General features: G+C 34.2%; 12 protein-coding genes, 2 non-coding genes and 1 pseudogene across 17 annotated transcripts; 10 read left to right on the forward strand and 5 right to left on the reverse strand.

The window, feature by feature from the left end:
* Positions 1-1,614: 1,614 nt before the first annotated feature.
* Positions 1,615-4,185, reverse strand: LOC148547058 (protein FAR1-RELATED SEQUENCE 5-like). The gene is made up of 3 exons (XM_088495271.1): positions 3,699-4,185; positions 1,803-2,944; positions 1,615-1,683 (listed from the first exon to the last, which is right to left on the reverse strand). The coding sequence occupies exons 1-3, from the start codon at positions 4,183-4,185 to the stop codon at positions 1,615-1,617; spliced, it is 1,698 nt and encodes a 565-aa protein (XP_088351397.1).
* Positions 4,186-6,565: 2,380 nt separating this feature from the next.
* On the forward strand, positions 6,566-10,052 carry LOC107612618 (uncharacterized). Its single transcript, XM_016314311.3, has 4 exons — positions 6,566-7,078; positions 7,615-8,577; positions 8,712-8,759; positions 9,205-10,052. The coding sequence occupies exons 1-4, from the start codon at positions 6,887-6,889 to the stop codon at positions 9,616-9,618; spliced, it is 1,617 nt and encodes a 538-aa protein (XP_016169797.1). The 5' UTR covers positions 6,566-6,886; the 3' UTR covers positions 9,619-10,052.
* A 658-nt stretch (positions 10,053-10,710) lies between these two features.
* Positions 10,711-15,995, reverse strand: MGT10 (magnesium (Mg) transporter 10). Its single transcript, XM_016314313.3, has 14 exons — positions 15,422-15,995; positions 15,175-15,247; positions 14,903-14,973; positions 14,584-14,669; positions 14,379-14,469; positions 13,760-13,828; positions 13,097-13,177; positions 12,844-13,009; positions 12,674-12,719; positions 12,331-12,411; positions 12,147-12,229; positions 11,617-11,660; positions 11,370-11,488; positions 10,711-11,186 (listed from the first exon to the last, which is right to left on the reverse strand). The coding sequence occupies exons 1-13, from the start codon at positions 15,830-15,832 to the stop codon at positions 11,393-11,395; spliced, it is 1,398 nt and encodes a 465-aa protein (XP_016169799.1). The 5' UTR covers positions 15,833-15,995; the 3' UTR covers positions 10,711-11,186; positions 11,370-11,392.
* A 252-nt stretch (positions 15,996-16,247) lies between these two features.
* Positions 16,248-21,269, forward strand: LOC107612619 (ARM repeat superfamily protein). Of its 2 annotated transcripts, none has more exons than XM_016314312.3 (10): positions 16,248-16,436; positions 16,726-17,067; positions 17,202-17,267; positions 17,390-17,529; positions 17,994-18,120; positions 18,335-18,486; positions 18,687-18,822; positions 19,597-19,681; positions 19,785-20,056; positions 20,993-21,269. In XM_016314312.3, the coding sequence occupies exons 1-10, from the start codon at positions 16,353-16,355 to the stop codon at positions 21,128-21,130; spliced, it is 1,542 nt and encodes a 513-aa protein (XP_016169798.1). In that variant the 5' UTR covers positions 16,248-16,352; the 3' UTR covers positions 21,131-21,269. The 2 variants fall into 2 exon arrangements, with proteins under 2 accessions (XP_016169798.1, XP_088352828.1); XM_088496702.1 differs by having other exon boundaries at positions 19,842-20,056.
* Positions 21,270-21,496: 227 nt separating this feature from the next.
* LOC107612621 (GDSL-like lipase/acylhydrolase superfamily protein) lies at positions 21,497-23,579 on the reverse strand. The gene is made up of 5 exons (XM_016314315.3): positions 23,217-23,579; positions 22,994-23,124; positions 22,287-22,520; positions 21,935-22,190; positions 21,497-21,855 (listed from the first exon to the last, which is right to left on the reverse strand). Exons 1-5 carry the CDS (start codon positions 23,473-23,475, stop codon positions 21,662-21,664), a joined length of 1,074 nt encoding a protein of 357 aa, XP_016169801.1. The 5' UTR covers positions 23,476-23,579; the 3' UTR covers positions 21,497-21,661.
* A 9,562-nt stretch (positions 23,580-33,141) lies between these two features.
* On the reverse strand, positions 33,142-37,400 carry LOC148547059 (uncharacterized). Its single transcript, XM_088495272.1, has 6 exons — positions 37,386-37,400; positions 36,154-36,222; positions 35,293-36,046; positions 34,092-35,122; positions 33,566-34,005; positions 33,142-33,481 (listed from the first exon to the last, which is right to left on the reverse strand). The coding sequence occupies exons 1-6, from the start codon at positions 37,398-37,400 to the stop codon at positions 33,142-33,144; spliced, it is 2,649 nt and encodes an 882-aa protein (XP_088351398.1).
* Positions 37,401-43,393: 5,993 nt separating this feature from the next.
* Positions 43,394-46,759, forward strand: AXS2 (UDP-D-apiose/UDP-D-xylose synthase 2). The gene is made up of 9 exons (XM_016315092.3): positions 43,394-43,868; positions 44,003-44,095; positions 44,304-44,411; positions 44,876-44,990; positions 45,147-45,280; positions 45,393-45,494; positions 45,582-45,674; positions 45,765-45,900; positions 46,260-46,759. The coding sequence occupies exons 1-9, from the start codon at positions 43,599-43,601 to the stop codon at positions 46,370-46,372; spliced, it is 1,164 nt and encodes a 387-aa protein (XP_016170578.1). The 5' UTR covers positions 43,394-43,598; the 3' UTR covers positions 46,373-46,759.
* A 7,191-nt stretch (positions 46,760-53,950) lies between these two features.
* Positions 53,951-54,023, reverse strand: TRNAR-UCU (transfer RNA arginine (anticodon UCU)). Its single transcript has one exon. It is a non-coding gene; the product is annotated as a tRNA-Arg (tRNA).
* A 3,887-nt stretch (positions 54,024-57,910) lies between these two features.
* LOC107614184 (BTB/POZ domain-containing protein At3g44820-like) lies at positions 57,911-61,749 on the forward strand. Its single transcript, XM_016316417.3, has 4 exons — positions 57,911-58,403; positions 58,686-58,755; positions 59,324-60,529; positions 60,623-61,749. Exons 1-4 carry the CDS (start codon positions 58,354-58,356, stop codon positions 61,199-61,201), a joined length of 1,905 nt encoding a protein of 634 aa, XP_016171903.1. The 5' UTR covers positions 57,911-58,353; the 3' UTR covers positions 61,202-61,749.
* A 502-nt stretch (positions 61,750-62,251) lies between these two features.
* TRNAS-GCU (transfer RNA serine (anticodon GCU)) lies at positions 62,252-62,333 on the forward strand. The gene has a single exon. It is a non-coding gene; the product is annotated as a tRNA-Ser (tRNA).
* Positions 62,334-62,492: 159 nt separating this feature from the next.
* LOC107613851 (protein RETICULATA-RELATED 1, chloroplastic) lies at positions 62,493-66,116 on the forward strand. The gene is made up of 7 exons (XM_016316021.3): positions 62,493-63,021; positions 63,110-63,208; positions 63,369-63,589; positions 64,034-64,103; positions 64,278-64,357; positions 64,539-64,603; positions 65,478-66,116. Exons 1-7 carry the CDS (start codon positions 62,557-62,559, stop codon positions 65,669-65,671), a joined length of 1,194 nt encoding a protein of 397 aa, XP_016171507.1. The 5' UTR covers positions 62,493-62,556; the 3' UTR covers positions 65,672-66,116.
* A 1,869-nt stretch (positions 66,117-67,985) lies between these two features.
* On the forward strand, positions 67,986-70,538 carry LOC107614525 (putative pentatricopeptide repeat-containing protein At3g47840 pseudogene; annotated as a pseudogene). The gene has a single exon (XR_015896316.1). The product of XR_015896316.1 is annotated as a putative pentatricopeptide repeat-containing protein At3g47840 pseudogene (transcript).
* A 4,361-nt stretch (positions 70,539-74,899) lies between these two features.
* Positions 74,900-77,736, forward strand: LOC107610409 (protein RETICULATA-RELATED 1, chloroplastic-like). The gene is made up of 7 exons (XM_088497489.1): positions 74,900-75,220; positions 75,304-75,402; positions 75,685-75,908; positions 76,389-76,458; positions 76,549-76,631; positions 76,821-76,858; positions 77,450-77,736. The coding sequence occupies exons 1-7, from the start codon at positions 74,915-74,917 to the stop codon at positions 77,638-77,640; spliced, it is 1,011 nt and encodes a 336-aa protein (XP_088353615.1). The 5' UTR covers positions 74,900-74,914; the 3' UTR covers positions 77,641-77,736.
* A 1,663-nt stretch (positions 77,737-79,399) lies between these two features.
* LOC107612889 (AP-2 complex subunit alpha-1) lies at positions 79,400-89,559 on the forward strand. Its single transcript, XM_016314664.3, has 27 exons — positions 79,400-80,015; positions 81,918-82,049; positions 82,224-82,349; positions 82,925-82,987; positions 83,072-83,169; positions 83,263-83,470; positions 83,673-83,744; positions 83,823-83,915; positions 84,033-84,134; positions 84,251-84,348; positions 84,647-84,728; positions 84,893-84,981; positions 85,065-85,170; positions 85,259-85,324; positions 85,658-85,764; positions 85,845-85,949; positions 86,051-86,171; positions 86,252-86,446; positions 86,605-86,835; positions 87,151-87,231; positions 87,379-87,543; positions 87,639-87,725; positions 87,887-88,012; positions 88,164-88,244; positions 88,355-88,426; positions 88,804-88,883; positions 88,965-89,559. The coding sequence occupies exons 1-27, from the start codon at positions 79,884-79,886 to the stop codon at positions 89,116-89,118; spliced, it is 3,072 nt and encodes a 1,023-aa protein (XP_016170150.1). The 5' UTR covers positions 79,400-79,883; the 3' UTR covers positions 89,119-89,559.
* Positions 89,560-94,185: 4,626 nt separating this feature from the next.
* RAD5 (DNA/RNA helicase protein) lies at positions 94,186-102,329 on the forward strand. 2 transcript variants are annotated; one of them, XR_015896562.1, is made up of 20 exons: positions 94,186-95,138; positions 95,258-95,391; positions 95,519-95,657; positions 95,841-95,894; positions 95,988-96,110; positions 96,193-96,344; positions 96,434-96,518; positions 96,606-96,884; positions 97,015-97,161; positions 97,266-97,421; positions 97,916-97,983; positions 98,526-98,648; positions 98,722-98,821; positions 98,921-99,033; positions 99,715-99,989; positions 100,090-100,290; positions 100,600-100,693; positions 100,805-100,876; positions 101,269-101,367; positions 101,587-102,329. XR_015896562.1 is itself a non-coding variant. In XM_016315478.3 (20 exons), the coding sequence occupies exons 1-20, from the start codon at positions 94,605-94,607 to the stop codon at positions 101,707-101,709; spliced, it is 3,075 nt and encodes a 1,024-aa protein (XP_016170964.1). In that variant the 5' UTR covers positions 94,186-94,604; the 3' UTR covers positions 101,710-102,329. The 2 variants fall into 2 exon arrangements, 1 of the variants encoding a protein (XP_016170964.1); XM_016315478.3 differs by having other exon boundaries at positions 99,715-99,993.
* The last annotated feature ends 21,361 nt before the right edge of the window (positions 102,330-123,690 follow it).

Genomic DNA, 123,690 nt, shown 5'->3' on the forward strand with positions numbered 1-123,690 from the left:
TCAGAGGATTATGTCAAACATGGAATGCCAGGTAAGGACCATTTTGAAAAATGGGATATACTTAGAGGATATGGATTACCGCAACTGGAATCAAGGTAGACCATTTATTAGTATGTTTTCGCTTCTCTTGTCAATGCACATCCTTCCATTGAGGTTTTAATCAAACTTTAACAATCTGACACAGTGAAAATTCTGCTTGTTGGGTTATGCAATGGCTGAATATGGAATCTCACTTCACCCCATCTGTCCTTGGAGTGGTAAGGGTACACACCTTGAGTTGTCTTAGCTCTACTTATAATCATTGTATTATTAAAGTGCCAATTTGGTGAACATGTAGCTCAAGGATGAGAAGGTCCGCATGAGTAGCACCTTGAAGCTTGTATTATCTGAGAGCAACGAAAGGAAGCGAGACGTTCAAATAAGCACAGATCGATGGTGGAATGCGGTTGTGGCAAAAAATTAACTAGATATTTGAATTTGAGTGCAAAAATATTTCTATCATATGGTTATTAACTTGGATATTTGAATTTAAGTTCCAAAATGTTTATTTTACTTATGGATAAGATAATTATCCATGTTTATGATTTAAATTATTTTAATCATATTTAAATTATTTTTTACTCATTTTTCACATTGAATTAAACCGATGCACATAGCAATCTTGCTGTAAGGTGCAAAAAATATTAGAATTGAACTAATAACTAAAAATATTCTCATCATTAAAGAACAATGAAATGAGAGCACATAGTTTAAAGCACTATGTTATTAACATAAAAAGAAACCTGTCATAGAAATAGTCACAAAGATGATGATAGAGGATAACAAAAGACTATTTTACATTATTTTCTTCTATTTTTAGAGACTTCAATGTGTGATAAAATAATTAACTCATCCCAATTTTTCAAAAATTGAGATGAATTAAAAAAATTGAGTGACTATTTTTTACTAACAGGATGCATTTTTGTAAGTCTCTTGTGTCTCATACTAGTAAAAAAGTAACACTTTAAAATAGAAATATAATCACAAAATAGCAGACAACTTAGAATAATGGATTTAAAAGAGTCCATTGTTGTCTTTGTATGATCTATCACTAACTAACCTGCATAGCATAACTAATGAATGAATTGAAGTTAAAAGGATTGAGTTTTGCCATTGTATGATCTACCACCAACTAACTTACATAACATTACTAGTGCATGAATTTGAATATCCTTGTTATTATATGAAGAGTAATATAAGATCCAAGCATTCAGACTTATGAAACACTAATACCCTAAACAAAAGACAAGATGAAAAAATCCCTCAAATTTTAACATAAACACCATATTTATTCCCAACTTTCATCTTTCATCTTTCATCAATGTAGCCTAAAATTGGTAATCAGTAACTACAAAAAATCAATTAGACATAATTAAAAGTTAGAACTTAAACCCAATATACACCAAATTAGACAGGATTAATTTCTCACATTTGTGTTGTATTTAAATAGAAGATATCCATATTTCAAAAAGACAAAAAAAAAACTAAAGGTTAAATCAAAGGTAATTTGAGCTAGAACAAGTAAATAATACGTAATACACATTACAAATTAAATGAAACAAAAATAATATAGGACTAATTAATTTCATTGGCTCCATCGTCCTCATTTCCAAATTCATAATTAGAGTCATCTATCTCCATATCCTGAAATAACACAAAATTTATGAGCAACACATGAAAAATCCCAAAATAGCCAGTAAATAAAATATCAAAGTTGAGAAATGTCTCACTTGATCTCTGCTAGATTCATAACTAGAATTTACCGCACATTCACCTTCATCTTCCTCGTAAATGAAGTCTTCTTCCTCATCCCACATAGCCTCATATGCATCATCATCTGTAGGTAGATTATGCCGTTCATGTGAACTCCTATCATACTTACTCCGATCTGGACATGTAGTTTTGTTATGTCCGAGCTCCCGGCATATACTACACCGTTGTCCGGCACGATCCTTAGCTCTTCTACGAATTGGGGGGTCACGAGGATCTGTATGAGTGGCAGGAATTGCACTACTAGAAGCAACTGCACTAGCAATATCATCAGCTTTCATTTTATCCACTGTGTTTATCGCCCAATCCCTCATGCTCCTGAACCTATCATCTTTACCTGCTGATAGTGTAGCCACCAATCTAAACCAGTCCATCAAACACCAGTATTGGGTAGACTTTAAGCAATCCCAAGTGAACCCCCTTGTATCTTGTATTTGTTGTTTCACATTTTTGGTCCACCTATCTAGAACTAAACATTTTGGCAATTCACAAATGTCAAGTGTAACTAAAACAGATAGAATGTGTTCGCAAGGAATGCCAAATGACTCCATCCTCATACAGGAGCAAGTAAACTCCATTGGTAAATCACAGAAAGATACTTGCCATGTATCGTTAGGACTACCATACTTAACCACCATGTATAACATATAAGAACCAACATCAATGCAATCTAACACTTTCATTGAACCAGACCTTATAATAATAGGGCGAAATAGAAAAAATACCTCTCTTGTATATAAATTAGCTGCAGACTTCTCCAATGACAATAAATGAGTTTGCATCACAGGTACTCCATGTGCACATTCAAAGTCTGCTAGACTATCTTTGAAACGAATGTAGGCAACACATCTATCAAAGTGCTCTACAAAATCTCTTAAATTATACCTGGACTTGACATACTTTGCAATAACTGAGTGCAACCCCTCACATCGAGAAGTGGTCCTAAACCCAGCAAAGAACTTCCCACGGATATGTGCTGTTGCCCAACTATGACGGTTATCATACATATCAATTATCCATTGCTTGTCTTGCACATCAAACTCTTCAACCATCCGATCCCACTTACTACGGAATACACCAACCTCGTAATCACCCAGCATGCATTTCTTAAACTGCGATGTGAACCTAGGGTTACCTACATTACTCGTGGCATTGCGAATAAGGTGCCAAGCACATAGGCGATGATGTGCATTAGGAAAAACATTTTCGATTGCATTTTTCATTGAAAGTAGGGCTGCACATGGATCGGATAATATCCGCATATCCGCGGTAATTATCTGCATCCGATCCGAATTTTGCGGATATTATCCGATCCGTAGAGCCATCGGATCGGATCCGCACTATGGTCGGATCGGATTGCGGATTTGGCAGTGATATCCGCGGATCCGATCCGCAAATCCGCATATCCGCACATCACATATAAATAGCATAGTTTAAGAAAATAAACCCTAATGCGATATGAATTTTAGTGTGTTATTTATGAATTTTATGATATTTTGTTTTTAATTTTTTATGTTGTACTTCAACTTAGAATAATTAAACTTAAATCTTGTGTTATTATTTTGTTTTTGTTATTCAAAAGAACTATTATTGATAATATTTTAGGAGTAAATAGGCTTAAACAGATAAAAAATGAAATTTTTGGATTTTTTTTGTAAAAATAGTCAAATAGAATCTTAAAATAGTTTTTTTTTTAATTATGCGGATATACCCGATACCCGATATCCGATCCGATCCGCAAGTATGCGGATCGGATCGGATCGGATCCGGCCTAAAAAAATGCGGATATCGTATCCGATCCGATCCGATGAGTGCAGTGCGGATCGGATAGAATTTTAGGCTATATCCGATCCGATCCGATCCGTGTGCAGCCCTAATTGAAAGGGCACCATCTGTGATAACTGAAATTGGGGCCTTCCCCTTCATTGCTTCCAGCAAACTTTTTAACAACCAAATATATGTTTGCTCCGACTCATCACACACAAGAGCGGCTGCAAAGACAACTGTGCGGTTATGGTTATTAACACCCGAAAAAACGACAAGTGGACAATGATATTTGTTCTTCTTGTAAGTAGCGTCAAAAGCCAATACATCACCAAACAATTGATAATCCATTTGGCTTATTCCATCACACCAAAATAAATTCTTTATCGAGTGAAACCTATCAACCTCATATCTTATAACCATGACAGGATCAATGGACTTCATCTTCCTCAAAAATTGAAGAGCCGCACTAGCATCACCCTTCAACCGTCGACGTTGCTGTGCGACTTGATTGTACAAGTCCCTGGGCAAAAAGGGAACATTGTGGTGACCACCAGATTGGCTTGAGAGTGCTGCAAAAATATGTGCAGTGCCTAATCCACCCTTCCTCATTATATTTATTTGCTCAATGCAGCAGGTATTTTCCTGTGACCAGGAAGCATTGCAGTAAAAATTGGAGGAAGAAGGTCGTGATTATGCAAATCAGAAAATTTTGAAACAATCCAGCGACCACTAACAACGTCAAATGACACCTGAACCTTTGCCTTACAGCCACATCTAGTTTCAGCTCTAGGCTCTTGTTTTCTGGTATGCATATTATCTGCCTTTTTTTGTCGGAAGCCCTCGCGACAACAAACAAAATTCTGTCGATTGATTATCCCATTATGCTTTTGCGTCTTACTTTTTCGACCACTAAATCCCCTTTACTTGGCAAATGCATTGTAGAAATCAAAAGCCACTCCTAGATCACTGAAATGATATCTTTTTATATCAACATCTACAATATTCAAGAACTCAGTCTTTCCTATGTCCTCCCACCCGTCAATCTTATAAGATTCATCCAATTGATCAAAATGGGCACCTTCATTGGGTTCAGAAGCATCAACTTCTGCATTTGCCAAGTTAGCATCCATGAAGATATCGTCGTCCAGGAGCTCATCACCGTTTCTCAAGGGATTCTCCAAATTCCCGTTAAACCCGTCAACATTATTGGTTTCATCTACATAATTCTACATGAACAAATTAATTTAGACTAGGTATTTGACGGCATGATGCAAGAAATCTATCAAAATTAATCCTAAGAGTGTGAGTTAGGGTTTCAGATTGATGAAAAACCTACCTCATTAGACATTGGGATTCAGATTGCTTCCTCGCAGAGATTGAGAGATAAGATATACGCCGTAAATTTGATAAAGAAATAAGCTTGTAAAGGTGTAAAATATGAAACTTAGGAGATGTATAGTTGAACATCAACAGAGTTAATATTAGAGTGAAGAAGAAGATAATGATGTTGATGTTGATGTTGACGAAGGGAGACAATTGTGTGTTTAACTAGTTGAAAATTATGAAATTCAATTTTTTGTGTGGGTGAAATTTAGGATTCAGCAAAATTTTTGATGGAAATAACAAATTCTATTGGGCCGTAGTTCATATACCATTAATTGTAAAAAAAAAAAATGATTATAATTGACAAAATATAACCCACCGTTGGATCAAATTTAATAATGATCTAACCGTTGATTTAAGTTTTCACCACAATTGGTGAAAAAACAAGTGAGGACCACCGAATCATTCACCAAAGATCAGAGATAGAATGTTAACACTCATGAGATTTTTGGTTTTTGGACAGGTGATGACAGTTAAAATGTGTAGTTATAATAAACGTTCTTTACATTTTTTGGTCAAATAGAGCAAGTCATAAAACAAGAGGAGCCCAAGTAATTATAACTAGGCTTTGTTAATGGGCTCATAAACAAGTCAATTTTGAGTACCAATATACATGTTCAAGTCCATCCAGCCTCATGATCTCCACATTAAAATGAAAATAAAAAACTCTCCAAAAATGACTTGGGCTGGGGAACTAACAGCTTCTGTTGCTTTGGGCCGGGTTGGTTGGCTGGCCCAGATCCAAGTCCAAAAAAAAAGAAAATAAAAACTTTGTCCAAAAATATAAAAAAAAAATTTGAAAAACAAAACGAAAGAAAATATATTGAGAATCACTGGAGTAATTCAAGAGCAATTTAACCATATAACATTGCATGGGTAAAAATAAAAAAACCTAGTTTCTTTAAAATCTATATTATTCAAAAAAAAAAATAATTTAAATATCCTTATGTGCAAGATTGGTGTAAATAATAATATTTGAAAGGTTCAAGTAGCTTATTCTAGGGTGAGGCTAAAAAAGTAAAAGGTTAACTTTGTGTAAAATAATTTGACATGATAAAATTCTTCATTTTATAGAAAGATTATTATGAAAGCAAGGGTCCAACATTATGACTTGCTTCATCTCTTCTCACTGTTTTAACTTTTATATTATAAAAGCCAGCATTAAACTAGCTAGAAATCATTTCATCCTAATACATCCAATAATTTTTGTTAAAGAAAATGTCAGGTCAATTCCTAAAAAAACATATTTGTATTTTCTGGTCTTGTTAATAACAAGCATTTACCTTGACACAAATAATTAAGAATCCATTAAAAAAATTTATAACCATAGAACACATGTATTTGTATTTATTATAATGATTCTTATTTTATTTTTAACTAATTAAGTTGTGAATTGTGATATAAGACTACACACCAATCACATTTCCTAACTTATTAATTACAAGGTTGATAGTCTAACAACCAGCAGGAGTTACCATCAAGTTACACAACTAAGTAAATAAGTAAATAACAAATATTCAAATAATAATATAATTAGTTTATTTTAATTTTCTTTCTGACAAAAAATTCGTACATAATTTAATTGAATTCAATGCGAGTTAACCTTAGACCTAGAATATACTAGTCTATAGTGTTATAGTCTATGGTTGTCGCTATCAAACACACCCCATTCATTTCACTTGGTTATTTTCCCGGCAACACCTCAGAAACCCTAATTTCCCAGTTTTGCACCGTTTCTCACTGAATTCAACGCTTTCCGTTCCCTCTAAAAATCAACTCTGACAATTCTCCATAAATCGAATCCTCCTTACTGAAAAGTTTCCTTTTTTTGTTTCCGGTGTAAGTTTAGCTGATATCGTCAGCTTGGGTGTGCGTGCGCTTTGTGGTTTTTTTTTTTTTTTGGGTGTTTGTGGTTGAAGGTCCTTCAATGGCGGAGGACCGGAAGAATGAGGGAAGTGACTACAGTTCGGAGGAGGAAGGAACTGAGGATTACAGGCGCGGAGGGTACCATGCGGTTCGGATTGGGGATACATTCAAGAATGGATGCTATGTGGTTCAGAGCAAGCTTGGTTGGGGCCATTTTTCCACCGTGTGGCTCGCTTGGGACACTCAGAAATCGGTGCGTGCTTTTGTTTTTTTTTCATCAGGGAAAAAAGATAGATATAACAAGAAAAAACAATTGATGGAAAATGAATTTTTTTTTTCAATTCTACTTTGGACGATTAGTTAGTAGCTTGGAAGAAGCCGAGTTGTGTTTTAATTGGGTTCTGGCTTTAAGAATGATTGGCATTATTTCAATGGAAGAGGACTTTGTGGTAAGTTTAGGATTTCCTATTTTATCTGAATTTTTCTATGGGAAAAAATTTTCTAAAAGGATTTTATTCCAATTGTCATTGAAACAGTTTTCATCAGTGTTCTATGTTTGGCATTCTAAAGAAATATATAATTCTTAATTGTTAGATAAGATAGCTAGATTCTGCTTCTTAATGCTTTGTTTTGCTACAGAAGTTGACAAAACTTTGTAATCAGTTGTTCATATTATATTGCCTTGTTGCTTTTTTTACTGCGATGTTGTTATGTAGATTGTAATCTGTGGCTATGTTATTCTTCAATTTGGAACTATATGAATTGATGTGGGCGATTATTTGTCTTCAGAGATATGTCGCCCTAAAAATTCAGAAGAGTGCTCAGCACTACACTGAAGCAGCAATGGATGAAATAAAGATTCTCAAACAAATTGCAGATGGAGATCCACATGACAATAAATGTGTTGTGAAGCTTTTGGATCACTTCAAGCATTCAGGACCTAATGGCCAGCATGTCTGTATGGTTTTTGAATTCCTTGGGGACAATCTTCTGACTCTTATCAAGTATAGTGATTATCGAGGAGTTCCCCTTCCCATAGTTAAGGAAATCTGCTTCCATATTTTGGTGGGTTTGGATTACTTGCATCGTGAGCTTTCTATAATACACACTGATTTGAAGCCGGAGAATGTCTTGCTTCTGTCACCACTGGATCCATCTAAGGATCCTAGGAAATCAGGCATTCCACTTATTGCTCCAAATACGAAGGAGAAGATCAGCAATGGGACCATAAAAGACGAAAAAAGTTTGCATGCAGATTTGACCAAGAACCAGAAAAAGAAAATGCGGAAAAAGGCTAAAAAGGCAGCTCAAGCTTGTGTTGGGATGGAAAGTCCCGAGGAAGCCGAGGAGGATGGTAAAACACCTGAGCAAGATGAATGTAGTAAAGATGTGGAACTAAGTTTAGAATCCAGTGAAGTTAATGGTTCTGTGGGCAAAGATGAATCGACAAAGGCTTCTGAAACCAAGGATGATCCCCAAGGAAGCCGTGGTCAAAGGAAATCTGAAAGAAAGAAGTTACTTGCCTCTGCTGATCTTAAGTGCAAGCTGGTTGATTTTGGTAATGCGTGTTGGACTTATAAACAATTCACAAACGATATTCAGACGAGGCAGTATAGATGCCCTGAAGTTATTCTCGGATCAAAATACTCAACTCCAGCAGATCTATGGTCTTTTGCGTGCATTTGCTTTGAGCTTGCGACTGGTGATGTTCTTTTTGATCCTCACAGTGGTGACAACTATGACAGGGATGAGGTGATCATCTGTTTTAGAATTGAAATTTACTGATTGGCTTCATTTTTTTCATATCATTAGCTTATGACTTTGAAAACTCTCTTTAACTTAAATCGATGGACTACTTTATTGATGTTTCAGAATTTTCTTTGCAGGATCATCTGGCCTTGATGATGGAGCTTCTCGGAATGATGCCCCGCAAGGTAAGCATGTCAACGTCCAAGTTGTTAATAATATAATTCAAATTGCATCATGACATAACCAAGAAAAAAATATATATACAACATACCTAACTACCTACTATTGGTTGTTTCTACATGTCATTCAGTCATTTCATTATGGACACTACTTTCCTTGTCCTATTGCTGGTGGATATTTTTCTTTCTTAATGACATCTGATACCAGAGAATGAAACAATATGTTGGTTTATTGCATTTCTTTTTATATTTTAATTTTGATATTCTATAAGTGTGAAGTTATTTGTACCATCAACCAATTATACACACTACACACATACAGACAATTTTTGTGATAATTATTGCAAGTGTGAAACCCTTTTAGTTATATAAATGGAATTTTATTTTTAATTGTCAGTAAGTATCAATATTTTGTTTGTTCCCAACTGCTAAGAGCAAATATTTCCTTTAGATTGCATTAGGTGGCCGTTATTCGCGCGAGTTTTTCAATAGATATGGTGATTTGAGGCACATCCGTCAGTTGCGGTTCTGGCCTCTTAACAAAGTACTGATGGAGAAATATGATTTCAGCGAGCAAGATGCAAATGACATGGCTGGCTTCATTATTCCATTACTGGATTTTGTCCCTGACAAGAGGCCAACAGCAGCTCAGTGCCTTACTCATCCATGGTTGAGTACAAGATCTCGGACTCTCAAACCTTCGTCCACACCTGTGCAACCGGGGGCAAAAGATGGAGAGACATTGGAAAAGACAAAGGAAAAGGCTGAGCTGGAAGCTGTGGAAGTTGGCATTGGGAATATAGCTATTGATGGAGCTCCAAAGCCAGTTGAAATGTCCCAAACTATACAACAGTTGTCAAAATAAATAGAAATGCATCCTGTTTTTGTTTATTTGGAAATGCAATGAAGGGCCCTTTGATGAGTGATATTCATGGAACTGTTGTATTAGACCTTATATGAAGTAATGGGTCCCATATCAGATTTGGGGTGAGGTATTTTTTGAAGCTTTGAATTTCGGTAGCCCTTGATTGGATGAGGCATGGTGCATGGATGTCCTTTCTGATGTGCTGCAGTAATATTACCTTTTGAGGCCTTCCCTTATTCCAGAATGGCTCAGATAGCTTCCTTCACATTCAACATAAAATGTCTCGGGCTGTAAACACTAATGTCCTTTATTATTTATTTTTATTGAGTTCTCCCCATAAACTTCTTCCTAGATTAGGTTTTTCTTTTTTCCTTTTGAAAATGTTACTTGTGAGGGGTTTGAATTGTATATCTGAATGAGTTATATCCGTTAATTCTTGATGTGTTCATATCAGAATTTGTTGCTGAAGACTTTGCCCCCGAATACGATTTTTTTTTTACATTAAAATTCATACAAAAGCTTCATCGTATGCAGAGATATCATATATTTCGAAACTTTAGTTTCTTAGCTTGTTTTAAAGAGGACTCTGAAAAACTAACGGGTTGAGTTGTTTCGTGACTGCAATTATCCGAGTGACTTGGTGGATTTGAAAAAATAACGGGTTGGGTTCGGATTTGTTGGGGCTTCGTTCCAAATATCAGACTACCAGACTCGCAACTCCAAGTCCAAGATATTAGTTGGTTTTTCATTTTAAAAAAATATTATTTATACAAAAAAAATTAATAACTAAATCCATCATTATATATTTATTTGTGTATAAATATATTTAATTTATTTTTTATATGTATTTTATATTTTAATATATATTTTATACAAACAATTAATTTGATAAGTCCAATTAAATTAGTGTAATGTAACAAAAATCAATTATGACTAGTATTATTTTAAATTTTATTGTTTAACTTAGTTAGACTTGGTTCATAAAAAGATTTAGATGTATAATATTACTCTTTTTTTTGTGTACTAACAACATAATTATTCTATTTTCCCCAGATTTGGTTAGTAAATGATCATGATAATACACAGCATTCATTGGGAATATTAGTCGTACTTAATTTCCACATAAAAAAAAAAGATTGGATCGATCCTGTACCGTGTTTGGATGTCATTTTTCTAATCTTGCCCATTCCAATATTCCACACACACCAGCACCCTAAAAAATTCCCAACTAAAATGCTTCTTGCTGGGGGAGTGTTCAACTTCCTGTCTTGATGCATATAGCGTGAATGTGTATTGTTTTAGCACGTACGGGCACGAGCAACAACCAGATGTAGGATCTCGATGGCTGATCGTCGATTATGACTATTATAACCACTCTGAAATCATTAAACAACAAAACAATGCTCTACTCCCTTCCTAAATAAGAATGGAAACCAATTCTTGCCGATTGATTGGTAATTGACTAATGCCGGTAATATTGCACACACTTTCCAATTCATTCTGGATGGTCCTCATGCACAATCACTGCATTCATTGAGTGCTTAGTTTTCTTCATGATCTGATATCACCTGAAAAAATAATTGCATTGGGAAGTCATTAGAAGCTTCATATATATGCAATATATTTGGGTTAAGGATGTTATATAGACAAATGGCTTAAATGTAACTTTTGGTCCATATAGATATACGTTGTTTTTATTTTAGAGTATTACTACAGGGGCTAATAAGTTAAAAGGTAGTAGATATTATTACCTAATTTTTGAAGTTTCTTCCAATCAAAATATTTTCCTTGCCTTGAGGTAGAAATACATAAGGAAAAAAGCAACAACAGCACCGACAATTATTCCAGCTGTCGTCAGCCAAAATGCAAACTGCATACAAATTCAAAAATTTAGCTATGTTTGTAGGACTTTTTTGTTTCTTTGAGACCAAGTGACAACCATTTGCAAGAAGAATCAAGAAAGACATGCATGAAATATGATTTCGGAAAACAACATACCACATGCTCTTCAAGATATGACTTCAGGTTCATGCCAAATATACCTGAAATCATGAAAAATAATCAGTCTGATGCATTTGATATTCATGTAGCATTTGATATGTAAGCTTGCATGTTTATTTGTGATATTTCATTCAACCTCAAAATTGAGCAGCTGAAGATCCTAAATATTAACAGCCCTTGTCCTTGATAGGGTAGAACATTAAAACAAAAGAATTTTGCTGTTATCATGGTAGTAATTTATGAAGGCCAAATGCATGCTCATATGTTTTAGACTAACTTCAGAATTTTAACATAACAAAATTGTTAAACGATTTTATGAACAGTCTGCAACTGGATGTCAAGCTTTAATCAAACTGAAGTTTGCTGGAACTCTTGGTTAATTTTAATGCTTAATGTGAAATCATTTCAATTAACTGGTTTATGTGGTCTTGGGTGTGATTAGCTAAAATAAATGCTGGTTAGCACATGGACGGTTTTGGTAGAACTCACTGTACAAACTATATCAAACCATTGCCAAAAATCTGTACCTGCTACAAGTGCACCAACTGCCACACAGAATGTTCCTACTTGGAGAAGCAGTTCCACTCGGCTAACCTCAAGCCTTCGTGAGCTGTCAAATGCAATCAAATTTGTTGGAACAAATAGTGTCAGTAAAAGCAATGATTGCAAACTGCCTAATCCCCTGTGACAAGAGTGAATTGAGGGCCAAACCTCAAACTGACTGCTATAGAATCTTCCATTTCCCTTGCAGAATCAAGAAGCCTTTCAGCTTGACCATGACAAGATTCACATCTGAAAGTACGGTTAGAAATAGAAATCAATTTTTCAATGAAATCAATAGTTATAAAGTAATTTGTTGAAATCATCAACTTTTAGGGAGTTTGAAAGCTTCATGAAACTTGTTTCCTAATGTAGATTCCTTTAAAATATTTGTAACTAGATTACATAGCTTTATGAATATCCATGAGGTTGTAACATGCAATGGTAACCAACAGCTTAAGATATTGGTTTCAAATTGTTTACATGTAATGCACCAATTAGGATTGAGAATAACCTTTGAAGATAATTTTCAAGAAGCATCTCAATTTCCTCCTCCTCCTCTACATATCACAAAAAAACAAGTAAATAAGAAGAAAGGCAAACGAGAAGTTATGTTATAGGTCAACAATAGAATGTAAGACCTATTTGAAGTCAGCAATAACAAAACTGCATCAAATAGCTTACCTTCGGCAATCTGCTTCTCTAAGGGTACAGAGCATTCGACCAAATTGTCTCCTTTTGTAACCGTGCAGTTTCTTCCCATAATACATATACGGCGTATTTCATGGGGATCTTCCAAAAGGTCGAGCAGCATCTGCCTAAGAGCGCCAGCCCTAGAACCTAACTCAACCTAGCAAATATGCATGAAGGAAATAAGCAACTATAGAGATGAAAAATGATGGCTTATTGGGGAGAAAAACTACAGATTAAATTTTACCAAAGTTTGTTTGCTAATACGAAGTTGCTCCAATATGTCACCCGTTAATCGATTTGGCAAGGCTTCAAGAAGAGCCTGCACCTGGAACAAGAGGGAGAGAAAGAAAGTTGAAAAAATATTATATTTCCAATCAAGGAGGGAATCCCGAGACTTAAAATGGTGGAAACTTATGGGTCTGCTATTAATCCCTACTACAGAAAACCAATATAATCGGAAAAGTATTTCAGCAAGACTTTCTAGCTTGAAGTATGCAATGCTAAACATATCATATAAAGCACCACAAAATGAGCTTTATATCACTTTTCAGATGTAGTGGAATGCATGCATGAAGTCGTTGGAATAGATCACACAAGAAGTAATAGATAATGCAAGGAATTTATGCCAGTTCTGGTTCGGAAGTAGGTTTTGAAATAACTCCCGTTAATGTATTTTATAAAAACAACCTATGATAATAAAACAGGAGGCAAAAGATAAGAAATATGATAATAATAAAAGCTGTAAGCTAACAGACAAAAATTACAAAATATACTCGAACATTTAAGTTTAGAAATACCAACTTATGATAATAAGAAGACAAGGAACAACAAAGAAACACATAAATGCAAGAACACATACACAACTCCAACATGAAAACTCAGTTACTCACTGTGTTCCCATACTCACTCGAGGTTCTAAGTCCATCAGTCTGCGCTCTAAACGCTGTATTCTTGAAAGCAATGCTGCTTCAACAGCCTGAAAGTTCCCCGGGTTGGGATAGGTCCAGATTCTTAAAATTAACATGTTTGAGAAAAATATGAATACATTTATTAAATATCCCTCTGAAAAGGAAACTAAGAAATCTTCTAAGATTATAGGATATGAAATAGAGGATTTCCATCTATTTTGTAGTGGGTGTAAATTGTTTAGAGTTTAGTGGGAAGGCTCCATGTATGTGATTTGTCTAACAGTTTAGTGGATGGCAGTTCACAGCCGCTTGATTACAGTGCCACCACAAATGGATGCCTCAGTAACATAAAAGAAATCAAAAGAAAACTCTTAGGAGACACAGTCACTGCTGAAGAGCCAAGAAATGGTTAGGTTCTCCTATCTGTATACTTTGTGTTTACAAACATCCACTACAGTACGAAACTTACTTTTACCTTTCCAAAAACTATGGCCATAAAGATCTACTGAGCTATAATTCTGAAATTTCTCCAACCGTTCAGTTTTGGTTTTTCTCCTTATCCTTTTCAGTACTATGTATGTAAGTATGTTAAATGAAAGTAGCAAATTTCAGACAAACCTCGAGTTCAAATGGCATTGATGGCCCTCCATTACTGTTCTTGGGGTTCAACCTGGGCAACAATGACTCCAGAAAAGCTTGCCCTCCTTTACTGATAAATATCAGCAGAGGCAGAAGTTTGGGTTTAGTGCACTCAAATAACTTTATCCATGAAATGATGACAATGATGCAACCATAATATATTAATTTGGAATTAAGACATTACCGATTATAGTCAAATATAAGTACACAATCTTTCATTGCTATTGCTCGAAGGGAGCCCAGATTTAGAAGTATCGCATACTCACGAACCTAACACAAGACAAAGAACTGAAAATTAATTGATATAAAAGGCAACTTCAATAAGGCTACCATCCTGGATTATTTGATAGAAGCAGACAACGCGGCAAAGCCATATAAACTTTACAAATTATATCATGGAGGACAGAGCACTCCATGACATCTTCATGAAACTTGAATGACTGCATAAACACACACCACGAAGTATTACTAAATAGCGAGGATGTAAACAAAAGAAACTGTACCAGCAAAGAGGGTACCGAATTCGTCAAAAACAAAGACGGATCCACACTTCGAATGTCCCGAGGACGAAGACCTGAACCATCATCAAACAGAACAAAGTGATCACAGCATCAGCGTGCAAATACATCTTTGCAAAATAGCAATGGTTCATTCAGAAACAACTGTTATGCAAACTATAACTACGTTACATAAACAAGCTTAACATGAGTAAATGAACTGATATTTATTTTCCGCTAATTGCAGCCTTAGGCGTAAATTTATCCATTTAACTCACCACTTGACTTCAACAATTGTCTCCTATTGATTTTTCTTGTCGATACTGTTCCATCTGATCTCACTTCCACAACCTTCACAAAGCAACAAAACAGCAGAAGAATCACATGAGCAAAATGAAACCAAGAAAAAATGAAAAAAAAAAAAAAGCAAAAAACTGCATAGAAGCTTCAACAAAATTCTAGAAGCTTCCAATAACGCTTAACATAGTTTCAGAAGTTAAAAGGGAGCTAATGATAAGAACGAACTTCGTAAACCGGTTCTCGAATTCCAAGCGAAAGAGAGTCGCCGGAGGAGGGAGTCGCAACTCTCGGAGACTCAAGACGGTCAGTTTCCGAAGCAGAGGTTCGGCTCCGAAGCTGACCGTTTCCGTCATCCTCAGAAGCAGCTTCGTCGGAATCAGAGACGACTGTTTCGGCGTCGCTCCATTGCTTCTCCTCTGTGGATCTGGCGAGGCATTTGACGACGTACGGCGCCAGAACCTTCAGCTTCAGTGCCGGAGCCAAAACATTGCTCCGGTGGAGTAGATTCACGGAAGGAAGACACGGCACGTCAAAAGCACGCGGTTCGGCGAGATCGGAGAAGGCGGCAAAGTTAGTTGGAGCGAGCAGAGGTTGTTGAGAACGGAACCGCAGTAGGAGCGGCCATCTCAAAGCCATGGTTTAGTTTAAGTGCGGTTATGGTTATGGCTATGGTTATAGTTATGGTAGTCGTTCATGCCGTGCAGGAACGGAGTAGTTGGAGGTTCTGCACTTCAATCGGTGTCTGTAACGATCAAAACGAAACGATGTAATAAATTATCCAGTCAGTTATTTTCTTTTTATTATTTTAATATATTTCGAATTATATTTTATTCATATTCCAAATTTCCAATGCAAAGATAGCCAGGAAAAATAAGGGGAAAAACTGAAAAAGGACATAATTTATTTGTGGCTGGTATTTGCCGTTGGATTCAGGTGCAAGGTCCTTCTCGAGTTATCATTTTTATTTTTTTTTCTGGAAAAAGAAAATAGCTGGGCCTTTTGGGCCAGAGGCCGGCCCAACAATGAACTTTAGAAGAATCAATGAAGAAGATACAAGCTGGTTTGGATGGTGGTGTTGACGATGCTACTGAATTTCTGATTCGATTTGCCGGTAAATATTTGAAATTGGAGGGAACTGCGAGCAAGGGCGAAGCTGATGGCGGTTCCAACAGATCCTGCCATCGAAGAAGAGGAGGAGCACGGTGGTCCGACGCACCATCCTTCTGCTCCGCTGGATGAGGTTATCATCAACGCCTCTGATTGAGTTTTTATTTTTCTTCTCTTTTATTCCTCAATATTACAAAATATCATTCCAGTTATGTTTGAATCCATTCGATGAAATTAATTTTATTTCTTCAACTGTCTTGCACTAGTATACTGTGTTCTTGCTTTAGTTTGAAATGAAAATACAAAAAAAAGGAGGAGGAGGAGGAGTAGTAATACTGGAAATGAAACTAGGATTGTTGCAATAGCTGGTTAGGGTTCTTCATTTCTTACACGGCGATTGCTTTAAATTACTTTTGATGCAGTCTTTTGACATATCAACAACAGTTGATCCGAGTTATATAATCTCCTTGATAAGGAAACTGCTGCCGTCGGGTTCTGCTTCTCAGACTGCACCTAAACGAACTTTGAGTATTAGTAATGAAGAAGAAGGGGCTCCAGTGTCTGCTGCTAATGATAATGATCATGAGCACCTCAATTCATCCAGTTATAAATATGAGAACATGGATGTTGATGATTCTGGTGAAGTGTTTTGTCAGCAAGGAGAATGTGATGGTACCAGTAATGCAGGTAAAGAGCAGGACTGGGAGGAATATGGTTGCATTTTGTGGGATCTAGCTGCCAACACAACACATGCAGAACTCATGGTATGTATGCTGTCATCTATTGGTTTAATTAATGACATGCCCAAGTCTGGATTATGTTTATAATACTTTGTGCATTTCAACATTTTTTATGTTGTATGAATTGAGATGAAGCAGTTTCTTTTATAATCTTATAGGTGGAGAATCTCATACTCGATGTGCTTTTAGCAAATCTCCTTGTTTGCAAGTCCCCACGTGTTACTGTAAGTCACTGTTAATATATGACATAATTAATGCATTTTTTTACATGGTTTGTGAAAAGTAAAATTATCAGGTAAGAAAGAATTATCTAATACATCTATCAATGGTTAATTTCATGTCACAGGAAATTAGCATAGGAATTATCGGAAACCTGGCCTGTCATGAAATTCCAATGAAGCACATAGTTTCCACAAATGGATTGATTGAGATCATTGTGGACAAATTGTTTATGGATGATCCTCAATGCCTTTGTGAAATATGCCGGTATGTTGCAGTTTTACACAATTTGGTTTGACTTTAGCTTTGGTTGTCCAACCACTTTATAGTTTTATTTTCTTTTTGCTAATTAAATTTGCATTATTTCTTTCTATTTCCTTATTGCCTAAGTTTCGTGGTTTTCATGTTATTTTCACTCTATGCTTTTACAGTGTATAACTTGTGTGTGAAAGAAACATGCTCCAAGTATATCAAATGTTTCTTTCCTATTCTTTTTTGATAAAAATACATATGTTTGTTCCGGCTGAACTAATTTTTCCTTGTTATTTTTAAGATAAACTCAGGCACAACAACCATGTGATTAGGTGGGAAATTACACTTTAATTTATTTTTCTCGTGATTTGTTGCATACTTTAAATTAGGTATCATACTATAACTTTTATTTGTTCCAAAGCATGAAAAAGAATTCAATTTTTCAGTGAATTTTAATTCTTGATTTTCCAAACACTCAGGTTGTTGGCTGTGAGTCTTCAAAGTGGTGAATCTGTTGCATGGGCTGAGGCATTGCAATCTGAATATACACTGTGCCAAATATTATGGATTGCAGAAAATACGCTGAACCTTCAGCTTACAGAAAAGGTAATAAGCACTCTGTATTAATCCATGGTAATTTTGACTGATTTTCATGTTGTTTATGATTTTTGAGAGCATGTTATTGAGTACCTGCACAAGAAACTTAAAACATTTTGAGAGGAAACTATTTGTTTTATTCCATTGCTTTTTTTAGCACTCTTTCCGAGTCAGAATGTAAGTTCATCTAATCAATAGCTAAAACTGTTCTACCGTTTGACAGAGCATTGGACTTATATTAGCAATATTAGAAAGTCAGCAGAAAGTTGTGGATGCTCTTGTTCCCCCTATTATGAAGCTTGGTTTGACAAGTATATTGATCAATCTCTTGGCCTTTGAGATGAGCAAACTAATGAATGAAAGAATACCTGAAAGGTACATCTATCCATAGCCTTTCATTCTGCAATGACAAAGCCATATGGTTCCTATTATCTTCTGATACTAACTATAAAAATAGCTGTGATAGGTGCTTAAAGTACTTTCACTTTTATTCTTCTCTCTTACATATTATTTCAACATTATCCATCCAGCTATCTACTGGAAGTGATAGAACATTTTATTATCTTATGTTTCAGGTACACGATTCTTGATTTAATTCTTCGTGCACTCGAAGCACTTTCTGTTATAGATGATCATTCTCAGGAAATATGTTCAAGTAAAGAGCTTTTCCAGTTAATTTGTGATCTGATTAAGTTCCCAGATAAAGTGGAGGTATAGTTTTTTGACTCGATTAAAACTTTCAGAACATTGCATTTTGCTCAACATACTTTATAACTATTGATGTCTATAACCTGGTATTTGGTAGCCTATATATGTATGCATTTTTAATGGTCAGAATATGAATTTGTAGGTGATCCATGCTAGGGTGTGAGATATTGTTGGAGGAGTATGTTGGTCAGGAATAATCTTTTGTCCACAGAACTCATGTAAATACCAAGATTTTTTTTTTTTTAAATTTTCCAATACATCACAAAGTTTTTCATTTTTAAAGTTCAGAATTCTTTTCTTGTTTCTGTTCCTTGTTTCCTTGATTACATCAGTTCATGGGCTTTCAAATATTAGCATGCTTAAAATAATTAAATAACACAATCCATGTTACAAATACAAGCATATGAAAGGATTTAATAGTGGTATTGATGATAAATTAACAATTTTGTTCATATATGTCAGTCTAGATCAGTTGAGCAGAGGACTCAATAATGCAACCTACTTTTTTAAACAAACATCAATGTACCAAATTCACGTCAATGAACTTTGAGATAAAGTGTCGTGGAAATCAAATTTCCTCTAAAGTGGTAACACCTGATTTTTTAAGTTAACATAGAATATCATCTAAATTGGCTGTAGCTGATGAAAGCAGAAGCCAATGTACTCTTGTCAGTTATGGCTCCTGCTGCTTTAATATATGCAATCTATAGATTGCCAAGAAATGGAAATGATTTGGCTAACTTAAAATATATGGTGAATTGTTTATATCTTTTGTAGGTTGGGAACTGCTGCGTTACTGCTGCAATTCTTATTGCAAATATTTTGTCTGAAGTTGCTGATCATGCTTCTGAGATATCACAGGGTAAAACATGTTTCCCTGTCTCATACTCATACATGAACTTCAACCATTTTTTTTTTCTTTCATGATTCTCAGTGTTAATTATTAATGGCATTTTACTTTCCAGATTTTGGCCTATTGGCTGGTCTGCTTGACATATTTCCTTTTGCTTCGGATGATTTAGAAGCAAGAAATGCACTATGGAATGTAATTGCTAGAATAATGGTTAGAATTCAGGAAACTGAGATTAGTCCGTCAAGTTTATATCATTACGTTTCAGTTCTTGTGAACAAAACTGATATGATTGAAGACGAGCTTCTTAACCAACAATTGGTCAACTCTAGTCATGAACAGGAAGGCTTGTCTCCTGGCTCAACCGTGGATGCTAGAAACACATCGGTATCCTTCTCTTTTAGCTTGTTGAATTTATTATCTTTGATTAATGCTCCATTTGGATGAAAGAATCGGTATGTAGGAAGTATCACAACTCTAGCATGTTCCATTTAATTCCATTGTATGTGATCATGATTATATAACTTGGAATCCATACTGTTCCTCCTGCACTAACTGGTTAGTATAAGCTAGTAATGGTTTATATTAAGTGATGACTTATGCAGTTTAAATGTTCGGTTGGAAGGTAAAAGTGAAGGGTAAAACTAGTGAGGGGTAAAATTTCATAGATGAATTTCGTGTATAATTTTAAAGAGTTGATACTTGAAATTTACCAACTTTTCTACTCCTTGTTCTCTAACCAAAAAGTCTCTGGGTTGAACCCTATGAAGCATGGACACTTCGCTCAGTTACTGTGTTCGCGTGTCGGATACATTTCGAATATGATACTCATCAGCACTCATCTGACACGCGTGTCTTCGGTGTCCAACCGTGTCTTAATAGAAAATAAAAAATTCTTTTTCGAACACATTTAGACACACTTAAATACCACCATGTGTGTTCAGCCTTGTTTTTAATATGTATTCTTGAAATGAGTTTAGAAATAGGATATATCATTATTTATTAAAATAATTTTTTTTAAAATATTTTATATAATTAAAAGAGACATTAAAAAAGTTAAAAAATTAATTTATATTTTAATATTAATAAAATATTAAAATATTATTACAATTTATCTAAAAAATATTTTATATTATATATATATATATATATCATGTTTCCATGTCTTATAAAAATTTAAAATTCGTATGTCTTCGTGTCTTGTGTGTCTATACATCATAGGTTGAACGAATACTCTGATCATTTAATTTGCAACCAGTGCCCCTTTTTTGTGCATGCATGTTTTGCCTTCATTAAGTTGTTTCTCTTTAACCTTTGCTATAGCTCAAGAAGATGATCAACATTTTGAATCAATGGACTGATGCTAAGGAGACTACTGAGAATAAGTTGGATGCCGATGATATTGTCGATGAAAAAGATGTGAAGAGATTGTTGGATTGTTGTCATAAATTCTACAAGTAGAACATTTTTGTTTATTTATTTTTCATTTTACTCTTGTAAATTACTGTTGTCCAGAACCCAGATAGTTTTTGAAGAATATACATTTATCTGTGCTATTATACATGACTACGTGAGCAATCTTGACATTGTCGTCATCTTACATTCTTATCTTCTCATAATGTTGTTTGTTGCCCAGTAGCATGATCACCGTATCTAAATCCTTTGAATAAAACAAGAGTTATGCTAACGTGAAGGTGTTTAATATAAAAGTTTTATTGACAACAAAAATGTTTGTAGTTTCCAAAAGCTTTTATAAGTTCTATTCTGGAACCCGTTAATTAAATAATTACTTGAATGATACCTGGCAAATTAAGCCCCACCAATATAGAAACTTGAAGCTTAAACGAATATAATACTCGATTGGTCTTATTACATGAAAACGTAAGTTCAACTAACCTTGAACATATTAAACCACGTTTTACATGAGCCGAATACGTTCAACAAAGCAACCACTCTTAACTGGAGTTTTAAACGAAAGCCAAAAGTTCTCTTTTAGGATATGAGAGAGATCCCAGCAGCAATCAAATCATCAGCTAAAACCTTGTTTGCAGACTCCGATGGATGAAAACCATCCCAGAATACATACTCGGATGCATTGGCACATGTTCCTATGGAGTCCTTGTTGCACAATATAGCTGTCTCTACCAACCCTGTTCCACAACAAGCCTTCCTTGCTTCAAAAAAACCTGTCAAATGTACGCAAGATATTCTGAGAATGCATTCAATTGTATGAAAAGTTCACATTATTTGATTATGTGTAAGTACCATTTTCGGAAGGTTTAGTGACAAGTTCATAGAGAGGTTGGTAGATATCAAGGATGACCAATTTGAGGCCAGGAAGGTTTCTCAGCAAGCTCTCGGATGTGGAATTTAGCTTCATGTTGAAGTTAAGAGCATCGGTGTTTAGCCTCGCCACACATACATTGCTATCGGAGCCAAATAGAGTGATGGCGGCCGGCACGCAACCCATTGGAGGCAGTGTTGTCACACCTATCCTCCTTGCTCCAAGTGCATATAAATTCTGCCACAAGTAAGCATGTTTTGAAATTCATAAATAAGAACCAATTAAGTAAACTTGTTTAACATGTTGCAAGGTTGAGATATGAGGAAAACATGCCTGAATGAAATTGGCATAGTGTTGGATGAGAATGTCAGAGAACTGATCAGCAGTGTAAACCTTGTTAAGCAGAGGGTTTATGTAATAATTCTGAATGAAGTCACTGTTGCCAGCACTAACAAGATGTATAGCACCAGATATGATTGATGAAGCATTTGACTGTCCTGCTACTTCCACCAATATATTCTGACATTCTTTGTAGTGTTCCAATTGCTGGCTCAATGGAATTGCATCCTGCATCCAAAGGGGAAAAAAAAGACTAAATTTGAAAACACACACACAAACATAATAGGAGACTTATATGGAGTTTATAGGAGCCTATTTGCTTTCTCAAGTAAATGTTTTTTTTTTTTCATGCTTCACATTAATATTAACAGCACAATAATAAAAAGTTGAGTTTGTAGTTAAAGAAACCTTAATGAAGTAAGAAATTCTTGTTCTGTAGAGAATGATAGAACTTCTTCTAGATAAAGTTGAAAATGATAAGTAGAAGTAAAAGTAGAAAACTATAGTTATACAACATAATTATAGAATTACTTATTCTTAAAAACAAGCAAACTTGAAACTACTATTCTTTTTGCATGTTTTATCTTTTAAAAACATCAATAAGCATCATGAACTTTATAAGTGTTTTTAAAGAAAAATTGGAAAAAAAAAAAAAAAAAAAAAAGAGGCCCTTTATCTTGTGTCAAAGTATTTAAAGATACCCATAATTTGGCTGTGAAGTCATAGTAACCAGAAGCAGCTGAGGCAAAGTTAGCACCATTCAAGAGGTTATTTCCTTTGACCCTTAAGTTGAGGTAAGGTGGTGGATAAGATGTAAATCCAAGGTTTTCAGCTGCAATAATGAAATGGAACACAAAGATCAAATTCCATGTTGAAAAACAAGGTAATACTATATATTTTGATGTGTTAGATATAAATATATACCAGTGAAATCTGAGGCAAGTTTTCCATTGCAAAACCTGCCAGTTGACCTGTGATTCTTGAAGTCTCTTCCATAAGGTGGGAAGTTTGCTTTGACAATGGTGTGTAGTTGGTTGTTGTTTCCAACATCAACCACTGAGTCACCAAATATGAACAATGCTGGAACTAGAGGCTGTGCATTAGAGACATTCAGCACTACTACTACTAGTGCTAGAACAGGCAATAAGAAAGTCAAGTAATATCTTGAATGATGATTCTCCATGCAATCAATTTTCTCTTCAGCAATGAGCTTTTTCTTCTTCTTTTGAGAGCGTGAGAGAGAGGGATTGCAGTGTTGTTGGGAACTGATGTTCTGTTGTGCTTTGAAGCTATAGGCTGCAGTTCCAAGAGTCTTTATAAATGCTTCAACTTACTGAAATTTTGAGAGTTACATTAGTTAAAAAATAAAAAAATAAAATAAAAAGGTAAAAATGTTTGTTAAACATTTATATTATCTTAATTTTGTGGAGATACCAACTATTTCATTTTATTATTTTTATATTGTGGTGTGGATTTATTTCTATGCTTTTGATTTTTCGTGTGGGAGAGAGAACGTGTATGACAATATGGTGTGAGGAGAGAGGTGTTTTATTTGGCTATGTGATGACACAAATCGGAAGCACCGATTTGTGATTTCGAAAATAAAAAATTTTTAATGTTAAAATCGAACCGTCCGATTTTTATTTTAACAAATAAAAAAAAATAAAAAATACAAATCGGATCCTCCGATTTGGAGTTTACTTTTTTCTGTAAGCAAATCGGACCTTTTGATTTGTAATTTATTTTTTTCATCAAACAAATCGGACCGTCCGATTTGAATAAAACACCATATAAAAAAAACACCTAATTTTTCAATAACAATGTATTACACATATATTTAATCAATATAAAAAAAATTAGCCTTTATTTCTACATTGTTAGATTCTATATACACTTAAAATACATTATTTTTGAAGGATTTATAATCAAGCTGGAAACTTAAAATATCACAGTTTAACCGTGTATTTGTTAAAAAAAATAGTCATGATATGTGAACTACAAGAATATGATAACACATCGTTATGTTGTTTGAATTGTCACTAGGGATTGAAACAGATCCAGACCAAACTTCATTTTCAACAGGCTAGACCTGCAATAAAATTTATTGGTTTGAGTTTGTTGTAGATTAAATAATTTATATAAGTTAAAAAATACTAAAATAAATAAATAATTAAATAAAATCAAAGATATTAAGTATATTTAAAAAATGTATATATGTAATTAAAGAAATAAATAGGCTAGTAGATAAAAGTCTTTAAATAAAATAAATTATATAAGTTTAAGCTCTTATCATTATATTTTTTAATTTAATAAAATTATGTATTTATATATCTTAACATGTTCAAACTTATCTGACAGGTCAAAAGCTTATGTTTGACGTATTAAAAATTTAAGTTTTTAAAATAGTTTAAATTTGAAGTTTGAACTTATTTTTTGTTAGATCAGAATAAGTTAAGTCAAACATAGATCAATTCACAAATTTTTAACAGGCCACCTAATCTTTTTCCATTCTTAATTGTCATTGTCTATATCTTCGTATTATACCTTTATTAATTACTTTTTGTATTAAGATAAATTAAAATGAATGGTTATAAATACTTTTAAAATATGCAATATGCATTTAAGGAACTTACAATGATTTTTTCAAATTGAAAGAAAATGTGTTTATTGAACATCTACGGTATTTTGTATTTAACACTTAACTTATTACTTTTAAATTCTGTTATAGTCTCATTACAACATGCGTGCTTGTAATTTGTTAACACGAAACTAAAGTTTACAAGTTGAGGTGATGAAAAAAAATGCATTAACCATGAGCTGTAGCCATTATGATGTCACCTTAGTTTATTTGAAAATTCATTCTCAAACGAAAGCACATAATAAGCATGTCTTGAACTACAAGGTATACCCATAATAATATGATCAAATAGAGCAATAAAAACTAAAAAGTAGCAACATATTTAGTATGGCTGAAAGTAATTTTCAATTTTTCATCAGCATACTTTTTGTTCTGTTTTCTATATTTTCCAAAACCAAAATATTGAGCAAGAATTATATAGTAGTATCAAAAGACGTTGGTTACTAACTAATAACTATAGTAAATTCTAAGTCCATTGATGTCATGAGCTGTCCCAGCTTCTTATACAAGGTCCACTTTTGTCTACCATACCAAATGTACAAGTCTCTAAATATATCAAATTTGTTATTGATATAAAATATATGTTAAAATATGAAATACATATATTTTATACATAAATATATAATGACTAATTTTTTGTGTATTCACAGAGTATTTGTTCTATATTTGCTCTATCAGCAATATTAGGTGTTCATATCCTAGTCTAAATAATAAGTCAGGCCCAAATCAAGCTAAAAGATCCAATCTAAAAGATTGGCCTTCACCGTTTATCTGACTTTATTAAAGAAGTCGGAGATGACATAAGCAGGCACTTAACACTTATCTAAGTGAATAATTGTCTCCGTAAATCTCTCTCCAACTTCTAGAAGAGAGATCTCAACAACCTTAAGATAAAGAGACGGTTATCCACCATTAATAATGGAACTACTCCAATGGTAGTTATTAGCTCATCCAATATTCTAAACCTGCTTAGAGTGTCTGCTTAACTCCCTGCTGACTTAGGCATCAGAGTGTCTTTTTGCAGGTACCACCCCATTCTTTCAAATACGTAATTCGAACGGCGGCTCCCACACCTAAAATAAGTCAAAGACCTCCTTCCTCTAACGCTTGGGCCTTCCATTCAAGCCCAATCATTCGATTCTAAATAAATTCCGAAACACTAGGTATATAGCAAAATTAGCTATTAATATAAAATATATGTGTCATATAAAATACACATTAAAAGTGAATTATGTATATAAATACATAAAATTTGATTTTAATGGCTGATTTTTAGTGAATATATAGCAATTTTGTTGCGCCTATATGCAGTGGCGGAACTTGAAACAAAATTTTGGGGGGGGATCAGATAGAAAATAATTGTCAAAATATTTTTGATATGGACCCATTTAAGATAAGTTCGTCTAATCTCATCTCTCTGGTTTGGGTGATATTGCCAAATTTAAAGCTGTTTTTTAAGATCTCGTTCCAAAAAGTTAAGGTTAAAGTCATCAGATGTATCTTTTTGAACTTTTGAAGGTTATATCTCACTTTCTTTGTGATTCATTAAAGTAGAAGAACTATCTACAGGTGTTAATTAATATTGTAAAAGTTATATATTCTCCTTCTTAAATATTAGCCTTCCTCTTAAAAAATGTATCAATTCTTTGACTTTTCATTATTATTTTATATAAAAATTTGAATATATATCCTGTAAAATATGTAAAGGAAGAAGTTAGAAGGACAAATATTAAAATTTATAATATTTATTGAATTTTTTTATCAATTTATACAAATACAATAATATTAATACTTATTGAATATTCTATTATTTTTTATTATATAAAAATTAAATTAAATAAATAGTAAAATATAAAATAATATTAAATTAAATAAATAAAAAATATCTAATTTTTTATATTTGAACTTAAAGATAGAGAGAGTGTTGTTTATTGAACTTATTAGATACTTTAAGTCATAGTAAAGTATTTAAGTCAATTGAACTATTTTTTATCTTTTAAAAAGGTATTACTAAGTTTTTTATAAAAAATTTTGGGGGGGCCATGGCCCCCCTTTGTCTGAACTAAGTTCCGCCACTGCCTATATGTCTTAACTTTATTATCTATTCCGTACAAACAATTAACGCATCTATTTGGTGCTTTAGAAAGTATAATATGTGTGGTGTTTTGAAAAAACAACAATAATTCCACCATGGCTAAACCAACTCCTATTTTATAATCAACAATAATTTCAACATCAGCATTTTATATGTGAAGTTATTTAGTATAGTTAGTTGTCTGGTTGTATAGAGTTGTTTTCATATATAGCTAGGTTCAGCAATTAAACTCTCCTAATTGCTTCGTTTGCTTATGGGCAACAGGTTATTGTTTCTTGTGACAGAAGGTAATATAAGCACATCCAATATTTGGTGGATAAGTTAATTTTAATTTGTGGTTTAATTTCTTTTCCAAATCTTTAAGCACCACTCTAAAGTCTAAATGTGTCGTTAGCCACTCTACACAGTAGCCCTCAAATTTTTAGAACATTAGAGCTGTTACTTGCCAATGCGGATGCGGTCCTCAATTTTGGGCAGCCACCTACACCATTTAATTATGAGTAATGTTAAGTAGACAAAAAAAAAAAAAGCTAAAATTTATCTTATTTAGCATTAATTAATTGTCACAACAATTAATAAATGTTAAATAAGATAAGTTATAGCTGTTTTTGGCTGATTTTCTTTAGTTAAAAAAAACATTTCCATTAATTATTATGTACATGCTTTCTATTTATTACTTCCCTTTTCTTATTGATAACGAATTAACGAGAGGCATATAAAAAGTATAGGTAAATAACTTCTAATGTCAACTTTAAATAATTATTAATTTTATATTTTTTGAATAATAAAATTTAAATAATTATTAGTTAATGACAAATAATTAGTATAAATTATAATTTAAAAATATTTATTATGTTTATTATTAGTTAAATTCTTATTAATTACTTGACGGGATTATAGTTATATTTTTTTTAATTCATAAATTAATATTTGTATTTACTTACATTAATTTATCATTATATAAAGAAGAATAAAGTAACTATTTTACATTATATATATGTATATATATAAAGCTTCATTAGGTAGCCACTCCCTTCTCAGGGAACCGTACGTGAGACTTCCGCATCATACGGCACTTCTGGGAGGTTGAATCCCAGGTTCCACCACAGGCAAGGCATAAGTCCAAAAGAAGCACGGATATTTGCTGGGACTTTATGTTCTTGTGGAAATTCTTGGAATCGACCAACCCATATTGGAGCAGGGAAAGAAGAGATGCTGGTAATTGTAGTAATGAATGCCCGACCTTGAAAGCACTACGAGCAGAGAAGCCCGAGAAAAGTAGTTGTCAAGAGTCCCTCGCTTGTTATGCCTCTTGTCCTTCACCTTCTGACTTTCCTGATATAAATATATATTAATCGTTTCCAGACATACCTGGAACGATTTGTAAGTAATTGAGCTTAGATAGTTTTATGTCAACTCTAAAAAAAACAGGTAAGAGATATCTATAAAGAATTTTAATATCAAAGTCAGTAAAAATTTAAGCAGTTTATATGTAGAATGAATTAAGAAATATCTGAATTAAATTGGGTATTTATAGGAGATAATGATAATTTGGTCATCATTTTTATAGATCATATTTGAAGTGAATGAGTAATTTTTTTTTATTGCATAGTTATTTCACAATGAGATAGTTACTAATGTGAGAAAACTATCTAAAATAGTGGAATAACAAACCATTACTTGTCGCACAAATCGAGTACGGTGGTGGTATCCATGTTCCAAGTAGGTTATGTAGGGTTAATAGTCAAATTAGTTTCGAAAAGATAATATATTCTTTAAATTCGTCTTGAAAATTTTTTTCAATCAAATTGATTATTCAAAAATTACAAATTAATTATATTTGACTTTTAGTTATTTTATTCACAATTTTCGTATCATTTTTGAGTTGATCTTTTTTTATATGGGCTGGTCTCATTAAGCCTATAGAAAGAATTAGCCATTTTTAATCATGGTCTTAATTATTTTTGCTTTAATATGAATACTACGTATATATTAAAAAATTAGTTATCAAATCAATTACAGTATAAAATATATATTAAAAATAAATTACAAAATATTTATATTTATATACAAATAATTCACTTAATGGTTAATTTTTTTATATGCACATAACATGCATATATATATATATATTGCCGGGTCGGGTCATATGGTTAGGGCTCTGGGTTTTCTGTGGTCTATGCCATTATGTTGGCCTGGATTCTGAACAAAAACAAAGCTAATTCATTTATTTATTTATTTTGGGCTTGTACCTCACTAGTCTTATCTTGTTTCTACTTATTTTGTCGGGGTTTGGGCCAAGTAGAGCCTAGCCCAAACACAAAACGGCACAAAGAAATGGGAATAGGTTTTTTATTTTCTTTTTGGATATTTTCTATACTTTTACCCAATTGGATTTGTTCATGGAGACTTCATTGTATTTTTCGTTTTTGTTTTTTGGGTCAGAACTTGATTGTAATTAAATGAGCTAGAATTACTTTCATCAAGCCCGTTAGCATTTCCAACAGTGCGTACAGGCCCTTCAAAATGAAGTATGAACCAATACTGGTGTGGCCCCAAGGAAACCGGGCACCACTAGAATACATAACAGAAAAAATATCCCATTCTCTTGCTGGCCCAATATTTTTAGTTGACTTTAATTTTGATTAATTGATGGCATACAAATTAAAGAATGTCATGATGGATGAAATCAAATTAAAATTAATTGGTTAATAAATTTAGGTAATTATTAATTAATGGATGAGATTGAAAAAGTATAATAAATATATTCAAATTATTAACTAATGGATGAGACTGAAAAAATGTAATGGATAGACACAAAAAAAAAAAAACGTAGGGGTGAGCACGGTCAGTTTGGTTCGGATTTATGGTAAAATTAGAATCGAACCGTTCAAAATGTAATTGGTTTGGTTTGGTTCGGATTTGTATTTTTTTGTACATGTACCCAAATCAAACCAAACTGATTAAGAACGAATTGGTTCGGTTTAAATAATTGGGTACCCAATGACTTTGAAATTTATAAAAAAAAACCAAATTTTTATCTTAAAAATTCAACAAATACAATAAACATGTAACATCAATAGAAATAATCCAAACATGTTAAACACCAAATACATTAAAAACTAAACTTATTAAAATCCAAACATATTAATAATGAATAATCATTGTCTAATGGAAAGGCCATATATATTTTTTTATTTTTTTTATTTAATTAATATATGATCGGGTTCGCGGGTTGGTTCGGGTTCCGCACCTCCAAAATCGATACCCGACCTAATCACTAACAAAAGTCATCGGTTTGGTTCGGATTGAACTCGATTATCCATTGGTTTTTAAACCAATTTAATTGGTTTAGTTCGGGTTCAGACGGATAATCGGATACCGCTACCCATGCTCACCCCTTAAAAAAAGATAAAACAGAAAGGATGTGAATAGATACAAATGAAGTTAATAGACGAGACTGAATGAATACCAATGATGTGCGATGAGTGATAACTGAAGTAAAGTTACATTGTTTATATTTTTTTTTCAATTATGCTACTATAGTTACTAATTAATTACTGTGCACAGAAATATATATTTTTATATTTCATAAAATTTATTTATTTTATTATTATAAACAAATTCAAATATTAATTTATTCAACATTTTATTTTTTTATTAGAATAAATTTAATTATTTTAATAACGGATTATTTAATTAAAAAAAGAGTTAGGTATGATTTTGGTCTCTAAAATATAGGTCAAAAATTTTTTTTATCCTCAATTTTTTTCCATACAAAATTATTCCTAAAATTCAACTTAATTTTAAAATCGTCCTTCGAATCAAAATACTCTTCTCCAACAACCATTATCCAACAAACCTCAGTTGCACTTCTTTTTTTCTTCTTCATCATAACATCAGCAACAACAACAATGAAATCAGAAGCAGAAACAATATAATAAGCAAAAAAAAAAAAAAGCCAAAGAATCAACAAATATTAAAGAATCAGAAACAGAAAAATTAACAACGTAATAAACAAAAAAAAAAGAACAAAAATCAGTACCAAAGAATCAACAAATTTGCATCTCAAATATTAAAGAATCAACAAAAAAAAAAGAATTAGAACTCTACGGAAAAACAGCGAGCACGCGAGGAGAAGCAGCAAGCGGCGAGTGAGTGAGGAGCAGGAGCAGAAATGGCGACGCGGCATGCGGCCAGGGACGGATCTATATACATTGTAGTGGGGCAAGTGCCCCCACTACAACTTAAAATTTTGAGTTAATTACCAATTATGCCCCCGAAATTGTAAGACGCTGACAATAATAACCCTAATATTTGTTAAAGACAATTATACCCTTGAAAATTTTAAAAACGCAACAAATATGCCCAACCGTGAAATGAGCCCTTCTCCGTTAAACGGAGTTTGGTGATGTGGCAGACGGGATTCCAACGTGGCATCCTCATAAGGTGTTCTGTCCCGTTTCTCCTTTATATGGAATGTGAGAGAATGTTTTTCCCAATTCATCACAAACATAAACCCTAATTACTATCATGCATGGTGGAAGCAGAGGCATGTCCAATAACAATCGAAGGACACAGTCAGTGGAAAATAGTAACTCTGAAGGACTCGACGAACACGGGAGCAAGCCATATGACGGGACATGCTTCTGCCGTCTTCAGGTGATGGCGTTGAAGTCGAAGACGAGGAGAAACCCAGGGAGATGGTTTTTCAGGTGTCCTCTATGGAAGGTATGTATGAATTTTCTGGTGAATCTGTCCCCATTCCCTATTGAGAGTTGAGCTTGATGAATGGCTTTTGTGCTGGGCAGACGAAGAACACTGGGTGTCATTATTTTTAGTGGATGGACGAAACCAATGAGGAATCTGTTGGGCTGGAGGAAATCTCGAAGAATGGAACACTAGTATGCAATGAATGTGGAGTCTTGAAAGGGAGATTTACCAGTCTTGAGACAGAGACCATACACAGAGATGGAAAGATGATGAGGGAGCACATGAAGAGAGTTGAATTATTTCTATGCATCATTCTGTGTGGAATTGTACTGAGTTTGATTTTGAGTGTGATTTGTTTGGTTAGATAGGAGAAGGGATGCATGCAGGACAAACAATGGATGTTATGTGTTATTGTTTTGTGGAATTTATGTTGACATTGTTGAAGCTATTTTTGTTGCTTGTTAATGAATTAGATCTGTGTGTTACACTCAATTGAATACTGACAATAACATGAATGGAGTGAATACAAATAAGTAAAAAAGGGCAACTCAGATATGCTAACTAATTTGAGATGGGTTTAAGAAATGAAACACTGCCAAAGGAACACGAATAATACCAAAATATTTGATCTGCATAACATTTAGTATTAACACATATTGGTCCAACCAAAATATTTGATCTGCATAACATTTAGCCTTAACACATATTGTTCTAACCAAAATACTGAATACTCCCTAATTAGTCTTAATATCAGACACCAAAAGACTTAAATTGTGCAGCAAAGGCCAATAACCATGAATGCTAATATCAACATATAACTCAAAAAGTAGAAACAGTATTACAACTAAACTTCAACTTATAACCCAAAAGAAGAACTAATCACAAATCCAAGTCTCCTTCAACCAGACTGATTTGGCATGAACTTAGAGAACCTAGAAATTGTTGCTTTACTAGCTCCATTCATGGTTTCATTTGACACCACGGGAGTCCTTGTGGTGTTTGCAACTCCTAAACCAAGGACAGCAGTTGAAGTAGGTCCAACGGGCCATATTTGTGGGGGCCTAAATGGTGGGTTGGGCTTTGGAGTGGCTGTTGGACTTGGAGCTGTGGGCTTTGTAGTGGCTGCTGGACTTGGAGCTGTGGGTCTTGGAGTAGCTGCTGGACTTGGAGCTGATGGGGGCCTCATAATAGGCATCTTTACCCTGATTCCTTCCCTGCTAGAAGAAGCAGCAGCGGCAGCAGCAGTATTGGAGGGAGTTTTAGGAATTGATGTAGGACCTTTGCTAGATTTGGTTGCTCTTCTCCCAAGGTTGGTCCTATGAGCTCTCCTTCCAGCAGACTGACTTGTTGAACCGGATATGTTGAGATTGGCCTACAAAAAAAATAACTCTAAGTTCCACTTGTCAAGTTACTGCCTCAGTATTGATTGATATATGTACTACATCTTCATCAGCTTTAGAATGTGGATGGCCTTGTGTGAGCTCTTGTTTAACTGCATCCATGGTCTCCTCCCAAAACCTCTCTTGCTCGGAGTCTGACATGTCCTCTAAATCCATATGTGGCAAATTTTGTTGAGTTGCTGGCTGAACATGTCCTCCATCTGGCTGACCTGCTTGAGGTGCTTGCTGTGCGTTTGCATCTTGCTCAGGTGCTTGAGGTGCTTGCTGTGCATTTGCTATCAGTTGCCACTTTCTACAGGTGCAAGTCTTCTCTTGAGTGTTGACCCGAAGTGTGCGACCATGCCTTCTTACTTTAAACACATTGTGATCATCATCTCCCACCCACTGAGCTTCCTAGTAATTTCCTTTCTTCTTTTCTTTCTCCAACCTGCTCGTCTGGATAGGAGCCAGCTTGCCCATGTAGGCCATTAGTGCATCTTTGTGAAATGCCATAGTTTTCATCAAGTAATATCTAATATCTTCCAGCATGGTAATTATGCTCTTGCCTCTTAATCCCACCATTATTGCATTAAGTGATTCCGCATTATTATTTGTTATGTTATCTACTTTTGGCCAGGTAGAGAATCTAGACCTTGACCATGTTCCTTGCTCATATGCAGACAAGTATTCCCAGGCAGCTGTATTAATCCTCTTGATTGCAGCCATACCTTCAGCAAATTCCTGATCAATCAACGCCCTTGCACATTGAAACAACAATTGTTTAAGTTCCAGATCTTTCCAACGCTTCTGAAAATTCCTCCACATATGCATAGTACAAAACCTGTGATTAACCCCTGGCATAACTTCTTGAAGAGCAGGAATTAGGCCCTGTCATTAAGTAAGTTAGACATTATATACCATAGCTTGAGTAATTAGTTGAATAAAGTAATTGAATATACAGATTGAAAACTAACCTTCTGCTTATCTGACATGAAGTGCCAATCAAATTGCTGATGGTCCCCTATATCTGCCAACAAATATTCAAGGAATTCTTTCCAGTTTTTTTTTGTTTCTGCATCAACTACTCCATATGCAACTGGGAATAGATGATTGTTGGCATCTTGAGCAATGGCAGTCAGCAGCTGCCCTCCAAAATAACCTTTCAAAAATGCTCCATCAAGACATATGAAAGGCCTACATCCTTGCTTGAATCTCCTTTTGCAGGCATCTAGACAGATGTAAAGACTTCTAAACTTAGGCAACCCTTCCGGTTGTGGGGTTGTACCCATATGGCAAATGGAACCTGGGTTGGCCTTACAAAGCTCATTCAAATAAGTCCTCAACAACAAATACTGTTCCCTTTCTATGCCCTCAATGACATCCTTAGCCTTTTTCATTACCCTAAACATCATCCTCTCTCCAACACATATATCGAACTCCACCTTGAACATATCTCTAGCCTCTTTCTGGGACAAATTGGGACAGATCCTAATCTTGCCTATCAACTCCTCCGAAACCCATTTACAAGTGACTGACCTACTTCTATTACTCCTAGGGCATGTATGCTCATCAACCAGTGTTTTTATTTGGTAACTAGGTGGCTGGTTTCTCCTTGCACAGTAAACCTCCCATGGACACGTTTCATTATAACAGATGACCCTACACCTATGTGGTTCAACCTTCAGAAAAAATGCCTCTCTACCCATTTGAATACTGTACTTCCAGACTGCATCCTTAAACTGCTGCATCGTCCCAAATTCCATACCTAATTCCAGTCTAATTTTGCCAAACTTTGTATCAGGATTGTGCTGAGGGAATACTGGATTTTCATCCTCAGAATCAGAACCAGGCGGGGTCTGCAACTCCTCAGACTGGTACTGATATTCAGTTGGCCCAGCATCAGGGTCATTTTGGTTAGGAACAAGCATCCTTGGAGCCTGATTCTCCTCCCTGGGTGGCAGGATCTTCTGACCTGATGGAGGAGGTCTTGGATGATGCCTCCGACCTTGTGACGCATTCATATGATTAGGTAAGTGTATAACAAACAACTTTTGGCAATTAAAATAGAATGCTAACAGTAAGCAATTTTTATCCTAGGCTCTACCATTAATTATCAATACAATTATGAATAATTGCATGTTTTAAGCTACAAAAATATACAACACATATACTAACCTTGTTGTTCGTCACCATTGTTATGTGCATCAGGTTGCGCTCTACCAGACGGTTGGGGCCTTCCATGTTTCTTCCTGCGCTTTCTTCCCCGGCCTTCAGCTTCCTGACGCTGAGATTGCCCCTCTTCGCCTTCAACGTGTGTCTCATGGTTATTTCCTAAATTGGGTTCCTCATTTTCAACAGTTGCAGCCTCAGTTTCAATGGGTTCCTCATGATCATTCCCCCCTTTACTCAACACTGATTCACCCTCCTGTTGCTGTTGCTCCTCGTACTGTGGGGGATCATCTTGATGAGTTTTCTGAATTTCTGAAATAGCTCCATCAACTACTATATCATCTGGTCCTCCATGTTCATCATGCTGTGGGAGATCCTGGTCATGATATTGCTGGTCTTCTGAAGGAGGTCCCTCAATTTCATCAACTAACTCTGGATCGACGTTAACAGGATGCTCAAAATACAAGTGGATCCTGTTTTTATTCTTCAGTGCAGTATCACACAACTTAACCACATCGGCATCCCTTCTCAGCACCCGTAGCCCGTTAGCTAAATCCATCCCCGGCTCCAACCAATACACTTCATTATACCTAGTATAACCTAAATCCAGAAACAAACCCTCAACAAGGAACATATTACATGTATCAACATGCACCCTGTCGATGACACTCACTAAACCATTGTTATACCTCACCACACCATCCACATCCTTCTCTAACCAACCCCGATGGTGATATACAAACGTGATATGAGTTGTCATCTAACAAAAAACATCAAATAAGTAACAATTAGATAAATCAACACATCAAGTCAACCATCAGAAAAAATTTTCACTTCATCACCAACAATATGCAAACCCTAACGAACTGATAACAAGAAGAACGAAAACAATGAATGCTTACCAAAATCTTCGTTGTTCAATGGAGATTTCTTCACCTAGTATCAATGCCAAACGTGAGATTGCAAGTGATGTTAACAATTTCAAGACGCGAATGCAGAGACACACGAGACGAAGAGAAACATAGACCAACACTAAGAAACTCTTCAGTTTCCCGCCTCCAAAATGGTAATAGTTAAATGGAGTGTTTCATTTAAGGTTAGCCTGGTCATTTACTAGGAATTGGACAATTAGGGTTTCATGAATTAGAACGGGACGGAAGGCCTTATGAGGATGCCACGTTGGAATCCCGTATGCCACATCACCAACCTCCGTTTAACGGAGAAGGGCTCACTTCACGGTTGGGCATATTTGTTGTGTTTTTAGAATTTTCAAGGGTATAATTGTCTTTAACAGATATTAGGGTTATTTTTGTCAGCGTTTTACAATTTCGGGGGCATAATTGGTAATTTACTCTAAATTTTTTTTTAGTAGTATATGATAATAATATTTATTTGTCCCCATTAAATTATTGAATTTGACTCCACAATAATTTTTTACTCAACTTTTGGTATTTAATAGTCAGTTTAAGAATTTCATATTAGATGTTTATTAGAATGATCAATTCTCAATTTAAATAAGATTAGTGTTCTTTCTTAAAAATGAACTCAAAATATATTATTTATTTTTAAAAAAAATTAGTTTTAGTTTTTCCTGTAGCAACTATATTAATTGAAAGAATTTTTCTAACTATGAATATCGCTAAGAGTTGGTTTTTGATTGTATGAGAAGTGAATTTCTAAATTATATATATATATATATATATATATATATATATATATATATATATATATAAGAGACATTTCGATTGTATTGTTAAAAACAATGTTTTGAAAACCGGTTCGAACCGGCCGGTTGAACCGGTCGAACCGTGAACCGGTAGCTGTAGCGGTTCGGATAATAAGAAAAATCGCAGGATTTGAAAATCGGACTTGAACCGACGAACCGGGATCCGGCCGGTTTTTTAACATTGCCTCAATACGCTGCCGTTTTGTGCTGAGGGAACCCTAATTCCCTTTTCTGAGTTTTCTCCTTCGCAGCCTCCACTTCCTCGTTCCTCCATTTTCTCAGTTCTCAACTCCAGCCTCCCACAGAACAGAACACCACCCAGTTACCCACGACTCCAGGAGGCCCTCAACGCACTCACCGCCGTCGCACTCACCTCAACACACTCCATCGCGCCTTCAGTACGGTGACGCCGTCACCAGCGTCGCGCCGTCAGCTCCCTGGGGCCGTTGGGTCCGTCGCGCCTTCCGATACCTCGCGCAGTCAGCACCTTCCCGCCGTCAGCTCCGCCGCGCGCTCAGCTCCGTCGCGCCCTCAGCCACTTCGCATGTCACCTCCGTCGAGCTCTGCCTCTGAGAAAGCAGTAGAGAAGCGTTGAAGCGTTGAAGCGTTGTCCTTCGAGCTCTGAGAGAAAGCAACAGATTTCCTCATTTCCAGGTAATTTTTAATTTAGTTATGAACATGATTTTGTGATGCAATCCGATTCTGATGAAACTGTGCTCTGATGAACTGAACTCTGAGTCTCTACTCTCTGAAAACTGAAACTGTTATGAACTGATTTTGTGATTTCATTGATTCCGATGAACTGAACTCTGAGTCTCTACTCTCTGAAGGTGTTATGAACTGATTTTGTGATTTTATTGATTCTGATGAACTGTGAACTGTGAACTGTGATGAAAGTCATGAAACTGTGAACTCTGTGAACTCTGTGAACTGTGATGAAAGTCATGAAACTGTGATGAAATATGAACTGATTTTGTGATGCTTTTGTGAACAAAGAATTTTTTGAACCTGAGATGTTGTACTTGTTCAGAGTGTTAAGACTTAAGAGTGCGGCATTCCACAACATGATGATCAAGTGTTACAGTTACAAAAATAATAAGAACAAGTTTTGAAATAATGCTTCTCATTTTCTCAGTGTACAACAGAGTGAGGACTAAGAGAAAATTAAAATTGTGGTTGGATCGACAAATTAAAGATAAGAATGGCTACATTATATTATGTTCAGTTCTTCAATTCATTGAGTCTTCTTTTTTAATTGTGTGCCAGTTGTTGTTGAGCATCTCCATTTATTTATTTGCACTTGTGACATTTCTTTTATAAGAAATTGTACCACTAGTTTTGAATTTTGTAAGAATAATTAATGTGCACTTGTGACATTTCTTTTATAAGAATTTTTTGAACCTCAGATGTTGTACTTGTTCAGTTGTTTGTATACTCTGATTTTGAAATTTGGATGTTGTTTGTTCATTTATTGTGAATTTGAGAGTTGAGATTATTGGGTTGGATTGCTGGTAATATTGAGTTGAGATTAGTGGAAATGAAGGTGATGAAATCAATGAGGCAAATCTGCAGCAAATTATGGAGGATTTTGATGATTGATGACAAACTTGGATCATTTTGATACTGCTATGTTATGTTTGATTGGTTGTTTGTTGACTTTTGAACTTTGAATTTGTATTTGAATGAGATTATAACATTTGGTTTATGTAGGACTTTTAATTTGAATGATATTTTAAAGTTTAGATTAGACTATAATTATATTTTCATGTGCTTATTTATATTTTAATTATTATTTTATTATAAAACGGTTTTTACGGTTCAACCACGGTCAAATCGGTTGAACCTATGAACCAGTGAACCAGTGTTTAGAGCGGTTCGATGACCGGTTCGGTTTTCAGAACCTTGACTTAAAAAAAAGATTACTCAATTTTTTTTTAAAAATATGAAACCTAAAAAGTAGAATTAGAAATTATATATTATTATTTAAATTATTATTTTAGTATTTTAATTTGTAAATTATATATTTTGAAAACTAATCATATTTTATAATAACAAAATATAATTATAACAATAATTATGTTATATGTATATAAAAAGTAACTATCTGTATAAAATACATATTAAAATACAAAATATATATTGAAAATGAATTAAACAATAAATATATTTATACACAAATACATAATGGTTAATGAACGATTTTATAGCTGATTTTTATGCAATATAATATTTTTATTATAAAAAGTATTATAGTTTATTTATCTTGTATTCTAAAGGTAAATATTAAAATTACAAATTGAGAATATTTTTGTTGGAAATACAAAAAACTTAAGTTTTTAATGTATTTATTTTACCGTTATTAAATAAAAAAGTTTAAAACCTTTCACCAATACTAAGCTTAAGCTTATCATGTGTCTTTAGGACATATTAACTAAACCCAAATTATTATTATGTTATATATATTTTGTCCAATTGTCAAAATTTTTTGGATTCGTCACTACGTGTGGCGTCCGTCTTCCCTCACCGGCGTGGTCGCCACCTTTCTCTTTCCCCTTCTTTTTTTTCGTGTGGTTCTCTTTCTCTTTCAACTTCAAACACTCTCTTTCTCTTATTTTTTTATTTTATATTTTTTTGGGATAATTTGGTTTAAATTTTTAAGATTTAAGTAAAAATGACAATTTAAAAACCAAGTTAAATTTTAAGAATGATTTTGTATGTAAAAAAGTTGGAAACGAAAAATTTTTTTGACCTATATCTTAGAGACCAAAATCATACTTAATCATTAAAAATATTTGAATTAATACGTGTGTGTATATATAGATTTTTAATATATATAAAATTATTTTGTAACATTTTATAAATATATATATATATATATATATATATATATATATATATTTTATTGATCCAACTATTAAATTATAGAGTAATTATCCAAATCAATCCCAAGAATTTTAAAATCAGATATTTTAGTCTCCAAGAAAAATTAATACACAGATCAATTCCCAAGGTTTTATTCCGGCAGACAAATCCGTTCCCAGTTCATTTTCTGGCAGAGTAATTACTCAGATCAGTTCCTAAGAATTTTAAAAACGAACATTTTAGTCCCCAAAAAAATTAATGTACAAATCAATCCCAACATTTCTCTCCGTTAAACATAACAGTTATCCGTCCAAAAATAAAATAAAATAAAATAAAATAATAATAATAATAATTTTATTATTATTATTATTATTAATTGCATAATAATATTGTACTATATTTTTTGTATTTTTTAAACAAAAATAATGATAAATTTATTCATTATATATATATATTCCCTCAATAATAATAATAATAATAATAATAATAATAATAATAATAATAATAATAATAATAATAATAATCAATAAAATTATTAGAGATTATTTTACAAAAAATTTAAGGTTAAAATTATTTGATATTTTTGTATTTAATATAATCAAAAGATGTCCTGTGTAAAAAAATATGTTTATATTAAAAAAATGTATTAAAAAAATATTTTAATTTGAATTTATATTAAATACATGTTTTTTTAATACAAATATATTTTTTAAAATATGACATTTTTTTATTATATTAAATATAAAAATATCAAATGATTTTAATTTTAAATTTTTTGTAAAATAATCTCTGATAATTTTATTCATTATTATTATTATTATTATTATTGAGTGACTATAAATATATATATAATGAATAAATTTATTATTATTGTTGTCTAAAAAATACAAAAAATTATAGTATAATATTATTATGTAATTAATAATAATAATAATAATAATAATTATTTTATTTTATTTTATTTTTGGACGGAGGGCTATTATGTCTAACGGAGAGAAACGTTGGGATTGATTTGTACATTAATTTTTGTTGGGACTAAAATGTCCATTTTTAAAATTCTTGAAAACTGATCTGGGTAATTATTCTGCCGGAAAATGAACCGGGGACTGATTTGTCTGTCATAGTAAAATCTTGGGATTAATCTGTATATTAATTTTTCTTAAAGACTAAAATGTCCGATTTTAAAATTTTTGGGACTGATTTGGATAATTACTCTAAATTATAATAACCTGGCCTTTAATAGAAATCATCTATAATTAAATTTCACTAAAAATAATTTTCTGTTTATGTATATTTTATACAAATATTTTACGTTAATTTTCAGATATATAAAGGCAGAGTAAACAATTGGATTGACATGATTTTTTTAGAAAAAATATGTAAAATATACGCGAATTAAAATTTATTTAACTATATAACATTCATTGAATCTGAACTCATATCAATTTAAACATATATATTTTAGCTTATTAATTTTGGTCAAACCAAGGTGATCCCGACTAACTTGCAAATCTTTATTGTGAAAAATTAATTGAATATCTTTAAATTATAAATTTTATAACATTCCTTAATTACTATGGTCTTGTATTTTATTTATTTATTTTTTTTATTTTTTTGCTTTTTTAGCACATGTATGTCTATATCTATATATTCTTATTTAAAACATTAAATGTAATTTGACTAAGAGACTAGTAATAATAATAATTTATCGATGATAGTAAATGCATATCAATCTTTCTAGAAAGGTGCAAACAAACATGAAATCACGAGTGAGGCAAATGTCCTCCATGCAAAATAGGAAAAAGAAAATTCAATAATAAATTGCTATAGCGACATGTATGATCCATATAACCTTTGACAAAAAACACAGCAAAACAAAACAAAAACAAAACTGTAGTGTGTGTTGTGTTGTGGCTTAGCTTGTGACAGTTCAGAGACACAGAAAGGAGAAGAAAGAAACGGGAAAAAATATTAAAAAAAAAAAAAAAGACAGAGAAAAAGAAAGGAGAATCACACAGCAAAGCAGAGCAACCAAGTTAGCAGTTCAGCATTGCACTAGGAAACCAAAATCAAATTCTTTTTCCTTTTTATTAATTTCACCGCCGAAATAAATCATCACAGAATAATAAATTATAATCAATTCATAAATAAACTAATTTGAGTAAAATACATCTTAAATATACAGTAAATTAATATTGTTTGGACAGATTATGAGTGTCATAAGAAATAAAAAATATTATTGATATATTAAAATAAAGAGTAATTATTCAAATCAGTCTTTAAAGATTTTAAAATCGGATATTTTTGTCCTCAAGAAAAATTAATACACAGATCAATCTCCAAGGTTTTATTCAGGCAGACAAATTAGTCCCCAATTCATTTTTCGGCAGAATAATTACCCAGATCAGTCCCAAGGATTTTAAAAATGAACATTTTAGTCCTAAAAAAATTAATGTAAAAATCAATCCCCAACATTTCTCTTCATTAAACATAACAGTTCTCTGTCTAAAAATAAAATAAAATAATAATAATTATTATTATTATTATTAATTGTATAATAATAATATTATTATTATTATTATGGAGTGACTATATATATATAGTCACTCCATAATAATAATAATAATATTATTATTATTATTTTTGGATGGAGGACTGTTATGTTTAACGGAGAAAAACGTTAGGGATTGATTTGTACATTAATTTTTTTGGGACTAAAATGTCCGTTTTTAAAAGCTCTAGGGGACTGATCTGGGTAATTACTCGCCGAAAAATGAACTACGGACTGATTTGTCTGCTGGAGTAAAACCTTGAAGACTGATATGTGTATTAATTTTTCTTGAAGATTAAAATGTCCGATTTTAAAATCTTTGAGGACTTATTTGAGTAATTACTCTAAAATTAATTATTAAAATGAATTATTATATATTTATAATTTAATTTATTTTTAATATATATTTTATATTTTTAATATATATTTATTTTAATCAATTAATTTTGATAATTAATTTTAATATAATATAATTAAATAAAAAAAATTCCATAATAATAATAAAAATATACTTTTAATATATTAATAATATAAAAAATTATACAATTATTCAATTATATTTTTTTTTAATCCCGCTAAGAAGTCAATGAAGTATTTGTACAATATGTACAACGAGCTGTTTATTTAGTCTAATATAAGTTAAAAAATGAACATTTGAAATAAAATATTACTAATTTCTCAAACACAATACACCTATACTATCCAGAATAACCTTCTGGATACTAAGATAATAAACATATGATATCGATATCCTACTGAATCGAACATCTCTAAATTCTATTATATACATTTTACGAATATTCTATTGGCTCCTTGTATTTTTTTTTAAATAATTATTCTTGTTATTAACATAAAAATTAATTACTTTGACTAAGGTGACAATACCAAATTAAATGTACGTATTTAAATGTATTAAAATTAAATTCTAATGATAATAACAAGACCAAGTTGAATGCGTGTACTAAAACGCATTAAATCTAAATTCTAATGATGATAATAATAATAATAAACAATAATAATAATCATTCAAATAACACACTATAAAAACACACAAGAACACCGATGACCGAACACAAATATAAACGAAAGACACTCTTTCACTAACACCATTTCCGACAGAACAAAAGAATCGTCGTTCTTCTTCTTCTTCTTCTTGTTGCTGCTGCTGCTGCCATGGCTTCCTCGAGAGTGGATCTAGATGGGAACCCAATAAAGCCCATAACGATTTGCATGATCGGTGCCGGAGGTTTCATAGGCTCCCACCTCTGCGAGAAGCTCATGACGGAGACGCCGCACACGGTGCTCGCTTTGGACGTTTACAACGACAAGATCAAGCACCTCTTGGAGCCTGAAACGAATCCATGGCATGGTAGAATCAACTTCCACCGCCTCAACATCAAGCACGATTCGAGGCTCGAAGGTCTTATCAAAATGGCAGATCTGGTTCGTTCTTATACCCATTTCATTTCTTCATAGAAGAAATATAGAAATAAACAAAAGCTTATTTTTTTATGTGTTTTTATGTATTGGGTATCTTTATTTGTTCTAAAAAATCCCTTTTTTTCCCCCCTTTTCAGACGATTAATTTGGCTGCTATATGCACTCCTGCGGATTACAACACGCGCCCTTTGGACACCATTTATAGCAACTTCATCGATGCACTTCCAGTGGTACGTTTTTTATGTGTTTTGATGTGATGTTTGAATCAAAGGTTGAATTTTTCTGGTTGTTACTTTGATGGGGTTGGGAGAGTTTGATTGATTGAAGTAAAGTGGTGATATGTGATGGGTTTGGGAGAATTTGATTGATTGATACGGATATGTTCATTGTTATAGTGTCAATCAAATGATTGATGTTTTTTATGTTTTGATTTTTCAGGTGAAGTACTGTTCTGAAAACAACAAGCGTCTCATTCATTTCTCGACTTGTGAAGTGTATGGGAAAACCATTGGGAGCTTTCTCCCTAAGGATAGCCCGCTTCGTAAGGTGAGCTCTCGTTTTCCTTTGGATTAAGTTGTTGTAGATCTGTGCACGCAAATGATAGTTTCAATTTTTTTGTTTTTACTTTTATTTTTTTTTTGGATTTTGTCGGTGCTTGTTCCATCCCACACGCCACCATGCATCTACTATATGAATCAGAATCACCATGTTTGATGATGTTTCCTTTTTCTATAGAAAGGATTTTGGTTGATGATTTGAGAGTTTTAAAGCATGCATATGCACCGACATTTGTAAAGGAGTTTTACACAGAGTCATCATCATGTATTCTTTGAGATAGTATACCAAAAACACATGCTTGCATTTTGTTATGACTTTTTTGTCTGTTTCTTTTCTGTTCTTGTGGCTACTTAATTTGCTTTAGAATTAGGAGCAAGGGGGAGATTTTGTGTGATAAGTTTCTTTCTTGCAATGAGGTGTGCTAAGTTTTGTTATTTCCATTGTTTTGTTAGGATCCTGCATACTATGTACTTAAAGAAGATGAGTCTCCATGCATTTTTGGTTCCATTGAAAAGCAGAGATGGTCTTATGCCTGTGCAAAGCAGTTGATTGAGAGGCTGATTTATGGTGAGTTGGTCTCTTTTTTACCAAGCATGATTTATGAAACACTACGGCTTCTTATTATCCTTATGGTGGGATAGGGCTTGGTTGTTATTGTTGCATGCACGTTTATGCTGTTCTTATTTTTCAATCTTCTCTTTTGTGACATGATTTCATTGACAGCTGAGGGTGCTGAAAATGGTTTGGAGTTCACAATTGTGCGACCCTTTAATTGGATTGGACCACGAATGGATTTCATTCCCGGCATTGATGGTCCAAGTGAAGGTGTTCCTCGTGTTCTGGCATGCTTTAGCAATGTATGAATACTTCAATATATACATTGAAATTTCACTAAGCTTATATCCATGATTCAATTTTTTCATTTTGCTAATATCATTTTTCAATTTTGTGTTCATTCCTTTTGTGCAGAATCTCCTGAGGAAAGAGCCCCTAAAGCTTGTGGATGGTGGTCAATCCCAGAGGACTTTTGTTTATATTAAGGATGCTATTGAAGCTGTCTTGTTGATGATTGTACATTACCATATCCAATCTTTTATTTTTGGGACTCATCATTATTCTTGTTACTTGGTCCACTAAATGTGAAATTCTTTTGAACAGGAAAATCCTGCTAGGGCTAATGGACACATCTTTAATGTTGGTAACCCAAACAATGAGGTTACAGTTAGGCAGCTTGGGGAAATGATGGTTAAGGTTAAAGGACTAAGTTTCATTATTCAGTACTATTATTAGTGGTTTTCGGCATGTTCTTTGGAGTTCATTTTAGACTTATTTTATCTGCAGGTTTACTCTAAGGTAAGTGGAGATCCACCTTTGGAAAATGCTACAGTTGATGTGAGCTCTAAAGAATTTTATGGTGAGGGATACGATGATAGCGACAAGCGAATTCCAGACATGACCATCATTAACAGACAGCTTGGTAGGTTTCCTAGTTTATTCACTTTGCTTCACTTTCAAGAGTTTATCAGTTTTAGGATCTATTTAATTCAGGAAATGCTTTCGGGTTTTATGTCCTATTTTTAAAATCAAATACAAATTCCTAATTTCCAGTCTTTTGTGAAGAGAAAAGAGAAACAAGTGAAAACAATAAAGTTCTATTTTCTATTTTTACCTATTGTTTTCTCTCTGTTTTTTTTTTTCACTATAAACAGAATCACTCTGCTTCACTCGGCTTAATTCACATAGTAGTGATAAACACAACTCTTTGCTAAACTAGTCAAGCTCTTAATTACACTTTAATTTACCTTGTTATGTGCTGCTATTGCCTCTTTCTTTTAGGATGGAACCCAAAAACCTCACTTTGGGACTTGCTTGAATCCACACTGACCTATCAGCACAGGACCTATGCTGAAGCCATTAAGAAAGTCATTGCTAAACCTGTTGCAAGTTAAAGCTTTACAACATGATCATGGTTACATTGTGAAGAATGTTCAGTCCATCAGAGTGCCTTAACATCATCATATATATACATATAGTTTACAATTACATGGTGAATTTCCTCACTTTGGTTTTTTTAGCCAACATAGTCCATGATAGCCCCATGTCCCCCTTTGTTGCATGTTTAGGAAATGTAGGAAGATATCAAGGACCCAGAAGAAGAGCAAAGAGAGAGAGGAAGAGAGAAAATCAAGAGGATATGTTGTTCTATGTAATTTGTGTTTTAGCCTTTTAGGGGTGTGTCAGTCTCTTATATATGTTGTCTTTGCAGATTCGGTTGTAATATTTGCTCATGTTTCTTTAAGTTAAATCGTCATTAATTTAATTTATTTTTTCGATCACATTCTTGGCTAATCTTTCAAAATTGTAGTAAGTAGTAACATGCCTAGTTGAGGCATATCAAGATTTAAGTATATTGAACTAGCAAGTATTTAAACGCTGAAAACAAACTGTTTGTTTTATGAAGGCTGAAAATTCAGTGAAGTTGATATTTTATAATCAGTAGATGATTTGTCTTTGGACATGTTTGATTGAGAGAGTATATTGCGAGTTTAGGGTGTGCTTTAAAGAGTGGTCTTTGTGTTAATGCAAATAATTAGAAAAAATATAAAGCGGTTAAGAAAGACAAAAGTGATTGTAAGTGAAGCAAGAACAAGAGTATATGAGGGTTTTTACCAGTCTTTAGGCACGAAAGAAGGAGAAAAATGTATATATAGAATCGTAAAGAGTCGTGAAGAAAGAACGAGAGATTTTGATCATGATAAGTGCATAAAGGATAAAGATGGAGAGGTGTTGGGTCAAGAAGAGAAGATCAATGAAAGATAGAAGAACTACATCTATGAGTTATTTAATGAACGACAGAAGATCCTTCTAAGTCTTGGTTGGTTATGCACGAAGGAAGAAGATCAAAATTTCGACTACAATTGAAGGATCCGAGACTTTGAAGTAAAAGAGGCTCTATAAGCGGATGAAAAGTGGCGGATAAAAAATGACAGGGCAGTAGGATCTGATAATATCCAATTGAAGTTTGGAAGGGCCTTGGAGAGTGCGTCAGTTGGTTACACCTTAGTACCTATTTACAAGAATAAAGGTGTTGAGTTAAGAAATTAACTAACATAATTGATGATGACAAACATTAGATTATTAGGGTAATTACTCAATTAGTTTTAATTAAATTTGGTTAAGTGTTGCAGGCCAAAAAAAAAAAAAAAAGAAGCAGTCCAATAGGATGAAGATCAAACCAGAAACACAAACAAGCTATAATTCACTTAAAGCCCAAATTGGTTGAGCAATGAATTTAAAATGGGCTGAATGGTAAGTGTATATAATCCAAACCCAAGTCATTCCTCTCAAGTTGAATTCTCCAAGGAGTAAAGCAAAATGAATCAGACGGGCCAAGCAAATCAAACCCGATCCAAGCCCGATTGCTTCTCTCATTCAAACCTTTCCAATTTGCTTTCACCAAAAGCAACGTACACTTTTTTCTAATCAGTCAGAATTCAAAAAGAGAAAGAGAAAGTTTAGTCTCTAAATTGTTCACCAAAAAAGCAAGAAAGAGAAGATTAAGCAAAAGGTTGAAGTCTGATCACCCACATCAAACTGTATTAAGAAGTCAGAAGTTAAAAGGTGATTTCATCTCCTTATACATGCATCATATCTTCTTCTCTTCATCTTCAACGTCCTGCCTATCCATTCTAGGTTACATGGGAAAGATGATCTCTGCTCTTCACTACTGTGCATCTATGGTCATAAGTGTGTCTTGGAGACCAAGTTATTTTTCAATGGCCAAAATCTGAGTTTACCATTGAAGTTATCTGTTTCTGCTGTTATGTGGCTTTCGGTCAACAAGAGAAGGTCAGAACCAAAGTTTCTACTTCGAGGATTAATGGGAAAAAGTGAGTTGGTGATCTGGTGAAGCACAAAGCTCGAGAGTTGACCTAGGGAGAGCAACTCAGCAACATGCAAGGAGATACAAAAGAAGTTGGTTCACCATTCAGAAGCCAAGGAAAGATAACCAGTGTTTTTGAGGTGTATGTTCTAAGAAGAGCTCTTTGAAGAAGTTCATCTACTTGGACAATGCTTCCTAGTCAAAGGAACATTCCTCCAGAATGAAGAACTGAATTAGAGGCTAGCAAATCTGGTTTATCATATAGCAAAGAGGCTGTTGAAGAGTCAATCTCCTTCATGTTTTACAGATTGTAATTTACTTTTTAATGTTTATCTTTCTGTAATTTCTTGAGGTAAAAGGCTGAATGAGAGAGTCATTAAAAGAGTCTAAGAGAGAAAAAAGGCAGACAGATACACATGAGTGAAAAGCCTAGAGTTATTTCAGATTTTTTTAGGTTAAGTCTGTGTCTTGTATCTTGTACCTGTGAGGTATCCTTTTCTTAGTTGGGTGAGCACTAAGAGTGAATAGTTAGGTATTAGCATAACCAAGTAAAGTTAAGTTAGAACTTGAGTTTGAAAGGATTGTGTCAATCCTGTGGAATTGGTGTATGTAATACTTTAACTATTGTGTCAATCCCGTAGGTTGCATTGCACAAAGGCAACCGAACCAGGATACATGATGGTGTCAGCTTCTCTCTTCCCTGCTCTGTTATGTTTTCTGATATTCATGAGACAAAATAAAATTGTCTCATAAATTTTCCGCTGCTGAGTTCAAACATATTCAGATTGCAAGTTTGTTTTAAAAGGGTTATTTCAGTAACTAAAAGAAAGTCATAGATTCAACCTCCCTTCTCTAAGCCTTCTACAACCTTCAAAAGGGGATATACAAAGTTGCGGAAATTATAGAGGGATCAAATTCATAAGCCATCATGAAGTTATGGGAAAGGGTGATAGAACGGAGGTTGAGACAAGAGACACAAGTAACTGAGAACTAATTTGGTTTTATGCTAGGCAAATTCACCATTGAAGCGATATACCTATTAAGAAAGATGATGAAGATGTATCGTGGTAATAAAAATGATCTACATATGGTGTTTATTGATTTGGAAAAGGGTACGATAGGGTGTCAAGGGAGGTTTTATGGCAAATGATTCGATGGTCCCAGAACGTTTGGACCATTAAATGGTCGTAGAACAAAACATGTTTTTTAAGTTTTTTTAATAACTGCTAAATAGTCTTTTTCTAATTTTAATTACAAATTAACTCCATATATTTTATTTAATCATAAAAACTATTTTTTATTTTATAAATTATTATTTTATCATTAATCTATTATGTTTATTAACAATCAGAAACAAAAACAATAACGAATTAGATCTTCCATTGATCGTAATAAATTTTTTGGCTATTCCAATCGATTAAAAGATTATATTTGATCCGTGACGTTCGTCCAGGACTGTGAAATCGTGTTTCTTTGATATTAAGTGCTAGATATGCAATTGCAAGATTTAGAACTATGATTTGGGTAAATTACAATTTGAAGAAATGAGATTTCTTCAAATAAATATGAAAGAGTATATAAATCAAAATAAAACCTTAAAAATTGAAGATAGAATTTTAAAGATAAGATAGATGAATAATAAGATAATAATTTATAAGAACGATAACAAAATTAAAATAGGTGTAGTACACACTTCATCAATCGATTGGGTAGCATAACCAATCGATTGAATTGTGAGACCTCAGGTTGTTTGGAAGCATTCAATCGATTGAATTATAAAAAATCCACATTTTAGTCATCGTTCAATCGATTGGGTAATATGACCAATCGATTGAATTTTGCGAAAACCATGCTGCCTTGCAATTTTCAATCGATTGTTTTGTGATAACAACCTGTAGTCCAATCGATTGAGTTATGGGAAGCCTGAGATTCAATCGATTGTTTTGATAATTCAATCGATTGGTTTTCAAAGAAACACGATTTCACAGTCCTGGACGAACGTCACGGATCAAATATAATCTTTTAATCGATTGGAATAGCCAAAAAATTTATTACGATCAATGGAAGATCTAATTCGTTATTATTTTTGTTTTTGATTGTTAATAAAAATAATAGATTAATGATAAAATAATAATTTATAAAATAAAAAATAATTTTTATGATTAAATAAAATATATGAGGTTAATTTGTAATTAAAATTAGAAAATGACTATTTAGCAGTTATTAAAAAAACTTAAAAAATGTGTTTTGTTCTGGGACCATTTAATGGTCCGTTCTAGGACCATCGAATCCGGTGCTAGGTTTTATTGGAAGGTCTTAGAAAAGAAGAGAGTAAGAATAACATATATTCGTGCAATTAAAGACATGTATGATGAGCTACAACTAGTGTGAAGACTCAAGGTGGTGTGACAGAAAAATTTTCTATTGGTATAGGATTACACCAGGGATCATCCTTAAATCCATACATTTTCACATTAGTCTTGAAAGCATTCACAGAGTATATCCAAGAGTCTGTACTATGGTGCATGCTTTTTGCCGATGATATCGTCCTTATGGAGAGTCAAGGGAAAACCTAAATAAGAAAATGGAGTTTTGGAGAGAAGCTTTAGAAGTGTATGGTCTGCGCATAAGCTGTAGCAAGAAGGAATATATTGAATGTAAGTTCGGCATGCAAAGAGAAAACGCTAATATAGAGGTGAAGATTGGAGATAATATCCTACAAAAAGTTAAGAGTTTTAAATATCTTGGGTACATTATACAATATAATGGAAATATTAAACATGATATAAATCATAGGATTCAAGCAGGTTGGTCAAAATGGCGGAGTATGTTTGGTTTTATATGTGACAAAAAAGTGTCTTTAAAACTTAAAGGTAAATTCTATCGCACTGCTATCAGACCGGCTATGCTTTATGGTACAGAGTGTTGGGCGGCCAAAGAGGAGCACGAACATAAGCTAAGTGTGGCAGAGATGGAGATGTTGAGATGAATGAGTGGTTATACGCAATTGGATAGAATAAGGAATGAAGATATAAGAAAGAGGGTTGGAGTGGTATCTATTGTGGAAAAAATGGGAGGATCGCGTCTCAAGTGGTTCGGACATGTGAGAAGAAGACTGACAGAACACCCAATCAGGAGGGTGAATGAGATGGAAGATGGTAAAAGGGTGAAGGGTAAAGAAAGACCTAAGAAGACCATCCATGAGGTGGTCAAACAAGATCTACATGTAAATGATATCTCTATAAACATAATACATGATAGAGCTCAATAGCGTCGTTTGATTCATGTAACCGACCCACCTAGTGAGACAAGGTTTTGTTATTATTGTTGTTGTTGTATATTGTAAGTTTTTACCTTTACAAAATTATTGGATAATTCTTATTAATTTATAAAGTATATTGAACATTGTGGAAACTCAGGTACAGTTAATTTTATATAAAGTTAATAGCTTAGAGTTGTTAAATGATTTGATAAGTTTAACTAAATTATCATCTGAACACGCTCAACTATCAACTTCACATAAAGTTAACTGTATCTGAATCACCATTTTTTCAAAGATAAATATTATTTTATTAATATAAAATAAAAGTATTTCCATAAGGAAGTACAAAAGAATTGGGTATTCCCATTTATCACCAATTGTGACTGAAAGACTAAGAGTTTAGAAAAGAGTAAAGTAAGAGTAAAGAAAATTAGCAGCATCTATCAGGTATGGCTCACGAGTTTACACACTAAATTGCTGGCTTCTTTCACTATCTCTGGTGCCGGGCTTATTACCTTCTCAAAAATACACCGATTCCTCGCTTTCCAAGTGCTCCAACACAGCGCCGCTATGAGGAGGGTCTTTTGTCTACCGTCGAATTGAGCCGCTGCCCAAGATAAGACTCGTTGCTACCAATTGAAAAAGGTCTCATCTTCTCTCATCCATAGGTCAGGGGTTATTAAGTTTAGACTCCATATTATTGAAGACATGGGGCATTGGAACAAAGCATGAGAAATTGATTCAGCCTTCAACATGCATCTTGGACAAGTGGCAGGAGTGGATGTGAACCGGCTGTGAACTTGTTACAACACCGGAAGCTTTTCATGAAGACTTTTCCATAGAAAAACCTTAATTTTATGAGGTAATTTCAATTTTCAAATGCTATTCCAGACTCTATTGTTCTGTATATTCTGGGGTCTCAATGAAGTAGGAGAATGAAAGAATCCATAAGCAATTTTGTATTCTAACCCAACTTCATATATACCAGATTTTGTCCAGCACCAATTAACTTCATCCTCCTCCTCTGTTGGTTTGATTAAAAAAATTTTATTGTATATATCAACTGAAAAAATTGACTCAATCAGATTTCTATTCCAATTTCAATTAGGATTTAGTAACGCACTAACGTAATACACTTGCAGATTTGGCGGGATTGTGAGTGCATTTTGAGGGACATTAAGGGGCATTGGTGGTGGGAGCCAGGGGTCATGGAAGATGCGAAAATTAGTACCAGAGCCTATTTTCCATAACAAGCCTTTCTCGACCACCTTATGCCCTTCAAGAACATTTATCCAGCTCCACGACGGTACACTTCTTATCTCTGCATGTAGAAAATCTGTATATCTGAAATATTTAGCTTTGAGCATTCTTGATAGAGTAGAATTAGGGTATTTCATTAGACGCCAACATTGCTTGCCCAATAACGCCAAATTTTGCGCCCTTAGGTTTTTGATCCCCAACCGTCCATCTTTCTTCGATCTCGTCATTGTGTCCCATTAATTCCAAACCATTCTTCGTTCTGCGCCTTTTGACCCACCAAAATTGCGAGAGCATGCTATGAATCTCACTCAACAGCGTATCCGGGAACTTGAAACAAGAGAGTGTATAAATAGGAATCGCCTCCTCCACCGCTCTCAATAGTGTGTGCCTGCCACCTGATGACAATAGACTTCTTTTCCAACCTATAATCCTCTTCTGAACTTTATCCTTGATAGCTCCAAAGGTTACTTTCTTTGATTTTTGAACTATAGATGGCAGTCCCATATATTTGTCTTGTGCTCCGATATGTTCAATATTTAGTGTCTGAGCAACTGCTAGTCTTGTGTTCTGAGGTGTGTTGTGATTGAAAAAGATAGCCGACTTATTCAAATTGACTTTTTGCCCACTGAAACCCTCATAGATCTCTAGCAATTTTAGAATACTTTGACTTGTATTAGGTGCACTCTTGCAAAAAAGATTGAATTTTCACCATTAAACATACTTAAAAGTAAGGATAAATATAATGGGAGAATGAAAAAGAATGTATAATTTATTTTAAAAAATTAATAAAAAATAAAATGATATATTTTAAAAATAAATATATAATTATTTAATAAAATTTTTAAATTTTTTTTATCATTTTTCTTCTTCACTATATTATAGCCCGAAAAAACATCTTTCTTTTAACACAAGATATCCAACATTGCAAAGTTGTTTGGAATCATCACGGATATGCCAAAATGTGTTGATAAATATTTTTTGTCGTAAGAAAATAAATAAGCAAAAAGTTTTACATTGCTGTATCTTTGTTAAATAAAACAGTATTTTCATGTAGAATTTTTATATGTTTAAACTCTTTATCTTTTCAAAATTTAAAAAAGATAAAGAAAAAACAGAAATAGACACGCCTGGTGGGACTCGAACCCACAATCGTCTGATTAGAAGTCAGACGCCTTATCCATTAGGCCACAGGCGCTTGGTGATGGTATGAGGCAATTAATATTTTAATTTAATGTTTACTAAAATTGCCATACAAGGCCTTCTAAATTCTAAAGTATTTCTCTCCTCATAAAATTTCAGCCATTCAACTTTGTCCCCACATTTATCCCCTTAATTGAATACTCTCTTAAAATAGTTAACGTGTCAATTTACTAGTAAATGAATGAGAAAGCCTATTTTGACAACCTTGTTTATATTACTTGTATGGTGTATCTATCTAACATAAAAGCATAAGTGATATTTATACAAACAAATGGAAAGAGACCTCTATCATTTTTCTGTAATGGACACAAGCATTATCCAAAATGCAATTAATAACTGTGGGAGAGGAAGCTATTGAGGTATAATAGCTTTGCAAAAGATAAACAAATTTCTTGTTTTTCCGATCTAAATAAGACATAAGATGAAGATATATATTATTATGTGTTGTGATGCCTTATGAATCACAATTTTGATTCCTAACCACTTGGCTCCACCATTTCCAATTCAAAAATTTGTACTTATCCACGGAAATTGACTATGTAACTGCTCATCATGTTTGTATCTTCCCACTATGTATATTCCATTGCATTTGCATTTTTTGCATGCCTTGAATAGAATCAAACGTTGCCATTAGCCACTTGAAAGATGAAATTGACAAGCAAGCAATTATAACCCATTTCAACCGTATGAGCAATAATTAAATGGAATTCGTAGCTTCCAACTCATTATTGTAGCTATTTTAGAAAAGATGAACAAGGTGTGTCCATGTACTACATTTTGTAGCTAACTTTATTGTCATTCTAACATTAGAGGGGCATCCCATCTCTTCATTGTAGATATGCACTTTTGGAGAAGAGAAAGGACAACCAATTGAAACAAAAATTAAAATATTATATATCATATAATATTTCACATTTATATTTTTTATTTATTTTCTTTTAAAGTTTGAAAAATCTTGTATATATATATATAGTGAATTTTTTGGTGGCTTAAGAAATGATGGTTAAATGTAGCTAAGTTTTGACTGTCCAATAAAATATTGACACATGGTATATAAGGAATCTTCCAAAAAGAGTGCACAAATCGCGACTCTGCGAGAAGAGCTTGGACGTCGATGCGTGTAAGCAGTGCGTAAGTGAGATGGTTCCGTCAAGAATGGCAGTGAATCACAAGGGGAGAGGAGAAGCAATGTGGGAGAAGAGGAATGGTGCTGTGTCGTTTCTTATGAAATTAGGTTTTTTAAAATTTTTTAAAAAGTTGTTTAAGTTGGTTACTGTTCATACACTACCCCAAAGCATAAATCAGGCTCAATCAAGTTAAAAGACTCAATCTAAAAAATTGGCTTCCACCGCTTGTCCAATCTCCTCTAAGAAGTCGGGTTCAACGTAAGCAAGCAACCAACACTTATCCGAATGAGTAACCGTCTCCCCAAATCTCTTACTTACTTCTAGAAGAGAGATCTTAACAATCCTAAGATAAGATAAAAAGACAGTTATCCACCATCAAAAGTGGAGCTACTTCAACGGTGATTATTAGTTCATTCCTTATCCTTCGACATTTGGACCTTTCATCTGAACCCCATCATCCAATTTCAGGTAAGCCCCGAAACAGTTACATATGCAATTGGTTACTTATATATTTTTTTAAATACTATGTGACACAAAATTAGTTACTGTATATTATGTTATTCAATTTTTATATATATTTTATATTTTTAACGTACATTTTATATGAATGATCAATTTTTTGTATGCAAGTAATATAATTAATTTGCCAATGAGTTATAACTCAAATGGTATAGTCTCCCCATACTCAATTAAGAGATTGTGGATTCGAGTCTCCTATCTTTGATAAAAAAAAAATATAATTAATTTTTTAATTTGACATATTTGTTCTAATTGAATTTCAAACTCAAGCTTTTGTCGCTTGAAGGAAAGAATGACTCCTAATGTTAGAAACAATCGCTATTGGTATATTAAATGAATGAGCTGTCAACCCTTCTTGTTCACTTCAAGGAACAAATTTTCTTCAATAAAAGTAGTAGCCCAAGAATTGAATGTGAAGATTGAAGAGTGATTAATTGGTGAAGTTGGATCTTGGGTATACTCAAATGCATGATAATGAAGTGTCCTACTCAACTCATATGCCACCTAAACATGGTAGCCACAAAAGAAGGCCCTCCTCACCATAGGCCATAGAATAGGATAATATTGTATATTAATCTTGTTTTGTACCTTGAGTTAATACATGTTCAATCTATTATCAAATAAAGCTTAGCTATCCACTAAAGATTACAAATAATACATCTATAACAAAAAAAAAAGAAGATAAAGGAATAAATGATAGAAAGAAGAGTGGAGCATGAAAGGGATGGAGAGAGGGGGCACTGACTCAAAATCAAATCAAATTACTACTATCAATGTGTCATTTATTGACTTTGTAATGTTCTTGTTGACCCCTTACAACGCTCCTCTCTACCCTCTCACACTTGTTCACTCATTCATATATCACTAGAATTAGGCTTTGGTTGGGTAAAAATTTTTGAAGATGTCAATTTTTTTTTTTTTTGTGTTTCGTTAAATTAAAAAGATCACGTGCTTGTGTTTATAGTTTTTAAAATATTAAAATATTTTTAAAAGCATCTAAAATAGAATTTTTAAAGTTAGTTTATATTTTTTAAAATTTAAAAATCTAATATAATCTTATATATTAACTAATTTTTAAATTTAACGCTTACATTTATGTTTATTATAATATTTTTAAATTTTAAAATCTATTTTATTTATCAAACGTAATTATTGTTAGTTATGTTTATCGAAAATTATTTTTAATTTGATTTACCAAATATAAATGCTACAACTTTTAAACAATTATCTTTTAAAAATTAACTTTTATAAACTACTTTTAAAATATAAAAATTTTACCAAACTAAATTTTAGATCTTGATTAAAAAAAGATGATCATAATGTTCTTATTAACCCCTACTACGCTCCTGTTTACCCTCTCGCATTTGTTCACTCATGTATCACTAGAATTAATTCTAGAAATTATTCACATTGATTTATTATGCACCAAAGTACATTTAATTTTAATATATCAAATATTTTTTTTTTTGGATATTATTATCCCATAAGGTGTTGATATTCACGTTTAGAAAAAGGTATTGATATTTTATTAAAATAATACTTATTAAATTTAAAATTATACATTGAATTTAACATGAATGCTTTGTTAGTATAAACTTAATTAGGTGATTAATTAATTATATTTGACCACATTAAAGAACAAATTCTTATAAAACTGAAAAATTTATGCGTATAACATGATTCACTAATTATATCCAATAAAAAAATTTTCTAAGACTTAAATTCAATATTTTTTAATTAAATTATAAATTACTTGTCATCTCAATTAATTTTATTTTTTTATTATTTTTATACACATTTAATATATAAGAGAGTGAGTAAATAAATATATTAATAGTTGTTGATATGCTAGTGTTTATAATAGTGATATATCTAAATTAATTTCACTAATAATATAAAAATATTTTACACTTGCAATAAAATTAAAACCCCCATGCCAATTTGTTTATTTTTTTTTTAAAAGTCCACATTGATTATTTGACATTAAATAGAGTCATGCAATTGTTATGACAATTATAATACTTAGTATTTTCATTTCTGTTTTATAAAATAGAAAATATTTCAAATGCACCGACTGATATTTCAGTTATTTTAACTATTAATTTCAATTAATATATATTATATATTTTTTATAATTCAGATCAACGGTTAAAATAGGTTAAAATAACTTGAACACTGTATTCCTGATGCACTTGAAATGTTTCGTATAAAATATTATTGGAACCTTAATTTACACACAACACAACCGCTACTGCTTTTGGTGTCGTGATCCCAGCGTCACTTTCAACTTCCACAAAAACTGTTTTGTTTATTCAAAGTTCGCTCCTTTCCTCAATTTCCTCCATTTCTATGAAGTACCCTCTCTTTGTAGTTTGTACCATGGTGGGCATGCACTCTTAACACTTATATGCGGTTTTTTTGAGAGATTTTATTTTTTCCCTGAGCTGTAAAGACACATTGTTTGTGTTGTTGCCTTCACGTCCCTCTCTCTCTCTCTCTCTCTCTCTCCTGTTCTGTGGTGCTCTCTTCGTTCATTCTTAACTTTTTGCTTTTTCCCCTTTTATTTCTTAATTTGGTACTTTTGAAGTAAGAAGTAACGGTTAGGGGGGAAAATGTTGTTGGGTTGGTAGAGTTAGAAGAAGGAAAGGAAAAAAAGAAAGGTTTTTGCTTCCTTCAGCCATGGCTCCAGCTGGGAAGCTTTCTGGGTTTCAAAGAGAAGGCGATGAATGGTATTGTTCCTCTCTAAAGTTTCTCTTTTGATTTTGAAGTTCATTTTTTAATGAATAGTACTACTGGAATTTATGGCCTTTATGAATTGCATGATCGTGTTGACAATCCTATCATGGGTTGAATTTTTGCTTTTTGGTTTGGTTGTGCGGTGTGGAAATGATGAGAAAATGACATGTTCTGTTCCCTACTGATTGTGGAGTCCATGTCATACATGCATTTGTGTGTGTGGTTTTCAAAATAGGTGTTTGATGTGATACTCTGTGGTTTTCTGGTTTTCTTAGGTTCTGCAATGCTGGACTTCCAAGTGATATTGCTGTTTCAATCGATGGAGTCACTTTCCATCTCCATAAGGTACATGCTTTCCTTTCCTTTCCTTTGAGAATTGATCTCTTCTATTCCATTAGTCTCTATCATAGATGGATTGTAACAGTTGTTGTTGTTGAGCCCCTCTTTTTTTTTTCTTTTGTGGTTCTGGATTATCCTCATGTTTCTTCACTCTGGTCCAATTCCAATTCCAATCTAATTGGTGCGATCCTGCTTTGTGGCTCATGCTTTTTGCTGTTAATTCGTTCCACCTGTATTGTTTAAGTGCAAAATATGCGTCCCTCTTTAAGTAAAGGAGTCATATTAGGCTCACTAGGGAGATGCAACCTGTTGTGGAGAGCATACCTTTTATGTCTTGAAATTTACTATGATATGACATTATGGATCTTCCTATGCGAGGAAATAGAAAACCACTTGTGTGTTCCCAAAGTTTCTGGCTCTGTTGTGGTTGGTTTATTTGACATTCTAGGCCTTAGTATTGAGATTCCTATAGCATAACTTGAGACAAGGCTTATTTTTATGGTATTTGTAATGTAAAGCAACTTTTTTGTGCTGTTAAATTGGAGTTTGAGTAACATATACAATGGAACTGCAGTTTCCTCTTATATCGAAATGTGGCAAAATTGCTCGAGCGAATGAAGAGTCCCTGAACAAGAATGGGAAGACTATGAACATGGTGCTGGAAGAATTTCCTGGTGGTCCTGACACTTTCTTAATTGTAGCTAAATTCTGTTATGGCCTCCGTGTAGAACTGTCGGCCAGAAATGTAGTATTGGTTTATTGTGCTGCAGACTATCTTGAAATGACAGATGAATTCGGAGAAGATAACCTGTTGCCGAAATCAGAGTGTTTTTTCCATAAAAACATACTTCGCAACTGGAAAGATTGTATTTTGGCTCTTCAAAATTCCGAGCTTGCTCTAGTCAGGGCTGAAAAGCTTCACCTAGTGAGTAAGTGTATGAATGCTCTATCTATGATGGTATGTACAGATCCGAGTTTGTTTGGTTGGCCTATGATGATGTATGGGAGTTTTCAGAGCCCCGGCGGAAGCATTCTGTGGAATGGTATAAATACTGGTGCTAGGATTCGGAGCTCGGAATCTGATTGGTGGTTTGAAGACATCTCTTATCTCAGTGTGAGTTTGTTTGAGAGGCTTATTAACACAATGCGGGCAAGAGGTATTAGGCCTGAAAACCTGGCAGGTGCCATAATGTACTATTCTAGAAAGTACTTGCCAGGGCTGGGCCGGTGGCGTGCCGGACAAGGTGGGAAAACTAGAAGCGTTGCGAGTTTTAGCTTGACACCTGCTACTGTTGATCAGAAGGCTTTGTTGGAAAGCATTGAGAAACTTCTTCCTGAAAAGAAGGGAAGATCCTTTTGTCAATTCCTACTGGGGCTTCTTCGCGTGGCTTTGATATTGAATGTTGATCAAGCATGCATAGATTCTTTAGAGAGGAGAATAGGGATGCAATTGGAACTGGCAACACTAGATAATCTTCTTATTCCTACGTACTCAGATTCTGATACATTATATAATACAGATTGTATTGATCGAATTGTCCACCATTTTGTGTCTAAAGAATCAAATTTAACTGGTTTTTCACCTTCATCAACTGACCTACAAGAATCACCATCTGAATCGTTGAGGAAAGTTGCAAAGTTGATAGATAGCTATCTTGCAGAAATTGCTTCTGATGTTAACTTAAAACCTGGAAAGATACGCACTCTCGTAGAGGCCCTCCCCCAGCCATCAAGATCATTACATGATGGACTATACAGGGCACTCGACATTTATTTCAAGGTTTGATTCGCGAGCTGCACTTTTAACAAATATGCTTACTTGTAGCCGTAGATTATTAGTCCAGCTCTGAGAAATGCTTGTGATATTTTGCAGGCGCATCCTTGGCTATCCGATAAAGATAAGGAAGAACTATGCAACATCATTGACTACCAGAAACTCTCGATCCATGCTTGTGCTCATGCATCCCAAAATGATAGGTTACCCCTCAGAGTTGTTCTTCAAGTGTTGTTCTTTGAACAGCTACATTTGCGAACGGCATTAGCTGGATGTCTCAATACATTAGATGGTGAAAATCATGAAACTGCTCCGGCAGCTTGTGTTCCTGCAATTGCATTGGGAGAAATGGCAGGTGAAATAGTACAGAGGGATGGATGGGTGACTGTAGCGCGCGAAAACCAGGTTCTAAAGGTGGATATGGATAAGATGAGTTCTAGAGTTGGAGCGCTTGAAGAAGAATTCAGCAAAATAAAGCATGAAATGAAAACCACAGCAAAACCTCGCAATTCGCTTAGTTCTCCGCGATTCATTTCAAGAAAGCTTGGGTGTAAGCTTATTCCAAGACTCTCGGATGCTCAACCAGAATCCCTTAACCGGTGTAGATCCACTCCAAGAGCATCAACTGAAAAGGCACGTCTGTCTCATAGGTCGAGACATGCAGAAAGTGTTTCTTGAGCACCAAGAAACTGGATTTCCTATGTTTATAAATACAAAGATTGTGTTGTGTTGTGTTGTGTTGTGTAGTGTGTGATATTTGACATTTTTTGTGCGAGGGAAAGGGAAGGAAAATGTTTTAACACATTGTGCATTGACAAAGTAGGGATATACATGAACATTTTCCATGTCTTTCCCTCGGGTAAAGTTGGTTGTACATTCATAGAAGCAATTTCACAAAGTTGTCTGGTTTGGTTTTTTGGTGGTATAGAAGAGAGTTCATGCATGATGTATTTATCCACACAGTTTCTGTTTCCTTTTCTTTAAAAAAATAGAAAACATTTGTGAAGGTCATTAGTGTCATCAAAGAAAGAGTGACAGATTAGATATCAGAAATGGAATGAACATCATTTGAAACTTGAGAGTGACATTTAACAAGAGCTATTATTACTTGTGAATTGTCATGGTGGTTGTTGATACAGCATGGTTTCTTTCACAAATGACATAAGTTGTTGACATTTGTCCTGTTTCACTTATTCAATATATGCTAATTCTTTATGATTTGTCAAGTCAAGACTTGTTGAAATTTGAAGCTCTCTGTTTGGTTGAATTGAAATTTATTGAATAGCAGGCAGTCCTTTAATATCCACTTTACTTTTTTCCTTATCTTCAATTTTATCTAAATGATAATATTTAAATTATTGTTTTAATCTCTAATATTTAGTAAAGTCTTAATTTTTTAGTTAATGTCTAAAAGATCATATTTTTGTTACAAAAGATTTCAAATGGGCTTAATATTATCATTTCGCTAAATCCAGGAAGACATATTTAACAACTTTGGTAACATGTATAATGACAATGCAATTAGTTAAACAATTATTGTCAATTTATTCATTATCAACTTACTTATTAAAGTCATTATCACTATGTTAGGCAGCCTATCATCGACCTACTAGATTCTAATATCTTTTAAATAAACAATATTAACTTTTTTTAATCTCTCAATTTAAATATTTTCATAGGAAAAAATAATAGTAATATAGTTTTACAAGCAGAATATTCGCCAGCAACGTCGCTTTGGCCGAGTGGTTAAGGCGTGTGCCTGCTAAGTACATGGGGTTTCCCCGCGAGAGTTCGAATCTCTCAGGCGACGGTTTAACTTTTTCTTTCTCTTTATTTCCTTCCTGAATCTCTTGACTAGTTTTTTTTTTTTTTTGGTCAGTGAATCTCTTGACTAGTTGACTCCTCCGTTGACTCATTGTCTTTTCTCAGCCCAATTTAAAAGCCCATTTCCGGTTTTTTTTTTCTTTCTCGTTCTTTCTGAAATCAACATTTCTTTCTCTGCTGCCGGGTGCCGGCCCTCACCTTCTTCAAGCATGGCAGCACTTTCTTCAACCTTCGCCATCTCCAACAGCAACGACAACCAAACATGGCACCACTACATTCATTGCAACAAAATCCCTTCTTTCGAATGCAACAACACTCTTCCTATTCTCCGCAAAACCCTCTCTTTCAGGATCCACTGCACTGCCCCTGAGCCTCTCGGTTATTCAGTAGCTCCTTTGGAACGCACCACATTCGATGATCCTCCTAAGACCGAGATTGGCGGAGGTGATGGCGGTGATGGTGGAGGACGTGGCGGCGGCGGCGGCGGCGGTGGTGATAGCGGTGGAGAAGCAGGAGGGAACGATGGAGATGAAGAGTTCGGGGCTCTGTTGAATTTCGAAGCGGTTATGAAGGAAGCGGAATCTCGTGGTGTGAAGCTTCCTTCGGATATGGTGGAGGCAGCGAAGACCACCGGCATTCGAGAAATGTTCCTCCAACGTTACTTGGATTTACAGGTAGGTTTCTTTCAAAGTTTGAATTTTTAGGGAGGGAAATAAAAGAGTTGTTTCAGTGGCTAAGTTCGATTTTGGTGTTGTGTTGCAGGGTTCGGCTTGGCCACTATCGTTTATGATGAAGCACTGTTCTATTCTGAGAAACCGAATGCTTGCTGATCCTTCTTTTCTATTTAAAGTTGGAATAGAGGTTTGTTTCAAAATCAATGTGTTACTTTTTCCCTCTTGATATAGATGTAATGGGCTGGCTTACACAAAAGGAAAATGGTTATGGTTATGATATGGAATTGAGAAGCGGTGTTAGCTTTTATAAATTACAACTAATGGTGTTATTGATTTGCCAAGTTCAGGTTTTGATAGACACTTGTTGTGCAACCTATGCTGAGTATAAGCAAAGAGGCAAAGACTTTTGGGCTGAGAAAGAGTTGGTTGCTGCCGATGTTCTGGTTGGAGATGTTGTTGACATTGCTTTGGTGACCTTGTTAGCACCCTATGCTCGAATCGGGAAGCTTTCTGTGTCCAAAGGTTTGCTTGGACACATTCAACATGCTTGTGCAGCTCTTCCCAGCAGGTTAGTGTCTGGTTGTAAGCCTCAATTATTTTCCAGGCATCTCCACTATGGATTTATTGATATTTTCGTTGTGGTAACTGATTATTTTGGTATCAACTATGTGTACTACGTCTAAGAGCCAACTTGTTGGTGAATTTTCATATTTCTCTTGTACACTTTATTGCTGAACAACCAGATAAACAATTCTCAAAAGGAATGAAAAGTTGAAAATTTTGATTGGTTCAATAGTGCTGTGATTTATGTTAGGTTTAGTTAACCATTTCTTCTGTGAAATATATATGGAGGCTGGTATGAATTAGTAAACAGTAATTCTAATTCAAATTTGTGACAATTGTAGTACAGCAAACAATGAATAAGGGTTTTCCCTCCTTTATTCATGCCAAGCTTTTTCGTTTGGTTGGCTTTTATAAACCTATGGAACTGAAATCTCATGCTTGCATGCAGTGTATTTGAAGCTCAAAGGCCGGGATGTAAATTCACTGTGATGCAGCGCGTTGCCACATACTTCTACAAGGTACCACATATTTGGAAGCTTTGCATGATAAATTACTCTTTAGCTGCATGAAAGAATCTAACCAGTAGAAGCAATCTTTGTTTGTATGTCATTTAATTCTTTGTTTCACTTAAGTTTAGTTTCTAGTAGCAGATCATTAGTTAATACTATGAGTTCCTGACATTCTGTATTCAGGGTGCATTGTACGGATCCGTTGGCTTTGGATGTGGTATTATCGGTCAAGGATTTGCAAATATGCTCATGAATGCTAAAAGGTATAAATGTCTACTCAGGATATTGTATAAAACATAAATGTTTTGTTGCATGCAGTTCACAAATTCAATTCTTTTCTTTTGTAATCATAAAAAGCTTGAAATATGAATCTCTCTCTCTCTCTCTCTCTCTGAAATATCTGTTCTTGTAGATTATCAACGGGTTTTTCTTTATGTAAAACAGGAGCATTAGGAAATCTGAAGAGGACATACCTGTACCCCCACTTCTGCCAAGTGCTGCTCTTTGGGGTATGTCTTGTTCTATTTTTTCAGTTTCTGTGTCTATACTGTTTCACGTTTTCTTCCGAGGGTTCTGTTTTAGAATATGCATTCTGATTAATGCTCTTGATTAAGGATGGAGAATATAAGCAGTAGACTTTCTTGGTGTAGATATAAGCAGAAGACTTAATTTCAAAATGGCAATGAAATTAGAGTTACACATTAAATGTTGTTTCAACATCTTTTATCTATTTAACATTTGAATTTGGTAATTGTCTTGTTATTGTTGCATAAATTTCACATTTGAATCTAATGCATTTGCATTTGTTCATGTATGCGTCTTTGTTCTTAGTTTCTTATTATTGATGGAAGGGAGGAAAGCAAGGAAACACAGGCTACCATTGCTTGTGCTAAATGACATAGAATGAAAAATTAAGAAAAAGGGTTGCTTGGGTGCACAGGCATCCCTCGTCACACAGGGTCTTGTAGAAAGACTACACCTAGATAGTGTAATGTCGGCAGCCTAACTGATCGATGCATCAGTAGCCGATTCTACAGCTTGAACTTGTGACCCTGAGGTTACACGGAGACAATTCAATCCTTGCTTTAAGGTTTCCCTTTATATAGAATAAAAAAATAGCTGAGGACAAAATACAATAGGCTCATAGTTAAATTCTATTGGCCTCCATTGAAGTTGGGTGATATTCCGCACCAGTATTATTTGTCATACTTATATAATTGCATTAGCTAGATAAGGTCAACATTAAGTTTTTACAAAACTAAGGTGTAGAGTTTAGCATAGTATTCTATAAATCCAACGATATCGAGTGTAATATTGTCTAATTTTTGGAGAGGTCATTGCAATTATTATTTACATTTGCTTAATTTGTTTCCCCTCTATCAGGTTTCTTCCTTGCCGTGTCATCCAACACCCGGTACCAAATCATTAATGGAATGGAGCAGCTTGTTGAAGCCTCTCCTTTGGCAAAGAAGGCCCCGGTCGTTGCAATGGCTTTCACGGTAGGTGTGAGATTTGGCAATAACATCTATGGCGGCATGCAGTTTGTAGATTGGGCCAAACGGAGTGGCATACAATGAGTGGCCCCTTAATTATCTCAAATTTCCACCCCATTTTTTTAAGGTTTTCTTGTCCGGCTGTCCCTGGCTGAAAGGGTTCCCACTCAACTTGAGTAGTAATGAAGTTCCCTCAATGTTTTTCACTCTTGAATCTTTTGGGGCATCCCTTGATTGAAAGGGCAAGTCTTCCCTAAAATCCAAACACTTAGAAATTGTTTCTTGAGTATCAAGAAACCAGAGTTCCTCTGTATGTAGAAATGCATAGCATATAGTTTTTAAGCTCTTTTGGTACACGGGGGAAAGGGAAGGAGAATGTTTATCAATATTAGTAATACAGTGTATTTTTATTTCACAAGTTTGCATATGCGAACACTAGGCTTATATATTACTGCTATTAGCCTATCATAGTTTTATTTGATCAAATAATTTCATTATAAACTAGCACAATATAACATTAGAGTAACAATGATTCATGGATTTGTCTATGGTGGGAAACTAGTAGCTAAACCTTAAAAGACCAAATAAAAATATTCCATTTTAGTGCTTAAGATTAATTCCGTACACATAAATTTAATTTTTTTCTTAACAAATTATAATAATATATATGAATTGTTAATCATTTATAAAACTTTGATTTTACTTTTTTACCCTGAATTTTTTGTCAATATCTTTTTTGCTTATTCTATTTTCCACTTTTACTCCCTTCTGCATAATGCAACTGGATAATAGAATAAATCCTTGTTTTTTTTTCTTTGCAATAGAGAACTAAAGCTAGTGATTTTCTCCATTGAAACACAAAAAAAAAAAAAAAAAATCAAGAACCAAAGCAAACAGTGGCTTTGATTCGTCAAAGTTGGTAGAATATCATGAAAATGGTTTGAATTGCTGTCTTGACGTGGGTAAGAAGGAGTCAATAAAAATCAAGACGTAGAGTTCACATACCTTGAGTAAGAGTTGCTGCGATGGCCATTATTGTTATCAAGAGACGTTTACTCCAATTGCTAAACTCAATTCTGTATTAATTCTTTTATCTTTTGTTGCGAGTTTTAATTGGCCTTTACGTCAATTGAATGTAAAGAATGCTTTTCTGAATGGGGAGAGAGAAGAAGAAGTATTTATAAAATTTTCACTTGAATTTGAGATTGAATTAGAGAGGAATAAAGTGTACAAACTAAAAAAATCTCTCTATGGATTGAAACAATTCCCGAGAGCTTAGTTTGAACGACTTGGAATGGTAGTAAAGGAACTTGGTTATATTCAAAACCAAGCTGATCATACGCTTTTCTATAAACATATAGCAGCTAATAAAACTGTTATCTTAATTGTATATGTGGGTGATATTATTCTGACAGGTAATGATATTTTGGAACTAAAAGATTTAAAGGAAAAACTTGCCAAATCATTTGAAATCAAAGAATTTGACTCATTAAAATACTTCTTTAGAATTGAATCGCAAGATTTAAGAAAGACATTTTTATGAACCAACGAAAGTATATCCTAAATCTTTTGAAAGATATGGGATTACTTAGTTGTAAAGTTGATGAAACATCTATAGATGCTAACTTAAAATTGAAACCAGCCAAACCAAAAAATGTAATGGACAAAGGTAGATATCAACAATTAGTGAAGAGGCTAATCTATTTATCCTATATACGCCCGGATATAGCTGTGAGTATAATAAGTCAGTTTATATATTTACCTAGTCGAGAACACATAGATACTGTCGTTAGAATCTTAAAGTACTTGAAGGGGTCGCCTAAAAAAAAGTACTCTACAAAAATCATAGACATCTTCAAGTAGAAGCCTATACAGATGAGGTTGAGATGGAAATGTCGTGGATAAAAAGTCTAACATGTGTATTTTTGTTAAAGAAAATCTGGTTAATTAAAAGAGTAAAAAATAGAATGTTGTGATACGAATTAATGCAAAAACTGAATTTAGAACAGTTTATAGAATATGTGAAGCACTATGGATAGAAAAATTCTTATAAGAACTAAAAATTTTCATTTCTCCACTAATAAAATTATACTGTGTCAATAAATCTGTCATTTTTATTGTTTATAATCCAATTTTACACGACAGAATTAAACATATTGAAGTTAACAAATATTTTATATAAAAAAAATTGAGAGAGAATAGATTTATATCTCATATTTCAACTACAAAATAATTAACAGATATTTTAATTAAAAGATTACCTAAAAAGATCTTTAATAGCATAATAAATAAGCTGTTAATAAAGAATATCTTCGACTTCAAGTCAACTTAAGAAAAAATGTTAACTCGATCAAATCAAAATCACATTCTTTATTTCTTTCATGAATCTTTTCTTGGAATAGAATTAGACAATTAGCTATAATATTCTTTCCTCTTATTCTCTTTCACCGTTCTTCTTCACCTTTTAAGCCTCACATGGTGGTTAGAGCACTGAACTTCCTCTTCCATTCATGCCCTCCTCCTCTCCGCTTCTCCTCCTCCTTCTGTTGCTCCCCCGCCTTCCTCCCTCCGCAGCCTCTCTCCTCCGATTATGGCGGCCGCAGGATGCCGTTTTGCGTAGCACAAAAGGCGTCCGGGGACGTGTTTGGGAGCATAATCGATGTGCCTCTTCATTTTCCGTCCATCCAAACACGCCCCATTTTGTTCATAATATGGTTGACCTTAACTCCAAACTGAAGCAACTTGTGAAACGTTGTCAACTGCATAAAGCAAGGCACGTGTTTGATAAAATGCCTTACAGAGATGAGGTTTCATGGACCACGATAATAGCTGGTTATGTCAATTCTTCAGACCCGTTTGAAGCGTTGATCTTGTTCTTAAATTTATGGATCCAGCCTGGTCTTCAAAAAGACCAGTTTATGATTAGTGTTGCACTCAAGGCTTGTGCTCTTGGCATGAATATATATTTTGGGGAATCATTGCATGGATTTTCTGTGAAGTCAAGTTTGGTAGACTCGGTATTTGTCAGCAGTTCACTAGTGGACATGTACATGAAAGTAGGCAAAGTAGAGCAAGGTTGCAGAGTCTTCGAAGAAATGGAAACCCGAAACGTGGTATCGTGGACGTCCATTATTGCGGGGCTTGTTCATGGTGGTTATAGTATAGAGGGATTATTGTATTTCTCTGAAATGTGGAGATCAAAAGTGGGTTGTGATTCATATGCATTCGCCATCGCTTTGAAAGCATCTGCTGATTCAAATTCTTTAGATTGTGGGAAAGCTATTCACACACAAACAATAAAACAAGGGTTTGATGAGAGCTTGTTTGTGATTAACACTCTTGCTTCCATGTATAATAAATGTGGAAAACCAGGTTATGTCACGAGATTGTTCAAAAAAATGAGGATGCCAGATGTAGTTTCATGGACAACCCTTATTACAACATATGTGCAGACGGGAGAAGAAGAGAATGCAGTGGATGCATTTAGAAGGATGAGAAAATCAGGGGTTAGTGCCAATCAATACACTTTTGCAGCAGTCATTTCTGCATGTGCGAATCTTGCTGTTAAAGAATGGGGCCAGCAGATACATGGCCATGTATTGCGTCTAGGTCTGGTGGATGCCTTGTCAGTGTCGAATTCCCTCATTACACTTTATTCGAAATGTGGGATGTTAACTTTGGCTTCAATGGTGTTTTGTAGTATGGCTAGAAAAGATATTATTTCTTGGAGCACTATAATTGCAGTTTATTCTCAAGCAGGTTATGCAAAAGAAGCTTTTGACTATCTATCATGGATGAGAAGGGAAGGGCCAAAACCGAATGAATTTGCTCTTGCTAGCTTGCTTAGTGTGAGTGGAAGCATGGCGCTTCTTGAGCCTGGGAAGCAGGTGCATGCTCATGTCCTATGCATTGGCCTGGATCATGAAGCAATGGTTCATAGTGCACTAATTAGTATGTATTCAAAATGTGGGAGTCTAAAAGAAGCTTCTAAAGTATTTGATGGGACTAAAACTAATGACATTATATCATGGACAGCCATGATCAATGGGTATGCTGAACATGGATCCAGCCAAAAGGCAATTCATTTATTCGAGAAGATTCCTAGTATTGGTTTAAAACCGGACTATGTGACTTTCATTGGGGTTTTGACAGCTTGTAGCCATGCTGGATTGGTTGATCAAGGTTTCCACTACTTTATGTCAATGACTGACGAGTACCGGATCAGTCCTTCAAAAGAGCACTATGGTTGCATGATTGATCTTCTATGCAGAGCAGGAAGATTGAGTGAAGCTGAGCTTATGATACGAAGCATGCCTTTTCGTAGTGATGATGTTGTGTGGTCTACCTTACTTAGAGCATGTAGGGTTCATGGGGACGTTGACAGAGGAAGACGAACAGCAGAAAGAATACTTTCTTTGGATCCGAATAGTGCAGGAACTCACATCACCCTGGCTAACATATATGCTGCCAAGGGGAGATGGGAGGAAGTTGCACACATAAGGAAGCTAATGAAGTCAAAGGGGGTAATAAAAGAGCCAGGTTGGTCTTGGATAAATGTCAATGATCACTTGCATTCATTTGTTTCTGCGGATCAGTCTCATCCGCAGAGCGAAGATATCATAACCATTTTAAAACTACTAAGTTCAAGAAGAGGAGATTCTTTGCTGGAAACATGTTCAAGTGAAGATGTTGAAGATTAGCAACAGGCTAAATTTTCTATCATTGTGCTTGTGCTACAATTACAATTTTTCCATTAGCATTCATTACGTTACATAGATTTCAAATGATTGTTGGGAATTGGTTGCCTAACTGCAATCACTTGAACACTCAAAATCCAGCGTATACCAGGTTCGTATGGAATTTGAAACTGAGACATCATTTAAATGGCTTCAAAGATATTTTTTAAAGGATGAAAGAAATTAATCAAGAGGTAATTTTTCATTGATGAAAACAGCATATGATTTCCATCTTCCTGTAAATATTAGTTTTGCTTCTTGTGAATTTATGCATTCTTTTTAATTGTACAGTACCCTTAGAGATCACTCGCTGTGAAATTTATTGTTGAATAACTTGGCTAGTGATTCATAATTTAAAAAAAAAATGTTCTACCCATGTGTTACCATTTGCAGGAATACGATCGATACTGGAATAAAGCTTTACTAGTTAACTTTGCCTCAAGACCCTTCTTTTTTTGGCACAGGTATGCATTCCTTCATGCATTATTGATAAAATTAGCTTTCTATTGTTGGCATGGAATAAGTTTATGCATATAACGTCAGAAACCAATTTTTCTATTGATGCAATGAGTCTAGAAATTAACTAACGTGATTCGAGATATGCAGGGACTGGAGAGAATAGCAAAGTTGGCTTTTACACAAAACCGCATTCACAATTTTGAACTAATATTCCAATTAAGAATTCTATGGTGTCTACTACTTGGTATCTAAATTTTGTCTAATTTATCTTTTATAATAAATTTTAAATATTTAAAAATTATTTACTTTTATACTTTTTAAATTAAATATTGATTTTTAACCTTTTTTTAGCAAATTAGATACCACCTTTTAAGCATCATAGCAGTCACCTCCAATTTAATAAGAAATCTTTACGGAAAGAGTGGGTTGCCTCCTGGTATATATGAAGTTTGTGTGTTGTGGGTAAAAAATATAGTTCATCTAGGTTTATTTTGATGTGTACTAATTTTTTTTGTTTTATTTTTTTTCTTTTGCGAAATGAGCTCTGGAGCAACGGTTGAGTTGTCTTTGTGTAACCTCAAGGTCACAGGTTGATAATAGTGTTTTTCTGGATTATTTTTGTTTTATATATTGGATTGATAATAGTGTTTTTCTGGATTATGGATTGTTGGGATGTTTATCTCAAATGTGGCAGTGTTTAATCTGGGATACAGAAATTGGACTCTCCAATTTTTTAGAAGTATAAAAATCGGACTATTCGATTTCTAGAGTACAAAAATCGGACCCTCCAATTCTTCTTCAAAAAATTTAAAAAATTTGAGGTACCGAAATCAGACCCACTCACTCATTGTCACTACCTCATCGGCGCCGTATCCTGCACCGCGCTCGTTCAATAGCGTCGCCACCTCCTGCTCTACGCTTGTTCATCATCGTCGCGACCTCCTAATCAGTCTTCCTCGTTTTTGCCGCCTCCAGCAGAATTTGTCACCACCAGCAGCCGCTGCCTCCAGCAGCCTTTTCGCTGCTCATCGTTGCTGCTCTCGCAGCCTTGTCGCCACCGCCGCATCATTCTTTTCTTCTGTCATCACCACCTCTTGTTTGTCGTCACCTTTTGTACTAAGTCCCTTTCTCGGATTAGTTTCTTGAGTTTTTTCAATATTTGAGGGTTTAGGGTTTGTTCATTTGTTTGAAATTGGTAATCTTCTAAGTTTGTATTTTTGTTCAATTTTTTTTTTTTTTTTTTTGGTGACTATTTTTTTTTTTGTTCAATTGTTTGTGCAACTGTTGCTGAGTTTTTATTTAGAAATTTAGGATTTGTTCGAATCCTCTAAAACTTTTTCTGAACTTTGAATTGAAATTCAATAATTTTTTTGTGCAACCAGATTCAGATTTGAATTAAAAATTTAAAGATGGAATTTATCTAATTTTATATCTTATTAAATAATTTAATAGAAGAAATTATTATGCACTCTATTTTTAATTACGTGAACAATCATTAGCATTGCTAAAGACCATACTGTTATTTTTAGTTTTTTTGAGTTCCTTTTTTATTGTTAATTCTATAAGTGTGAAATTGTTTGATATTAGGTGCAACAATTAATCTAGTATTAAAGGATTTTGCTGGACATGGCATAGGAACACAAGGGGATGTTATGATGCTTGGGTGGAAGGGCAGTAAAGAAGAACGAGAAGAAGGATTGGATAGCTTTGTACCTTGTAACTATTTGGTTATATTATTATCAGATATACCTATACGTTAAGGTTAAGTACGATGTTGTCTTTTATGGTTTAGGTTGAAATTTTTTTTTGTCTTGAACATTTTCTTATATATAAAATCGTCTCTAAAGTTTAATGTAGTTTTAAAATTGTCCGTTTACAGACTTTATTCATACATAGTTGTAACTTAAATAAATTAGAAAATAAATAGTACTTATAATGTATTATACAAATAATAAAAATGTTAAAATAGTTTATAATTTAAAATAATTCTAAAATAAATATTATTGTAAAATAAATTAAACTATTTTTTATTTTATAATATTAAAAATTTATAATTATATAACATATAATATTAATAATATATATATTTGTTTATAGTAACAATATTTGGATAAAATACTCTACATAAATTACGGCACCAATTCATAATCAATGACATAAAGTTACGATGAAATGATGTCTATTCACATAATTTCTAGTTTCTTGGTATTGGTTCATGTGTGACTTCATGCACGCCATCAATTCCGCCAGAAATAATCAACAACAACAACAAAGTCTTGTCCTATTAGGTAGGGTCGACTACATGAATCAAATGACATCATTGAGCTTTATCATATATCATGTCTATAGAGAGACCGTTTACATGTAAATCTCATTTGACTACCTTATGGATGGTCTTCTTAGGTCTTCCTCTACCTTTTACCCCGTTGATCATCTTCCATCTCATTCACCCTGGGTGTTCTGTCGGTCTTCTTCTCACATGTCCGAACCACCTGACATGCGATTTTACCATTTTTTCTACAATAGATGCTACTCCAACTCTCTCTCTTATATCTTCATTCCTTATTCTATCCAATCATGTATAATCCCTCATCCATCTCAACATCCTCATCTCTGCCACACTTAGCTTAAGTTCGTGCTCCCCTTTGGCCGCCCAACACTCTGTACCATAAAGCATAGTCAGTCTGATAGCAGTGCGATAGAATTTACCGTTAAGTTTTAAATGCACTTTTTTGTCACATATAAAACCAGATACACTCCGTCATTTTGACCAACCTGCTTATATCATATTATTTACATCTTGTTCAATCTCTTCATTATCTTGTATGATGCACCCAAGATACTTAAAACTCTTAACTTTTCATAGGATATTATCTCCAATCTTCACCTCTATATTATGGTTTTTCCTTCGCAAGCCGAACTTACATTCCATATATTCCGTCTTGCTACGACTTTTGCACAGACCATACACTTCTAGAACTTCTCTCCATAATTCCAACGTCTTATTAGGTCTTTCCTTGACTCTCCCATAAGGACGATATCATCATACAGGCTCTTGGATATGCTCTGTGAGTACTTCCAATACTAATGTGAAAATGTATGAACTTAAGGATGGTCTCTGGTGTAATCCTATACCAATAGAAAATTCCTCTGTCACACTACCTTGAGTCTTCACACTAGATGTAGTCCCATCATGCATGTCTTTAATTGCACGAATATATGCGATCCTTACTCTCTTATTTTCTAAAATCTTCCATAAAACCTCAATTGACATTCTATCGTATGCTTTTTCTAAATCAATAAACACCATATATAGATCATTTTTTTTGTAACAATATGATTTGATTTATTATTTGTTACATATTGCATTAATTTGGCAAAATATTACAAATGATTGAATACAATTATTTACTGCATCATTTTTATTTATTTAATTTTTGATATTATCATTTTTATTATTTTTTTTTTGGACAATATCATTTTTATTATTTAATACCACTTTTTTCCTGTTATTGGCCAGCCTTTTTTTAGTTCCGGTCCTCTATTTTTTTCAATCTCCTTCAGTAGCCCATCTCACAAAAATTTCTTTTCTGGAGGCCAATTTTTATATTTATCTTTGCAATTAATGTTTGTCGTTTACCATACTCCTTCTTTAGTACACTGTTTTATGGGTTATCATACACGCCACATGTTAAAAGGTTATTTGCCAGACAACACATAATTATTCTTAGCCATTTAAAATCATACCACGAAAACGAAAGAACTCACTTAAATAAATACATTAAATGATTAAATACTTATTACAGTTTTTTTCTCCTGAAGCTTTGACCCAGCTTTGTGCATTGAACTTTCCTAATTTTCTGTTTATTCTGTTTATATTAAAAAATTCAGTTAAAAATAAAACATACAACGGTTGTTTATTTTTTGTAAGATTATGATATTGTTGAAAAAAAATAAAAGAATAGAAAAATTTTAATTAAAAAAATATATATATTAAGGTATATATTATACAGTACAGAGGTTGAGATCATTTTGAACCAAAAAAAAAAAATATTAAAAAAAAAGGTAAGGAAAGTAAGTTTGTGTGCGGTCGTCCCGTCCGTCAGCGTGACGGCAGCAACGACTCGAAAACATGGCAATGGCGGCACTTTCTTCACCCTTGGCTCTCTCCAACTCTCATTACTATAACAACAAGAACTACACCTTCAAAGCCTCTTCTTTGAAACAAAGAACTACATTACTCCCCGTTCTCCATCATCGTGATCGCACTTTCAGGATCCGATGCACCAGCGACGCCGGCGCTGCATTGTTGTTGAATTTCGAAGCGGTTATGAAGGAATGCAATGCTCGTGGTGTCAAGCTTCCTCTGGATATGGTGGACGCCGCCAAGATCACCGGCATTCGCCAACTCTTCCTTCATCGTTACTTCCAACTACAGGTCATCATTCTTCGATCTTCTTTATTATTGTTATTCAAAATTCAATAATGGTTAAGCTGAAATCTCTTGTGTTACGGTTGCAGGGTTCGAATCTGGTAATGTCGTTTCTTATGAAGCACATTCCTATGCTTAGAACCAGAATGTTAGCTGATCCTTCTTTTCTATTTAAACTTGGAACAGAGGTTTAATTTCCATTTCCATTTCCATTTTTATTTTTATTTTGATTTAGATCTTACTTTGAATCGTTCCGTGGTTGATTCTATATCTCTGTGTTTTGAGGCGTTGAGAATTTCTTTCTCATAAGATTTGAACTTAAGATCTCGTGTTGATAACTTCGGCTATATAGCATTTCTCATAAAATTTGAACTATAGAACTCTGTATTATGTTTTGAAGTGTCAAGAACTTTGGCCATATAGCACTTCTCGTAAAATTTGAACTTAAGAACTCGTGTTAATGTGTGCAGGTTTTTATAGACATCTTATGTACTTTGGTTGCGGAATATCTCCAAAGACGTGGGGATTTCTGGAATGAGATTCATCTGGTCATTGGTGATATTGTGGTTGGAATTATACCTCTCGTTATTGTGGTGACCAATTTATCACCCATAGCTAGATTTGGAAGCTATTCTTATGACTCCGAAAGTTTGCTTGGAGGCATTCAGCATACTATTGCATCTCTTCCTGGCAGGTTATTATATTCTCTCTACTCAAAAGAGTGTCTACTTTATAAATATAAGATGATTGATTTGTACGTTTGTTTAAGAATTTTCTCTACTTCTATATATGCATATGCAGTATTAATTAATCGTTTAAGATCATTAGATAAGTCAAAGTTATTTTCTACTAACTTGAACAGATTGATTTCGTGACATGTTTCTATTTTGTTATATATTGCATAACATCACATGTCAAGTGATGATTAATAATGTGGTATTCCATGTGCTGTTAATCAATAACATAACAGCCATTAACACCACATATATTTCATGCTAAATGTTGATATGACTTAACGTGACATGACATACATTTGAATAACACAGTAATTTCATTAACTAAATTCAAGTGTCTAATGTGCACCATTAATTTGTGTATTACTTGTTAGAGATCTAGCTGAATGTGAATCCCATTGTTGATAATGTTATGATACCAAATTTCTACTCGAATGCAGTGTATTCGAAGCTGAAAGACCAGGATGTAAATTCACTCTGAAGCAGCGCATTGCCACATACTTCATCAAGGTGCCTTACATTTTTGGAGGGGAAAAACTTTTTTTACTGTAATTTTGTTTGTCGTAGCAGTTTATTTCTTTTGACACATTTTCTGTTCAGGGTGCATTGCAAGGAATCATGGCCTTTTTAAGTGCTCTTATTGGTCAAGGATTTTTAAATGTTATAATGATGAATTCCAAAAGGTATTCATATGTAAATATGCCTACCCTCATATCTTATATATTAAATCTTTTGAATTCTTGTCACAGAATTTATAGAAATAATAAAATATGATTGCTTTTATTATTATTATTATTATTATTATTATTATTATTATTATTCGTTTACCTATATAAAGCAGTGATGTATTATTTTTATTTGCATTGGAACAGACATAAGCCCTGTCTCAAGAAAACTGCTGCTCTTTGGGGTATGTATTGCTCTCTCTTAATTTTGTGAATTTGAGTTTTTGATTGGTGTGTTTTATTCAGTTGATGAAGAGATGGAAAAGATAAGTACATATCATAATTCCAAAATGGCAATTAAAAAACTAAATAGAGCTTCATATTAGTGTTGTTTCCAACCTCTTTTATTCATTTATAATGAGAAGCTGTTGTTTCAGTTTTATTTTCATAGAAATATTTAAAAACTATTTAGCTTGCTAGTTGCTAGCAAGATGGTATGATTCAACATAACCTTTGGTTATTATCGATTTGGTAGACCAAGGGGATCATAAGCCAAATAAAACCATAATACTTTGACCCTTTTTTGTCTTGGTAAAGATTTTCCCATTTGATGCATTTGGGTTCACCACCTTTGAATTAATTATTAACGATTTCATAACAAAAATATAAAAACACTCATAATACAAACTTATATTGAAAAAGAAAAAGAAAATCTTATGTTGTGTTTGTGTGTTTTGTGTTTCTATTGCGTATAAAAACACTTTCAAAACACAACCTATATAATGTTATTTAGTCTGCTTAATTATTGGTTAGTTATTTTGATCTCTTTTTACCAGGGATCTTTGCAGCTGTGTCATCTAACACTCGTTATCAAATCATTAATGGATTGGAACTCCTTTTTGAAGCATCTGCTATTGGAAAAATCCCAAACATTGCAAAGTTCTTCTCTTTCATTGTGAGATTTATTAACAACATCATTGGTGGTATGCAGTTTGTAGAATGGGCTAAATGGAGTGGTGTACATTGAGTGACCCCTTAACCATAATTATCTATACTTAACATTTGCACCTTTTTTTTTTGCCTTTCATCTAAGGTTGGCTAAAAATTAAAAGGGATTAGCTAATTTGTGTCCTTAGTAATAGAAAATTTTAAATGCTTTACTTCAATAAATGCACAACAAATATATTGAGAATTTAAATTTAGTATAATTTTTTATAAAGATTCTTTTTATTTGTAAGGGCACATGTTAGCTAAACCTTATTTTTGTTCACGTGGTTCATAGTTCATAAAATTGGGCATAGTCTAGGGTTATCAAATTCATATGTCTAGGTTACCAATCTAAGTATGGAAAATGTAAGATTGGTTTACAATCATTTAGGCCACTAAAGTCCTTTTGTTTCTTTTTTTTTTTTTTGTTAAGAATTCCATTTTGTTAGCTCAGTGCTCAGTTACATACTTTTAGGAGAAAACTAGTTGATGGTTAATAACAATATAACATTAATGCAGCATATATATAGTTTCATATGACCATTATTGTTCATATATATAGTGGAATCGTGTGCAGTATATATTGCGATTTTGGTGGACTGAAAGAATTTTGATCATAGAAGTTGCTTTCTTGTTAAATTCAATAATTGAACACACACAGACAATCAAACACTGGTGTTTTCTAGTCCAAGTTTTAAAATTGCCCCTTTTTTTTTGGGATCCGAACTACTTTTTTGGGGTATTTTATTGCCCTTTATGTTGCTTACATATTTTATTTTATTTATATATATACTATTGGCACTTAATTAAGGACTAATTAAAGTCAAGGACATGGCTTTACATCATAAGGTAACAACATAATAAATAAAGACATAGCGGGAGGGGCCAGCATAGCTGTGAACAAAAATTGTATTAAGCTTGACAGCTCTGAAATTCTATTAATAACCTGTCGAATGTTGTTACGCGCACTAATGGAACGGTACGAGCGAGCTATGCTAATTGGAACAAATTCTTATAGAGCGAGGAGGATAGTAAAATAATAAAATAAGACATTTATCAAATTTATACTTTTTATCGAATGAAATTTTAGTCTTTCAATCAGAAGAAGTTTTCATTTACATTTCACACATATCGAAGTTTGGATAGTTGAATATTCTAAGTTGTTGTAAGAGTTTTCTTTTTTTAAAAGAAAGAGGTATACCAAAACTAATAGATTATTTATTAAAGAAAATCTACTATTCCAATTATCTCAATTTTATTATTATCACAGAAATTTAACTAATAAAATGATAAATTAATGAACACATTTAAAAAATAAATATAATCAATTTATTCTGTTACTTAAATTTTATCCCTTTAACTTCAAATTATTCTTAAATATTTTTCTTTAAGTAAAAAGTGTTATTCTCTTTGTTAAATAAACAAATTTCAAGTCTTTAATTACAATATTTTTATTGAATTTAATTTTAATGCACAGATAGTGTAAATTTTTTTTTAATGATTATTTATATGTTTAATGTGAAAAATAGTTATTTTTACAGATGTGACATTATGTAATAAAATACATGTATAAAATTATTTTATACTGATAGTACGTCAAAATTAAATTCATAAGTAATAATGTATAATTAAAATTTATGATGTTTTATTTTATTTTTGTTTTTTATTTTTAATAACAAGTTAATTTTAAAAAAATAGTATTTTTTACGTTTTGAAAGTTGAAACACATTAGCATACGCCTGTACTTATATTAACTAAATTGAGGCTTTAAATATTAATTAATGAATTAATCATAGATTAGTAGTTACCAATTGGAGGTCCAAGCCCAGTGAAAATTAACAGTAATATATGAGGAGAAGGGAAAAACAATGGAGAAAAAGAACTAGAATGACGCAGTGGAACTGAAAATGGTAAATGGCAAAAAAATAAAGGCAAAATTTCCAGCAATGTGAAGACGGCTTTTAAATTTTTTTTTATTATTATTTTTCTTGTGTCTTGAATTTTCTTCAGTCCACCTTCTCTCTCCCTCCTTCGTCTACTCCCTCCAAGTTTCTCTTTCTAGATCAAAAAACGTTTCGCTCCGTTCCGTTTCGTATCAGAGTTTACTCTCTTTCTCTCTCCTCTGCGCCTTTCTGCAATTCGATTGTGCTTTTTCTTTCTTTCTTGTGGAATTGAGGGATTCGGAGCTGGTCAATTCGACGAAGAAGGAGTGGAATTATCAGAATCAGAATCTGAATCTGAGGGTGGATCTGAAGGGAAGAAGAGTGGGATCTGCAGTGGAAGATGGCGATGTCGGGGATGAGAGGGCTTTCGGTTTTCATCAGCGACATCCGCAACTGCCAGAACAAGGAGCAGGAGCGCCTCCGCGTCGATAAGGAGCTCGGCAACATCCGAACCCGCTTCAAGAACGAGAAGGTTAGTTACTCAGTTAGTTAGTTAGTTAGTTAGGCAGTTAGTTAGTTAGGGTTTCCCGTTTTCCAATCAAACCTAGTTTAGTTGCTGCCTTTGCTTCAATTGCCACTTTGCATTGCGAAGGCGAAATTCCGATTTTATTTATTTTCTTGTTTATTGTTGTCGCTATTGTTAATTTTAGCTGAGGATTCTTCTTTTGTGGAGAGTTTGAGTATCTTGTGTTTCTTCTGTGGTTTTGATTCTAGTATTGGTTCTGAGGCAATGGCTACCTAGAAGTAGAAATGATGAGATTAATTGCTTGGTTGTAGCAGTGGTCAGTTATTCAGGGGTTTGTGCTTGAATGTGTCATGAGTCGTCAAGCTCAGAATTGATAGATGTAGATGTTAAGCGTGCTTTGGATTTTTCCAATATTCAAATGAATGTGATTTGGATGGAATAGGTCTGATGGTTTAGTGGGATTGAAAGAATTAAGGTTCTCAGTGTAGCTTGTCTTGTGGCTGACTGGTGAGTCTTTGAATAAAGCAGAGCAATTAGCCAATAATCTAAGACAAAATCCCAGGAGCCTGTAGAGTGTACAGTTAGAACTGTTCTTAATTGATCTTGCCTTTGGCTGCCTAATTCAGGTTTGACATAGAAATGGCTGGGACCGTTTATTTTAATAGCTAGTGCATGGATACTAATTTTCCATGGTATTGAGCTAATTAATTTTTGGTGAGTCCATAACTAATATTTTATGTGTTGTTTGTTATCTATAACCATGAAAGCTAGTCTTGGTCTACCATGTATGTTTTCATTTTATTAATATGGGAGACTTTTATTTAAGCCAAATGGTAAATTGGATATCCTGCTTCTTTGAAATACTATATGCCACTTTCACTCTAATAGAAAGTCAATGCTTTTTAGTGGTATCAATGGTGGATGGTGCCCATGGCACTGATGGCAGTAAGCTGCTTGTCAAGATTCCTTCATGGAATTATGGCAAATGGCATTGCTGCAAATAGAGGACATGTTGAAAAATGATAAAATATACTAAAATACCTGCCGAAGATAAGTCAAAAATTCCATGCTTCTCCAGCTTGAACTTGCAAAATGTATAACAGCCTATTGACCCTACTATAAATGCTAGAGAAAAGGAGAGAGGCCTGAGAGGGAGAGGGGAGGAGAAGAGAAAAAGAGGGGGGGGGGGGGGAGGCAAGCATGAAAGCATGGCTTTAATTAGTGTCATGATGTCCAAAGGTTATTACATGGATTGTAATTGGTTGTCCAAGGGTTTGATGATTGCTTGTAAGTTATGGTGGATTTAGTTACATCTTTGTGATGGTTTGGGAGACAATGGCAGAGTATAAACATGATAACGAAGAAAGGGTTGTTAGTAATAAAGCATTGCACAACACTTTAGACATCAAGTTACCTGAGTAGCATTGGAGAAAAGACAAACATAGAGAACTGGAGAGAGGTGAGTATTTCATGACTTTGAGGTGTGAGGCATGGATTAGGATTTTTTTTTTCCAAAAAACAAATTTTAGAGGGGCTCCCAAATGGGTTATATGCGTTATTCTCTACAATACTTGCATAATACAAATATAATATCTCTAATGCCTCTCCTGCATGAACTGACAAAAAGTATTCAGCCACTCAGCCTTTCCAACTCTAATACAAATGCAAAAAAGGGGGGTCGGGGTGCAAAACATAAGCACAGTCGTTTTTGACATTTAAAAGGTCATTTTTTCTTTTTCAGGTAATGTTATTTATCACCTTATTTTTCTTGGCTTTTTTATTATAAAAGAAAACCTTCTTTGATAGTGTTAATATTACCATGGGCCCTTGTTACTTCTCTAATCCACCATATTTAAGGTCAATAGTACCACATCTGTTTAATTTTTAATCCTTTGGTTCTTTCTTTAGGCTTTGACTCCATATGAGAAAAAGAAATATGTTTGGAAAATGCTTTACATATACATGCTTGGCTATGATGTGGATTTTGGTCACATGGAAGCTGTTTCTCTCATATCTGCTCCAAAGTATCCCGAGAAGCAGGTATTTTATTCCTTCCTTCATATGGCACTTTGCATTTCATAATGAGTAATCATATATTCGTTCTTTTTTTCCCATTCTTTTGAAGCATCGTTTCAGTTCATCATACATGTAGCTAGCAGAAAAAATATGTGGACAGTAAAGAATGAATTCTAATGTTGTCACAACTAACTGCAGGTTGGGTACATTGTAACATCAAGTTTGCTGAATGAAAATCATGACTTTCTCAGGTTGGCAATAAATACCGTTCGCAATGATATTATTGGCCGCAATGAAACCTTCCAGTGCCTAGCATTGACTATGGTATGGTAATGGAAAAAACAGACAACATTTCCTAGGATTTCTTTTTATGTACTCTTAGAATCAGGGTTTTGAAAACCAAATAGGTTATTGAATTGGTGAAGCCAAAAGTTTAAAGGTTCAACCTAGGTTAAACTTAATATAATAAAATAATATATATTTTCTGTATGGAAATGCTTTTTTTCAAAAAAAAATTTGGGCTTATTTTTTAACTAATTAACCGTTAAAAAAACTGGGCTGGTTTGCCGGTTTTTTGATTGCATTGCTCGCAACTCAGTTTTTTGCCTTGAACTGGACCACCGGTTCCCTATTGAATCGGCCAGTTCTATCTAGTTCTCAGAACCATGCTTACAATATTTGCTTCGTTGCTTATTTCCAAATTTATCACATTTCCTTGTTCTAAAAGCTGTTGGAGTATTCATTTTAGTTTTTTATTTTTTATATATAAATAAATCACATTCTTTGGAGTCTTTTCTATGTAACCATGCTTAATAGTTATATTATGTTATTTACTTTACATTTATAACATTTTTTCCCCATCTTGAGTCATTGCTACTATGCTACTTCCTGTCTTGTAGGTTGGAAATATTGGTGGGAGAGAGTTCGCTGAGTCCTTAGCACCTGACGTGCAGAAGTTGTTGGTAAGGCATTGTGCATTATTGCATTGTTATCAAATACATGGCATGATGGGTAAAGATTGATTTGTACTGCAATTTGTGGTCTAGATATCTAGTAGCTGCAGACCGCTTGTGAGAAAGAAAGCTGCATTGTGTTTGTTACGCTTATACAGGAAAAATCCTGATGTTGTCAATGTTGATGGATGGTAAATCTGAATATTCACTTTGCTTATAGACATTTTCCTTTTGTAGCTTCTATCCAAGCATATCTTATTAGTCCCTATTGTCTTTTCTTTAAGGGCGGATCGGATGGCACAACTGTTGGATGAGCGAGACCTTGGCGTTTTGACATCGTCTATGAGTCTTCTTGTTGCGTTAGTATCAAACAACCACGAGGCATATTGGAGTTGTCTTCCCAAGTGCGTCAAAATTTTAGAGCGCCTTGCTAGGAACCAGGATATCCCACAAGAATACACTTATTATGGTATTCCATCTCCCTGGCTTCAGGTCTGTAAATTTCTTTCATCTATAATATGTGTCTTGGCTTTCGTTTTTGGAAGATTTTTGTGCTTTATTATTGTTATTAGGGATTAGGGCTAAAATTGTGTGCTATTCTTACAATTTGTCTTTATTGGCTATATTAAACTAAATGTTTATATCTTATTCAGAAAATTTTCCTTCATTGTTGCCAAATTTTGCTTAATGTCAGGTAAAAACAATGAGGGCTCTTCAATACTTTCCGACAGTTGAAGATCCAAATACCAGAAGATCATTGTTTGAGGTTTGTCATATTTTGATAATTTATACAAACCTGTTATTTAGTTAATGAAGTTTAGTGAGCCTTGAATTCATATTTCAGGTGTTACAAAGGATACTAATGGGCACTGATGTTGTAAAAAATGTGAACAAAAATAATGCATCCCATGCTGTTCTTTTTGAAGCCCTTGCTCTGGTATGTTCATTGCATGTCACTATATATTGGAGATTTGTACAATGAATTTGGTGGCTAAACTTCAATTACTGGGGAGTTTTCTCAGTGTGTTTTTTATATTCAAATTGCTTTGCTCAGGTGATGCACCTTGATGCTGAAAAGGAGATGATGACTCAATGCGTGTCTCTTCTTGGAAAATTTATTTCTGTCCGTGAACCAAACATTCGATATCTTGGCTTGGTAAGTTAGGGGACACTTGATTCATCCGCATTTTTATATATTTTGTTTTTAGTGTGGTGGTTGCTGCGATGATGTAGTGTCTCATTTCATGATATATATATGCTACTGTGGTGCAGGAGAATATGACTAGAATGTTGATGGTTACAGATGTGCAAGATATCATAAAAAAACATCAAGCTCAGATTATTACTTCTCTGAAGGATCCTGACATCAGGTTACATTTTATATCCTATGTGTTGAAATAATTAATCTTGTATCTCATTACTGGAACAATTTAGGTGCTGAATCCAGCCTGCACATTTCTGTTCTTGGGTGTCGCTATTAAGTTTGGTTATAAATTGTTTTTCCTGTCTTGCTAAATATAATTTAGTTGGGAAAGGCAATACTAACTAAACTTGCTTCTCTCTGAAAATTTTAGAAGTGCCTTAAAATTCGAATTCGATTAGTTCTGCTGCCCTCAATGTTTAGTTTTGTTAACTCCAGTGTTTCTAACTACATTGATTTGCACACAGTATTCGGAGGCGTGCTCTCGATTTACTATATGGCATGTGTGATATTTCAAATGCAAAGGATATAGTTGAAGAACTACTACAGGTATGGAGAGCCAGGTCCAGACTAATTCCTGCAATTTGGAAATATCATCATAGCCTTCCCCCTTCCCAACTCAGAGAAGGAGAAAAAAGAAAGGGTGGTGGGCAACAGGAGGCAGCTTTTCTATATGAAGCCTAAAATGATCAATCTATTTTATATCTTTGCAGTATCTAAAAACAGCAGAGTTTGCAATGCGCGAGGAATTGTCACTTAAAGCAGCTATTCTTGCTGAGAAGTTTGCTCCAGATCTTTCATGGTATTTTTTTCGAGCCTGCTACAAGAGTGTGTTGCCAAAAAACTTGTATAATATGTACTCATGTCCTGCATGCCCTGTTACAGGTACGTAGATGTGATCCTTCAGTTAATTGACAAGGCCGGTGATTTTGTTAGTGACGACATTTGGTTCCGTGTCGTACAGTTTGTTACAAACAATGAAGACCTACAGGTGAGTTTGAATCTTCTATTAAATATCGACTCTATATCTGCTTGTTAGTCAGCACATCATTCACAGGGAATGTTATGTCTTTGATCAGCCATATGCTGCAGCAAAAGCTCGAGAGTATCTTGACAAACCTGCCATACATGAAACAATGGTTAAGGTTTGTGTTCTTTACTACCCATGATGATGTTTATTTGTTATTCACTGATTGTGGTTTCTAATCTGTAGATTACAAACCTGACATCTGTCCATTTTAGAGGAAAACAGTTGCATCTTTGTGAAATTAGTCCAATTTTGGTTGAATTTCATTCTGTTATGTAGTATGCATAATATCAATATGCATTTTTTTCTTCTGTCAACTCCTATATGTATACAAACATATGCAGGCATGTACATAAACAACTACTAATTGCTTGAATCACTGAAATGACAAAAGTGTCTGATTTTATTCAGTTTCTTAATATCTGTTTTTTATCTGGATACACTTCAACAGGTCAGTGCATATATACTTGGAGAGTTTGGGCACCTTATATCTAGACGGCCTGGGTGCAGCCCAAAGGAATTGTTTAACCTTATACATGAGAAGCTTCCTACTGTATCGTAAGGGGAATCGCAACTTACCTCTTAACTTATTACCTCTTATTAGCCTGGGTATCTTATGAGATGTACGTTATTTTCAGGACTTCTACTGTTTCCATCCTTCTATCAACATATGCTAAAATTTTGATGCACAGTCACCCACCAGACCCTGAACTACAGAATCAGATTTGGTCAATATTTAAGAAGTGAGAGTTACCTCTGCATTGTAGTATTTTTTTTAATTGTCACTGTTCTATGGTTTTTCGTGATGCTATAGACTCGTCTAACCCATTTTCCTTCTTTTTAGATATGAAAGTTCAATTGAGGTCGAAATACAGCAACGAGCTGTGGAATATTATGCGTTGAGTAGAAAAGGTGAAGCCTTAATGGACATTTTGGCTGAAATGCCTAAATTCCCTGAACGACAGGTAGTTTTGCAATCTTGATTGAGAGAAATCTTGTTTGATTAGTGTAATACTAGCTGATTAATACTCTTCATAAAATTCAGTCTGCATTAATTAAAAAAGCGGAAGATACTGAGGTTGATACGGCAGAGCAAAGTGCCATAAAGTTGAGAGCCCAGCAGCAGGCTCAAACATCAAATGCTTTGGTTGTACAAGACCAACGTCCAGCTAATGGAGCTCCACCTCTGTCTGTTGGCCAACTTAATCTTGTAAAGATGCCCAGCATGAGCAGTAATGTGGTTAGTTTTTTTATCTCTTTCCACCAACATCCCTTTTTTGTGTATTTTCTAAAATACCTCCATGACTTAATTAAATGGTTTATAGCATCATCCTTTTTAGCCATAAAATGGTTTGTCGAATGGCTTCTTAGTTTGACACTGAAGTCCTTTCTAAACAGGATGATTATCCAGCAGATCCAAGATTATCACAGGAAAATGGGGCTTTGGCTACGGTAAATTCTGAACCTCCCCCTGCAGATATTCTTAGTGATCTCTTGGGTCCGTTGGCCATCGAAGGCCCCCCAAGTAGCAGTGTACATCCTCAACCAAGCCCAACTTCAGAATTGGAAGGAACTGCGGTTGAATCCACAGCAATAGTACCTGCAGGGGTGCAGGCCAATTCGGTGCAGGTAACTTGCATTGTGATTTGAATACCAGAATAACTAATGAAGTCTTTTGCTTTACCCAATGTGTTATTGAAAAATTAATAATCCTTTGTACTTTTTTTATTTATCTTGTATTTTCTTTCACATATAGTGAGGATCATGATGAAGTACATCGTTAGACCAAAACTATTTTTTTATTAACACCAAGTTCACAAATGATAGACCTTATATCATGTCAGTTTTTAACTATATCATTGTCCATTTTCCAACATTAGTGAGATATTACTGCAAGACAGTATGTGTGCCATGTAAAATACTTTCCACCTTTTTCGTGTGCAGCCAATTGGAAATATTTCTGAAAGATTTCAAGCTTTGTGCGTGAAGGATAGTGGTGTTCTATACGAGGATCCTTATATTCAGGTTCATATTTATTTTTTTGGCAATTTTGTTCTTTTCCTTTTTTTTTTCTACGAAAAAAGAAAGACTATGTATACTTCCAGTTTACTTACAAATACCTGTATAGTACGAGCTTATATTCTTAGTGCCTTTAAATATGTATTTTCACAGATTGGTGTTAAGGCAGAATGGAGAGCTCATCATGGGCATATGGTTCTTTTCTTGGGAAACAAGAATACTGCTCCCCTTGTCTCTGTTCAAGCTATAATGTTGCCTCCCACCCATTTGAAGATGGAGCTCTCACTAGTACCAGAAACTATACCTCCTCGGGCACAGGTGAGAAACTGTTATGTTATTGTTATCCTTTTGCTTTATTTCTTTTTAAAGTTAAATATAATTCTGTTTAATTTCTTACTCTGATGGTTGTATAGGTTCAATGCCCACTTGAAGTTATTAATCTCCGTCCAAGCAGAGATGTTTCTGTTCTCGACTTCTCCTACAAGTTTGGAAACGATATGGTACTCAACTCTAAACTTGTGTTCGATATTCCTGATTTTACAATCCATGATCTTCCGTTTCTGGAATTGATCTTGTGTGTAGGGTAAATAGAGTATTTAATGCTATTTCTAACATGCAACATTCATAAACCTTTATTATTCATTTATATGTCATTTTATAGGTCAATGTCAAACTTCGCCTTCCAGCTGTTCTGAATAAGTTTCTTCAACCAATATCTATATCTGCTGAAGAGTTTTTCCCTCAATGGAGATCACTTCCTGGACCACCTTTGAAGCTTCAAGAAGTGGTATGTTATGCTGGGCTATAATTATATATGTGAAGTTTATATTTGCCAACTTGATTGTATTTTGGGGATGTTCAATTCACAGTTGGATATCATCGGTATAGCTGCTTTATTCTTCTGGTCCGTATGTTTACTTTTCATGTTGGTTTTGCAGGTCAGAGGTGTTAGACCACTTCCACTGATCGAGATGGCAAATTTATTCAATAGTTTCCATGTGACAGTTTGCCCAGGGCTTGTATGATTGTGAAGTCCCTCTTGTTACTCCTTTTTCCATTTTTTGTTTCCCAGAAATACTTTAACGTTACTAATTTATTTATAATTGTTTCTCCTATCCGTCTGCTTTAGGATCCAAATCCAAACAATCTTGTTGCGAGCACTACATTCTACTCAGAAAGTACAAGGGCAATGCTCTGTCTAGTAAGATGTTGAACCTTATATCTTGCATGCGAACTGTGAAGTCCCTGACAGTATATTCATGAATTTTAAATAACCTAAAATAAGGAGGGAAATGGTGGAAGCATTTTTCACCCACTTGAAGCTTACATGTTTCATTTATCAATCGTCTTATATTGGTTTTTCATAGATAATACCCATGTGGAGGGTATAAGGGACTTATATTTTGCCCCTTTCCCCCGTGAGCATATGGGCTTCTATTTTATTATCGATGCTGCTCAATTTTTGATTGGTTATGCTATTTGAACACCAGTCATCAGTGATTAAATTTCAAGTAAACCAGTTTTAGTTGAAACTCTAGGAAGATAGTTGTTTTAACATTGCACGTAAATGACATGCAGATAAGAATCGAAACAGATCCTGCAGATAGAACCCAGCTGCGAATGACAGTTGCTTCCGGGGACCCTACAGTAACATTTGAGTATGTGATTCAGTTTCTTACTCACCGATGCTGTCAATAAACTCCATAGCTTTTACTTATCATTTCCATATTGGCTTGCAGGTTGAAGGAATTCATCAAGGAACAATTAATCATCATCCCCACTGCAACACGAGTACCAACACAACCACCCCCTCCAACTCCTCCAGTGGTTCAACCCACCGGTGCTCCTGCCGCTCCAACAGATCCTGGGGCATTGCTGGCTGCTCTTCTATGACAACATAAATGCGATTCATTCATGAGATGTTCAGTACACAGTTGTAAACTAATTCTATACACAGCCTAACCCACCCACTCAGCGTCTCCTCAAGCCAGTGTGGGTTGGATAAACAATCATGATGCAAGGGCTGGCGGAATTGAGATTGAGCTTGTTTAACAGCGGAGTGTTGGAGCAGGGATTTCTATGTTGTTGGGCATTTTTGAGATTCTTTCTGCACAGAAGTGATTGTCCTTTTAAGTGAGATTTTATATATCATTTGGGCGAGGGTGTTTTTGTTTATTTTTCTCATTATATTTTTTCCCTTCCCAGTTTCCTTGGATTGTTGTGGTTTCACCTGATAGCTTGTAAGATATTGCCTCGGATTAGAACCACTTGTAACAGTTTGAATTTGTTATTCCAAAATTATAGTTGCAATAATAGCATGATGTGATTTAAGTAGCTTACTGTTGCTGAAGTAGGCGTGTATACTTTTAATTTTTGATCAAGCGAGAAATTCGGTAAAATAAAAAAGTATATAATTACGTTTATATTAAGATAGTAAGATATACATATAATAGAAATTATAATTTTAATGGTGATTAAATTTTCATCTTATCAATTTTCACTTTAAAAGATTTCTTTTTAAAAACCTTTTTGTATAGTTTCCCCAAAGCTTATAAAGAGCTCGTATGTTTAAAATTGCTACAATGCTGACAAAGACTGAATTGTGACAGATGTGATAGTAAGGTTGTTAAGTTCTGATGTGGTAATACTAATTAGTGTGACGTTGGTTGTAGGTAATGATGGTTAAGCATTTGGGCTGGATTTTTTTATTGAAAAACATCGGTTTTGTTTGGAAGCGCGGGTTTGGGTTCTTTGAATGGGTATTTGGGCAGTGTGTTCCTTCATATAAGAGGCAGCGTTTATGTTGTATATGAATAAGAAGAAATATAAAATTGTAAATGTGGAAATTGAGCCTTGGAATAAAAAAAAAACAAAAAGAATAATGGAAAGAAGGTAGAATTTTTTATTTTTATAAATAAAATAAATATAGTTTTTATCGAAATAAATAAAATTTAGGAAATTTACCGATTTAAATTCGCCTCTCATATCTCGTTTACAGTGTAAACGAGATATGACACGTATGCGTGACACGTGTATATTGTAAACAAGATATGAGAGGCGCGCGCCTATATATAGAAGTCGTTTACAGCCGACTTCTGGGCCCCATTTTGACGTTGTCAACCTCTTTTTCCCATCTATCGACCTTTTCTGACTATACATTTGACCCAAGTGGGGATGGCACGCCAAGCGGTTAATGACGAGGACATTAAGAGACTGAACGAGACGACCTATTACGCCGGGGATGGCTTACGCTACTCCGGGACTTTGTGGAGTGTAGATCGTTTTCCTGGAGTTCGGCTGTGCTGGCCTGGACGTATTAGTCCCTGTCTTTGGTTGCTCAACGAGGCGTCACGGATATTGCGGGGTGCACTCCGTTGTTGATGTCGTGGATCTACCAGAGATTCTCACAGTGGTGTCCACCAGACAGAAGGGTCTACCAGTATCCCCTGACTGCGAGGTTAGAAATGTACTTTTCATATTTAAGTTAAATAATTTAGTCAAATCATTTGGAATAATGTTTAACGAATCGCATATGCTGTGTCCAACCCGAAACTCCACTCTACCGTCTAGGTTGTAATCCACTCCACAGCTATCAGATACCGGGTTCCTCTCATGCATGGCTTCCAGATGTAGACTGTGATAGTGACTTGGCACAGCCGACAGTGCCGGAATTGGATGAGGTGGAGGCAGCACATGGCGCGGCACAGCACCTGCAGGTGTCTCCGGCACAAACTCATCTTCATCGCCACCATCGGATGACTCACTTTCCGCACTGTCCGCCACGTAATCATCGTCCGACTCCTCCTCACCCTCCTCTGCCTCATGCTCCGGAATCGCAACATGAATGGAAGGTGGTGCGAGAGGTCAGTCGTCCTGCACATAGGTTTCTTGTTCGGAGGACCCACTGCTACCGTGACCCACTTCTGCGGACAACTCCATTACCTATTCACACATGATCCTGCCGTGAATATCGAACATCAGTCGCACATGCTCGTCTCCGTGTAGTCGGAATAGTCGAAACCGGAAAACTTCATTTCCCATGGGTGCCAACAACCGATACGCCACCTTTCCGATTTCTCTCGCTCGTGTCCCACCGAGCTTGCTCAATATCAAACTCTTCAAATCCAACAAGGTCTCCACACGTTGAGTGCAAAACAATATCGGATCCTGACACTCGAACGTCACCTCGTTGTCGCTATTTCTCATGCAACAATTGGGATAAAGCTCCACCACTATGAATGAATTGTTACTAGCCATTTAGCTATGTTTTTGAGAGAAATGAGAAACAGAAGAAGGAAAATGTGTGTGAGAAATACCAAAGGTTACACATCCTTTTATAAAAGCTGAAATGTTGTCTTATATATATATATATATCGTTTACAGTGTAAACGAGATAACCACACTTCCGATTGACTTACCGTATCTCGTTTACAGTGTAAACGAGATACGTGGAAATTCAACTCGTTTACACTGTAAACGAGATAGAGTAAGCGTATTTATTTCGGTAATTATTTTATTTATTTAATTTATAAAAAATAAAAAAAACCAAAGAAGGTATAATAAGAAGAATTGTAAATGTGTGTATAAGTGTGTGATGTAATGTCTAGACTTGGAAGTTGTTCAATCTATCCGAATAAAAAAAAGAATTAGGCCAAATCTGTAAAAATAGAATTATAATAAATTTAATTTTGAAGTATAAATTGATAGAGCAATATAAACATTGGAAAAAAATGTTACTACCGTTGAAAAATGACAATGACTATACGGTTAAAAAAAGTTTAATTTTTTAAGAGTAAAGATTGAGACATAATTGTCATGGTATTTATCGTGGAATAGAAAATATGAAGGAAGCATGTAGGGATGAAAATGGGACGAGTCGAGCTGAATTTTGACTTATACGAGTTTGACTCACGTTGTAAATAGAGGGTCCAAATTTAGGTAAGTTACCTCTCATATGTTTTTTCTTTTAGGTCGAGCCCAACTTAATTAAAATCTCGACAAGTCCATGAGCTTATATCAAAAGTCTATTTGGTAAATTATAACTCAAAAGTATAAATTAAAAAAAAAATTAAATTGACATTAAATGCATTTTAAAATTTATAATTCATAATTTATAAAGCATAATTTATTTATATATCGTTAGTCATATATTATAAGTTCATAACCATATTTACAATTTATAATCATAAATATTTTATTTAAAAAAAATAAAACTACAATCTTAACTAGTTTTGACTATTGATTATTTTGGTTTTGTTTTATATAAGTGAATAGTTAAATGTTCAAACCAAAAAAAATTTATTTTTACAAAAAAAATTGTGACAAACTAGTCTAACGAATTTCATAAAAAAAAAAATTTAAGTCTATAACATTGTAATTTGTCTATCGTGGTTCTATCGTCAGTCTTCCACGCTCCAACAACAAAGTAACTCCAAAGATATACCTCCTCTTTCCCTAGTACCTTAATCCTTCAATGTTGACAACATTTTTACAACTCTTACAATAATTATTATTATTATTATTATTATTATTATTATTATTATTATTATTATTATTATTATTATTATTATTATTATTATTATTATATAGTTTTTGGTTTAAATTTAAAAAGTTAAGGATTTAAAATTTAGAATTAGAGACTAGGATTTTTTAGCAAGTTAAAAGGTTTAAGGTTAGATTTTAAGGTTTAGTGTTTAAGAGTTATTTATTTAGTATTCATTGTTTAGGATTTATATAGTTTAAGTATTTAAGATTAGGTTTTGGATTTGTGGTTAGGTTGTAGGGTATGTTTTTAAGGTAGCGTTTGGTAGAGAGACAGAGACTGAAAGACTGATACTAGACAGGAACTTAGAGACAGAGATTGAAATAAATCTCAGTATTCTGTTTGGTGCAGAGTGGAAGACAGAAATTGAAACAAGAATGAAACTCTAATTTAATTTGTACAAAGGGTAAAATTGGAATGAATTAATTGAAACGAGGGTATTTTAGGTATAAAATGCTATTAAATTTTTAGTCTCTATCTTTAAAAATTTCAGTCCCATGTATCCCCACTGTTTAGAAGTACTAAAATACTGAATTTTTGAAAACAGAGACAAAAACTTTAGTACCAGTCTCTAAGCCAACAAACATGATACTGAGTCTCAGTCTCCTAGTCTCTGTCCCAGTACCTCAAAACAAACACTACCTAAGGGTTTAAGGTTGAGGAGTTATATATTAGGGTTTATGGTTTAAGATTTAGAATTTATATTTAAGGGTTTAAGATTTAAAGTTCAGTCATATGTATTTGTTTTTTTAAAATAAATTTTAAATTAATGAATATTAATTTAAAATTAACAAAAAATAAGTATAAATTAAATTATTTGAAAAAAAATAGTCTAAAAAGTTTGTTATTGTAATTTAAAAATACAACAAATTAAATTGTGTTTAATTAACTAAAGATCTCACAACTTTTATTCAATTGATGTTGGTTTAGAGTTTAGAATTTTTTAAAGTTGATGTTAGTTTGCAGCGGTCTATTATTATTATTATTAGAAAAATGCTAAAGGACAATCAGAAGTTATTGTTTTGGTCTATCAATTACTTATCAATATTTAAAAATATAGAATAAAGTATGTTATTGAGTTATTAAACTAAAATTACAAAATTAAAAATGGTTTAAGATTTTAACAGATGTCTAACTCATAGACTCTTGTACAGTTGTCTAACTCATTTCAGCAATCATTTCAGCACAGTATGAACGAAGTATGCATGGTCAGTATGGAGAAGCCTAGTTTTATATTGTCCAAAAAATTTTAAAAATACAAATTACGTTAAAGATTGAGTAAATGTAATGAAATATTGTATTATCCAAATGGGAAAAAAAAGAAAAGTAAACACGAAATCCTGGTTCAAATACGAATTATAAGAAATTAACCACTAAGTTGCATATTTAACCATTAAGTCTTGACAATTTATTAATTTACCTAAGTTCATAAAATGCCACGCCGTTTTATGTTTTTAATTCTACATTGATCCTTCATCTCAATCATAAGAAAAATGAAAAAAATGCAAATAAATGTTAAATTTGGTCTTTTTCCTTTTCAAATTTTAGGGAGATGAATCTGAACTCTGAAGCTGGAACAGGGAAGTTTGAGTGTTAAAGACGGATTTATTAAATGGAGTTCGTGGCGGGAATGAAAAAACTCGCGCGTGCTCCCGCCATTTTACGAAGTCTCTCTTTCCCGTCTTCGTCCCCGCCTCTTTTATAATTTACAAAATTCAAAGATAACACTCCGTTAGTCCATTTCCCTTCTCCCTCTTCCTCATTCCCGCAAAATCTGGGACGCTAGGGTTAGGGTTAGGGTTAGGGTTTGTCTTCAAGCAATTAGAGGAGGAGGAGGATGGGAAGCAAGGTCACAGTGACGGACCACCAATTGTCCACTGTCCGATCCATCGTTGGCTCCGAATTCACCGACATGGACATCATCAGAGCGCTCCATATGGCCAAAAATGACGTCACAGCCGCCATCAACATCATCTTCGACACTCACATTCCCTCCATCGTCAAACCTAAAACCACACCACCACCTACAAACAATCTCAAACCTTCTCCCCTCAATTCATCTCCTCATATGGATACTGCCACTCGCACTGTTGCTTCCCGCTCCAAGAACAATGGCGCTGCTGCTCGTGGAGGAGACGGCAGTAGCTGCTCCAAAGCGTCCGATGATTGGTGGTTTGCTGGTTCCGGCGAGATGTCAGGGCTGTCCACTTGTAAAGGGAGAACTATAAATTCTGGTGACACAGTGGTTTTCAAGTTTCCTGCCAAGGCTGCCTCGGCTGGGCCTTCGCCGGGAAAGGTCTTCGGGAGGGGGCGGCTGGCAGCGGGGACTTGTTCGGAGATTGTTCGGTTCTCCACAGATCAAGCTGGGGAGGTAATGTGCAACTGTGGTAACTGGTAATGGTTAATTGTTCTTTGTGTGAAAGTGTGGGTTGAGTTGAATTTGTGTATTACATTGTTTGAATCTGATGGTGGTGATTTTTGGTTTGGCAGATTGGTAGAATACCAAATGAATGGGCTCGGTGTCTGTTGCCTCTTGTGAGGGATGGTAAGGTTAGAATTGAGGGGCGCTGTAAATTTGCACCTAATGTTTTGGGCATCATGGATACCATTATTTTGTCAGTCAGGTACTCTCAATGCAACATCCTGTTTCACAAGTTGAAATGTTAATCTTTTGGTTTGTTGATACTGTTTATGATGGGAAGTAACTTAATTTGCCCTTTTTTCGGTTGGGGCCCGGGATATTCCTTTCAGTGTATTTATCAATAGGTCAATGTTTGTTAAGCACCAGCAGATATCTCTCAAGGATGCCACTAGCAACTCTACAAATGAATCAGTTTTCCATCCTCTTCCTATCTTGTTTCGGTTGCTAGGCCTGGAACCTTTTAAGAAGGTGGCTACTGAACCTATACTTTTCCTTTTCTGGGACCCACCTTTCCGTAAATAGTATGTTCAGTTAAATACTCAAATTGCTTTCTTTTCTTTTTTGGTTGCCATCTTGTGGAGTTAAAGTTTATGTTCTAAACAATGGTAACTTAGACTGAAATATTAACTTGAACCGTCATCTGATTTTTAGGCAGAGTTAACTCCTGGTGATTTCTATTCCAACAAGCGTCCTATCGACCAGAAGGTGAGCTTCGGATATACTTGCATTCTGAGTTGTGACAATGTTTGATGGTCATAGTGTTGTACCTTCCTTAACTGGACAGACATTCCTCTTCAGGTCCCTTTACAATTGATGAAATCTGAGCATCCTTCTCAAAATGGCGACGAAAATAAAGAGGATTCCATTTCTGAAACCGATCTTGATAATATTGTTGGTGTGGGATCAAGCTCGGAGTTAGAGGTGCTGCATTCTCAGAGTAATGTGCACTGTTTTACTTATGCTATTGGTGGGATAACCATTAATCAGAAAGTATTTTGTGCAGGAAATGGATCCCCCAGGCAGTCTTCAGTGTGAGCTACGGCCCTATCAAAAGCAAGCTCTTTATTGGATGATCCAGATGGAGAAGGGGCGAACTGTAGACGGGACAGCAACAACCCTTCATCCATGTTGGGAAGCATATCGCTTGGCTGACAAGTATGTGTGTCGTCATATTACAATATATATACATGGATAGATAAACCAATTAATGGTTCTGATGATGTACTTGTGCTTTTACACTTTAGGAGGGAGCTTACTATTTATTTGAATGCATTTTCTGGTGAAGCCACAACTGAATTTCCTAGCACCCTTCAAATGGCAAAAGGAGGGGTATGTTTCTTGATGAATTAACCCTGTATAGTTTTGTTAACTTCACTTATGATGCAATGCTTATAAATTTTTATTGTGAATTTGTAGATTTTGGCAGATTCTATGGGTCTTGGAAAGACCATCATGGCCATATCACTTCTTCTTGCCCATTCAGGAAGAGGTGGATCATTAGGCAGTCAATCCTTAGCTCAGACTGAGCTGTATACTGAAGACGGTGAAGTTAGTGATACGGTACACAACTTTTCAAACATTCCGACGAAGGCAACCAAATTTGCTGGTTTTGACAAACTGATGAAGGACAAGGATGCTCTAACAAGTGGTGGCAACTTGATAATATGTCCCATGACTCTTCTTGGGCAATGGAAGGTATTTGCCTTGTCAGAAATATATGTAGCTTTATTCATTACTGAATTTCATTTATTCAGCTGTGGGATTTATAGCATATATATTGTGAAATGCTGCCTTTCCTGTACTGAACATTTGGCAATTTCTTCAGGCAGAAATTGAAACTCATGTACAACCTGGGTCTCTGTCCCTATATGTTCATTATGGACAGAATAGGCCAAGAGATGCAAAAAGTCTTTCTCAGTCTGATGTTGTTATTACTACATATGGTGTTTTAGCCTCTGAATTTTCCAGTGAGGTATTGAGAACCTGTTTGCTTGAATAGATGTCAACCTTTTTGCTTCAATTCTTAAACATAGTTAATCAATGCTTGATTCATCTTTCTATCTGTCCTATGTACAGAACGCTGAGGATAATGGTGGACTTTTTTCAGTTAGGTGGTTCAGAGTGGTTCTTGATGAAGCACATACTATAAAATCTTCTAAAAGTCAAATTTCTATTGCTGCCGCTGCTTTAATTGCTGATAACCGTTGGTGTCTTACTGGCACTCCTATCCAGGTGAAATATTATAACTTGCTCTTATCCGATGATTGTTATTTTTGGTATTGATGGATTAATTATCAATTGGCCAATCAGGGACAACAAATTTCACTCTGATTTCAAATTTTATAGATAACACTAAGTGCTGCATTAAATTGAATTTTGTTTTGCGGGCAATGCAATTCATGCACCTTCACTGAACAGATTTTTAGTAAATTTTTTAGGCTTGGCTTCTAAGACGACTTTTCCTCTAAAGACATGACAAGAGATCGGAAGGCAGCACTTCATAAAAAACGACTTTTTCTTTTGTTGGTGTGTTGCTCTTGTGAGGGGGAACTGTTATCCTCCCTTTTATTAGTCTTCTCTCTATCTTGATCATATTCTTGTTTTATCAAGAAATAAAAAGAAAAAAGATGGTTATCATGTTGGCTGATCTTCAATTCATCACAAGTATCCTGGCGGCAAATGTTGTTTCTGTTCTTCCTGACATTGAATCACTGTTTTATCTACAGAACAACCTTGAAGATATTTACAGTCTTCTTCGATTTCTGCGAATAGAGCCTTGGGGTCATTGGGCCTGGTAAAATATCCCCCCCCCCCTCTTATTGTTGAATCTGTTTCCTCAAATTGAATCATATCCATTGTTCTTGAATTTTCCTTTTACTTTTTGATGTTCAATGCTAGGTTTTGATGTTTTATCACAGTTTTTGTCAAAGATGGTTTCTAGGCTGAACTGTTGATTCCATCGCATGAAACAAGTATTTCCTTTTCTATATTGAAACAAATTACAATAGTAACAAAATTCTACATGCAATTTGATGTGTAACTCTTATGTAAACTTAAGTGGTCTGACACTCCTTTCACTTTGTATTTTTGCTTTTCCAAGTTTTCCAACTTCTATTTGTTGATGAAGATAGCATCCATTGGTCAAGAATTCTCCTGATGATTTGATTAGGTTTTATCAATTGTTGCATTTTCTTAAAACTTTATTGAAATCTAGATGCATGCTTATATAATTTTGGAACTTACTACTACTTTGTTTCTTACTTTTATTGTTCACCCCTCAAGTTGGTATATATGGTTTGGCTTCTTGTCTGGAAGATTTATATTTGTATGATCCAGGTGGAACAAACTTGTTCAGAAGCCATTTGAAGGAGGTGATGCGAGAGGGTTAAAGTTAGTTCAGTCCATTTTGAAGTCAATCATGTTGAGGAGAACCAAGTATAGCACAGATCGAGAGGGCAAGTCAGTAATCTAGTTAAGGATTTGTGATATTTTAACATTCTAGTATATTCTGTTCACTAATCATTTGTTGCAGGCCTATCCTAGTTCTCCCTCCGGCTGATGTGCAGGTAATTTACTGTGAACAAACAGAAGCTGAGAAGGACTTTTATGAGGCCTTATTCAAAAGATCTAAGGTATTTTTTCGTTTTCTGATGTATGCGTGATATTTTTGTCTTGTTCTTTTAGTTCTGAAGAAAGTCTGATCAATTCAACCTGTTATGAAATCTGTGTAGGTCAGGTTTGACCAGTTTGTTGAGCAAGGGCGTGTTCTTCATAATTATGCTTCAATATTGGAGTTGCTTTTACGGCTTCGGCAATGTTGCGATCATCCTTATCTTGTAATGAGGTATGATGTCTTACATTTATACTCCTTACACACTTGAAGGTTGCACGGGGATTCTGCTGCTGTGCAAATTGTTGGCATGTGGGCAGAACAGTTAGTCTTTAAGGAAGAGTAGTACTAATGTAATCGGATTTTCATAATTTCTAACATGTTCTGATTAATAGGCTAATTTGATTTTTTTTTTTTTTTTTTTTTTTTTGGTGTGTGTGTGTGTGTGTGTGTGGGTTGGTTTTCTATGTTTCTAATTTTAAGGAAAAAATAAAGGAGTTTTCTCCATGATTTTAATAACTTTTGGTTTAAATGTTTTATATGGTAGTTATGTTTCTAAATTCAATTTGAGAAAATTATATTAAAATTTGGTAGTAGAAAATTATTGTTATTATGCTATTACAATGATGAAATGCTGCATGATGGTTGCATCATAGAGGCTTAAAAGTGAAAATTAGCCAACAACTCACCATCAACTTTTTTGATGTTCTTGAAGCCTGAAAGTATTATATGAGAAAGGTGGTTTTGGTAGCTTTGAACAACGATGTTTTACTTCTATTTTTTCTTTGAAGTTTGTTTGTTGCAATGCAATTGAAAGGCTTTCTTGAGTTTATGTTTCCCTAGACCATGCAGCATTAAATTGTTTTGTCTGTGTACACTTTAACTTATTGTCATGGTGATCATTGATTCATTTAGCCGAGGTGATACTCAAGAATTTGCTGATCTAAACAAACTAGCTAAACGCTTCCTTCGAGGAACCCATAATAATTTAGAACGTGAAGTAAAAGATGCACCGTCACTGGCTTATGTTCAAGAAGTAGTTGAAGAGCTACGTAAAGGGGAACAGGGTGAGTGTCCAATATGTCTTGAAGCCTTCGAAGATGCAGTGTTGACTCCTTGTGCTCACCGCCTATGCCGGGAATGCCTCTTGGCAAGTTGGCGCAATTCCACTTCTGGTTTATGTCCTGTTTGTAGGTACTTTCTCGCTAAAATATCAGTAGTTTTATTGCAGTGATTTCAAATGTATCTTACTTATAATGCATTCTCCTTGCAAAACTGCTACTTTTACAGAAAAACAGTTAGCCGGCAGGATCTTATTACTGCTCCTACTGATAGTCGGTTTCAGATTGATATTGAGAAGAACTGGATAGAGTCATGCAAGGTAACTGTTCTTTTGCATGAACTGGAAAGTCTTCGCGCATCAGGCTCCAAGAGCATTGTTTTTAGCCAATGGACTGCTTTTCTAGACCTTTTGCAGATTCCCTTTACACGGTAAGATTTGTTGCTTGTTTAATCATATATTTTAAGAAAGATGGCATTCTTGTGAGACAATCTGAGTCAAATGCTTCTAAAGAGCTATTCATGAAGTCTAAGCATGCTATTTCTTTATGATGTGTTGTAGTTATTTTTAAGCTGATGTCAGCTTTGATTATTGTTGTGATCTAATGTCATACTTCTGTTCCTTTCTGTATCATGCTTAATTTTATCCCATTATGGGTGTATTTATCTTTCTATTGTTTTGATACAATTAAGTAATGAAAAATGATACAGAGGTTTATTTATGATTTCCTATATTTCCAGGAATAACATTTCATTTGTTCGTCTTGATGGAACTTTAAATCAGCAACAACGGGAGAAAGTGATCAAACAATTCTCAGAAGATGATGAAATACTGGTCTCGACCTATTTTTTGCTTTTGCCTGTGACTTGAACAATGTAATGAAGTGGTTAAATGCATTGTCCTTTTTTTCCCTTTTAAACGGTTTGTTCCTATTTATTGCACCAGGTGTTGTTGATGTCACTAAAAGCTGGTGGAGTGGGTATAAACCTAACAGCTGCTTCAAATGCTTTTGTCATGGTACGTGCAAATCCACTTCTGTTGCCTAATGAGTCTTTGTCTAGCTTCAGGTATAAAACCAGATTTTAGATAAGATAAACAAAGTATTAAGATGCCATTCAGATAGGGCATCTATTTGCACAATTTTGTAGTCCATTAATTGTTCTGTTTTAGTGTATATTTTAGATTTAGCAAACCAAATCACCCAATGAATGTGGAGTGATCAATCCTATATGGGAGTAGCTAATTTAGCATGTATACTAGGTTTGGATTGAAGTTGCAATGGAATTTTATTTGTATGAACAATCAATTCAATGGATATATGATTTTTATTGCTATTTATTATAATTGATATTAAGAATGTAATTATTTTATAGTAATATTGGGGAAAATATTATTTTATAATTGAATAGGACCCATGGTGGAATCCGGCTGTAGAAGAACAAGCAGTCATGCGCATCCATCGTATTGGACAAACACAGAAGGTAGCCATTAAACGGTTTATTGTGAAGGTATGTTTGATTTGCAAATTTGGAAAGTCATGAACATATATAACATGGATATGTTGTTATTTTTTTGTAATTGGACCTCATTAATTGATTTAGTGGGTTAAAGTAATATGGTAATGAACTAGCATAGAGTTTGGCAGCAAAGCCATCAGTTGAGGTTGACCCATTAGTTTTAACTCACTGACTCGAGTGGTTTACTTGCTCTTATGTATCACATTGCAGGGGACAGTTGAGGAGAGAATGGAGGTGGTGCAAGCACGTAAACAACGAATGATTTCTGGTGCCCTGACTGATCAAGAGGTTCGAACTGCACGAATAGAGGAGCTGAAGATGCTTTTCACTTAGACCGCCAAGGTAGTGCAAGCATGTTTGTTTGCTGATATTGGTGCATCATGCACGATTCAGCATTCTGCATCCACAACTTTGTGTCTTCTTTTGAGGCCTCGTTAATTCATTAGCAATTTCCATAGGGAGGTCTAGCTAAGTGGGTGCAATGCTCAACATCCTGCAAATTAGGCGGACACTTTTTTGAGTTAATTATATTGGTATACTTTGGGTTGTGCCAGGTTTAGGACTTGGAAGAGTGATAGTGGTGGAAATGGAAGGAATGGAGTGGGGATTCTTTATAGGGTAATTCCTCCCAATAAATTGAAGGCTAGGGTAAAGTTAACAAGTTAGATTTTTAATGTAGTGGTTATTTGTCCAGGTATGTAGGTATGTAGATTTCAATAGCTATTTAACTTTCACTTCCAAAGGGTTTTTGGGTTTTGGGCGACGGGAAAGGAGGTACTCAACTATTTCCTCCACGCAATACATTACAGTTAGGGTTGAAAAGTTATAAATTGATTGCATTTATAATCATGGACAATGTTGAGAATCCACTGTATATTACGTGTAATATTCTTGTGTAACTTCTACTGGTGACGTGAAATGCACCCACTTGTATATTACACGCCTTGTGATCTTTTTATTTTTTTTTTTGCGTAGTTGTAATACTCATGTTCATGGGCATATGATTGTTCAGGTGGACAGTAGCTCCATTTTACATATAAAAAAAGTTGAAGTTCCTTTTCTCTTGTACTTTCATCTCCACTCCATGTTGCATGATGGGTTACTGATAGCAATCGATATGGATACAGGGATGGCAATGGGTAGGGTAGGGTAGGGTAGGGTTTGGAGCCAACCCTAATCCTATCTGCGAGTTGAGAATATTCCAACCTTAACCGCTCTTAATCCGTGGGTACTCCACTTTCTTCGCGAGTTAAAAAAAAAATGCAATATTATTATATAACTTAATGATAATTTAAAATAGAACTGATTTTTATGTAAAAAAAATATTAAATTATCAATTAATGATCTTTTAATGACTAAAGATTTTTTGTATTTAGTGAGAGGTGTTTGGTTCGACATCCACTTAAAATATATTTTTATATAAGTATATAACATATACATATATAGGATGCATGTTTGTCGGGTAGGGTTGAGGTTTAATCCGCATCCTAACTGACCTGCACGAGAATCCTACCCATACCCGATCCGTTGCGAATTGGGTTGACAACCCTATCTGACCGAGTAAGATCAGGTTGAATACCCGCGGGTAGGGTATATGTTGCCACCCCTATATGAATATGGATAGAAGTTAAATCTCCAAGCGTCTTCATCATTTCTTATATATATATTTTTTATCAAATTATATTATTATAATGGTTATATAATATATTCAATTGGATATTATAACTTTTTATCGTTTGCTAGTGATAACATGTGTATTAAATTATCTTTCTTTGACACCAAAAATAAATCATTTCTTTGTTTAATATAAGAAAAATTATGTAAATTCTCTTTAAATATTTGCTTAAATGATATAATTAACAAGATTGCTTCTTTTCTATCTAGTCAATAATTTTTCTCTAAATATTTTACTTAAGCAAAAATAGGGAAAATGCTGCGAAGAAAAACAAAATAGAACAACTGGTGATAATTTCATATATATATATATATATATATATATATATATATATATATATATATATATATATATATATATATATATAGGAAAAGTATAGGTAACCAACAAGATTTTTGGACAAAGTACTAGACTCTATTTTAGTAGTTATTTTTACCATTGCTTATTTAAAAAGAATGTTATTGTTATTTTGTATATATATATAAACACAAGAAAATTGGAGAGAGAGAGAGATCAGAGTGTCAAGAAATTAAAGAATGGCGTAACAAGAACTGAATTGTGAAGCTCAAGTTAACGCTACAAAAAAAGACTAAAAGCTAATCCTATCAGTTTGTACTTTGTAGTGTAACAGTGTAACTGTTTTAGCAATCATGATTAACCAACTAACTAACTAAGTAATTAACAAACTGAAAGTGCAACTAAGTGATGACTTGTAACAAACTAACAGCAAATGAAGACACACACGTGCATGCATGCCAATGCAAATGCATATATAAATTAACCATTCCATTTCCTCTATAAAAGTCCCTCTGGCATTAGAAAAAAGAAAACTTGAAGAGCTCACTATTCAAAATTCAACCTTTCAGCTTTTTGCGAAGAAAAAAAAAAAAAAACCCAAAGCCATAGCATGCAGCACCAACAACAACAACTACTGAAGCTGCATTATTGGATGATGAGTCTGAAAGAAAGAGAGCTGAGAAGAAGGGGAAGATGCCTTTAGAGAAGTGGAAGGAGGTGCAAACATCATCGCCAACTGAAGCTGCAGAGAAGAAGAATCAGGGGAAGAGAATCGAGAGGTCTCGAGAGGGGTTGGAGAATGTTCAAGATCCTGCACACCCGCAAACACCACCAGCTGAACCTGAAGTATCTTCTGCCAAGAATCCAAGAACCGAATCACCCAAAATAGGTCAGTTTTATCTTTTTCTTCATACATGAAAGAGGAAATAAATTCTTTTCAGCACTTCAATTTTCAAAAGAAAAGGAGAAATAGATGTAGATGATGATTGAACATTTTCTTGTTTCAAGTTTTTTTTCTCTGAGTATGTAGGACTTTTCGTACGTGTGTGTTGTACTGTGAGAAATTAAAGATGGAATAATGTCTATGTTTTATGATTTGTATATGGAAAAGTATATGCAACGAAGTCAAAAACTAAACAAAACCACATTAATTTATAGGGAAATGCTAGTTATATAATATTAATCAGTTTTTAATCAGTCTTTAAATAGATTTAAATAATATTTAATTATTTTTTTATTAAAACATGTTCCTATTTTGTAGATACATATTTATAAATAAATTTAATTTAAATTTTAAAATCTACCCACTTCATTGGTAGTTACGTGACTTTGCTTTACTTTAGGAACTTCAAGTAACAAATAAATTTTTTTATTCCTTATTCTACTCTACGGGACTTTCACAGTGCCTTAGTGAATCCAAAACAAAAAAAGTACCTTCCAGCTGAATTCTTCCTCTCGTTTTCATTGGTGAAGACGTATCACCATCTTTCAGAGCTGAAGCACTCCCTCGTTCTGCATTATTGAAAGGTAAGTAGGTAACACTACTTTCCACACGTGTTTATATAATTTATTAAGAAGTATCATGTTCAACATTTCTAATTATATTTTACTTTAAATATAAAAATTCTATTGTTATTTAATTGGAACAAGGTTGATCTTATTTAATTTATTAATAGTTGTTACAGATAAAATACTTTGTATGTAAGTAGTTTGAGCAAAGAAGCAAAAAAAAATATGGAGTTTAAGAGAGGATGTAGATAGTATGGTCATAAAAATTCTGTTATTATTTTTCATTTCTAACACATCTGATAGTATGATATTTTATTCAAAATATTTTTAAAACACATCTAAAACTATGCCAACTTTAAATATATAAATTTAAACGTTAATAATACAATTAATCTTTTGATTTTTTATTCGATCAAATGCATATAATATTTATTATTTAAATTATTAGTTGAATTTTTTTCGATACTTATTTGAACATTAACGTTTTTAAAATTATTATAATCAACAATTAATTTAAAATTGTATTATTTTTTTCGATTATAACACATATGATAGTATGATATTTTATACAAATATTTTTAAAACACATCTAAAATCGTGCCAACTTTAATAATACAATATAAACGTTAATAATACAATTAATATATTTATTTTTGATTCGATAAAATGCATATAATATTTATTATTTTAACTATTAGTTGGATTTTTTTCGATACTTATTTGAACATTAACGTTTTCAAAATTATTATAATCAACAATTAATTTAAGTTGTTTATTATTTATAAAAAATATCTAACATATATTATGGTATTAGTTGGAATTTTTATTACTTGTTTGAGCATTAATATTTATTTATCTTAATTTTTTTTATTGATGTTATTGGTGGGTATTTTAGATAATGGTTGAAAATAGTTTATTTCGTAAATTTGTTACACATTCAAAATAATACAATCGAACTTATAATATTGCTAGAACACATCCAAAAATCTATCAAATAGCACAAGATTTTTTTTGGTCTTATTGATCCAAACCGTTTAAGCAAATGGACACTTGGTTATTAATTTGCATATATTTTAATTAATTACAATTTTGTCTTTTTCTAATATTATAATGACCATTATTTTATTTATAATATTAGACATCAACATGGCATTTGCTATAGACTTGAACACGCAGTCGTCGTCAGAAGAAATTCACTCATTTGATACCCATATTGATATGGACGATATAAATATTTGTAATAGCTCAAGCAATTCTGCTATAGAAACTGAGTGCACGACTGAGGTAGTTGACATTTTTTTATTTGAAATTTTTTATAATGTATTAATTTATTCTTCTGATATTTATGGCCGACTTTTTTTCTTGCATGCTAATTATAGGTTATATTTTAATATATATATTCCTGTGAACACATCCAAATATCCGAGTAATGGCACTATAAATATATATGTATGCACGTATTATTGTGTCATTTTTGTGCCACAATCCTTGTTAGTATGTTTTGTTTTTTTAGGTCATAATTTATCCCACCATTTATGATGAGGAGATTCCAAAAGTGGGGATGCTATTTGGAACCATCGAAGAAGCACGCCAATTTTACTACAACTATGCCAATAAAGTGGGATTCGAGCCTCATATAAGAAACACTAACTTCGACAAGAATGGAAAAACACCCATTAACCAATCCATACAGTGTAATAGAGATGGATACCGAACAAAGAAGAATCCGGTAACCCATAGGTCAAACACAGTCTCATCTGTACACTGTAAAGCTCGCATCTATGTGAAACTTGACACAGAGCTTGGAAAATAGATACCGTCGAATGTAGAATTAGCTCACACGCATCGATGTGATCCCATTTTGTCATGGATGTTTAAGAAAAACAGGGAACTCACCATGCACGTTAAGGATGTCATTGAGCGCAACGACCAGGCTGGTATACGACCTTCGAAGACTTTTCAGGCGCTTGCTGATGAAGCTGGTGGTCATTCTAATCTGAAATTTCTTGAGAAGGATGTTAGAAATTATATATCTGGTAAACTCCGAATCAATGGAGATGATACTGATGCGCAAGAGATGCTGGACTATTTTACCAGGATGAAAGAGCAGAACCCAAATTTCTTCTACGATATTTGTCTCTATAATGACAATAGTCTCAAGCATGCATTTTGGGTGGATGCTCGATCAAGAGCTGCTTACGAGTATTTTGGTGACGTGGTGTCATTTGACACCACATACAAACTCAACAAGTAACTTCTTTTTCTTGGTTTATTTTTTTAAGGATTCATTAATTTACAAGCTCACTGAGTGCCCCACGTGTTGATTTTTTATAGATATGAGATGCCAGTTGCAGCATTTGTGGGTGTTAATCACCACGGAAGGTCATGTCTTTTCGGGTGTGCTTTATTGGGCAACGAAGAGACTGAGTCCTTTGAATGGCTCATGCAAACATTTATAAAATGTATGAAAAAAACACCAGATGGAATCTTAATTGACCAATGCGGGGCCATGGCAACAGCCATTCGAAATGTCATACCAAACACTAGGCATAGATTGTGCATTTGGCACATCACGAGAAAGATACCCCATAAACTTGGAAAGTTGAGCCGATATGAGGAAATTAAAGCTACAATGCATGGGATTATTTGGGAGTCTCATTTGCAAGAATCGTTTGAAAGTTCATGGTATGACTTCATTGAAGAGTACACCCTTCATGACAACAACTGGCTTAACGGTATGAATACACATCCAAAACTTGATTGGTCTGTTTATTTGTCGTTTTAAGTGTTGACTAGATTTTGTAAAAAAAATGAACTTAAGCTAAATATCCTTTCATGCATGTTTAGTGACACAACATAGGTGACTATTTTAAAAGCAAATATGTCTTTCAAATGCAAATATCTATCATATTCGCAATATATGGGTCCCTGTTTTTCTAGAACATGAATTTTGGGCTGGCATGAGGAGTACACAACGGAGTGAGAGCATGCATTCTTTCTTTGATAAGTACCTAACGTGTAGGAGCAGTTTAATTCAATTTGTGCACCAGTATGACAATTGTCTTGCAGATAAGGAACAACAGGAGTTGGAATGCGATGCAGCAGACAATAGGGGCCTGATCCCATGTGTATCGAACTCTCCTATTGAGAAGCAGTTCCAATATGAGTACACCAACAACATATTTCGCAATGTTCAAGCCGAATTTATCAAAAAGTGTGACTGCAACCTGTCTCCAAGGGCAGTGAAAGACAACCAATACTTCTATGAAGTGACTCAACAGAAGATAATTAAAGGGATGTCTTTTTACAGCGAGTATGAAGTTGTATTTTGTCCTATTTCACACCAAGTTAGGTGCAACTACTTTAGGTTTGAGTCATATGGTATCCTCTGTTGCCATGTTTTATCGGTTTTATCCCAATGTAGGGTTGACAAGGTGAACTCGTCGTATATACTATCTCGATGGAGCAAGAATGTTTATCGTAAGCACACTCATATTAGAAGTAGTCACGACTCACGACGCTCTGATGAAAGCATGAATATATTTAGGGGACTGTGTGTTGACTTCTACAATGTGGCCCAGGACTTTGTGCATGACAAGGAGGAGGCTGATATATTGCGTTCCGCTTTTGCGAGTGCTAAAGTGGCACTTACCGAGCATCGGGCAAAACATTCAGAAAGTGTATGCACAAGTGAGTGTCCTGATAGATTAAATGCTTTGTGGAGCCCTCCTCATGTGGTACCTAGGGGCGCCCAAGCTTCAAGAGACTCGAGGCGGATGTGGACCGGAAAATTAAGAATGGTACTAAGAAGCGTCGAGCTAGTAGTAAACATACAAAGGTTAGTTATGATGGCCATGGTTTATACAATTATCTTGCTCTTGTTATATTTTTCATGTGTTGAGCCTGTTGAATTTAAGATATTCTCATATGTACAGGAAGTTGCAGCTGTTGAAGGAGACAAACATTTAAACAAGGCCACCGAGAGACGCATTACTGCTAGCAAACACCCTAAGATTTATTTTAGTGTTTATTGCTAGAGAGTATGTTATAAGTTCTGTATTTTGTAATTTAAATATTGTTCATGTATGGATGCAGGATTTTGCTCCTATTGAAGAAGACTGTTTCACCCACAACACCTTTTCTTGTATCCCTGAACATTTTCATCATGCAAAAAATACGCAAATGGATTCCTTAAGCTCGGGGGGATTTACAACATTGTTGAATTCGTTCCAGAACCCTTCTATTCATGTAAGATTTTTGCATATGAGAACTTTTTATTTATATATTAAGTTGTATTCATCCATTTTTTGTTGACATTAGTTTGTTATATTTGTTTGTAGGCGCACTCTTATAGGAATATTGACTAAAGGATAACACATGCAATAGCAGCTCCAGCATCTACATATTCCAAATCCCAATTTTATATTAGGGTGTGTCCTATTTTTTTTTTTGACAATTTCATTTCTATTTCTGAATTTTCGATGTGTTCTAATTCTTTTTTTATCGAACAAAAAAATCATTTTTGATGTGTCGTAAAAGGGTAGGGTATGTTTCTCATTTTGGAGTTGTAATTTGTTTAATTAATATGGATGACCTTATCTATGTTATATTACTTAGCAGTTGCAAAGGCTAGGTTTATTGGTTCAAATAAATGAGTTTTAGATGTGTTCAGGAACCAATTTAAAAGATGAGTTATGATTTTGGATGTGCTGCAAGTCAATTTAGTTAGCAGTTGGAAACAAATTTTACCTGGCATAACCAAGCTTATGCACAGTGAATGAACAATTATATAAAAGATAAACATAGCAAAATAATTAAGCTTACTTGAGTCTCCTAACAGCATAAAAAATGACATCCTTGATTAAAGAGCATAATATATCCATTTTGATAACTAACTATATCTGAATGGAACTGCAGAAATACTTACTTCCTCAATTAAATGACTAATAAATTGTGGAAATAAAAAAATCACGTGACAATTCCTTTAGAGTATTTTGAGTAAAGAAGCAAAAAAAAAATCTAGAGGTTAAGAGAGAAGATGTAGCTAGTATGGTCATAAAAATTGTGTTTTTATTTTTCAATTATAACACATCTAATAGTATGATATTATATACAAAACATTTCTAAAACACATCCAAAATCGTAAAATTACTAGTTTTTAAATATAAACGTACGGAATACAATTAATTTTTTGATTTTTTATTCGATAAAATGCATCTAATATTTATTATGTAAATTATTAGTTGGATTTTTTTCGTTTCTTATTTGAACTGTTACAAAATAAAATATTTTGAGTAAAGAAGCCAAAAAAATAATCTAGCGTTTAAGAGAGAAGATGTAGCTGGTATAGTCATAAAAATCGTGTTCTTATTTTTTAATTATAACACATCTAATAATACGATATTATATACAAAATATTTTTAAAACACATCCAAAATAATTTTATTACTTGTTTGAGCATTAGTATTTATTCATCTTAGTTTTTTTTATTGATGTTATTGGTTGGTAGTTTTAGATAATAGTTGGAATTAGTTTATGTCGTAAGTTTATTACACATACAAAATAGTACAATCGAACTGAACATATTTTTGGAACACATCCAAAATTCTATCAAATAGCACAAGATAATTTTTTTTTGGCCTTACTGATCCAAAATGTTTAAGTAAAACGGACACCTAGTTATTAATTTGCATATATTTTAATTGCTGTATCCACAACGCATGAACAATTAACACAAAAGATAAACACATGAAAATAACTAAGGCTAAGTGAGTCTCCTAACAACACGAAAAATAAAGAGATGATATCCTAGATTAATGAGCAAAATATGTCCATTTTAATAGCTAATTTTATCTGCACAGTGCTATGTTTTTCTGTTTCTCCTATTGGCCCTCCTGCATGCTGCCTCTTCTGCTCTTCTTGTTAGCTCAGCAGTGTTTGGCGCAGTCCAAGGATCTCTCAACTCTTTTCTTTTATTCCTTTGAGGCGCACGGCGTAAAGGGGCATGGGCAACAGCCTCCACGGTATTCAGATAACCATTCCACGGATCAAGCACGATGTCTAGTAGGTACTTCCTCCTCATTATAGCCATGTCTTCCTGCATGCATTAATGTTCAATGTCACCAAACGATAATATCATAAAAAATATTAGAAACATTGTTCTAAATGGATCTATGGCCTACCGTTGTCCAAACTGGCACAACATAATCATCCATGTCAAGAGTTTCTGGATCCCATGAGTCCATGAATTTAATGACAAAAACTCCGCAGTCATAACTATCAATCAAGATAAAAGCAAATATGCATCAAGTTAATTTGGTGTTGATACCCAATAAAATAAGACATCACATTGAACCATACTTGTTTGGTTGAATCGGAACATCTACATAAAGGGGCTTTCTTATGCCCTCGTCCGAGACTTTGTACCATGAAAAAGTGAGTTGGGCCAACTTGTCAATAAGCTTGGCCTGTATATAAGAGGACATACCAAAATTAGTCAAATGCAATTGGTTATTGATCTTAATTGGACATGATTGAAATTTGTATCGACCGTGTTTATATTTACCGCATATTCATCCACTTTCACCCTATGATCGGTAAGAGGGGGTCTAAATAGGGAGTCAAGAGCAAAGAATGTCGTACTTTTTGGATGAAAAACATACAACCACCAGTGATTATCCAGGCAGATGGGTACAAAGAACTGCATCATAATCGGATTTTATTTTTCGATACTCTTACAAAGATACAAAGGGATGTACAAAAAACTTTATACTTGTTGGATGTAATATTTTTGAACATATATCGTATGTCTCTTGGCTGCTTCTACCTTGTTGAACAGACGGATCTCGTTCCCCCAATATTCTGCTAACCCCACATACTCTGAGTTGTGTTTGTCCTCAAATTTTTCAACATTCATAGGTGTCATAACACGACCCTGTACACATTTAGTCCGTATTAGTTTATTACTAAGTGTATCGGTGTAAGAACAAGTAAAAAGTAACATTGATATGTGTTCATCATACCAATATCATTGAATTAATGCAGTAGAAATCTTCTTGAAACCTCTTGGCTGGGAGTCCATTAAAGAGTGCACACATGCACTCTATCACCTGCACATGCATAAAAGCATAAAGAACAAAATGAAAAGAGATGATAAAAGTAGGTTAAAATTATATATATAGTTATTATTTGTTAGATTTTTTACCCAACCGTCGACCCATTCCCTCCTTTTTAATGTGTTCAGATCTCTTCGTGTTAGGTCCAACGTATAACGTGTCCGGTACCACACGATAACTTCATCCAACGGATTTCTGTCATCTATTACCCATCTGTACACCTTCTCTTTTGCATCTTCATCAAAATCCGGTGGGATTATAACTGGAGCAGGCGTTGGTGGAGTGTTATTGACAGATGTTGGTTTCGAGGAAAGCCTATTGCACTCTTTAGCATCATCTTGGGGTATTCCATGATCAACCTCGCCGCTTTCCATATTATTCACACTTCTGTAGGGTCTGGAATACACAACCATATCTAAACACTTTGATGTCCTGCACTCCCCAAATAAAAGATGGACAGCCAATCCAAAGAAATCCAGTTTACAATCGCTTAAATACTAGTGTACATATTGTATCCCTAGATTGAAACAACAATAATTAATACATGTACTTACTTTACACTCGATTCATTGACAACATGGTGCTCTTCGTTGCTCATGGGGCTAGGTGCTCCACATTCAACAATAACTTCTTCTTGGAGCTCATGACTACACACACTATGTACTTTATGTCAATATAATATAACACAAACAGAGTAACTTATACACGTCTAAATTAACAAAATGGCATCCAAATAATTGTGGAAACACATCCAAATTGATACAAATAATATTTACTCATTTCAATACTATTATACATATCGCATAGGTAAATTTTAACAGTGGTAATTAGTAAACGTACTTACTTTTCAATACTAGCAATGACAGCTTGGTGTTTTTCGTTGCTCACAGGACTAGGTTCTCCACAATCAGCAACAACTTCTTCTTGGAGCCCATGTCTACACACACTAAGTCATTTAACTCATTATAATAGGACTTACTTAAACACATCTAAAATTACATAACGTTACACATTTAATTGCTGAAACACATCCAAAATGATACAAATACATATTCTTTCCAATACTAGTGTACATATCATATAGGTAAATTTTAACATCAATAATTAGTAAATGCACTTACTTTTCAATTCTAGCATCGAAAACTTCTTGGAGATCAAGACTATACACACCAATTCGTTCAATTATTAGATAATATAATGAATAATTGCACGCATACAAATCTAGCCACAAAAGGAAGGAATATAAATACAATTTTAAAGAAAAATGTCATTTAAACTTGCCTTTCCTGCCGGTTTTTGGTGCCACTCAACACTCGATCTCGAGATAAGGGAACATTAATTTTATCTGAGGATGTTGAGCCTGGGTTCTCTTCATGACATAATTCTTTATCACTAACGTCAGCCTCGGTGAGAAATTCTTCCTCATCTGACTCGGCAACAATTTTTTTCGGCCTTTTTCTTGTTCGCTCCTTAGTTCGAGGTCTAACTTGTGCACCCCATCGCTTATCATGTGTTCTCCTTTGTGGTTCATCGACGTTGCCCTTTTCCCTCTCGGATTTTCGTAATTCATCAATCTTCCGAATTAGACCCTATTACATATATTAATTAATTCTCAAGCCTAGGTTCATAGTAAAAAAATTAAATACATGTACATATGTATCTATACCGATTCCCGAACTTGTTCTTCCTTTACTGCTTCTCTAAGCTCAGCAACAGTCCATTCCTTAGTCCATGGTTCACCGCCACCAGAATATCCCCTAAGATCTCCGTGTTTGTTCGTATGCAAGTAAAGTATCTGCCACAAAAACACATGAGAAAATTAGCACTACCATTCAAGCGAATCTAGGTCTAACAAGTGATATGGCTCAACTTACCAAGAGAGCAAACATGCATCCATCAATAGTCCTTATGCCATCTTCCTTATATTTCCTTAAGCCCTCCTTAACACAGTCATAGATGTGTCTATCCCAAAAAAATCTCATTGGATTACGCACATCTATCACGCCCGAGATGAATGAATTGGTAATATACTTATTACTGGAAGCAAAGAGAAAGGCCTTCATGACAAATATTATGAAGTAGCGCCGAAACTCCTCCTTTTCTACTTCTGTTGTAACCGAGCATCTGATAACATGGGTCTTAACCTCTTTTTGGGTTCTGCCTTCAAAGGTATCTATGAGGTTACGATGCTTCTTCGGATCTAATTTCGGAAAGCTATCACCTGTAACACGGAATCCATAGGGTTAAGAGAAGTAGTATTACATCCAAAAGATAACATATATGTATTTTACATTAAATATATACTTTACGTATTACCATTTGCAGGGAGTCCCAATGCTTGACCTATCACTCGTGCATTCACCGGTATGTCTCCGGTCTCAACTTCCAAATGCATTCGATCCTTGTTATATGACCGTGCCAGGGCGACAATCAAATCTTGGTTCATCGACCACTTAGGGATGTGCCTCAGGCATCCAAAACCCATTTTCTCAACTTCTTGGTATTTGATCGGATATTTATCTTTTAAATGCTCCATCATATCCGCAATGGCAGTTGGAGAGCAGCGGGTATCAAGTGTTTTCTAAAACATTGAGCCACTAGTTAGTATATGTGAAATTGTGTACCTCACTTGCAAATCTCGAAAATTTTTAAAGTGAGAAACAAATTACCTTTTTAGGACCCTCTGGTTTCTTCGGTCTTCCAACTTTGTTCTTGACATTGTTAACATTAGATTCATCAAGTCTACCATCGGAAGCCTTACTAGCTGCTGATTTTCCTTTCTTTGTACCAGATGAAGTACGTTTTTTAACTAGCATTATGATTCTACACTGCACATTGTTCATATAATAAGGTTAGACATAAAGTTTTCACCGAAGACACTTGTAGAATTGAGGTAACAATATAAACACATCCTGAATCGTAATAATCCACACTAATTACTTAGACAAGTTATTGTCTTTATTCTCAACCCAACAAATAGATATATTTCTTTTAATTGCAGTGTAACCAGCTCATGCAACCCACCCAGCAAGCTAATTGACTATGAAAGCCATGTGACAAAAATAATACCTTTCGACCATTAACACACTATAAAATAGAACTTAATCATAATTTCCTTGCATCCGTCAGAGTTAATCCATTCTAAAAAGTAAAAACCTCAAAATTAAGAAAATTAATTATTATTAGGGGAAGATAAGAAAGTTTTCATGTAATGCTGTAACACTTAAACACACAAATAAGAATATTAGTCACCAGCTCATACAACCAACCCAGCAAGCTAATTGACTATGAAAGCTATGTAACAAAAATAACATCTTTCGATCATTAACACACTACAAAATAGAACTTAATCATAATTTCCTTGCACCCGTCAGAGCTAATCCATTCTAAAAAGTAAAAACCCAAAATTAAGAAAATTATTTATTATTGGGGGTAGAAAAGAAAGCTTTCATGTAATGCTGTAATACTTAAACACACAAATAAGAATATTAGTGCTCAAGTCTAATAATCGTTCAAGCCTACGATATGAATTTCAAGCCTTCGCTCATTTCTGACCCAATTGCAGTAATAGCTACATTGATATAATGTAAAGCAGCAACCATGAACACACCCACAGATAGCGATTACTGGAAGCTTACCCACATAAAAAACTCGATTCAAATATGTGAACACTTCCAAAATAGAGAAATTGCACATGCAAAGATAAATTCACATTACAATATATATGTAAATCTTCTCAAGCCATTTTATTCGGAATTTAATTTTCAAATTAATAAAAAAATTAAAACTTTATACAGAATAACAAAAAAATTAGTGGTGTCAGAATAATCCAAACCTCAGTTAAGTCGCCGGCAACGACGATGGGCTTGGAAGGAGAGGAATGCAGCGTTGTGGATGTGCGCTGTGGTGGAGGAAGCGGTGACGCAGACGAACGGCGGCAGGGAGTGACTTCTCTGGGTTTTCAATGTGCGCCACTGAGTTGCCGTTGTGCGTCTCTAGTTTTTGGATATGGGGCGTCGACGATGAAGGCCAATGAGGACGGTGGTGCAGGCGCACTGAGGCAGGGGGTGAAGTCTCTGTGTCTTCAGAGTGCCGCTGAATTGCCGTTCTGAGTTTTTGAGTTTTGGATGTGGGGTCTTGACGTTTTCTTACTTCTCTTCTTCTATTTTGAATGTGTTTACTAAATCATTAAATGATTTAATATTTAATTTAGAATTTTAAAAGTTAAATTTCAAAATTTTGAGTAATTTAAATTTATGACGTGTATTTAAATGATAATGTATTATTATATTAAATATATTAAATTTGAAACAGAAATTTAAAATTTAAATTTTAAATTTTAGTTTGATTTAATTTGTATTTTAAATATAGATTTAATTTTTAAAGACACTAAATCTATTTACAACTTTTTAGATGTGTTTGTTTTAATTTTTTTGAATTATTGTAAGAAATGGCTGAATATTGTACCATTGTTAAAGGATGAATGCACGAGTGATAGGTCAAGCATTGGGACCCCCTGCAAATGGTAATACGTAAAGTATATATTTAATGTAAAATACATATATGTTATCTTTTGGATGTAGTACTACTTCTCTTAACCCTATGGATTCCGTGTTACAGGTGATAGCTTTCCGAAATTAGATCCGAAGAAGCATCGTAACCTCATAGATACCTTTGAAGGCAGAACCCAAAAAGAGGTTAAGACCTATGTTATCAGATGCTCGGTTACAACAGAAGTAGAAAAGGAGGAGTTCCGGCGCTACTTCATAATGTTTGTCATGAAGGCCTTTCTCTTTGCTTCCAGTAATAAGTATATTACCGACTCATTCATCCCGGGCGTGATAGATGTGCGTAATCCAATGAGATTTTTTTGGGATAGACACATCTATGACTGTGTTAAGGAGGGCTTAAGGAAATATAAGGAAGATGGCATAAGGACTATTGATGGATGCATGTTTGCTCTCTTGGTAAGTTGAGCCATATCACTTGTTAGACCTAGATTCGCTTGAATGGTAGTGCTAATTTTCTCATGTGTTTTTGTGGCAGATACTTTACTTGCATACGAACAAACATGGGGATCTTAGGGGATATTCTGGTGGCGGTGAACCATGGACTAAGGAATGGACTGTTGTTGAGCTTAGAGAAGCAGTAAAGGAAGAACAAGTTCGGGAATCGGTATAGATACATATGTACATGTATTTAATTTTTTTACTATGAACCTAGGCTTGAGAATTAATTAATATATGTAATAGGGTCTAATTCGGAAGATTGATGAATTACGAAAATCCGAGAGAAAAAAGGGCAACGTCGATGAACCACAAAGGAGAACACATGATAAGCGACGGGGTGCACAAGTTAGACCTCGAACTAAGGAGCGAACAAGAAAAAGGCCGAAAAAAATTGTTGCCGAGTCAGATGAGGAAGAATTTCTCACCGAGGCTGACGTTAGCGATAAAGAATTATGTAATGAAGAGAACCCAGGCTCAACATCCTCAGATAAAATTAATGTTCTCTTGTCTCGACATCGAGTGTTGAGTGGCACCAAAAACTGGCAGGAAAGGCAAGTTTAAATGACATTTTTCTTTAAAATCGTATTTATATTCCTTCTTTTTGTGGCTAGAGATTTGTATGCGTGCAATTATTGATTATATTATCTAATAATTGAATGAATTGGTGTGTATAGTTTTGATCTCCAAGAAGTTTTCGATGCTAGAATTGAAAAGTATGTGCATTTACTAATTATTGATGTTAGAATTTACCTATATGATATGTACACTAGTATTGGAAAGAATATGTATTTGTATCATTTTGGATGTGTTTCAGCAATTAAATGTGTAACGTTATGTAATTTTAGATGTGTTTAAGTAAGTCCTATTATAATGAGTTAAATGACTTAGTGTGTGTAGACATGGGCTCCAAGAAGAAGTTGTTGCTGATTGTGGAGAACCTAGTCCTGTGAGCAACGAAAAACACCAAGCTGTCATTGCTAGTATTGAAAAGTAAGTATGTTTACTAATTACCACTGTTAAAATTACCTATGCGATATGTATAATAGTATTGAAATGAGTAAATATTATTTGTATCAATTTGGATGTGTTTCCACAATTATTTGGATGCCATTTTGTTAATTTAGATGTGTATAAGTGACTCTGTTTGTGTTATATTATATTGACATAAAGTACATAGTGTGTGTAGTCATGAGCTCCAAGAAGAAGTTGTTGCTGAATGTGGAGCACCTAGCCCCATGAGCAACGAAGAGAACCATGTTGTCAATGAATCGAGTGTAAAGTAAGTACATGTATCAATTATTGTTGTTTCAATCTAGGGATACAATATGTACACTAGTATTTAAGCGATTGTAAACTGGATTTCTTTGGATTGGCTGTCCATCTTTTATTTGGGGAATGCAGGACATCAAAGTGTTTAGATATGGTTGTGTATTCCGGACCCCACATAAGTGTGAATAATATGGAAAGCGGCGAGGTTGATCATGGAATACCCCAAGATGATGCTGAAGAGTGCAATAGGCTTTCCTCGAAACCAACATCTGTCAATAACACTCCACCAACGCCTGCTCCAGTTATAATCCCACCGGATTTTGATGAAGATGCAAAAGAGAAGGTGTACAGATGGGTAATAGATGACAGAAATCCGTTGGATGAAGTTATCGTGTGGTACCGGACACATTATACGTTGGACCTAACACGAAGAGATCTGAACACATTAAAAAGGAGGGAATGGGTCGACGGTCGGGTAAAAAATCTAACAAATAATAACTATATATATAGAATTTTAACCTACTTTTATCATCTCTTTTCATTTTGTCCTTTATGCTTTTATGCATGTGCAGGTGATAGAGTGCATGTGTGCACTCTTTAATGGGCTCCCAGCCAAGAGGTTTCAAGAAGATTTCTACTGCATTAATCTAATGATATTGGTATGATGAACACATATCAATGTTGCTTTTTACTTGTTCTTACACCGATACACTTAGTAATAAACTAATACGGACTAAATGTGTACAGGGTCGTGTTATGACACCTATGAATGTTGAAAAATTTGAGGACAAACACAACTCAGAGTATGTGGAGTTAGCAGAATGTTGGGGGAACGAGATCCGTCTGTTCAACAAGGTAGAAGCAGCCAAGAGACATATGGTATATGTTCAAAAATATTACATCCAACAAGTATAAAGTTTCTTGTGCATCCCTTTGTATCTTTGTAAGAGTATCGAAAAATAAAATCCGATTATGATGCAGTTCTTTGTACCCATCTGCCTGGATAATCACTGGTGGTTGTATGCTTTTCATCCAAAAAGTGAGACATGTAATGTTGTAACACTTAAACACACAAATAAGAATATTAGTGCTCAAGTCTAATAATCATTCAAGCCTACGATATGAATTTCAAGCCTTCGCTCATTTCTGACCCAATTGCAGTAATAGCTACATTGATATAATGTAAAGCAGCAACCATGAACACACCCACAGATAGCGATTACTGGAAGCTTACCCACACAAAAAACTCGATTCAAAGATGTGAACACTTCCAAAATAGAGGAATTGCACATGCAAAGATAAATTCACATTACAATATATATGTAAATCTTCTCAAGCCATTTTATTCGGAATTTAATTTTCAAATTAATAAAAAAATCTAAACTTTATACAGAATAACACAAAAATTAGTGGTGTCAGAATAATCCAAACCTCAGTTAAGTCGCCGGCAACGACGATGGGCTTGGAAGGAGAGGAATGCAGCGTTGTGGATGTGCGCCGTGGTGGAGGAAGCGGTGACGCAGACGAACGGCGGCAGGGAGTGACTTCTCTGGGTTTTCAATGTGCGCCACTGAGTTGCCGTTGTGCGTCTCTAGTTTTTGGATATGGGGCGTCGACGATGAAGGCCAATGAGGACGGTGGTGCAGGCGCACTACGGCAGGGGGGTGAAGTCTCTGTGTCTTCAGAGTGCCGCTGAATTGCCGTTCTGAGTTTTTGAGTTTTGGATGTGGGGTCTTGACGTTTTCTGACTTCTCTTCTTCTATTTTGAATGTGTTTACTAAATCATTAAATGATTTAACGTTTAATTTAGAATTTTAAAAGTTAAATTTCAAAATTTTGAGTAATTTAAATTTATGACGTGTATTTAAATGATAATGTATTATTATATTAAATATATTAAATTTGAAACAGAAATTTAAAATTTAAATTTTAAATTTTAGTTTGATTTAATTTATATTTTAAATATAGATTTAATTTTTAAAGACACTAAATCTATTTACAACTTTTTAGATGTGTTTGTTTTAATTTTTTTGAATTATTGTAAGAAATGGCTGAATATTGTACCATTTTTAAAGGATACCTAGTTGAACTGTAATTTATATTAATAATTAATTTTAAATTTATGGAATTCAAAATTTAAAATTATTTAAGTAAACCTAATTAAAATCTATAAAAACCTTCATCTTCTCTCTCATATTAACCTATCCACCTCGAATAATCACACACAGACCTCTCTCTCTCACCAATGCTGCTGGAAGCGCCAGCGACTTCCATGCTCTCCAAGACACCCTCAACAAGCGCATCCAAGACAACTGCTTCAACACGAAGTCCACCTTCGACTTCGTCACCGACAAAACCTTCTCCTCTTCCCTCCTCAACCACCTCTTTCAAACACTATCCATCATCAACCGCAGCGTCACTCCCAAGAACACATTCGAAGCAGTTGAAAGCTCCATGAAAGAAAGCTAGCTGTTGGGGTAGTGAGGATAAGGACTGGATTTGCCTAACACTCCTCTCATGATTGATTATTTGTTGCTGACATAGCTTATTCTCTTGAATCCACAGGCTCTTGAGGGTTATGGTGCGGTCCATGAGCCAAATTATCGGTGAGTGCAACTGCTTGTTGCTTATCATCACTACGGTAATATAAAACCTTAGGCAAATTTGTATATATAATGTATATTATTTTATACTTTATAGAAATGCTTCATTATGGTATAATATGGGACATGATTATCTCAAGATCTTCTGTTGATCATGAGCCGTATAATCAGATTGATGCCTACAGGGAAGTCGATATCGACACGTTCTCAGAATATGATAAGTTTCGAGATGGTTATGGCAGCATTGAAAACTATGGTGATTGAGGATATGATAAACCTGCCAGGTTTGGAGGACATGACCGTGATGATTATGCATATGATGACTATGGCTACAAGTCCCGTGCTTCTCATCATCGTAGGGATTATAAAAAAAATATTAGTTTAAAATGAAAAAAAACATCTTAATACTTAACAAAAACAAGGTTCGAAAAATCGGACCGATCATCAAACCGTTCTAGTCACTGGTTTACTGGTTCATTGGTTTAACCGGTCCAATCGATGGTTCAACCGAAAAAACCGTTTTAGAATAGAATAATAAATAAATTATAAATAAATATCTTAAAATATAATTATAGTTTAATATAAATTTTAATGTCTTCCAAATATAAAGTATTACATCAACCAAAATCTAATATAACCTTTGATTTTATAATTATTAACAATTTATCATTCATTAGTCATTATATATCACTATTGAACTTATTAAAATAGTCACAAAAAAATTAACTAAATCAATAACAAATATTCGATCATCTACTCATAGCTAAGCTCAGCATCATAGCATGACAAATCAGCAACAACCAATAATGTAACCAGAAATTTCCAGTCTCAATGGGAAGATACCAAGTCATCATTGAATCAGAAGGCAAAGAACTCTTGCTGTTGATATTTTTGTTATTGATTTCATCCAATCTTGATCTCATCCACGAAAAGGGCCAATGAAGGGTGACAAGCCTCATCAAGCTCCTTTGCTTGCCATTCTTGGGGCTGTCAGCATTCTTCTTTGAGGAAACATGCCATTTCCACTCCCTATAAACAACTAGACATTAGAGACATTCTCTTAACAACTTGATATGAAGTAAAGTAGCATTAGAAGTTAGAACACATGGTATCCTTCACAGTTCAAGTCTCAGTGTGGCATCTATCAGAATTCAGAAAAATCAATGTCTGATCTTATTCTTCATAAATATATTCAAAAAGGACGGATACTCACAAATTTAGCATGATTTTGAAATAGAACAAGAAAGAGGGCAGCTGAAATCAATGGTAACATGATGGCAAGGCACGACAGAGGCAGCAACAGAGGAAGCAGCAAAGGCTTCACCCTTCGTGCGCCTCCTCCCGTGACCTCCACCCCTTCTTTCCCTTAAATGAAATATAAATCAACAATTCATTGAACTTAGATTCATATTCAATCACTTATAAGTTCATATTTTCTTTTTTTATCAATTACAATCTAAGCATAATTTCTTCTATATCAGCCTTAAATGTATTAAGGAATTATAACACAAACAATGTCCAATTACCTTAACTTAGAGACCTGAAAGCATATCATAAGATAGGAATAAAAGCCATTCCTAAAACATGAAGCGGTGAAATGAACAAATATGCAGCAGTACAAAACCTTAGGACAAACAACACAATACAATTTTTTCTACTCATCAAGATTTTTAACATAATTTTAACAAAACCTCAGATGTCCATGATGGAGGAAGTGGCTTCAAGGATATAAGGGACTTCAAAAACACCAAGAATGAGAAACATTATATGAAGTAAAGTAGCATTAGAACACAGGATATCCTTCACACTTATCATATTCTGGGAACGTGTCGATATCGGCTTCCCTGTAGGCATCAATCTGATTATACAGCTCATGATCAACAAAAGATCTTGAGACAATCATGTCCCATATTATACCATAATGAAGCATTTTTATCTATAAAGTATAAAATAATATACATTACATATACAAATTTGCCCAAGGTTTTATATTACCGTAGTGATGATAAGCAACAAGCAGTTGCACTCACCGATAATTTGGCTCATGGACCGCACCATAACCCTCAAGAGCCTGTGGATTCAAGAGAATAAGCTATGTCAGAAACAAATAATCAATCATGAGAGGAGTGTTAGGCAAATCCAATCCTTATCCTCACTGCCCCAACAGCTAGCTTTCTTTCATGGAGCTTTCAACTGCTTCGAATGCGTTCTTGCGAGTGACACTGCGGTTGAGGGTTACACTAGCTGATTCTGATAGAAAGGCTTTTGGTGGTACCTTAATACAATGTAGCTATAAGAAAATTTGACTTATTCCTTTACTTGTTTTATCTCTCAAAGTTTATAAATTGTTGTATGGAACCATGTTACGCCAGTGATTTTATTATTTCTAGTACCATTAAAAGTTGTTCATATCTAACATGAAATTGATAAATTGTGTTGTCTACCTCCATAATCGATTGGACTTTCTTGAATTGCAATGTGATCATACATCCTACTAACTTCTGTTGCTGCTGCTAATCATCATTAGATAGCGCCGAAAAGAAGAAGAAAAAAAAAAGAATAAGAATAGAAAGAAGCTGTCTGCCTCTACAAGTGGTGGTGCTGATGTCCGTGCCCCTTTCCCTTGCGTGGAAACTACTGCGGATGATGGATTCTTTGATTCTTTCGGATCTGGTGGTCAATAGAAGTAATAAAGAAAAATATTTTCAGAACAATGTGATTAGTTTGATTTCTAAGAGGATTAACTTTTTTGTGAGGATAGCATACGATTGTTTGTTACAGGTCTGTTAAGAGCTTGTTTGGAAAGTAAACAGGTCTGTTAAGAGCTTGTTTGAAAA

Source organism: Arachis ipaensis, chromosome B8 (assembly GCF_059453495.1).
Source record: "Arachis ipaensis isolate K30076 ecotype BB chromosome B8, ASM5945349v1, whole genome shotgun sequence".
Taxonomy (NCBI): Eukaryota; Viridiplantae; Streptophyta; class Magnoliopsida; order Fabales; family Fabaceae; genus Arachis; species Arachis ipaensis.

Excerpts from the sequence above, each read along its gene's own strand:
- LOC148547058 (XM_088495271.1), bottom strand. The coding sequence starts at position 4,185 with ATGAGGAAGGGTGGATTAGGCACTGCACATATTTTTGCAGCACTCTCA. Across the intron at positions 2,945-3,698 it reads AATTTCAGTTATCACAGATG|GTAACCCTAGGTTCACATCG; the intron begins GTGCCCTTTCAA and ends CGAGTAATGTAG. Across the intron at positions 1,684-1,802 it reads AAGATGAAGGTGAATGTGCG|GATATGGAGATAGATGACTC; the intron begins GTAAATTCTAGT and ends GTGTTATTTCAG.
- LOC107612618 (XM_016314311.3), top strand. The coding sequence starts at position 6,887 with ATGGCGGAGGACCGGAAGAATGAGGGAAGTGACTACAGTTCGGAGGAG. Across the intron at positions 8,578-8,711 it reads ACAACTATGACAGGGATGAG|GATCATCTGGCCTTGATGAT; the intron begins GTGATCATCTGT and ends TTTTCTTTGCAG. Across the intron at positions 8,760-9,204 it reads TCGGAATGATGCCCCGCAAG|ATTGCATTAGGTGGCCGTTA; the intron begins GTAAGCATGTCA and ends TATTTCCTTTAG.
- MGT10 (XM_016314313.3), bottom strand. The coding sequence starts at position 15,832 with ATGGCTTTGAGATGGCCGCTCCTACTGCGGTTCCGTTCTCAACAACCT. Across the intron at positions 13,829-14,378 it reads CAATGCCATTTGAACTCGAG|GCTGTTGAAGCAGCATTGCT; the intron begins GTTTGTCTGAAA and ends GGGAACTTTCAG. Across the intron at positions 12,230-12,330 it reads TCTATAGCAGTCAGTTTGAG|CTCACGAAGGCTTGAGGTTA; the intron begins GTTTGGCCCTCA and ends TGCATTTGACAG.
- LOC107612619 (XM_016314312.3), top strand. The coding sequence starts at position 16,353 with ATGGCGGTTCCAACAGATCCTGCCATCGAAGAAGAGGAGGAGCACGGT. Across the intron at positions 16,437-16,725 it reads CTTCTGCTCCGCTGGATGAG|TCTTTTGACATATCAACAAC; the intron begins GTTATCATCAAC and ends CTTTTGATGCAG. Across the intron at positions 18,487-18,686 it reads AATGAAAGAATACCTGAAAG|GTACACGATTCTTGATTTAA; the intron begins GTACATCTATCC and ends CTTATGTTTCAG.
- LOC107612621 (XM_016314315.3), bottom strand. The coding sequence starts at position 23,475 with ATGGAGAATCATCATTCAAGATATTACTTGACTTTCTTATTGCCTGTT. Across the intron at positions 23,125-23,216 it reads ACTTGCCTCAGATTTCACTG|CTGAAAACCTTGGATTTACA; the intron begins GTATATATTTAT and ends TCATTATTGCAG. Across the intron at positions 21,856-21,934 it reads CACTAAACCTTCCGAAAATG|GTTTTTTTGAAGCAAGGAAG; the intron begins GTACTTACACAT and ends TACATTTGACAG.
- LOC148547059 (XM_088495272.1), bottom strand. Across the intron at positions 34,006-34,091 it reads TCATGTCAGATAAGCAGAAG|GGCCTAATTCCTGCTCTTCA; the intron begins GTTAGTTTTCAA and ends ACTTAATGACAG. Across the intron at positions 33,482-33,565 it reads GCTCCTATCCAGACGAGCAG|GCATGGTCGCACACTTCGGG; the intron begins GTTGGAGAAAGA and ends TAAAGTAAGAAG.
- AXS2 (XM_016315092.3), top strand. The coding sequence starts at position 43,599 with ATGGCTTCCTCGAGAGTGGATCTAGATGGGAACCCAATAAAGCCCATA. Across the intron at positions 43,869-44,002 it reads TTATCAAAATGGCAGATCTG|ACGATTAATTTGGCTGCTAT; the intron begins GTTCGTTCTTAT and ends CCCCCTTTTCAG. Across the intron at positions 45,675-45,764 it reads TTGGGGAAATGATGGTTAAG|GTTTACTCTAAGGTAAGTGG; the intron begins GTTAAAGGACTA and ends TTTTATCTGCAG.
- LOC107614184 (XM_016316417.3), top strand. The coding sequence starts at position 58,354 with ATGGCTCCAGCTGGGAAGCTTTCTGGGTTTCAAAGAGAAGGCGATGAA. Across the intron at positions 58,404-58,685 it reads CAAAGAGAAGGCGATGAATG|GTTCTGCAATGCTGGACTTC; the intron begins GTATTGTTCCTC and ends TGGTTTTCTTAG. Across the intron at positions 60,530-60,622 it reads CACTCGACATTTATTTCAAG|GCGCATCCTTGGCTATCCGA; the intron begins GTTTGATTCGCG and ends GATATTTTGCAG.
- LOC107613851 (XM_016316021.3), top strand. The coding sequence starts at position 62,557 with ATGGCAGCACTTTCTTCAACCTTCGCCATCTCCAACAGCAACGACAAC. Across the intron at positions 63,590-64,033 it reads TGTGCAGCTCTTCCCAGCAG|TGTATTTGAAGCTCAAAGGC; the intron begins GTTAGTGTCTGG and ends GCTTGCATGCAG. Across the intron at positions 64,604-65,477 it reads GCCAAGTGCTGCTCTTTGGG|GTTTCTTCCTTGCCGTGTCA; the intron begins GTATGTCTTGTT and ends CCCCTCTATCAG.
- LOC107610409 (XM_088497489.1), top strand. The coding sequence starts at position 74,915 with ATGGCAATGGCGGCACTTTCTTCACCCTTGGCTCTCTCCAACTCTCAT. Across the intron at positions 75,909-76,388 it reads ATTGCATCTCTTCCTGGCAG|TGTATTCGAAGCTGAAAGAC; the intron begins GTTATTATATTC and ends ACTCGAATGCAG. Across the intron at positions 76,859-77,449 it reads GAAAACTGCTGCTCTTTGGG|GGATCTTTGCAGCTGTGTCA; the intron begins GTATGTATTGCT and ends TCTTTTTACCAG.
- LOC107612889 (XM_016314664.3), top strand. The coding sequence starts at position 79,884 with ATGGCGATGTCGGGGATGAGAGGGCTTTCGGTTTTCATCAGCGACATC. Across the intron at positions 82,350-82,924 it reads AGTGCCTAGCATTGACTATG|GTTGGAAATATTGGTGGGAG; the intron begins GTATGGTAATGG and ends CCTGTCTTGTAG. Across the intron at positions 84,729-84,892 it reads TAGTTGAAGAACTACTACAG|TATCTAAAAACAGCAGAGTT; the intron begins GTATGGAGAGCC and ends ATATCTTTGCAG.
- RAD5 (XM_016315478.3), top strand. The coding sequence starts at position 94,605 with ATGGGAAGCAAGGTCACAGTGACGGACCACCAATTGTCCACTGTCCGA. Across the intron at positions 98,822-98,920 it reads CCTTATTCAAAAGATCTAAG|GTCAGGTTTGACCAGTTTGT; the intron begins GTATTTTTTCGT and ends AAATCTGTGTAG. Across the intron at positions 99,034-99,714 it reads CATCCTTATCTTGTAATGAG|CCGAGGTGATACTCAAGAAT; the intron begins GTATGATGTCTT and ends TGATTCATTTAG.